Here is a 144,179-nt window from a genome sequence, read left to right as displayed (position 1 = left end):
TCTAATTTGATTATTTTGAGCCTATTTCTTGACACTATTTGAAGGTATGCTCTAATTTCATTGTTTAGAGCCTAGGTTCTATACAAACCGCACTCTTCTATAAATTGTTTCCTATTTTAAAATATCGCACAACAATTTACATATTCCATTAAATGCTAGATAATCACTCGCATAAAAGCAAAAGACAATCATATTTTTTTCATTTACCATATTATTTTAACATATTATGTTATATAACCTATTGATGAAACAATGCCACTAAACAGCATTTTGGAAGCAAGAAGAGTATTTGATTATTGTGGGTGAAAAGGGCCACAACCTATCTATGGAAAATTTTCCCTTCAATAAAACAACACACTTCTTCCATTTCCCAGACAGTCACTGCTATATGTGTGATAGGTACCTCTACGGCGGCCTCGATAACGGCAAACACGTAAAGCACGGAAAGTGCCCCACTGTCCGTTTTCACTCTTTTTTCTTTTTTCCACATGTGCACATAATTTTATCGATCACAAAAATAACATCAGAATTACAATGAGGAGAAATAAAAATATGATCAACCTCGACCCCTGCTTTTGCTAAAGAATCAGCCTTATTATATGCCTCCCTAAATAAGTGATTGAAGGCTACCTATATATCTTGTTAATGTATATATACATCTTGATAAGTTTAAGTATCTAGGATTATAATAAGATTAGATAGTAATTATTAATAATTGTTGGTGTCTATCTATAACTGTTACTAGCCGTATATTTATACAGGTCTTATATATTCTTTATTAATCAATAAAGTGTGAGTTCTTTATAATATTCTGAGTTTTTAATATGGTATCAGAGCAATAGGCTCCTCAACTTCAAATTTGAGATTGTCGGATCTGAGCTCGGCTTAACCTCAGATTTGAGCCTGCACCTCATATTTGAGGTTGCCGGATTTGAGCTTGGCTTCATATTCGTTCTGACTCTCAGTCAAACTGCTGCACCCTTTTTCTCTCTAAAATGATCTCGATGCAAAGTCGGATTTTCTTTATTTAAACGACCCCCATTGCAGGACCATGTGAAATGCACAAAGCTATGGCCCTCAAAATGGCATCACGGCATGCCCTAGACTCCTGTACCCTCCACCCTCTTCTTGATTCAGGAACTCAACAGAATCCCAGAAAATCTCTCTTAAAAAAAAAAAAGTCCCTCTCTTTTAGGTTGATGTCCACAAGCATCTTAGGTGGAAGAATACATGGAAAAGCTTTGTTGAAGAATGAATGAAAAAGCTTTGTGCACCCCTTAGCCCCGTACCTATATTTCCAACCATACTTCTCATCCTTTATTTTTCTCACCAAATGATCCAGAGCCTCAACAACTATTGCATCTATCCTATCCTTAGCGGTCATCACTTCCAATGGGTCTTGACCATGCAATTCGAATTTGCTTATTGCACTTTGAAGAATCCAGCACAAAAGAAAATATGACCCCTGATCTTGGCATTACCATAAAAAAGACTCCCCCTTTGCACAAAAACTTCAACTTTCCCCTTGTCTATGGTTGAATCAATCAACACTCATAGACCAAGGAAGCACCACCAAAGGCCTCAGATTCGTTTTCGACTCTCTGCAAAATAACCTTTATCTCTGTTCTAGTCTGTGTCTTGGACTGAGAGTTGCTGAATCTATCTCGGATTGCAAGTTGTTGAATCTGTCTCAGATCCATATCGAGTTCTGTTGGCTCTTTCAAGTGTCATTCTGTACTTATTGTTCAAGCAATCTGAGCATGGAGACCGTTGCTTCTATTGGTCTCGCCATGTACGTGAAGACTTAAAGATCCAACTCGTTCATTTATACAACTTATTGTTCAAACTATATCTACTTTGTGTCAAAGCATCTTGAGGTTAGGGGGAATGTTAGCGTATATATATATCAGCATCTTGAGTTTAGGGGGAGTGTTAGTGTATATATATCTCTTGATAATATTAGATGTCTAGGATTATGATAAGATTAGTTAGTTATTATCAATAATTGTTGGTGTCTGTCTATCCAGAACTGTTACTAGCAGTATATTTATACGGGTTCTTATATATTCTTTATTATTAAAGTGAGAGTTCTCTGCAGCATTCTGAGTTTCTAATATTTCTATCACTTCCAACCAATACATTTTTAAACTCCTTACGAATTCTACAATACCAATTAATCACATTTAAGGAGTCACCCTCAACCATCCATTCTAAATTAACACAACGATCTTTCAGAAATTTTAAACCATGTAACATAGCTAACCTTTTAGCACAGTTTGCAATAGCGATCCCACATGGTCCAAAAATGAGAAGATTTCCACCCCAAGGGATCCCTAACCACTCCTCTAAATCCTACTGGACCTAGTTTTCTAAAAGATCTCTCATTAAAATTGAGCTTTACACATCCAAGAACAGGTGGTGTCCATCTCACTCTAAGTCTAGGCCGCTCTACATGCTGTAGTATCATATCATGTAAATTAAGAAGAATATCGATCTTTGACACCCCACAACCTTCTTTTGAATAAGAGTACCAACACCTAAGTCAAGCAAACATTTTTAAACCACTCTCACTTCCTTCTCTTTACTTTTGGCAACCATTACCAACAACACCAGAAAGGGACATGAGAGCAACGAGAAACTGAGTTTCTCTCTAACTAAAAGAGGAACAACCTAAAATCTCTATGGAAACCACTTCACTTCAAGAAACTAGCCTCTCAATCTTGACGAGTCTACAAGAAGCACTATCAGGAAGCTCTCTTTCCTTTAAGAGGAAACCTTGCATCTTAGGCACAAGAGGCCCTGCTCCCTCTCTCTCTCTCTCTCTAGGAGAACCAATATTCCCATATGGTGATCAAAATAGGGCACTCAAAAACTCTACACTTGCATCCAATATATATAAGATTAGAAGTCTACACTAAATGGGAAACTTCCTATTAATGTTTCATATATCTCAATACCAAGAGATATATCCATCCAAGAGTCCTAATCTTTTTCTTTTTTTTTAATTCAATGAGAAATACAGGCCCCTACTCATTTTTTGAAGTAGATGGGTTTTCAAAAGTGTTAGTGAGATTGGAAAACGCGATATGCGAAACATATTTGGATTTTAATTTTTAAGGAATTAGAGTACCAACACCACATATTATATAATATATTCTCCTTAATATGAGGCAGCACTCATACCTTCGAAAGTGTATCTATTCCTTTCCAACCACACTTCTCATAGGATTGACGCCCTGAAAATCTGCCATAGTAATAATCTTAATGGACAAAGCAGAGATAGAAAGTTGGTCTATAATACTTGTATGCTGTATCGGTAGTTATAGCGAATAACCAATAGCTTGTAAAGCCCACATCCATAGAGTAAAAGTGAATTGGCAGTAAAGGAACAACTGGTCCCGGTCTCCTCATCTACTTTACACAAAATACAAACATTTACAATAAGCTTGCCCCTTCTTCTCAAATTAACTACAGGAGAACTTTGTCTTGAGACATGCCCACAAGAAAATGTATCTTGTGAGGAATACACCACTTCGAGAACTTTGTCTTGAGACATGCCTACAAGAAAATGTATCTTGTGAGGAATACACCACTTCTATATAGATTTCAGATTAGGCTGTTCCCATCTAACTCTATCATGAAAGAGTAATGTTAGACGGATCTAACCTAGAAAGCCTTGACATTAGTAAGCTCTCATACCACACCATCATCATAATTTTGAGATATATAAACTGCGGATAAATCATTCATGAGATTACTAAATTTTGTGATCAAGGTATCCGGCAATCTGTTATAAAGGAACCGAATGTCCTAGGTTACGCTATTAGGATACCACTGATGTGCATCACACACTTTCAAAAGCTCCTTGTACTGCACTCTTAAGGGGCCTATGTGCAATTGATTTATGGTTCCAAAACTCGACACAAGACAACCGTCCAATCTCCCACCGCATATTCCTCATAACCAACTCTCTATTTCTAAAGATCCCTTTCCAAACTGGTGACTGAGCACGTCCTCCTCTACTTTTACCAATAAAACATGCATGATCAACACCATATTTAACAATAAGAACATCTTTCCAAAGTTGTTTCCCATCCGCTAATGACCTCAACCACCACTTATCTGGCTTGGTTAACCATTTTCATCTTACAAATCCCCAAATCACTTTCTAATTTAGGCGTGCAAATCTTATCCTAACCCACCAAGTGATATTTCCTACTCGCATAAAAAGGACCCCATAAGTTCAATTTTTTTAATAATGGGAGCTGGCATATATAATAATAATAGTAAATACACTGGCATAAAGTGATATTTCCTACTCCCATAAAAAAGAACTCCATAAGAAGTTCCACATAAGCTGTTCAATTTTTTTTAATAATGGGAGCTGGCTTATATAACAATAATAGTAAATACATTGGCATATTAGAGAGTTGATTTAATCATAAAAAGAAGGAAAGTCAGAACACAACTTCTCCCCATGCATTATTTCTTTTAAGGAAACTTGCCGCTCAGGGGTACCTGTGCAAGGCTACTTGCAGGGAAAATCACAGCACTGCTAAACCCCAAAACAAAGCCGAGTACCTTGGTAGATGAGTAACATCAGCTAGGCTTCTAGGAGTGCCGCTCGATCAAGTGCCATGTCTCTTGTCGTAGAGCTATGCAACAACAATCAATATTAAGTAATATTTAATATATAATATATAAAATAATATTTTATATTAAAATATATATTAGTTTTTAATATACTATATTATATAATATATATATTATAATATATTGTCTTACTTTATAGTATAATATAATATAATATAATATAAATATTATACAATAATACAATATATATTCATATATTTAACATATACTATATAATATTTTATATTTAATAAATAAATAATACTTAATATATGATATATATTAAATAATATTTAAATAGTATTTGAAAAATATAACTACATAATTTTTAGTTACAATATTTAAATAAGGGTGTGGTTTGTATAGAGCCTACACTCTAAACAATCAAATTAGAGCCTACCTTCAAATAGTGTCGAGAAATGTAGTTTCAATGCTGAAAATATTTGTGCTAGCCTTAAAATAGATTTTCATCTTTATTTATAAATTTTAAAGGTTCAAAAAATAGTATAGATTGATAGATCTATGAAAACTTGAAAATCTTGAAAATTGACGGTCCAAAAATGCATTACAAAATACACAATTTTCAAAACTTAAAATCCATTTTTTTCTCATGTCCATGCATCTTGATGTCGAGATAATAAATTTGAGGATATTTGGGCATAAAAACAACCTCTTCTAAGGAAATTTTTGAGGTAAGCTCAAATTTGATTGTTTAGAGCCTCGGCTCTATATAAACTTTTTCCTTTAAATAATGCATATACCAAGCCTTGGCTAAACCTTGGAAATCTTAATGCGATGATGCTTTTCAAATCTTCCTAGCCATTATCCTACTACAAAATTTTGGCACCAAATGTGTAGAAACGAAAAGCAATCCACGAAAACAAGAAAGAAGAAACAAACATAAATGAAAGAGACAACCAACCACAACGCAAAGATATACGTGGTTCGGTAACGTGTCTACGTCTACGGAAGATTAGAGCTTCTCTACTGGCAATGAAAATAGGGTTACAATTCGCTCACTTCCTCACGCTTCTCTACTGGCCCTGGGGTCTGGCCTCATGTTCATTTTACTTTATTTATTTCTTTTATTTGTTCTATTTTAGTTCTATTTCAAATCTTTTCTAAATCCCTACCTCTTTTATTTCGATTTAAAAAATTATTGAACTAGTTTCAAGCTTAGCGATTCTAAAAGTCACTTAGCTCGTCGTCTGTGCAAGGGAGGGTCTTCTAGCCTGACTCTCGCCCCAACTGTAATTTGACAGGACCCATTCTCTAATAGCCCCTCTATGTGATGAGGTGAGGGCCGAAAAAGAGGCTAAGACCCAAAAGGAAATATTTACGTATCAACCAAATGTGCCCTAAAGGAAAAGCTTTCTATGCACTAGTCATTGGGAATTCATATACGACACTCTATCCTAGTTGTCTGACATTAATTGATGGCTTGGTTAGCTTCAGTTATAATGTCTCAAGTGAGGTTATGACCGTTTCGCATAGATTTGACGGCTCAGGGTATTTTATCTTAATTTTTTTATAAATCATATGAACATGAAATCTAAAAAAGTGTAAAAATATTTTCAAAAAATAAAATGAGCAAACTACCCATAAAACTTTTAAGAGTATTTAGGTCATTTATTTTATTAAGAAAATTTTTTTATATTTTGTTTAGGTGCGACACTGTGAGAGGATAAGATGCCCCAAATTTGGTACTAATATAATTTGTAGAAAAATAAAAATTAAAAAATAATAATTGGGTGTGACATTGTGATTGATGCTATCTCAGCTATCCATTCTTATGAACCGGTTGGGGGAGGGGTGGCATATATGATATTTTTATACTAATGGCATATAGAAGGCTTGCCCTTTTCCAAAGGAAAATTGTTTCATACGGGCTGGACCACATTTCTACAATATGTGGCCCATAGGTATAAAGCATCCATCTTAAAGATAGATGCAAATAGGTGATACATCTAAAAACAAGTGTAACTAAGGGTCCAAATGTTTTCTTAATATAATTATTATTTTTAATTTTTAATTATTTTTTTTCCATATTCATGATCTCCATGTTAAAGATTATATATTCTCTAAAAATGGAGATTAAATTATATTTAAAAAATATATTTATTTCCAAGCCCGCATCTCTACAATTTGCAGGCTGGCTGCATAGAAACCTTGTCCTTTTCTAAAACGTAGGACTTGTTAATAGTATTCCTTCTTATGTAAGATTTAAGGGAACCTAGAATATAAATTTGAGTCCTTTAGACTCAAACGGAAATCACAAGCCTGGTCAAATAACGATCTAGCACTAGCATTGGCAACAATTAATATGCACAGGATTTAATATTCATAGGAGCATGTGGCAAGGAAAAGAGAAGTACTTTGAAAGTCTAACAGGTACATGTTCAAATGTGCTAATCCTTTTAAGAAATATAGTGAGGCATGTGTGATAAATATAGTCTATATTGAGTGCACACCTCATGCAAACTACTGAATTTTTTTAGTATTTCTATATTGGATTTCACGCCTTTTTATAGTGGTCATGCCTTTTTTCTCTCTCTATAAGTGAAGTTGATTGATCAAATGAGTCTGTAACCCAAAATTTTATGGGTGCCTACTATGCTACTCGCCTTTTCCACTCTTACATATAAAAATAAATAAATAAATAATAAAATAATTATTAAAGAATAATAAAAATGTTTTAAGCAAAGACACTGGTATGAGTGATTGGATCTCTCCACCAGTTGGGCTGAGGGCTCTAAATCAATCCCCAATGTATGGTGCCAGTGTCTTAAAAAATCGTTGGGTCCACTCGTCAAGGTCCAATTCCAATTTGACACATTCGATGTGGGCACTTTTCTGAACCATATTTGACAAAGAAATTGAAAGAGGAAGCTAAAAATCTGAGGATCATGGTGATTTCACAGGTCCTAGATTAGTAATTACCTCTCTAACAATCTTGATCTAACTCGAGCGATTTTGTATCAGATCGTTATCCATAATTACCTCCCTAACAATCTTGATCTAACTAGACCGATTTTGTATGAGATTGGTGATTTATGGATAATAGTATAAGGTAGTGTAGTAGGGTAGGATCTCTTTTCTTAGCATATATAACTACCAATAAAAGTTAACGGGAATGATTTCATGTCATCGTATCATTGTAATATAATAAAACCGTATTTCTACAAAACCATATTTTTGGCATTTGTATGACCGTAAAAATTGTACACACCCTCTCTTCATGCCAATAATCAATCCCCAAAAAAGTAAATTTCAATTTTATCTCTAGATATGCTCAAAACGAGTCGCCACCCATTAATGAATCTGACCATCTTTGGTGAATTTTAAGATCTAGTCCTTCACGAATTCAAAATCAACTTTTTGTTTTTTTAACATTGTTCATCAAATAATTATAAAGTCATCAAAAGAAATTGAAAAGGAAAATAAATCATTTTAAGGCTTAGATCAAAGCATCTCACTAAAATAGATGGCCTATCTTAATTGGGCTAAAAAAATATTTTCTAATATTTGTTTTCAAATATGAATTTTTTGTGATTGTTTATAAAAATAAGACCAGTGTAGATTTAATAATTAAGATTAAAGAAATGACTCTAATAGAGTTTTTGAAAATAGTTTTATTATATTATAATACAATTGTGAAATTACTCCCCAAAGTTAATAATGAATAAAAAGAAAAGAACAATGTGTGGAGCAAGATAGAAAGTAATCTCGTTCAATGAGTTCTTGGAGAGATCCCTGGACAATGCATCTCTCTACTCCTTAAACCTTTTGGTTTTGTGGGAGATACATAGGGTCTTCAAAGGTCTTTGGTTTTGAGAAAGAATGTTTGTTCGAAGGTGAGGTACAGGCAAAACAATTTTTAATGGGGAGGAGGTGTCTTCATGCATTTAGGGTTTATATAATTAGATCTTGAGTTATTAAAGAAATGGAAGTGCTTGGTTTATGGTGAACTTAAAATTAGGATTCCGAAGAAACCTAGGTGTACTGTAAGTACACACTCTCTCTCTCTCTCTCGCCCGCACACCTGTTGCTTATTATAAAAAATGGTTGCAAATTTGTAATAGAGGTGGATTGGGCATGAGAGAACCGCTGGGCAATTTCCTGAGCGCCAAATACGGGTCAAACGAGAAGAGGTTTTGCACTTACAAGAGTGATTATTCACCCAAAACAAAAAATTAAAAGAGTGACACAAATAATAAGATGATCAATAACAACTTGCATGTATTTATTACTTAAAAATATAAAAAAAAACGACCCAGTTTCTATGAGGCCAAGCCCGCATATGTAGAAATACGGGCTTCTTAATAAATCTATTTTTTAAACGGATTTTAAGATTAAATTTTTAAAGACATGTAATCTCTAACATGGAGATCATGAATGTGAAAAAATAAATAAATTTTTAAAACTTAAAATAATAATTCTAGTAAAAAAAATTTGGACCGATAGATGGATGATTTACACTTTTTGAATCGCATGTATAGAAATACGGTCCAACCCGCATGAAACAATTTTCCAAAAACGAATCCTCCCAACATATATATAACCATTTTCCAAAAACGAATCCTCCCAACATATATATAACCAGTTAACTAAGGAATGAAGTTTTTATAGGGCATAGGCTTTATGAAAACAAAATAAATCCTCGCCTCAATCCTGTCAGGAAAGCACTTTTGGCATCGGAAATCTTCATGATAGATCTAATTCAATTTACAATACCGATAATAAAATTTAAAGCTCAAAAAATGGTACAAATCTTGCGAATCTATGAATACTTAATTTCAAGGTGAAATGGACAGTCTAAAAAATTGATTATATTATACACGATTTTTTGAGCTTAAAATCCTAATTGTTTTTTACAACTAATTTGTTCCAACTGAAATGGTGGATATAAAAGTTTTTCAAAGCTTGAAATGTAATTTTTGATGAATTATGAGGTGATGCTTTACTTATTTTGATAGGGCTGCAGCCCTATCAAACCATTTTCCTTAAACTAAAATACCTTTGTTGCCGAGAGGGCAAATGTCTCTTTCTCTCTCTCTCCAGTTGATAAATGGTCACTAAATTACCCTTGGCACCTAGAGGGAAAATCTCTCTCCTCTTTTTATGCGTTGTAAATGGACAACCAAAGGAAAATACTGCAAGTTATTTTGTGAGATAGAATCTTAATTGAAGAAGGAACTCCTCTTTTTATGTGTTGTAAATGGATAACCAAAGCCAAATACAGCAAGATATCTTGTAAACTGGAATCTTAATTGAAGAAGGAAGAAGGAAGACTAAAGATAAATAGATACTAAAATCCGATTGTTATCTCTCTCGCTCTCTCTCTCTCTCTCTGGTAAGTGGATAACCAAAGGAAAACCATAGCGAGTTATCTTGGGAAAGGAGCAAGAAAACTAAAATAGGCTGCTACAAAAAGGGTGTGGGTTGTACAGGGCATCAATCTTAAAGGGACACCTTCAAACTATGTTAAAAAATGCAATTTCAGTGTCACAAATTTCTGAGATGGTCTGAAAATCTATTTTCACACATTATTATAAAATTTATAGCTTCATAATGGTGCAAAGTGGGCAAATTTATAAACACTTTATAATCAGCAAGATGAATTATCTAAATAATTGGTTTTTCATTTCTAGATAATACAGCATCTATGCAATTTGAAAGCAAATTCTGTCATTTGAATTTAATAAGAAACTTGTTTTTTACCACAAAATGACTCTAAATCTCGATAAGGGGGAGCAATTTGCAAGGATATGATAACGGATATGTAAGTTAAAACTATTGTGTCCGATAATGATTTTTTAATTTGAAATTTTAATATAAATTTGAAATTATTGTCAAATTTATCGTTTAACAGAATTCTATTCTTCTATTGCAAATAAATCAAATGCTGGCTTGTGCAGTTAAATTTTGATTCTATGATAACATCTTAATGAAACTCCCCGCAAATAAAAATCTGATAACAATAATTGTCACCAAGAATAACACTAGGCGTAGCTCATAATTTGCTTGATGGAATGTCCAGCAGGTGACATTTGCAAGGACATCTCAAGCTCGATTCTGACATTTGCAACAATATTTCAAGTTCAATTCCTACTGCCAATCTGCCAAGAAGAAAAAAAAAAGACGGGACGGGAAGGGACGTATGATGCATATATGAGGTTTGTTGGATGGCTGGAGATGGTAAATTGATTGATTTTGTCTGATACATAATTACCTTAAGCTAGGAATTGTTATACTCTAATGCCATTTATTGTGTGTGGAAGCTCTAAACTTGATGGGTTGATTTTTGGTAAATAAAATATGAGAAATAAAACAACAAATACATATCACAAGAACACAAAGATTTACATAGTTCACCTTAAAGGGGCTACAACACCGATTATCAATCGCTATTCTTTAACTAGACCACTGTCTTGGAAGAGAATAACTTTAAGAGCAAATAAGACTTTATCTCACTAAAAGGGGAACAACCCACAATCTCTATGGGAACCGCTTCTCTACAAAAAAACAAGCAAGCTTCAATCTTTGGGAGTCTAAAAGATGCATCATCACAATGTTCTAGCCTAAAAAAAACACCATCACAATGTTTCTGTCCAAATGAAGCTTTCTTCTATCTAAGAGGAAACTGCATCTTATTTACATGAGACTCTAGCTCCCTGTTTCTCTAAAGGAACAACCATTCCCATATGGTGACCCAAATAGAGCACACAAACTCTCTACACTTTCATGCCATATATATAATATTAAGAGTTCATACTAAATAAGAAACTTCTTATAGATCTTACATTTATCTCAAAAGTCCAAGAGATATATCCAATTGTCCTAATCCTTTCTGAATTTCTATTTTCCTTAAAAAACTTATCAATGTCAATCTCAATCCCAATATGGGAATATTTCTGTCCCACGTAATATGGATCAATCTCAATCAATCCCACAAAATAGAGAATTTCCTCACGTGGGTGATTTTGGATAGCAACAAATCCAACAAGAATGTCGTCTAATCCTATGTCTTACTTAAGCAAATCATGATCGGTTGTTGTGGATTCATTCTTCTAATGGGAATTTCATGGTTGAAGGTGCTTGGGAAGTGATTTGCAAAAACGGCCTAGTTAAACTCGGTTTAACGAAGTTTGGAAGGCACAAGTGCACCCCAGAACCGAATGGTTCACCTAGTTAGACCTCCATAGCAGATCCCCTATGAATCTTCTCCAAACTCCTGATATTAATTTGGTTTCCCGATGCTCTCTACCCTACAAGTGGGAAGTCAACTATTCATTTTTTAATTGCATGTGCCTATTCCAAATTGATTTGGGTAATTCAAATGTTCTTGAGATGGCTAAATTTTTTTCTTTCTTAGGTGAGTAAGTGAGGAGAGGATGCCTACCATTGGTAGGAATTGAGCCTAGGATATAGCCTTGCAATTCGTTAAATGCTAACCAATTAAGGCCAAACTCTTTTCTTAAAATTTATATTTAAATAGACAGGAATGAGGCACATTTAGATTTCATTATTTATGGCAGTAACTTGTTTTATTTGACAAGACAGAAACGAGAGAGTCCATGATGGCTGCAACACACCAGTGTTCCTAAGCAAATTATCTTTATGTTGGTAAAATGACTGATGTGAGAAGATAGAGATTCATTCCACTGGGATGATAATCATTCAAAACCTGAAGTTTTTAAGTGGTGAGAATCGTTTCAACCACATATTTTGAACATACAATGGCCACCTCCATCTCTTAGATGGCTTAAACAAAACATTAATGTAGCATCATTGGGAAATCCAAGAAGGGCATCCTTCAACTTGATTCGCAAGAATTTTGAAATGTATAATATAAAAGATCTTTGAATATTTCAATTCAATACTAATGCATAGGATCATCCCTTTCCGAGTTCTATATATGTACTATTCGGAATTATAATTGTGGCTGCACTCTTAGATCTTTTTTGAGAAAACACAAATAAACACAAATAGAGGATCCATCTTAAAGATGAACCCAAATGCTTGGTCCATCTTAAAACAATTGAAACTAACCGTTCAAATATTTTTTGATACTTAATATTTTTTACTTAATACTTTTATTTTTAAAGTTTATTTATTTTTTTATATTCATGATCTCCATGTTAAATATTATAAGTTCTTAAAAATTGGGTTCAAATATCCATCTCAAAAATAGATTTATGAGAAGGGACTCATTTCTATATGGAAACCAATCTTTTTAAAAATTAATTAAACCGGGCACAAGACCTATTGTTAATTTAACAAAAAAATAAATAGGGAGAGTATATAATGAAATCATTTACCTTTTGTACGAGGTAGTCACATTTTATATTGACCATTGGATGTCAAATCAGGCAGTTACATTTATTTCATTGACCAAGCTCAAAGTTCAAAAAAAAATTCTCAAACTTTTTAACACACCTAAACTATCAGATTTCACATCGGATGGTTGTAAATAATTGTGACCTCCCCATACAAAAGGTAAATCGTCTCATTGTATACAATCCCAAATAAATAATCCAATATTCAAGATCTTTCTTTGTATTCTCCGTTCCTATTAGACTCTTGGGAGCCGTCAATCTTAGCTCCTTCCAAGTTGAGAGCTTTAAAATTGTTTACTAATTTTGAGTTCTACTTTCTTTCTTTCTTTTTTTTTTTTTTTTTTGAGTAATTCAATAGGGAAGATAGCCCCTGCCAGTTTTTTCAGCTAAATTAGGGAGTTATCTCTTTTTTGAAGGTTTCAATACATAGTGTGATCAGGATTGAAAACTGCAAGGTATGGGATGCCACCACCACGACCGAACCTTTTCTTTACTTTGAGTTGTACTTGACTATTCAAAAAATTATAAATGAATGTCACACGCATTTTTAGACACACAAAAGCAGAGGTGTCAACGGTAGGTTTAGCTCCAGGAGTCCCACATGGACCCAGGGCCTAACACGGACCCAAGTCCAGTCCAAGTGACTTGGGCTCGGACCCGACCCAGGTTTAGAAATTAAAAAATTTTAAAAATTATTTTTGTATTGTATAATATATTTTATTAAATATTTTATATTGATAGGGTTGACCCCGACCCAACCAGATAGAGGTCCAAGCCGAACAAGACCGACTAGGGTCGAGTTCAAGTCATTTTGACCCAGACCCAACCCACTGGGTCCAAAGTTTGAACCCTATCCGGACCTAGTTTTGGTCGCCCGTTGGGTCGATTGACCCAATTGCCACACCTACACAAAGGTAAGAACGGCACGAGTAACAATCATTGTTTTCAAGACTAGGCCCCAACCCTAAATGGCATGGCCCGGTGGACCAACTGGACCCCAAATTAGAGTTTTAGTCGGTCTAGTTCAAGGTTTTGAAAAACAGATAGGTGACCTAGATCGGCCACCCCAAAAACCATGTCGGATCAGTGGATCAGTGATCCAGATCGGAGAATCAGCCGAAGTGATAGTTTCGGCCCAAAAAGATTTTTTAAAAAAAATTATAATTTCTCAAAATAGAGTTTTTTAGATTTCTAAAAAAAATAGTGGAAATTGCATTATGGTTTTCATTATTGCGTCAAAAATATATAAATATTGAGAAGTTGTATCATGTTGAGCGTTTGTTGTCTATCAAATTCCTTTTATAATCAAAATAAAGTTTAAAATGCAACATGACAATAAAATGAACCCTCTAACTCAATTTATTTATTTTATTATTTTATTAACTGATGAGTTTTGATTTTTGAAATAAGCTATATGGCACAAATTGAACGGAAGATGTTGTTAGTTGAGAGAAAATTTTAGTGAAATTATTTGTTTGTACTACTTAGTAAAAAGAGAATTTTAATGCAATCAATTTTAATGGAACTATTAGTGGAAGAGGTTGGTAGAGAGAGAGTGTGTGTTAGTAAAGAGAAAGAGAGAGGTTCTTAAGAAAGAGAGAGAGAGGGAGGGGGAGAGAGTTGCTAATTAGAGGTTGGAAGGGAGAGAGAGAGAGAGAGAAATGGGATTATTGAGGCAACATGAAGAGCTTGCGGTAAGGTGATGTGAGAGGCGTTTATCCCACAAGACACAAAGGAGGGAAAGCTTGACTAAAACCTTTGGGCTATGTCATTTAAATGTATCTTATACAGCACATTCTCTTGGGTGATATATGCTCATTTGAGAGTGGTAAGGGCCCACTAGTAGGCAGCCTTTTTATAAGATTTTGAGAAAAACGGTGGGCCACTGCCCTTTTTTAAGAAAAAGCTAAACACCGACAGAATCGGATAGAGTCAGCTGGGTCTGTCAGAGAATCTGGTACTAACCGGTCTGGACAAGCTGGTTCAAAAGGGGATATAACCATATCTTGATATATTACAGGATTCGAAATGATCAGGATGATTCTTGATCCGGATTGCCAAATTTTCAAATACTCTAATGTTTAACTAGTTTTAGCTAGCAATCAATTTAAACAAGCTTTTTAAACATATTTCGTATTTTAAAGTTACACTTTTTATTTTTTTTTGAAAAAAAAATGAATTTTTATTTTTTTGATGAGAAAAAAAATGATAAGTCAATGGATATATTTTAAAGTTATACTTCTTATTGTTTTATAACCTTTACAATGCAGTCCCCCATATTCGACCGATAAAAACACCAAATTTAAGTGAATCAAGCCCCTAAACCGGTTCAGTGGCCATTCCGATTCTAATGAGCAGCAATACGTCTCTGTCATTGTAAATGAATAAGGAAACTAGTGATACAAACTTGTGAAATAAATCAAGTCATTATCTTGAATTCAAAACTCCACAAGACATCCTCAATCAACTAATCTGACTTTGAAATATGCAAAGGACTCATCAACAAAGTCCTGACTTTATGAAACTTCTAACTTTGTGAAGCATGAGGACTTGAGAAGAAACATTTCTACCAACACTATTTTCATCCTTTCTTTCCAAATAAGCATAAGTAAAACATCAATCTTTACTTTTACTTGTAAGCAAGGATATTATTGAGAAGAATTTTCCAAATATGTAAAGGAATTTAAAAGATAATCAAGTGTCCAGTCAATGTCAAAGAGATACTTATATCGAAAAGGACGCTATTGAGAAGATAATTGGTTGTGTTCAATACCACAAATAATACTACCTCTACACATTTTCAATTCTTACCAACAAAGAATACATCTGATTGCACTGAAACAAGATTTTTAGACTCATGGGACACAATGGAGTTAGAAAAAAATAGGTGAAGTAAATAGTCATTTCTGTAAAAAGAGTGGGGTCTAAGTTCATTCTTACTAACACCCCCCTCCCCCCCTGTCCTTTTTTTTTTAACTGAAAATCCCTCACCGGAATCCAAATTAAGGTGTACTTCAAAAAATCTTGTTTTGACATTGGAAAACCCCCTATTGTTCATATCAACCTTCAGATGTATGTATATGTAAAAAAAAAAAAGATTTAAATTGCATCTAGGCCACCTATTTTCAAGATTTTCAAGTGTTTAAAGCCTCGGACTATCTGCACTAAGTTTAGAGTTTAAATTTTTATATTTAGGGGTAGAAATAGTTTTTCAGGCCATCATAGGGGTTTCTGGCACAGAGATACATTTTCCAGTAGGGTTTGGATGTGCATCTTACTTTTATTAGTTAATGTTGAAGCTTTATAAACAGCACCCTTTGATGAATGGTATAGTGCTACCCTTCATGAAGATTTAACACCAGGAAAGCCCTTCATGAAGATTAACACCAGGAAAATAACTCATCAAACTTTTTTTTTTTTTTTTATATTTGGTTATTAGTAACCCATTGAAGGTCAAGCATGCATTCATAGCGATACTCCACTAATGGGGATAAGGATGCAAGTGTCATCCTTGCTCAAGAGCCATGCTAATCTTCTCAGTATTCCATCAGATGCATCTGAAGAGACAAATTTGTGTGTTCATGTACGCGTGTATCCATGCCAATTGCCACTAAAGACTACACTTCAGATGCAAAGATTCAAAAAACTTGAGAATTGATTGTTGGAGACAATACATATGCCACAAAATGCACAACTAACAGTTATGCTTCTCACAGGCAATGCAATTTCTTTTTTGGTTATTACATCTAACACGATTTTGTTGTTTATATTGCTCTAAATGTGAACCAAATATTCTTGTAATTAGGGGACAATCGATTAGTTTTACTCTAGATAATATATTATAAGTTAAAATTGATCTAAAAGGTCTCTACTGAAATTCACAATTGAGACATAAGTGGAGCACATTTCATTGAATTAGGCCAAATAATTAAATGGTGAGCTTTCCATCTCAAAATACTATCCTTCCAGTTGTACATCAACATGTTCATAACATGGAGACAAGAAAGCCATCATGTTGCCTAACTCCCCTGTTGAAAAATACAGCCCCCAACATCTGTGTCAATGCATATTCCATAGAAGAAAAATTATTGTAGGGTCCGTTCTACAGGAACAATTCAGTCCTATGTCAGCGTTGTATGGTGAATATCTTTTAGGCCGTTTTGGGCAACTGAGAAAACTGTTGTTCTAGAGAATCTCTGGTAAACTTCAAGCTTGAGAAAAACGTAGAAGTAGAAAACTCATGGCTGGAAGTTGAGAACCCTTAGGGTAATCTGTCTGTAAAAACCAGAGAAAGCTCGGGCTACTGCAAGTTCGGAAATTCGGCTTTTGAGCTGAAATATCGAGGAAACAAGCACCTAAATGGTCCTCAGCCTTACTCTTAAGGAGATTTTTTTTTGGGGGGATATGGTTTGATATGTCGCATTTCAAATAGTGTTTATAATTGTGGAGGTATGGGGTTGATAGTATTTTCTTTAAGTGCAACATTTACCCTTGGATTAGCTCACTTCTAAGGAAGATCAATTAGGATTTGTTCGACATCACATTGAAATGAATAGGACGGTTTAGCATCAAGCCAACATATAATTCAATTCAAAAAATGCCAAATCCTAGTGATGGTACAGTAGGTGAAAATGATCATCTACCAACTTTGAGTTGAATTTGTAATATTTTCAGCTCCAAAAGATCCTTGCAATATTCGAGAAAGAAGAAAGAGCTATATCTTGGAGAAGAATACAAAAAGAGCTACATCTTGAAGAAAAAAGAGCCATATCTTTAGGGGTGGCAATGGACCCGAACAGACTTGAGGACCGATGGATAGACCCGACCTCGGGTTTGGGTATGGACTTGAAAGGTTAGGTCCTGGTCTGGGTCCGGGTCCGGGTCCAGGCGGACCTAACCCGAATAATTTGGCCACATATGGGTATTCATAAATGTTTCCAATAACATGGGTATATGATGGTAAAAACAGTAAGGAATGTGGGTATTCATAAATGTTGTACAATATTTTAAGAACCCGGTTTTTATGTGGCCAAGCCCGCCTATGTAGAAATGTGGGCCTCTTAAAAAATCTATTTTTGAGATGGATTTTAAGACTTAATTTTTAAGGGCATGTAATCTCTAACATGGAGGTCATGAATATGAATAAATAAATAAATTTTTAAAAATAAAAATAATAATTCTAGTAAGAAAACATTTAGACCGTTAGTTTCCATTGTTTTTAGATGGAACACCTACTTAAATCTATCGTTAAGATGGACGCTTTACATTTTCTAGACCGCGTATGTAAAAATGTGGTCCAAGCCTCATGAAACAAATGTTCATATTGTAAATGTTGCCAACAATATGAATATATTATGGTTAGAAAAAAGGGCAAAAAAAAAAAAAAGGATACAAAGCTCATAGTCATAAAGTAGCAATGAACTCGACCAGACTCAGGACCAGATAGGTAGACCTGACCTCAGGTCCGGGTATGGGTCTAAATTTTGGAATCGAAATGTCGGTTCTAGGTCCAAAACCTGGAGCCGAGTACTATTCGAGTCTTGGTCCGGACCCGACCCGTTGCCACCCCTACATATCTTGGGAAATAAATAATCTAAATCACCTATTTGCTTCCTAGTTCAAATGCGTTTGGTCTCGTACTATGCAACTTTAAATGTGGTCAATCAGGTAACCAAGGGTTTACACCTTTGTAATTATCACCAACTTATTCATGAGTGGAATATTGCCTCACAACAGGTATAGTAATGACAATCATGTCCACTGAAGGCATATCAAAATGGCTTAGAGGTAGGTAACCAAATGCACTCAACTCCAACTTCCAAGTTCTCTGTAAGTACTGGGTTTTATCAACATTCACCACACATGGAGAACAAGCTCATCCTTCACAAAGAATAGCCTTCTTTTATATTGAAAATTAACTGTAGGGTGGTGGTTTAGTCAGTTCACATAACTGAATTTCAAATTTGCAGTAAAGGGTGTTATAAAATGAAAAATGATGCTTTGAGAAAACAGGGGAAAAAAGGAGGGTAAAACAAAAAAGTGAAGAAAGAGAAAATAACAAAAAAAAAAAAAGATCAACAGGAAAAAAAATGGAGAAATGGGTGACATTTGTAACATATAGTTATTTTTTTCCTTTTTTGGTTAAAAACTGTTTATTGTCTTTATAAATGTTATTATTTCCACCGTAACGGTTGCTACTTTTGCGACTAAAAAATATTTCATTACTAAATATGGAACGGTGTGGTTTGTATAGGTTCGAGGCTCTAAACAATCAAAGTAAGATGCACCTTCCAATGGTGTCGAAAGATGTTATTTCAATAAAAGAAATTTTTGTGATGGCTTGAAAATTTATTTTCATATCTAATTATAAAATTTAAAACTTCATAAGTAGTGTAGATCGAGCAGATCTACGAATACTTGAAAATTGACGGCCCGAAAATGTATTAAAAGATGCGTTATTTTTAATACTTGAAATCTAATTTTTTTCATGTCCATGCATCTTGAGGTCGAGATGATCAGTTTAGATTTCAAAACAACTCTTTTTAGTCAAGTTATTATACAGTTTTTTAACCAGAGGGTGTGTTTTACACTTCTATTTATAGAGTATTTTATAAGTATACTCAACAAATTTTGAATAGTAGGTGAAAAAACAAAAATTAAAGCCATAATAACATTTGATATTTTTTTTGTTTTAATTAATTTTTCCTCTCAAAACAAATGGGACTAATATCCCAAAATGATTGTTTAGACAAATAGGACAAATTCTTACATAAGCTTCAAAAAGTCAACAGCTGGAAGGAGTCCACGTGAGCAAGCAGTGTCAGAGCTTCCATTTTACAGCACACGGCATTATTCTCGCCCTTCCCCCTCCTTGCCTCATTCATGGTCATCACGACATCATCCATCTCTCTCTCTCTCTCTCTCTAAAACATATTTCTCTCTCTCATCATTCCCTCATTCTCTCTAAACCAAATCTCCCTCTAAGCATAATCTCCCTCGTCATTCTCTCTCTAAACCACCCCACCTCTCTCATCATTCTCTCTCTAAACCACCACAACTCTCTCTTCATTATCTATCTAAACCATATCTATTCTCTCATCACTCTCTCTCTAAACCATATCTATCTCTCTCATCATTTTCTCTCTCTATCTCAACCATGCTATACCGCCATCAGCCCTCTCTCCCTCTCTCTCTCTACAACAACTATTAAACACCGATGTCACCCTCTGAAGCATCTCTTTCGCGTCCTTTCTTCTTCATTGCCACAACCTTATTATTTTAAGGAGAAAAGCTTAAGCCCCACTTCGCCCCCAATTAATACCGTGCCTTTTAAGCTCTCCTTCCTTACTGTATCTTCACATCCCCCATCACTCTCTTCCCCCTTTCTTGTTTCTCTCTCTTCAACACCATCCCTGCCCTCAAGCAAACTCTTCAACCTTTGCAGCTCCATCGCCAGGCATGCCTGAATGTCCAGAGACAGGTAAATCCATTACCCCTCCCTGAAAGAGAGAGAGAAAGAGAGAGAGAAAGAGAGAGAGAGAGAGAGAGAGATCCAAAATTAGGGTTCTTCTAGCTAGTAAAATTTTATAGAGAGAGAGAAACCCACCACTTCATGATCACAACATAACCCAACATGAAACCACCTACATGAAAATCTTGTGTTTTTTATTCTTTTCCTTTCTTTTATTTTTTTTTTTTTTCGAGAAAGGGGATGGTTGGGTTTCTATTTCTTGAGTAAATGATGCATCATAGTTGGTGGTTTATGTGCGTCTGTGATTTTTAGAGAGAGATTGGATGAGATAGGGAAGAAGTTAAAGAGAGAGACAGATGATAGGATGGGGAGGAGAAGCCCATTGCTGGCGCCTGGGGCTTTAAACACCATAACGCCATGCGCTGCGTGCAAGTTGCTGAGAAGGAGGTGCGCACAAGAGTGCCCTTTCTCGCCCTACTTCTCACCACATGAGCCTCACAAGTTTGCCTCCGTTCACAAAGTCTTTGGTGCAAGCAATGTCTCTAAAATGCTCATGGTAAGCACCACAAACTCATCACACAGAGAGAGAAAGAGATAGTGAGAGAGGGAGCTTAAAGCTTCATACAAGCCTTGTTTTTTTGTTTTTTTGGGGGGGTTGGGAGGGAGGGAGATAGAGAGAGAGATCACTTCTTTTCTTTATCATTGTTCTTTTTCCTTCCATTACAGAGGTGAAAGAGAAACCTAATTAAACTTCTCTATATATTTAATTTGTGAATATAAATATTCTTTTTTCCATAAAATTTTCTTATAGATAAGAATTATTCTGAATCCAAGCATATCATTGGCTCTTTATTCTTGATCCCATTTCAAACTGTTACAAAAGAATGGCCCCCCAAAAATGTCAATGGCAACTGCCAAAGATAAGAAAAGAAAGATCCCAAATTTGGCTATTGCTTACCAATTGGATCCAAAAGCTTTCCATAGAAGTTGCTAAACCGACACTTTGGATTCTCTATCCTTATTCATGAATGTCCTTAAATTCACCTTTAAGAAAAGGAAACATGATCAATATCCATTCAAACTTAATATTTTAAAACAAATATATATCCACTCAAAATTTCTGTTTTCTCCAGTTTATGCATCCCACAATCTCACTGACTTTAAAGGCAAACCTTTCCTATCAAAATATTCAAAAGAAATAGAAGTTATCCATGACAAATAAATTGTATCATTTTTATGTTTCTCCATTGGATTTCATTTCTGTGTTCCCCTTCTCTCTCCTCTACATTGCATATCCTACTATCTCACTAAGATTTTGGGAAGAAGGCTATCCCATCAAAAGAACCAATTCTTCTAAAACAAAAAACAAAAATTTAAAAAGTACCAATGGCAATAAAATGGGAGATTTTTTTTTTTACTCCACTATTTCATTCAATTATGGCATATCAACAAATAATAACAAAATTTACAGTAAGTTGATTATGTTGATGAGAGATAAAGTCTTATTATCTCTCTAAATTTGAAATGTAATTGTAGGAGGTGCCTGAGCAACAAAGGGCAGATGCAGCAAATAGCCTTGTGTATGAAGCCAATGTGAGGCTTAGAGATCCAGTCTATGGGTGCATGGGAGCCATAAGTGCACTACAACAACAAGTGCAATCACTTCAAGCTGAGCTCAATGCAGTGAGAGCTGAAATATTGAGATACAAATATAGAGAGAGTCAAGGAATTTTACAGTCAGTTTCTCACTCTACTCTACTTGCCAATGCGGGCCACACGCCACCACCTCCTCCTCTGCCTCCACCGCCAACACAAGTTTCAAGGCCACCGATCTCTGTAGCTGTTTCGACATCGGCTGTTTATATGCCGGCTTCTAGTTCTGATTTTAGCTCCATTTCGAATGATAATGCTTCTTATTTCGGGTAATTTACGATTATTAACTACAGGAAAAAAAAAAAAAAGAGAGAGAAAGAAAGGAAACAAGCATTTTTCTTGGCTATATGAATAAGAGAGAGGCCTTTGATCTTCTCTGTCATCTTCTCTTCTTCCTATTCAAAAGAAAAAAAGAAAGAAATGCTCTTGTAATTTCTATAAGCATTTATCTCTCTCTCTCTCTCTCTCTCTCTCTCTCTCTCTCTCTCTCTCTCTCTCTTCCTCATGGGTGTAGGGGTTGGTCAAGTGTGAAGATTTGGGATCAGCATTAATTGATAGACATGTTTCAGTGGCTTGATTTGGAGTTGCACCATTCAATACAAGTCACTTGGGCGTGTAAAATTGAAATAAATCTTGTAATTTAAGCAAAACAAAAACCAGCCATTTTCTTCTTTGCTTGTTTTGCATTTATCAGAATTATATCATGAGCCAGGAAAACTGAAAATCTAGCTGCACAGAGCCATATTCTCTTCTTTCTTCCTCCTGTTCTTTCATGATTTGAGTCTGAAAAACTGGAGAGAGAGAGAGAGAGCGATGATGATGATACGCAGGAAAATAGTGAGATTTAGAGAGAGAGAGAGAGATGGTGATAATGATATGCAGGAAAATAGAGGGATTTGGATACAAATATCTGCCCAGTGCAATTGCAACATGGAAGGTTGAGGCTCAAGTAAGCTTTCAAGAAGAAGCCATGGAGAAAAATTTTAGGAGTTGATTGAGCAGGTTTAAGTGAGTACGCACTTTGTTTAGCATTGCTTTGAACATATGTTATATAATGTCATCATTTTCTTTCTTCATATGCACATCATCCGATACTGTTGTTATTATTATTGTTATTATTATTACTATTATTATTATTCAAATTGTGTGCAGGACTATCATTATTGCTACTACCATATAACTATTTGCGCTACAAATAAGAGAGCACTATTATTACTATTCTAAAAGTGTCTCCTACTTATAATATTTACCATTATTAGCTATTTTGCATCAGTATCATATCTTTTTCCCTGCTAAATACTACATTTTTCTTTTCTTCTCCAAATCATGTATATTTCCCTATAATTTCATTATGACATCCAAAACTATGTGGGCACTCTCTAATATTTCTTATTCATAATCCTAACATTATTTCTTTCGTTTTCTTTGAGTTGGTGGGCTCATTTGGTGGGGTTTCAAACCCCCAATTATATATGTACAAAAAATAGGAAATAGGTTTACTTTCATTTAACTACCAAGAGGTCCATTCTTGATATTCCCAAAAGGATCTAGGTTTTCATTTTCATTTTCAAGGTTTAAATATTTTCCTCATTAAAAAAGGAACTAAAAAACAAGCAACCTTGTATGGTAGTCCTCCCCCTTGAGCCTAGAAAGTTCTTAGAATAAACTAAAATGATAAAATAACAATAATATAAAACCAATAAAATTATACCAATAAATAGAATATAGAAACTTTGGGAATTGAATGAAGAAAATATATCCGTTGGCTGGTCAATGATCCTGCCAGCTTGTTTAGGGCTTGAAATTAGGGTTTCCTTGGCGTGTGGAATTCTCCATGAGGGTGCACAAAACATATAAAAAATCATGGGGAACTGTAGGGTTCACTATCCCTATACCATTTTTGCTTTTCTTTAGAAATCTTTTTAGGGTTTTTAAGGATGTGATGGCATTTGGTCTACCATCGTGGTTGCTTCAAAAATTCGCATCCCTCATGTGATGGGCTTTGTCTCTTTACCCACCTTCCCCCACTTAAATACAAAACCCTAATTCAGGGATAAATCTTGACCGTACACTTAGTGGGAGTCTGGAGTTTGGTAGGCCATAGGAAATACATTTTAGGGTTTGGCTTTTGAACTGGGATTTTGTATCAATTTCAGGATTTGGTGGCATATGCAACCATAGACTTTCCAAAACCGGTGAGTTTTGGTGGGGCCTCGGATGAAAGAAATTTGTGTTAGTTATTTTTTAAATTAGGGTTTTCTTATTGAAGGTTCAGCATCTTCCATGATCTCTTCAATTATTTGTTTACTTGTTTACTTTTTGGCATAATAAAAGTTTTGACTTCGTATGAATCTCATTTCATAGTTACTAGCCCGATCTAACTGTCGATCGGTACCTAGGCTGGTTTGGTCTAAGAAAAATATAAATTTGGTTGAGCACTAATCAAAATCAATGTATGATCAATTTTAGCCCATCAGAAAAATTAGTTTTGACCAGTTAAACTAGGTAAACAATATTATGAAATTTTTTATTGTATTTTGTATTTTTTAACTATATTATAATTTCTCTCTGTTTTTCTTAAAATTCGGTTCAAATGATTAGACTGGTGGTCATACCGATTTTGACTGGACCAAACCTCTTACTGATTCGATAGTCGATTTAATTCTAATAAGATTGCCCTAGACATTTTTGTATTTGGGGAGGGGAATATGAGATATTGGGGATTTATTCTCCAGAAGGCATAATATAATCTCAACACTTCGTTTCACAGGTCAAGGGTTTGTTCTGTTTTTTTTATCCTTTTACTTGTTAGAGGATTTAACATCAATGCACGTTGTGTTAGGAGCAGAAGCGTGAGTTCATTAAATTGTCAAAACTTGGGGAGAAATAAAGTATTAGAGGGGTGATGTGATCACGAGGCCCTATTCTATTTGTATTTGTATTTGTATTTGTATATGGGTTGTATCGAGTTGAGGATTTGCATGTGATATGGGGAGTCCCAAGTACCATTTTCTTCTTAAAATAAGATATGAAGATTGGGGTTTGTAAGTGGAGAGTGGGTGCGACTTCCCCGAGGGGTAGCTTCAATTGAAGGAAATTTGTGGACGTGCAAAGGGGTAGATGTCACTTTTCATAAGGATTGCGTCACATACTGTGTGCCCCAAAGTTGGTGCTCCTTTTCTCTCTCTACACTCTCTTGCTCCCCAATTTCTCTCTCTCTCTCTCTCTCTACACTATGTGCACCCTCATCTCTCTCTCTATGTGTGTGTTTGTTTCACCAATTGACACTGTGTTTTCCCCAAAGTCGGTGCTCCCTTTCTCTCTCTACAATGTTTGGTCCCCAATCTCTCTCTCTCTATGTTTGCTCCCCAACCTATACAATGTGCGTTCTTGTAAATTAGTCTCTCTCTACGTGTGTGTGTTTGTTTCTGCAATTAACTCTGTGTTCCCCAAAGTTGGTCCGCTCTCTCGACACTCTGCGTTTTCCCAAAGGTGATTCTCTCTCTCCCTCGTTTTCTCTCTCTATTTTTCTCTCTCTCTCTCGTTTTCTCTCTCTATTTTTCTCTCTCTCTCCATGTGTGTTTGTATGTGTTCATCCTGCATGTTCATATGCGTACATGCTCATGCATGGTCAAATATTTTATTTTGACCATGGGCACACGCATTCATCTGCATGTGCGCGCATCCTTCGTTTGACATTAAGAACCATCCCCCCTCTCTCTCTCTCGGTCTCTCTCTCTGGGTCTCTACGTGCGAGTGTGTGCATGAATGTGTAATGTGAGCTTTCACGCGTATATGCACGCATCATTTACGCGTGTGCCACTGTCATGTCTGAGCATATTTGTATCTTTGACCATTAGCTCATCCACTTGACGCAACTATATACACACTTGTATTTTTGTTTGACAAGTTTTTCTTTTGTTTTTTTTGGGTGCTTTTGTGAAAAGATTACGAATATTATTACGGATATTCATAAGGAGAAAGTTTATATAAGATTGTAATTTTATTTGTAGAAGTAAAGTTGCAGTAATCTACATTATTTATTTTATTTTGTTAGTGTAGATCGAATATTGTTTTAAAAGACATGTCATACATTAATATTATTTTAAAAGATAAGTTAAATCTACACCGTCTAAATAAAATGGATGGTGTTGAGTATCGCAACCTTGTTTGTACAAATAAGGTTGCAACATTATACAAACGCATCTATCAAATAAAGTTACTAAGAGTTTACATCAACAAAAATTCTAACACATGAAGATTATCCATGGCAATCTATGCTTAGCTAAGGAGTCTGCCAAATCATTAGCCTCTCTATAAACATATCAAAAAGACACATCAATAAATCCATTATATGCATCCAAAACTGCAGTCTCTACGTTGGCTTGGACTCCTTTTTGTACCTATTAACTACATTTAAAGAGTCACCTTCAATAATGTAATAACCTCCACATTATCTCTACACTTAAAAGTTTTAGACTATGTAAAAGAGCAGGAATGTTAGGAAAAGGGCTGGGTCATGGTAGTAGCATCCCCACACCCAATTACCATATCGTGGTATCCATTCTTACCGCTGACACCCCCAATTAACACCTTCATAATATAAGTCCCTAATCTATCGAAAAAATTAGGTAGGGCTTTGTCTTCCCCACTGAATTACCCAAAAATAAAAAGAAAAAAGAGCAAGAATGCAGAAAGTTTTGCCTGATTTGGTTGACAAAAGATTGATACAACACAAAACATTCACAAAAATAAGATTGATATATTCGCATAACATGCCAAAGATCATTTTTTTTTCTATAAAAAAGTTCAAATACGGTGTCAAACATATATCATTAGAAATAAGGCGCATTTAAAAAACTACTGAAAAATGTTGTTTTGATATTGAAAAACATCTATCTGATCATTTTGATCTTGAGATAGATATATAGATATGAAGAAAAATAAAAGGATTTCAAGTCTAAGAGTAATGCATTTTGTAACGCAATATCCAAACCATCTATTTCTTAAGATTTTAGTGTTTATAAATCTGCTCAATCTTCATCATTTTAAAATCTTTCAATTCTATCGTTAGAGGTGAAAATAATTTTTCAGACCATCATGAGGGTTTTCGATGCCAAAATTACATTTTTCATAATGATTTGGCGGTGCACCCTTTGATTGTTTAAAATTGGTGCCCTATACAAACCGCACTCTCTTTCCTATAAATGGTAGGAAAATGGTGAAAAGGAGCGGGTTCCTTAAATGTTAACAAAGAAATAGCAAATTATATTTGTCATGTAATATGGAGAAAATGATGAGGGTAGGTTCGCTTGGTCTATCAGGACCACTGTTGGAAAAACCAGGCTACTAACCACTAATTGCCCACCAGAACCGGCCGGTTTTGGTTTTGGGTGGTTTTGATGATCGACCGGTATTTAAAATAAAATTCAAAAAAATGTATATAAATTCCCAAAAATAAAGAATTTAGTTTGCAATGCATTTTTTAATATTCTTTACATTATAGTAAAGATTACAAATTGTTTTGGTAATTAATACTCACTTTTATATTTTTTTCGTCTTTTTCAGAAAATTATAAAAATACTCCTAAGAAAAAATCGATTCTTTAAAATCCATATTTTTCATTAATTTCAACTTCATTTGAATGTGTTTTTTTTTAATCACTCTTTATATACTTTTCATATTTTAGATTTTTTTTTTGTATCTTTTTTATTTTTTTCAACACTTTTTTGGCAGCCGAGGACTTACCCAATTAAAACGGTTGAATCTATCGGTTTACCAGTTAGGCCGATTAAACCACTTCCAGGCCCATATCTGGTTAATCATTCCAGTTTGATTTTGCGAACCCTGATCAGGACAAACATCTTGACTTCTATTGGATGAATTCACTGTAGGTGTACGTTTGGTTTGTGGGAAATCTCAAGCACGGAGAGAGATTTCCTGTCAGATCATTGTTTTCTCATGTTTGATTCATACAAAAGTACACCACCTATGGGAAAGGGATTTCTCAAATAGCATCCATCCAATATCAAAATTGGGAAATGGATTTCATACCTAATATGATATGGAATTGCATGCCCATGGCCGGATCTTACAAATGGGATGTGTCTTGTGGAGATTGATTTTTGTCAAACCAAACGTGTACCCCGTTATCGCATTCACTCTTATTTGTTGCCATATCAATGTTTCGTGGTTTTTGCATCTCTAAAATGAATATTTGGGAAGAAATATACAATTTTCACACAGGTGATGCAAGGATGATATTGGGTAAATTCTAGAAAATGCTATTTTAATATTTCACACAGTTGATGCCTACACAAGGATGAATTCACTGTAGGTGTACGTTTGGTTTGTGAGAAATCTCAAGCAAGGAGAGATATTTCCTGTCAGAGTTTGCTCATGTTTGATTCATAGAAAAGCACACCACCTATGGGAAAGGGATTTCTCAAATAGCATCCCTCTAGTATCAAAATTGGGATATGAATTTCATACCTAGTATGATATGGAACTGCACGCCCATGGCCGGATCTTCCTAATGGGCTCTGTCTTATGGAGATTGATTTTTGTCAAACCAAACGTACCCCGTTAACGCATTCACTCGATTTGTTGCCATATCAATGTTTCGTGGTTTTTGCATCTCTAAAATGAATCTTCGGGAAGAAATATACAATTTTCACACATGTGATGCCTACACAAGGATGATATTGGCTAAATTCTAGAAAATGCTATTTTAATATATATATATATATATATATATATATATATATATATATATATATATATATATATATATATATAGAAGAAAAAGTTGGGGTTAGCCCATTAGCTCATATGAGCATATGAGCCCAATGGCTCAGATTGAATATGGGCTGATCTGAGCTGGTGGGCTAACCCCAAAAAAGCTGAGTTAGCCCACTAGCTCATATGAACATATGAGCCCAACGGCCCAGATTGAATCTGGGCCGATCACAGATGTCTGATAGTTCTTAAATTTTTTTTTTTTTCTACAAATTCAAATCACTTGAAATTTTAGGTACGTTTTCTTCTCATCAATGGCACCTAATAAAAATATAAAAAAATAATCCGCAAAAAAACAATTGACCAAAATACCTTTGAAATTTTACAGGGGTATTTTGATCAACTTTTTCATGTAAAATATTTTTTATATATTTTTTAAAGATTCACCTATTTTTATGTAGACACACTCTAAATTTCAGATCAATCTGATTTATAGAAAAAATTAAAATTCAAACACTACCAAACATTCAGGATCGTCAGATCGGCCCAGATTCAATCTGGGCCATTGGCATTTTACTGTAGCAATACGCTTTTGGGCTGACATGATCTTTTCTTGATATATATATATATATATATATATATATATATATATATATATATATATATATATATATATATATATATATATATATATATATATATAGGTTTATCTAAAGTTAACAACCCCTCAAAATATAAAAGTTCAAGTTAGAAGAGGTTGTGATGGGTGTATTTATCAAAACTATCATTATTTTTTTATTAAAAAATTATTTAAATAGGTAACTTTACCATTAAAGAATGGCAAATTTGAAATTTTTACAAAAGTAGAATCGCATTTTGAAAGTTAGCGACTTGGAACTTTATTTGTAGAGTGTCTTTATCTTTTAGTTAAAATTTCAATTTTATCCCTTATGGAGATGACAAAAATACTCTTTATCTAGTAGTAATATTTATAAATTTGCCCCACAAAAGTAACTTTTTAAAAAAAAATAAACAACAAAATTAATAAGTCCACCCTTCACTATTCTCTCTATCTTGAATCTTTGTATGAATCTTTGTAATTTGAAAAGTTGTGAAGTTTAGAATTATATATATATATATATATATATACGGAATCAAGATTGCCAGTAACATAGAGTATATTAAAGGACCCAACCTGATTAATTCTCAGTTTGCCAGGCAGTAACGCAGTTAAGATACTTGGGTTTCATTTGGGAAGGCCTTATAATCTATTTATTTTGGGAAATTTTTAAAATACATGTAATTTATCAATTATTTTATATTTTAACCTTTTTCAACTATTGGAACTTTAGATCATAAAGGGAGCAATTAAAGGGAAAAAAAAAATTTATTGAGGTTAATCTATGGAATTTATTGAGGTTAATCTATGGATTGAAGAAGTTACAACCCCAATATTTGAGGTCCTAAAATTAAAGGTGCGGTTTGTATAGAGCCGAGGCTCTAAACAATCAAATTAGAACCTACCTTTAAATAGTATCAAGAAATGTGGTTTTAATATTGACAATCTTTGTGATAGCTTTAATATAATTTTTATCTCTAATTATAAAATTTAAATCTTTAAAAAAGTGTAAATCAAGTATATCTATAAAACTTGAAAATCTTGAAAATTGATGGTCCAAAAATGCGTTACAAATGCACTATTTTCAAAACTTGAAATTTATTTTTTCTCATGTCCATGTACCTTGATGTCGAGATGATCAACATGACGATATTTGGGCATCAAAACAACATCTTCTAGTGAAATTTTTGAGGTAGGCTCTAATTTGATTGTTTGGAGTCTCATCTCTATATAAACTTTTCCCTAAAATTAATCCCAGACAAGGTTTTACTTAGGGAATAAATGGACAGTATACTCCCACATAAGTATTTGATCCGATCAAGGAGAGTTTGGCGGCAAATCATGTTAGTCTCAGTTGCATTCCCTTGAGTGTGTATATATATATCTATATAAACTAAAATATATTGGGATTATATACAATGAAACCATTTACTTTTGATACAAGATGGTCACAACTACTTATAACCATCTGATGTGAAGTTTGAAAGCTTGGATGTATCAAAAAGTTTGAGAAAAATTATTTTGAAGTTTGAGTTTGGTCAATAGAATAATTGCAGCCACCCAATTTCACATCCAAGGGTCAAGATTTGTGTCTCACCTTGTACCAAAGGTAAATAGTCTCATTCTATATTTTTTCAAATATTTTTATTTATTTAACTGAAAATGGTCATATTTATTTGATCAGAGTAAAATCCCATTAGCTCAGTACAGATATTCAACGAATCATTGAGGCTAGAGGCAAATGTTGTCAATGAATTGCGTGGTCAGGAAATGACCTAAGTCGGCATTTTCTTCTCTAGTGTTAAAGGACCCATGAGTCCTCACGTCTTAGAACATGGAAAGGTAGTGACCTATATTCTAAGGTAGGATGGTCTAAGGCCTTAAACATTAAGTGCTTAGGGCCTCAACTGCTTAAAGGAGCAGTCGTGGATAAGCCCTTGAGAGTATGTGTAAGCCCTTGGCTAAGGATCCATAAAAATTACACCCTTTTCCCTACCTAATGTACCAATCATTATCACAATAATGACCAAAGATCGGAACCGAACATCTGATATCGCTTTAGGATTGTTTTCCACTACAAGTTAAATGTGATTCCTCCTTACTACTGCAGGTTATACGTGGCAATTGCACGTGCTTCGTGGCAATTGCACGTGCTTCATTCCATAACTGCTAATTGCAAATCTAGATTTTCAAACCTTTTTTTTTTTTTTTGGCCTATTTGCCATGAGGCTAATACCTTGATTGATATATTTTAAAAAAAAGCTACAACTTTTTTAGATGTTATTATTCGGTGACACTAAGCCTCCAAACTTAACATTAAAATATTTTATTGTAATTTTTTTTATCTTTTAATTATAAAAAATGAGGACCTTTTTCAACTTACCCATATATATATATATATATATATATATATATATATAGCAATGATTTCATACAACTGTTGTATAGTAATATGATGCAACAACCTTAAAAAACTATCTTATGACTATTTGTTTGATCCAAATTTTGAAATATACACTTTTATCATTCTAATGAATAATTACAAAAAAAGAAAAAATTGAAAACACAACCTAAAAAGTATTTTTTTAACCCAATTAACATAGGCTGTTCATTTTGGTGTGATGCTTAGATCTAGGTCTTCGAAGGATTTTTTCTTTCCCAATTTTTTTGGATGGATTTATTATCATTAGATGAATAATATTAAAAATAAAAAAAAATGATTTTGAGTTTATAAAGGCTAAGATCTTAAAATTCACAAAATGAATGGTCTAAATTCGTTTTTGGAATGGACTCATTTTGACCATATCTAAGGTTCAAATTGAACTTTTTTTTGGGTGATTATTGAGATGAAGAGAGTGTGTATACAAAATTTGAGATCATACAAATACCACAAACGTAGTTTTCTAGAAATGTCGTTGCATTGTACTATGATACAACCGATGCATGGATCATTGCTCTTATATATATATATATATATATATATATATATATATATATATATTCCACAACCGAAACACAATCCGCTCACTAATTGGCTGTCATTCCAAATCTTATCTCTGAAGGTGTGCAGCTTGTCCACATAAACATCCATCCAAATATGTAATTTGACCAACGTTTCTATATTCGTTGGGAAATATGAACCATTCATTTGTTTTTATGATTTAAATCTAGTAAAAGTACATAAACTAAAAGGATTCACAAGCAAAACGATTGTTAGATAAATTGCATCTTTCAGAAGTATATGGGGTGATAGCATTCCGAAAATCCGCTTGGATCATTTCCAAAAAAAGGAACTAGACACAAAGAACATAGTTTGTGTTATATGTTACATGGATGTTGGAATTAGAATTATGATAATTTACTAAATTTAAACTGCAGTGTTTAATTATTTAATGTTAGAATTTTTACATTAAGTTTTAGAAAAGTTATTTCTTATTTTTTACTATGTTTTCATGTGTTGCTTGATGCTTTTCTAATTTTAAATGAGATTTTTGAGATTTAATTAAACTATCTATTTTTTACTACTGAAAAAAAAATCGACCACTATCTATTATTCCACTCTTAACTGCCTTTCACCAGTTCAGTTCAGTCCTGATAGCACTAGTATACATTATATGTTTATGCTGCTAGGCCGTTTCTCATATGCCACATGTTGTACTGCACTCATAATTGGTGTAGCTGATCCTAAATAATTGAAAAAAAATGATGATGATGATAAACACTACAAAATGCTTTAATTTTTAATGGATTTTGTATTATTGGACTAATGAACAAATGCGTCTTGTATGTTGCGACGGTTTTTGGGTGTAAATGTTTGTTGCATTGGGAACAGGTACCCCACTTTTCTCTTCCAAAATCATTAATACATCAAATAGATGGCCAAAAGCATCCACTCCTAAGTCGCGCGACAAGGCAAAAAATCTTACCATCATCTACATTTTTGTCTTATTTTTGAGAAAGGATCTTCTAACTAAATAAGTGGAAAATTTATTCTCTAAAACAGAGCCATCCTAACCCCTAATCATCTCTCTCCTGCAAACAACATGTCCTCCCTCTCTCATGATTCGTCTCTCATTGGTGTTTCCTAGAAATCTTTTCGTAGGGAGCCAAACGACCTTGATTATCTTATTTTTAGGGCACATTTGTTTTGGGTTAAAATATTTTTGAAGAAATATTTTTATGTGAAAGAATTCTTTCATGTGGTTAGATATAAGAATATTTTCATATCAATAGATCTCAGTATATCTTTCATACCGATCGACAGCTAATTATCGTGAAAATATTCTCACACCTAATTACATGAGGTGATTTTTTCACGTGAAAATATTTATTCCAAAAAATATTTTCGCGAAAAATATTTTCGCGAACCAAACATGCCCTTGCATCATCTACTATTCTTTATAGTTATGTGGTAGGCTGCAGTTTTATCACAACTTTCAAGCGCTTCAACGTTTTTTATCCATATTGAGAGCCGAAATAGAAGACCAATTGGGTCGCTGATGAATTGCAGAGAGCACATTTATTTTTGTTTAACCAAAATCCATTTTCTCTTAATCTTTTAGCTTCATCATGGGGGCTGATATTTTATCAAATTTTTTAAGTGCCTCAATGTTTTTATTCATGACAAAAGCTAAAATTGTGGACCAGGCCTACGGTGAAATAAATAAAGCAGACACGTGCATACGCATGCACAACATGTTCATCCACATGATGAGGACGAAGAGACTAGAACATAAAGATTGAATGATTTTGCCTCTTTTCAATGTAAAATCGATCCAAAGAGATGCTAATTTGATTCTAACTATAATTTACTTTGTTTTTATCACTTTTCCTTATGTACTAGGTTTGTTTTCTCATATTTGTTTTATTGAAGGTTCCAAACATCTAAATGTTGAAATACACCAAATAAAGCCACCACCCATGGACCCCATTGGCCTTAATCACATAAGGTTCGTGCCCAATACAAGGCAAAGCCATCAAACCTAGCAAGGTGACTCCTAGGAGTTCACATTGAAAGAGCACAATGAGACAAGAGCCCGTTAGATACCATCCCGAAAGAGGGAAAAAAGTAAAAAAATAAAAAATTTCAAAGTAGGAAGAACTTAGGATATGGATTGGGGTCGTGCTGGTAGCATCCCACCATATCTAGTCACTGCATTGCGGTTTTCATTTCTACCACTAACACCACTCGATTAGCACCTTCAAAAGTCTAACTCTTAACCTATTTATAAAAACGTGTAGGCCTGTCTTCGCCATTGAATTACCTCCAAAAAATAAAAGGTACGAAGAACTTGGGAAAGGGGTTGAGGTTGCGGTGGTGGTACCCCACCCCCCCCTGCCCCCCACCTTAGTCACCGCGTTGTGATTTCATTCCCAATGACATTAACCCCCTAAAAACTTAAAAATGGGTAGGAGCATGGCTTGTTTTTCAATTTTACATTCAATAGTCAAGATTAAATGTGACAACTTTGTACCAAAGATAAATGGTATTATTGTATAAGTTTTCTATAGTTTTATGGTGCAATAAACAAAAAATAATAATAAACTATTGTGAATTAAAAACATTGATTAGAATGTTGCTTAATATTTCACGACTATTATCCTCAAATTCATATTCAAAATATTTTTATTATTTTTATTTAATTTGTTATATAAAAATGCATCTACATCCCAATTTTAAAATAAATATTATTAAGTAAAAATAAAAAATAAAATGAATTTATGGCTGTTGGGTGAAGTTATGTCCAATCAGAACCGTTGAAGGGTGCTTGTGCACGTCCACTGCTTGTGGACATTTTACCATCCCACCATCGAAATAGCTCTCCCTTTTTAGGATTCCAAATTCTAGAAGGGTAAATTTGGGTTTTTTTTTTAATAAAAATGCTTGAAGAAGTATTTGAATGACTAATTATTGATAAATTGACCGATTTTACCACCATATGAATTTGATATGTGGTTAATGAATTTCCGAGGTAGTTTGAGCATTTTAATATTATTTTTCTAAAACTTAATTGGCCTTGAGTATAAAGATAATCTAAAATTTTAGGGAAATCTACTCTAGTACCCCTTATAATTAGTGGTATTAAAAAATGTCCTCTATAGTTTAAATTTTACGCTCACATCCATTTTTTCATGTTTAATTTTTTTTCAAAATACTCCCAATTCATAACTATTAGTACGGAAGCATTTATCTATTAATAAAATTTCCGAAAAAGAAAAAAACACATGAAAAAAATGTGATCAGAAAAATTAAAAGGAAAGGTTTATATAAGGTATCAACTATAAACAATCAAAATAAGAGGCACCTTCAAACTTTTTGAAATATGTAATTTTGGTAGCCATAAATTCTTATGATGGTCTGAAAATTTATTTTTATATCTAATTATAAAATTTAAAAATAAAAAATGACGCAAATCAGATGAGATATATTAACACTAACCAATCTGAAAAATAGACAATCCAGAAAATTACTTGCAAGATACACAATTGTCAGAATCCAAAATTCCTTTCTTTTCCCTATCCATGCATGCTCACCTTGAGGGTGCTTGAGCATCAAAACAACTTTTTTTTTTTTTTTTTTTTATGGGTTTTTGAGGTATAATTTTTTTTCAAATTTAAAATAAATGCAGTTTCAGTACGGAGACCAATTTTCAAGGGCTGAGATTGTAAGGTATATTAGCGTAAATTTCCCAAAACAATAAGATGAAAAAGAAGCCCGATAGGCGCGAAACCATGTCATGATGATGGTCCGGCGAGACCAGCAAAGCCTTTTGCCCATTCATATAGGGAACTTCGCTTAAACCTGCCCCTTGCGCCCCCGTCCGCGCGTCTCTCTCTCTCTCTACAGTTTCAGAGTTCATTTGTCTTCGAAGACGTTTTTCCTCTCTCTCTAAATCTCCCTGCTAAAAAACCTAACATATTTCTTGGGTGTTTTCTCTGTAAATATGCAACTCTTCTTCACATAGACAGACTACAACATCGTTACAGGTACGACGTTAGATTACACTTTGCAGGTTCTATGCTTTCTCTCTCTACCTTGTTTCTATCTCTTCTTGCTATCTCATCGTTTATGTCTCCCTCTTTCATCTTTCTCTCTCATCCTTTATGATGCTATCTCTCTCTCTTCTTGTGTGTTTGTTTATTAAGGGCAGGTTTTCTCCTAGAATTAAGCATTCCTTTGGTGTCTGTTCTCTTTTCTTTGGTCTTCCTTCTCTGATCGTTTCTCTTTTCTTTTGTCTATCTTCTTTATCTTTCATCTTTTACTTCAATTGTGAAATTTCAGAATTTTGTTAATGTCCTCGGGAAAATTCTTGCAGGGTTTCGTTCCGATAATTGTTTGGGGGTTGTGTGTGGCTTTTTGGGGTTTGTAATGTGAGGCTTGAGAGAGAAAGTGAGTCCTCTGTTCTCTTTCACTGTAACATATTCATATTATTAAGCTACTCTCTGAATTTCCTTCTATATCTGTATTCCTGGGTTTAGCGTTTAACGACATTGTGCTCATATACTGGTAATTGCATAATGTCTTTCACATAGTGTGCTTATTCGGTAACACTATTCTTTCTTATTGCATCTTTCTTCTACCCTTTGTTTATCCGGTCTTTTCATCTTCTTCCTTTCTCTCTCATGTATTAATTGAATTGGGTAATTTAGCTTTCTATATATTTGTGCCCCTCTTAATTGAAATCGGACTCGAACTTTTGCATTGATTTCTGGGGGCTGAATATGAAACGGGGCTATCTCTGATTCAAAAGGTTCAGGGTATCTATCCTCATTTCAAGTGGTTTTCATCTTTTGTATTGCCTTCTTCATTGAAATATGGGTATAGGGGCATCACCTCCTTGTTACATTGTTCTACACAAACCCACCAACTAATTAAACAAAGAAAATGGACCTTTAATCACATATCCTCCTCTTACTTTTTGGAAATACTTTACAGAATGAAATTAGCAATTACCAATTTTAGTGGGTGGAAGCGAGAGCTCAGCAAATTTCTGGGTACATTAATGTAATACCGAAACAAGGTCTCTATTTTGCCATGATCTTGCATCTATTTTCAATGTAAAACATCCAACTATCATATAAGTTCTAATTTGACAAGGGTTCATGAGGGTACATTCTTATTAGCATGGGAGGAGCTGTATTGGTGTCTGTACGTATAATCGGAATAGCTCTTCACTCAGTAATCTGAAAAACAGTGTTTCACGCTTGCTGTTAGAAAATGACTTAGTTGGATTTGTTTGCATCCATCAGTGTAGCTTTTTCTCTGTTTTTAAGTGAGTTAAGATGTTTAGTGGTACGATTAAATCAGGCCTCTACTGGATTTACGCATATATACCATTTTTATTTAACTTTCTTCTAAGTCCTTTTACTTCTTTGGCAGAGAATGGAAGGGCCAACTGGGGAACAGGGTTTCAAAATGAGATTAGGAGATTATAAGATTGGACAGACAATTGGCTGCGGATCTTTTGCTACAGTAAGACTTGCAGAGCATATCCCAACAGGGCTCAAAGTTGCTATCAAGATGTACAAGCGTTCAAAAGTAAAAGGAATGCGAATGGAAGATAAAGGTAATCATTCAAGTCTTCAACCGTCTATAAAGCATTGGTTGCAATAGATATGGTAAATGAAAATTGATCATCATATAAAATTGGTGAACTTCATCTATATTTGTGTATTTCCTTAACCAACTAACCTTTCAAGTTGTGTAAATTTCATAATTCTCTAGTAGCTATTGTTGCTTTTTCATTGTTTACCTTGCTATTCTAACTAATTTGTTCCACTAGTCTACACACATTCTGTATTGACCGCTGTTCTTCTTTTGCTAGTTCAGTGGTAGGATTCAAACTAGGACATGTTGTTGCAATGATCAACATCTTGACCAATCAAGCCCAAGCCCAAATCTTTTGAGCACTATTTCTGATTGTTGTCATACTTGAGAGTTGAGATTGAACTGTTCTCTAAAGTAGGATTTCTCGTTTTTGCAGTGACACGAGAAATCAAGATATTGAGATTATTAAAGCATCCATGCATTACACATCTCTATGAGGTTATAGAAACAGAATCAAAGATATATATTATCATGGAGTATCTTGAGCATGGGGAGTTATTTGATTATCTCGTAAGGAAGGGTAGACTGCATGAAGGTGAAGCTCGTTTTTTCTTTCAGCAGGTAACTTGCTATATATTTATTAGATGATCTTGATTTTTCTCCCTTCAATGAATAAACTTTGAGTATGGAAATCAATAACATGAAATGCTCGGAAGTTGTTCTTAAGATCTTATTTGCCCTGGGCTTCCTTACAGTTTGAAGGTCAAAAATAAAAAAAGAATGTTCGTTTACATTTTCTTGGGAACAAAAAAAATGCGATAAAGGCTAAATGCTTCTTTTATTCGGTGTCTATTTGTTTATGAACAGGTTGTCTCAGGTTTGTTATATTGCCACATGAACATGGTGATTCATCGAGACCTTAAGCTTGAGAATCTCCTTTTGGATTCTAAATATAATGTGAAGATTGCAGACTTTGGCCTAAGCAATATTATGATTGATGGCCATTTCTTAAAGACAAGTTGCGGGAGTTATGCGGCCCCGGAGGTATTGTTTCTTACTAGCAACTAAAAGGATTTCCAGGAGTGGTTGGTGCTGTAAATGTGTGTGTGCATGCATATGGTATGTATGTTTAAATGTGTATGCATATTTTATTCATATCAAAGATTCTTAACGGGCAGTAGTGTATCTATCCTGGTCATCCATGTGAAATAGTGACATAAGCCAGAGCAACCAACTACTTTAACATTAAATAATGAGTTAATTTCATGTTGATACCCTGATAATGGTTGATTTCATGTTGATACCCTGCATATATGTTTTGTAGGTTATCTCAGGTAACTCAAATGTTGGGCCTGAGGTCGATGTGTGGGGCTGTGGTGTTGCTTTGTACACCTTGCTTTGTGGTTCTCTTCCTTTTGATGATGAAAATACTGCCATTTTGTACAAGAAAATAAAGGTACAGCAATTTCCTCTATTTGCATTTAGATTTTTCTTGTATTATCGCTGTATCAACTATGTTAATATATTTGTAGAACAAAATACATGGGAAAGCCTGAATTAGCTGTATTCTCCTTGTTTATCAGGCAGGGGAATATACGATTCCAAGTCATTTGTCATCTGAAGCAAAGAATTTGATTCAAAGAATGCTTGAGGTGGAACCATTAAGGCGGATAACAATTCCAGAAATCCTTTGTCATCCTTGGTTTGATCCTCATCATCCACATTCTATTATTGTAACTTCACTACACACGACAAAACGGGCAAGAAAGGCTGACTTTGGCTTTCTAGTACAAGTATCCTTTCTTTTTTGTTGTATTCCTTTTTGCAAGGATGTCTTTGTCATCCATTTTAAATAAATAAGCAATGGCTTTTTTATCTTCTTAAAGAGAACCAGCAAGTCTTTTTATATTTGATCATTTGATGGCCTTGATTATCAAAATCAGATGGAGTTATTGTATCTGTCATATTTTTTCATGTGTTCCTTTCTTGTTACTACTTGCGTTATATATCATTCTTAAATGGCCATTTGCATGAGTTGTTGGCTGAAATCCTTGGAAAGGTTTCTCATCCTAGTAATTATCGATGCTTTCATGAGCTACAACCCCTCTAGTTAGCTTTGTCTTCCTTAAATAAAGATCTATAGCTGATTAGAAGATAGTCATCCTTATTAAGGTCCAAATAATCTCATGGAAACTTATAGGCACATATCCAATCTAATCGCACCAACCTTGTTCGTATTCATAGAAGACCCAACTTCATTTGGGCCTTTATCTCTCTGGACGATCCATATAGATCACTTCCTCAAAACGAGCTGGCCATCACCTGTCACCATAATATATGGATAAGTTTCGTGGTGTTGTTATATCTGTCACACCATTTATAATGTGAATGGAATAGCGTCAAATCCAGTTTTGATTGCTCTGAGCATAGTAGTGTTGATTTTGAGTTGCTCCATGGGACTTAGATCTGGTGTTCTATTGAATCTATCAGTTCTCTTCAAGTATCCACCCAATTGGTTTGAAAGAGAACGTATGAATAATGATCAAAATAACATTGTGTGTATGGTGTACACCGAGGAGGTCTTGTAATGTGTTCTGATCCCTAAATGAATCCGTTCTAATTTTTCTTTCAATTTCTGAATTCATAACAATTGACAGATTCTTAGTTACAAAACAACTGCTGAAAACACATGGTAACCTTCAAGAAATACAGAGAAGGGGCCCTCTTCAATGAGTGTATTTTTCTCATTATCTTTAGATAATAATTTGTCCTAATATACATGTGAGAAGGCTAAATGTGGCTTCCACATGAGATTTATATGGTTTCTGTGGTTAACTTTCTTTTAGACTAATATAAATACATTGAATACCTATTTATGAAGAAACGGCAGGTAGACGATACATGCTTTCAAGTTGGTTTTTTTTCCAGGCATCGGATTTCCCTTTCATACACCAGAATGAAACTAAGGCTTCAGTGGCATGGCACCATAGAGAAAAGTTAGTGTCTGAGAGTAAATGGGCATGTGGGTTTGAGGTTAAATTTACACTAACTTTTCCCATTCATTTTATATGGTTCATCTTTCAGAAATGACTATTCTCTTGGGCCAACATGATGATTGTTAACTTTTTCTGTTGTGTGATTATTGAGAAATGAAAATCTCTATGTTTGTGCAGACTGAAACTCCTCCTAGTGAGATATTAGCTAAGGTTTCGAGAGCTATGCAGGAGTTGAACGTGGATTCAAAAACGATTGGTCCTTATAACTTTAGATGTAGATGGTACCTTGAAAGTCCACATAAGAGTCCTCTCTACATGATCAAGTTTGAAGTGCAGGTCTCTCTCTCTCTCTCTCTCTCTCTCTCTCCACACACACACTTTTTCTATATAAGTAAGAATATCTTTTGTTGTTCATTTTGTAATAGCATCATTTACATAAGATTGGAAATGGTCCTTGAATTTGTGGCAGCTTTACCGGACTAAAGAAAGGAAATACATTATTGATGTACTAAGGATCCAGGGGCCTGAGTTTCTCTTCCTTGATCTATGCGCCAATTTATTTACAAAACTCCAGGTTCACTGATGTGACGTGTTTCTTTTCTGCCTCCCATTTGTGCTTGTGGTGCAAATCAAGAGGCAGAGTATTGATTCTGCTGTAGAGAAGGCCCACTGACTCCTCGTGCTTGTCTATGGAGAGAGAGAACCAATATCAACAACTGTATATATGCAATGTAATATGGGAATGCCAAACTTTGGCACTCGACTCTAGCTGATCATATATAAGAGAGAGAGAGAGAGAGAGTTTTAGTTGCTCACCAGTGTCTAAAATTGTAAAAGTAATACAAATTTGTTGCAGTGTGACACATACATTGGTGATGCATTATGGCGCAAACTGTCATTCTCGTGTTCGTCCCGAATGTACCGGAAGTGTTGCAGCCCCTCTCTCTTGCTCACTACATCTAAACTATATGGATCTGATTTTTGTGCGGGCACTGACGTACCAAAAGTGGTGCCGCCTGTATACTATATTCCATCCTATGCAACTGATCGGCTCAGATTGCACTTGAAAATCATGACATGGAATTTTTTGGTACAATTTGCACTAATTTGACTCTTTATATTAATTTTGCTTTAATTTCTATTGATAATTATTTTGTTTCTTCAATCACTTGGCTTCTTGTCGTGACTTCTTGTGCTATGGTTCCTAGCATATAGACTAAATGCGATCTCCTAATCGGCGGCCTAAATCCTTATTTGTTAATTAATAATCTTTTTTATAGCGTGCTAGAGCACACTATACAGTTCACTCCCTCACTAGGAGATTTTTTTTGGATATGAGATTTTGGGATCTTGTTTAGATCACCAGATGGATAATTTCAAAAAGGAAAAAATAAAAAAGACTTCTTAAACACTTCAGGATATCATTTTAGGACACGGTTTTGGTGAGTCAGCCATCTCACCTATTACCGTGCGGTCCATTATCTATCTAACCTCCATCTCTAAGATGGATGTTAAAAAATGTTACATCCACTAAAAGTTACAATGGATAGTGAAGAACGGAATTCAAAAAATAACTTTAATACTTTCTTTTTCAAAAAAAATCCAAATTTACATCATTGTCATGGTTGAGATTATTGAACTCTAAAACATTGGATCTAAAAAACGTCTTTGAGATATATTTTGTAGGGAGACCAACAGGAATAGTGTGAGTTGGCCGATTCACCAAATCCCATGTTTTATTATACATCTAAATTTTCTTCGGGGTTCTCTTGAATTTATCGTGGCTTGTATTGGGCACCCACGGTGCAAGTCACTCCAATGATATTAAGGATGTACCAGACTGTTTGGTTTTAGGGCTGTCAACAAGCCGGCCCCGCCTTTGGGCCTTTTGGGACAACCTTGGACCACGCATTTGGGCTCATGTCCGGGCTAACATTGTCCGGGCTCGGCCTAACATTGTCCAGGCTGGATTTTTTCAGGGTAGGCTCGGCTTAACATTGTCCGGGCTAATATTTTCAGGGTAGGCTCGGCCTAACATTGTCCAGGCTCGATTTTTTACATAGCAACATGGATCTTTCCAGAGCTTAATTTATGAAAATTTTGTAATGGACAAGATATGGTAACTGTAATCGTGGTTATATGTTAAGAGATTGTATACAATGAGATCATTTATCTTTGATACAAGGTGGTCACACTTACTTACAACCATCCAATGTGATATTTGATAGTTTAGATGTGTCATAAAGTTCGAGATATTTTTTTTTTAAGTTTGAGTTTGGTCAATAGAATAATTGTAGCCACCCAATTCCACATCCAATGATCAAGATTAATGTGACAATCTGGTATCGAAGGTAAATATTCTCACTCTATACTTCCCCATATATGTTAATATTACTCATATGAGTTAATTGGATTGTCTTCTCTCTCTCTTTTTCTTTTTCTTTTTTTTTTTTTTTTTTTTTTTTTTTTTTTTTTTTTTTTTTTTTTTTTTGAGTGTGTGTTAATAACACACGTCCAAATGTGTAGAATGTCTATATACTTTTGTGTTTGATAAGACAAGAGTAACCCCAACTTTTTTATCTTTTCACCTATTTGGGTTGAAACCATAGTTAGCAAATTGGGGACGCTCAATAAATCAGTTCACCATAAAATCAAAACCAAATCATTTTTATTTTAAAAAGTTGGATGAAAAAATTGGGTAAACAATATGGCTCGACAAAAATACTTCATATAAAGATATCGCTAATATATCGGATTAGGCTAAAAAATCAGTGTAAGAAAATTAGATAAATTTATAATATTATAAATTTTGAAATTCTAAAAAATAAAAATTATGCCAAAGCCATCAATAACTAATTTATCTATAAAAACTTTACTAGACTTATATAATTAAGTCAATTAATTCAAGTGCCTCCTAACTCTCATCCAATCATCTAATATTAAATACATAATTAACTAGTATATACCAAAAAAAAATGTACCACATAAATGTACTCATTAAATACTTTAAAAAAATCACACCTACTTATTACATACCAAAAACAAATAGACTATATAAATTTATTCATTAAATACTTTAACTATGGTATGGTGACAAATATACAATATAAATTTATTCATTAAATACTTCAACATTGCACCTAGTTGGTAGGTACAAAAAAAAATACACGATCTTTGTTTTCTCATTATAATGATTTAACTATAGTATTTTTATAAAGAGCAATGATCCAATGCAATGGTTGTATTATAGTATTAATGCAACGGCACTTCTAGAAAATCATGTTTGTGGTATTTGTATGACCCTAAATTTTGCTCACACACTCTCTTCATCTCAATAATCAATCCCCGCAAAAAAAAAAAGTTCAATTTCAACCCTAGATATACTCAAAATGAGTCCCTTCCAAAAACGAATCTAGACCATTCATTTTGTGAATTTCAAGATCTTAGCCTTTATAAACTCAAAGTAATTTTTTTATTTTTAACATTGTTCATCTAATAATAATAAATCCATCCAAAAAAAATTGAAAATGAAAAATCCTTCTAAGGCCTAGATCTAAGCACTTTACCGAAATGAACGGACTATATTAATTGGGCTAAAAGAATATTTTCTAGGTTGTGTTTTCAATTTTTAGGTTGTGTTTTCAATTTTTTCTCTTTTTTGTGATTGTTCATTAGAATGAAAAGAGTGTATAATTCAAAATTTGGATCAAACAAATTGCCATAAAGATGATCTTTTAAGATTATTACATCATATTACTATACAACGGTTGGAAGAAATCATTGCCTTTTTATAAATTTCTTTAATTGAAAAGAGGCTCCTAGAAATTTGGATTTCACATCTCTCTGTTATGGTTTAGAGAGAGAAGAAGGAAGAAGAAAGAGAAGAAAATAGGATGGGCTGATAGCCATTAGGGTTTATATAAAGAAGAATGAAGAAGGAAGAAGTCTTCGGCTTCGCAAACCCTAATGGAAGAGGCCTTAACTTATTGAGAGAGAAACGGAAGATAGGACCCTGTTTGAAAAGGGTTTTTCACTGTAATTTGGAATAGTGTTTGAGAGAAAGCCCTAACGATATTAATTTGTGAAGAGGCTCTAACTAATTTATAGAAAGATAAACAGAAGATGGGATGCTGATTTGGGATAGTTTGAAGAGGGTTTTTCTCTCTGATTTGAGTAGGGTTTTTCATTTTATTAGGGAAACAACAAGCAGAGCTGAAGGATTAGGTTTGGGGAACTAATCTTATATGTGTAATTGCTTGCTCCTGTAAGTATACGGTTTACATTATATTGTTTATCTTTGTTATCACATAATCAAAGCCAAAATATTGATTACTTGGTCTTGTAATCACGCTCTCTGCTTCTCATTCATCAGTAAAAAAAACTATGTTTTGAGCTCTAATTTGTGCTATAAACAGCATTTTCATAAAAACAATTATCACAAATAATCACATAAATTTGCATGTATATGACTTTCTTTACGCAATGATGTACTTTACAAAATGATTTGCTATAAACAGAATTTCATTTACACAATGATTTTCCATAATAACAACTGAAATCTGTATCTATTGGTATAAGTTTAAAAAAAGGGAAAAAAAATTTCATACCATCAATATGTAAATTTGCCTTTGAAGAACACAATGGGGATAAAAATTTCTATTTCAAGTTTTTTTAAATATTTTTTTTTCAAAAGCATGAAAGTAGCAATGGCTGCAATACACAAGACAAGAAAAAAAAATCTTTCACAAAAAATTATAGGTAAAAAAAGAAATGGCAAAACAGGAAAAGAAATCTTCCAAAAAAAAAAAATTATAGGTAAAAAAAGATACGATTTTTAGGCCACATTTAAATCGTAATTTGACAAAAAGCCCGTTTTAAACGTTTTTATGAAAACTACGCGATTGTTTTCCGACCTTTTAAAAAAGGCTCCGTTTAAAACTGTTTTCATAAAAACGCGGATTGTTTTGCCGATTTGTTAGTTCTGGTTGAAACTTGAGAGCAAGGAATTTGCACACCGCCCATGAGCCTCCACACCCATCACAGACCCATCCGAAGATTTAGAAGTAGAGGGTTCGGCGGCTTTCACAGTTCAACGCGATCCTCTTTCTCTTTCTTTCGGAATCTTTGCCCTTTCTCTTCTTTCTTTCCGAATCTTCGCCGGAATTCGTAACATTCGCTGGAATATTTGGAATTTTGGCCGGAACTTTGAAATCTCGCTGGAATTTGTGTTGGACTTCTAGTTATAAAAGAAATTACCCGTGGAAAGATTTATTCTTTCTTTTAAATTATATCTGGCGTTTCACTTTTATCGGAGTTTTTCTTTAACTGGAGATTCTTGGTTGATTTTATTGATTTCCACAGTGGTTACACCAGGTGAGTCTCTGATTCATCTGTTTTCCTGATGTTTTCTAAACATTAATTTTTTGTGGGGTTTGAAGGGTTCCTGTTTATTGCATGGATTCATTTTTTTTCCATCCAATAATCGCAAATCCATTATCATAAAATAGAGACGCTGCCCATGGCTCTGTTAATTCGATGGCTTGCCTTTTTTACGCTAGTTGGATATTGCTATTCCCCCAACTCTTTTACGGTTATCGTTATTGTAATTATAAATAATTTTTTGTTCAAATATGAAACCCTTTTTTTTTATATATATATCAGGGCAAAACATCACTTTGAACTTAGTGTATTGTTATTATTGTGTTGGATAATTGGAAAGAGTTGTTTAGGGCATTCACTTGTCAGGGTCAGTTAGGTTTTACTGTCAATTGAAGTTTTGACAAATTTAAACCTTGTGTAATTTCTGGGGTTATTTGACCTTCTTCTGGTTTTCTGCTTGGGTATTTGGTGTGCCATGGGCATTTACTTTTCCTTGAGGTATTTTGGAGGCCAAGGGGTCTCCTTTATTGTTCATGAGTGGCAAATTTTTCATTTTTGAATGTTGATTCAGCACTTTCACCTAAGCTTTTCTAATCCATGATCATGTTTCTTCGACAGTTACTATTGGTGGTTGGACTAATCTTCTATGGAAATTGCTTGCTATGCATGACTGATTTTTCATTGCAATGATTTACTTGTAGCCACGAGTTTTTTTCCTTGCCTTTAGCTGAAGTTTTCTGATGCATGCACATGCCATATGTTGAACCTGAGAAATCATTTGTGCCGGTTTCCTTACAATACTGTTGCTTTCTCTAGTGGGTGATTGATACCCAAGTAACTGTGACTGTTGTTGCTTCATGTATTTTGCTATATATTTACTTATTCTTGTCCATTTCTTCTTGTATGGTGTGTATGCTTTGTTCATAAATTCTTTCTTCCAGTAATTCAATTGGCACTGGCAATATATTCCAATATTCTTTCGGTCCTGTGCAACTAATATTCAGTGACCAAAGGATATTGCTTTTCAAAACATGATTAATAAGGTTGATGATGACTTTTTGCTTTTATAGAACTTAAATGCACCAGTTGCAACTTCCCTCCGGTACACTTAATATTTAATAGAGAACAACCGGTGGTTGTGTTCTAAAAGATCTGCTGTCAATCCTGGAAAGTGAACTATTTTCCATCTCATTTTTATTTTTATTTTTATTTTTTGGTTTCTTGAAGGATTAGCTTCTTAATTTCCATAGATTCATCCAGTTATGGGATTTAGAATGCTATCTGTATTAAATTATTAATAGACGGTCTAGATTTATCATTTCTTTTCTTAGAGGCCTATTTACATTCTTTCATTATCATGTAAGGCTGGGATGGAGTTGGGATGTGACCTCTTGGCTTAGCATACATCGTCCCTTTGCTTGTGAAGAGTGTGTTTGTGGACTAAGAACTCCCAATAGGGGCAACTTACTTGGGTTAGGCTGACTCGGGTAGCAAAGAGGCACGAAAGCCAGACGGGATTTTTTTGAAGTGACGAGGCAGGCTCTCAAACATCAATTTGTCTTAGTTGATTTAGTTCAATAAATTATGTTAGTCCTTCTCACATTTTTACATTTTCTCAAAATCTATGCGAATGGACATATTTACTAATTGCAAAGAAAATTCGGCATATTAATGTTTCAAAACTGCATTCTTGTGAGTTCCTTTGTGATTGGAAGCTTTCGCATCTGACTCTTCAGCTATGTTCATGTATGCCTAACCTCAGTAGTGAGGTAGAGAATGCCATGTTGGGGCTTGGCCCTCTCTTACGGGATGGATTGAAATGGTTTAACATTAGAATGACAAAAAATGAGGGACTGGTTGCTAGACTAAGAATCAGAGCCTAGAGAGAAAGTGTTGTTGCATTCAGTGGTGGACTATGACTCATCATACTCCTAAGGGACTAGGTGCCCTAACATCTTTTATGGGGTGCTGTGAACATTCGCTATGACACCAAGTTGTATAGTAAGAAAGTTCCGGCCTAAGCACTCTAGTAGTGATCCGTTTTATGTTTCTCCAAACTAGGCTCAACACTCCTGTTACTTCCAAAGATAATTCAAACTGTGGACTCATTAGTGACGGACAAAATTGAATCTTCCCCTTTGGGTTAAGGAGTTGGGCCTTTGAAATTTATGTAAAATGGGCCCTGCTGCAAATTGTGGTCCATCAGGATTCACCTCCCGTCCTACTATGACGAGCCAGTCTCTTGGTGACCCTTTGTTGGTCAGTGATATGTTATCAAAGTTCAATGGCACCACAACCTAGGTGTCAGAGCTTTGCTAGATTATTTCATTTTTCCCTCACTCGATTTACCGAAACCACTGTAGTAAAGCATTTTCTGGATGACTCCATAGCCATGGAATGGTCGATGCTTTATGTGGTGCCCCTGTTGAGAGTAGTGTAAACAAGCTTGTACCCACAACTGTGAATGGTATAGCCAGAGTCGAAGCCATTGACAGGGGCTCTGGTTCCACATCTTTCATCTTCTATTCCTCCAATGGGTTTATGTTTTTTTTCTATGATTTTCCTTCACCGCCACATGTAACAAGCTCTTTGCTTTACACTTTGGTGGCCTTCTCTTATGTGAATGGCTATTGTTTAATTGCAGCTGTCAGATATAGGCTATCCCATCTGGCAAATTGAGACCATACATCTGTTTTGTGATCCAGATTCCTGATTTCCACCCTCTGGTTGAGTTGATGCCTCTGGTATAATTATATAGTTGTTTGATTGAGGTTTAAGTAGCTTATTGTGAGGAAGTGGTGGGCTTATACTTGATCATCCTTGCCATTGAATAATGTCGGTGGCTGTGTCAATTAGTAAGGGCTGTTTGATGGGCCACCTTCGGCAAGGACCTCATTGTAACATGTAGGCTCCAACTTCATATGCTGAGTGTGATGGCATGGCTGATTCTCCTTCATGTGCTTGAATTTATCAAATTGTATTTTGAAGATTTGTGTTGGTGAAATTGAGATAATAATGGATCTTTGTTTGACTTAGGTTTGATAGTCAAATTTGGAGGAATTATTGGATCTGGCTTTCAAATTTGAATCTTCCTCTCATATAAGATTTGGCCCAACTGCCTTGTCCTGACATGTAACTTATTTGCTGAGGACCAATGAATTTTTAGTCTGCGGTTAATGTGTTCTCCCCGTCATCATCCTCATTCTTTCTATATCTCTTACCATTTCGCCTTACTTCACTACTGGTTTCTTCTTCTCCGGCGAGCAGACTTTAACCAGGCAGCTACCAATCCTCTTTATCCATATTTCTCTTGCCGCCTTTTTTATCTTTGGTATGAGTTTCGCTTTCTTGGGTGGCAGCTGGTCATCTTCGATCATGATATCAGTTCTAAACCCCTGACCTCCTGGCATCAGAGTTAGAAACTTTCGGACAGAGAACACTCTGTTGTTTAAATCTTCATATGCATGTTGTTAAATTCTCTCCAGAAATGGACCCCCCAATCCAAGTGGGTCCGACACATAGTTACCGGAATCTCTCCACTGACCTCGCGTTTTTTATTTCGAAACCCGATTCTGCTTTTTTGTTAAGGAATCTCCATGGAAGCCGTTTTTCGGAACCAAGGAAACTCGATTCCTTTATTTCAGAATCTCGATTCGACACATCTTTAGATACCATTTTTCGGAAACAAGGAAACACAATTCCTTAATTTCAGAATCTCGATTCAGCACATCTTTGGAAACCATTTATCGGAACCAAGGAAACTTGATTCCTTAATTTCGGAATCTCGATCCAACACATCTTTAGAAACTTGAACCCATTAATTGTGGGTAGATGTTCCCAAATATATTGAATCTGGATTCCAATGAGGATTAAATCTTGATTCCACGTCAATTGAAGTAGAAATCTTCTTTCGAATGCTTCTAATGGTTCCATGGTTTCTTTATTTTACTTGTGCCACCCTGGATCTCCTTTACTTTAAATTTAAAATAGGAAAAAATTTATATAAGGTTGCAACCTTAAAATGTAGAACTACAGATGCACCTCAAAAATCCATCGAAAAAGGTTATTTTAATGTTGAAAAACCCTGTGATTGATCATCTCAACATTGAGATGTATGACTGTGAAAAATAAAAAGATCTTGAGTCTCAGAATATATTATGATAAAATTTGAAGATGCACCTTAGTAGGATTGTTTAAGGTTGTAACCTTATGGAAACCACACCCTTTAAAATATAACTGGTAAATACAACATGTATAATTAAAAGTAAAACCATGGTGTAGACATAATTCTATTTTGTCTTTATAATAATGAAGTCAAGATCACAATTTAGAAATACTTGTCGTTTGTATATAATGGCCGTAAGTTTAATAGTCAACACAATCACTTTAAAATTTGGAAAACCTTCTAATAAGAAACATCCAATATAGGTTCTAAAGTTGATGAGGCTCAAGATGTGCTTGTCGCTTCCTTCTCCCTAAAAACAAAATCTCAATTCCTGGTAGGGGTCGTCAAATGCATTCCATAGTCCATGTTATTGTAAATCTCGATCTCAAACTGTCATGGATCTCTGATCCATATACTTCAGAAACTTGATTCCAAATATGTTAGAATCACGATTCGAAATATCAACATATCTCTGTTCCACATATGTCAGAAACTCGATTCCATAGATGTCGAAAACTCGATTCCACATATTAAGGAATTTTGACTCCTGGAGTGTCGATTCCGGGGGATGGAACTCTCGATTCCAAGGAGGACTGAATCTCGATTCCATATATGAATGAAACTTGGATCTATTTCGGTCGAAACACGATTATCAAAAACTAGGAATCTCGTTCCTAGCGATTCCTATTGTACGGACACCGATTCCTAAGACGGGAATCTTCGATCTGGTCATGATTCCGCAATTCCGGTTCCTAAAATGATTCGGGTTCTCAGGCGTTTCCAACAACTATGGTCCTACACCGTCATGCCTCTTCCCAATTTTATAGAAAACCACATATGTCCAGGTATGGATAATGATGCCCTTGACTTTGATCCGTAAGCTTATTTTGGCTATGAGAGAGCTTGTGAGGGTCTCAGGGTTTTAACTGCAACAATGCCTCTTGACTTTCCATATCTTTGAAGCCCTGATGCAGTCTGCCTCATCTATTGAGTATAGAATGAAGATCGCATCTCCATTAGTAAGGTATTTGTAGACCACCAGTGCACTTCTTATCCACACTCTTGAGGCCCATTTCTCAAGTTCACGCAGGTTTCTATTTTTGCCATTATACGAAGGCAGTCCCAAGGTGAGGCAAATGGAAGTTGAAATTTATACTCTTATATAATACTTTTTGTTACATAGAGTGTCATAAAAAAACGTGATTATTGTTTGAAAATTCGGCCGCCTAGAAGGCTGCCAAAATGCCTAGGCCTAGGCCTGCACACAGAGTGCCTTGCTCCTAAGCGCCTTCCTAGGCGGCACCTTTGCGATCGCCTCAAGGCAGGCTTCTTGGAAGGGGTGACCAATGCTACGTTCACACATGTATCTCTCTCACTCTCGAACTTTTGAAAGAAAGACGTGTATCCATCTCGTGTGCTGCCATCCCCTTAAAAATATTAAAAAAACGGTGACCTTATGCAGCCCAGAATATTGCTCTCTAGTATATAGACAAGAGAGATAAGCTTAAAGTTTATAAGAGGAACTACATAAGGGAAAATTAGTTATTGAGTCTATCATTTTATGTCTTTTATTTATTTCTTGAGCCTTTTTGTTCACTTAAATAGTAATATGTCTAGTATTTTATGTCTTTTTATTCACTTAAAATATTTTTTAATAAAGGGCCATGATTAGATTAGGTGGATGGCTAGCACTCGGTCTTAGTCGAAGACATTGGCAATTGCTTCCTTCCTACCATATTGAATTCAACAGCATTAAATGATTCAATTATAAATCAAATCAAAAAGCCTTTCTAGTAGAAAGAATAGAGGCATAATTCTTCATTCATTCATAAGCATTCTATCTGGTAGGTTAGTAAGTCCATTATCTTAATTAATCAATTGATGTTCATCAGAATCGAAGTACACTAAAAAATTGCACGGAATGCACTCCCAACTGGGGGGCCCTTCCTGCATGTGTCAATCCATAGCTTCCGCTCCCACCCCCACCCCCACCCCCACCCCCACCCCTGCCTCTGTTTCCGCCCCTGCTGTCACTCCAAGCATATATGCTTTGAACCACCATTTTGGGACTCCATTACTATAAATCAGCTATTGCTGTTAGAGAAGCCAGTGTCATTTTTCTTTGTATCTGAATCCTGCATGTTTGATGTATTGCACATCAGTAGAAATTTCTTGAAAATTGTCATGCTTTATTGAATTTGCTGAGATTCTTTTCTTTCAACATATGATTACCTGTAAATAAACTCAACCAAGTGATTAACATTACAGATTTGTTTCCAGAGGTTCTTTGATAATATGCTCTTGATGATTTTGATGTATTTCATTTTGAGAATTTGTACTTTCCAACCAATTTCTTTTAGTTTCCTTCATCTGATCTACTATGTGAACCATGAATGTGATCTCTGATGGTTACTTCAAATTCTTGAAGTTTCATTCAAGCTTGAATCTGAGAAATTTGTGTAGATGCCTGATGGATCTAGCGACAGAGAACCGCCTAGCAATGATGCTATTGGAAGAGGCAAGGAAGTTGAGGGAGCAAGCCGACAAAGAGGGAGTTCATGTTTACTTGAGGCAGCCAAAAGTTAGGGGTCGACCCAACTCACGGTTTCTAACTGCCACTGTTCGTGGTGTGCAACAAGGTTGGTTTATTTTTATTGTATTTTGGCATCCCTTTTTGCTGTTCCTTTTTGGTGAAATACCGTGTGTGGAACATTCACATAAATGGCTCAGGTGCTCTAGAAACACAGAATCTCAAAGCTTTACTTGGACTTGTCCTTTTTCCCTAAATGATTATTTTACCCTTGCGTTATTTTACTAAACCACCCTTGTTTATCCTACCAAAGATTGGGTAAAATACTTATATTGGATAAAAACAACTCTAAAGCCACAGTTTGTGATTTTTGAGTTTCTTTAGCACCAACATGTTTAGGTAAAAACAACTCCAAAGATTGGGTAAAATACTTATATTGGATAAAAACAACTCTTAAAGCCACAGTTTGTGATTTTTGAGTTTCTTTAGCACCAACATTTTTAGGTAAGTGTGCCAGGCACTGTTTTGATTTTTTTTATTTTTTTTTCCTTTTCTTTGGGATAAGTCATCTTGTTTTTTGTTTTTTTCCTTGTAGCCGCACAAAAACAAAATTGAAACCTTGTGTTGTTTTTTCATCCATTGTAATTTGAGAAAGTGGTTTCTCCAGCAAATCGAGCTGCAGAAGTGAATGAGATGTGGCGTCTCAGAAAGAAGGAACTCGAATTAGACAATCGCTTGAAAGATTCACGGGATAAGGAGGGACCTAGGAGAGACAGCCACCATCACCACGAGAGCAGTGATGATATCTTGAAGGAAAGCTCGCGTAAGAGATGTAGAAGAGACAGTCACCACCATGTTGAGAAGGTCCATAAGACTCGCTCTTCAAAGAAGAGCTCAAGTTCGAGATTCATGTCAGATGACTCGTCACTATCAGAAGAGATGAGAGAAAGGGACCTTGATAGGAGGGATGAGGGCATCCATAAAAGGTCTGCATATCTGCACAGATCACCAGGCCATCGAGGGAATCAAAGTGATGGTGAGGATTATTCAAGTGATGATGGTAGTCTTAAGGATGAAGAGGTGGAAGAATTTCTCCACTCAAGGTATTGCGGTTATTGCCTCTTACCCCACCACTTACATCTCTTTCTCTCTCTGTCTCTCTCTCTCTCTCTCACACACACACACACACACATATTAGCGTTAGTGGACTCAGTCAAGTCCACTCAGACTCGGCTGACTAAGTCAGCCTACCCCTAGTAGCGAGGCAAGTTAGGCGCGAGTTGGGTGCCAAACTTGCAGGCCCAAAATAACTCCTAAAAAAATGAAAAAAAAAAAATTCCTGTATATTTGTAAGAAATAACTTTTTGGAATATTTTGCTAGTTTTTAATATCACTTGGAAACTTTCACATTTTCTTTTTTTAAAAAAAAAAATTTCTGAAATATTTAGGGTATAAATCCCTATTGATAATCCATCTTTTATAGATTTTTTTCATCCTTTTTAGTCCTTCAATGATTTCTATTAACCCTGTTAACTTTTTATTCGTTTTTTTTAATGTTTTTTAGAAATATTTTACCTTTCTTTACACTTATTTTTCATTTTATTGGGTGTACTCAACCAACCTTGGTCGAGGTGATATATATATATATATATATATATATATATATATATATATATATATATATATATATATATATATATATATATATATATATATATATATATATGTCCGATAGTATTTGAATTTTTTTTTTAAAAAAAAGAAAATGGAAACATCTACAAAACGCCTATAGGTGAAGTTATACAATACTTCACCTACACTTCATCACCGTTCAAAGTTCATCACACGATCATAATTGTCCGATAGTATTTGAATTTTTATTATTATTGTAGTTGTCAGATTTATCTAAAATTTGGGATGCGTGTACATATGACCAATTTGCACCAAAATAAAATATTAAAAAAATAATAATCAAAATAAACTGATGAAATTACCTCTGAAACTTTATAGGGGTATTTTGCATAATTCTTATCATTCAAATTATTTGTTTTATATTTTATTCATGTGAATCTCATTAAGGCGCACACACTTGCAAAATTTCAGATCATTATGATTTGTAAAAAAAATATTAAACTTCAAATACTATCAGACATTTATTACCATGTGATAAACTTTGAACGGTGATAAAACCGTAGGTGAAGTACTATAAAACTTCACCTATACGCGTTTTGCAGTGTTTTCCTATGTGTGTGTGTGCGATAAAAAAATATTAAAATTCAAATACTATCAGACATCTATGGCCGTGTGATAAGCTCTGAATGGTGATAAAGCCGTAGGTGAAGTATTGTAAAACTTCACCTATAGGCGTTTTGTAGTGTGTGTGTGTGTGCGCGTGTGTGGTTTAAGGATTTTATAGGCCAAGGGCCTATATTGTAGCTAGGGCATAGTGGAATTTGTTTGCCCCCAAACTCTTAAATCAGATTTATTCATATCTATTATCAATCTAGAAGAAATTGATTTGGAGCTCAGGAAAGTGCTCCATCTCAATCCTTGTTATGAGGATTACCTGGAGCATCCATTTGTTTGCAGATAGGATGTAGGGTTTTAAGAGTTCAAACCAGTTTTTTTTTCCCCTTCTGAAATTGATCACAAAGTGATTTAAACGTGTTTTGAAAAGTCACGCATGCTAAAATTCCCCTTAGGTATGGGTGTGTAGAATCTGTTTCCTTTGTATATAATCCATTTGGTCTTAATAACTCCATGACCAGAGCTCTTTATCAAAAAGAAATATCTCCATGACCAGAGCTTATGACTGCCTCATCAATGGGATAGATGGAAATGGAGGTTTATGGATCCCACCAAAAATGTCTTTAACTGAATTTTGCATCTTCACTTGCTCTCCATCATTGTCCAACTCATTGATTGGACAATGCTAAAACGCATTAGCATATACACCACCTCAAAACCCATTTTGGAGCTTAACCCAAAAAAAAAACCATTTTGGAGGCATGTGGGGGTCCAAAAATGCTTCAAAAGCATTACAAATATATCTTCATCGAATAAAATTTCAATCGATCAAGAAAGGAAAGGACACATGTAACAAGAGAATAATGCTATTCGCAATATTGTAGTTGGGAGTCTTGCTGATACAAGGAGTCACATGTCATGGAAATACTGAACTGTGACAGGACCAAGCGAGGAAGAGGTTCAGTTGGCTCGAAGATGGATGAAACAGGCCCTTACCTTCAGTCAGACAGGGGCAAAGCTTTGCTGCCTTCTACAGATGAAAGGATTGAAGAGGAATGGGAAAAGCGTGTTTTTGGTCCACCAAAGCCTCTCGAACTCATGGTCAAGGGTGAATGCAATTCGAAGGCATCACGATCCAAACGAAAGCATAAGGGGAAGAAAAATAAAAAGAAAAAGAAAAGGTCAAGGCATCACTAGCTGTCATACAAATGGTATTGGGTAAGTAGTTGTTATCCCTGTATTTATCTACCCAGTCCACCAAAAGAAACCCAATTGTGCATTGTTCATTTAACAAGTTTGGTAGTGAAGTAGACATCATACATGAATCTAGATGAATGTCAAGGTCCAAATTCCTCCATATCAAACCAATAATGGAAACTGCATAAAGTTGAAGACTAGCCATCAATAGAGGTAAACTTTCCCAACATAAAGTACCAAAACATTATGTTCGTGCAAAGGTGGACTAGTAATGGCAAACCAGAGGAGCGTTAAGTGGCTCACCTATGGTTGAGTACCATGAAACATCAGATCCAAGTGTGGTTATAAGAAAACATTAGATTTGTAGTGGATTGCAATGAATAACCTAATAGAATTTGCAGAGAGAAGCGAATCTCAGGCGAAGAAACATGTGGCACATGATAACTGGAAGGTAAATGTCAATATTTCCAATTGGGAAAACTGCCTTACCAGGTTTCCATCAACTCGAATTGCTAATGAAGTGGATGAACCTAATGGTGTTGGGACCTTTCTGGACCTCTGCGAAGTGTATCTCAAACTTAAAGAGGCTCAGTTCGAGTTTTTGGCTAGCCAAATCGAGTTTTTGGCTAGCCTGGTTTGGCAGGCTGCATTTTTGGGTAGTTTGGATTCTGGTGCTGATACAAAATAGAAACAGTAAAATCTTTGACACTAGGGTTCTGGGTTCTACCCCTCCCTTCGGCTTTGTGGTCCTACTGCAACAATGTCTTTTAAGTTTCAAATCATGTAGACAATGACCAAAAAATTGACGCAATTTGCAGAACGTAAAATTATTCTTAAAAAGAGAAAGTAAAAGATTGAAAGAAAAAAGCATAGAATAGGATGTTAGTCATACAGCACCAATTTCGACTATTTTGTCAAAGTTAATGGGTTATGGCTGATTTATAGTATTTGATTATATTTTTTGATGATGCCTTCTGTAAGATTTGGTAGATCAAAATTCATTTGAAAGTCTTATTGTTCCTGTATTGATGGAAATATATGTGAACGTCGGAATTATGGGAACAAGCGTTCACATTGTGATCCAACATAACATGAAAAAGGTGGAAATGAATTATTTAGAAGCATACCAAACACAACCAACAGTTTGAAATAAGCAATGAGATTCACATGTGCATGTAAATGAAAAACTGTTGCAGTTTGGGAATGTTTTCTTTGTAATAATGGACAATGGTGAAATCACCTCATAAGATAGCTTTCTGATAAATAGTTTTCTTGGAATTAAGTTTTCAAGTGTGGTGTTTGATTAAGATCCCAGAAAAGGAATATACTGGAGAATAGTTAATGGAAAAGCATATGTGTATGTGTCATATATGGTCCGTCTACGCGCAGTTATTTCTGGTCGTTCAAGGACTTAAATGGCATTTCTATTGCAGCGTATGCCTCCCAAAGAGCAATTTTGGAAATTTGAGCTCTCCCCCTGTCTCTCTAACACACGCATCCTTCATCAGGGAGTGAGAGGAGCAGGAATCCTTCATCAGGGAGTGAGAGAGGAGCAGGATTGTTACAATCCTATAACCACAAAACCTATTGCTGCTATTGTGGAGAAGATTTACCTCTATTTGCAGTGCACGCTGGCTAGGTGAAGAAGCAGTGCTAGTGTTTTATGTTCACTCAACAGTTAGTTTTAGGAAAAAAATTAGCTTTTGAAAAATCATTGATCTGCATTAGAATCACTAGCGCTGGACTTTGATTTCGATGTTAGGAACTCTAAATCTCCCCTGGCTGCTATATCTTTTTCAAATTTATGTGCCATCTACATGCCCTTAATCGGGTGATCGTCATCTGAATCGGTTGTCACTCTCGGGTGAGTTTTCGGGGGACTGAGTTTGCTCGAGCCTTCTCAAATGAATGCTTCCTTATATTAAACATTAGAGCGTTCCACCCTAGAGGTTCCTTAATTTTTATTTTTTATTTAGTTTCTATTCCATTTCTTTCCCTATCCAATGACTTACACATACCAAATGAATGTTAGATTTTTTTTTTCTGGACAATATTCAAGATGCCTGGTAATAAAAAACTAAGAAACCAAGGCACCCGCTGTTCCATATTCCATAGGGCACTACTTTATCACATTAAAAGAGTCCCCTTCCACAGGGAAACCGCTCTCGATGGCATAAAGAGGTAAAGTTCTACAAAATTAGTTGTAGCGTCCTCACACTAGCAAGCCAATCAATCTCTAAAATCGCCTCCAATTTTTATGGGCCCGGCCCAAAAACTGCCATTGAAATTCAACTTGAAACAGCCAATCAAAAGAGGACACCACCTCCCTTTAATCACCAAATCGAGATACATTGTGAAGCCAAAAGTCCCAGATTCAGTTTGATATCCACTTTTGAAACACCCCGAGCTGAATTATTTGAAAAACTCCTACAAGGTCCTTCTATTCCTTTACAAGCAAAGTTCCCACAAAATTGCCACCTTAGTCGACTAAGACAACAACTATTTAATGAATGTCATAACCATTCAAACTCCATTTGTGGAACCAAAGTTCATGGCTGTAACTTAGGGAAATAATTTTATTTTGTGGGAGGTTTCACGTGCAGCACACACCGTCCACTTGATCAAATTTTCATTAATATTTCCTTTCAAAACATAAAATATATGTAATTGAAAGTCAGCACCATAAATGGTTTTAGACTTTGAGGAATACCAACTCTTAATAATTTAATCCAAGTCAAATTGGTAAACAAGTGACTGTTATTGAAGCCATTGAAAAACACAAGGGTTAGATAACATGTCTATATTAAGTGACAAATCTAGGTTTATTAAAGCCTTTTATCCTTTCAAAGACTTTATACATAGTTTTGGGCCTCTTGGGGTCCTGGTGAGAAATAAAAGGTTTAGATAACATGTCTATGTTAAGTGACAAATCCATTTCTCCTTCGAAAGACTTTATGCATAGGTTTTTTTGTCTTTATACATAGTTTTAGGCCACTTGGGGGTCAAGGTGAAAAATAAAAGGGTTAGATAACATGTCTATGTTAAGTGACAAATCTAGGTTTTAAAGCCATTTCTCCTTTGAAAGACTTCATGCATAGTTTTTTTTGTCTTTATACATAGTTTAAGTCCTCTTGGGGTCAAGGTGAAAAATAAAAGGGTTATATAACATGTCTATATTAAGTGACAAATCTAGGTATTAAAGCCATTTCTCCTTTGAAAGACTTTATGCATAGTTTTTTTTGTCTATATACATAGTTTTAGTCCTCTTGGGGTCAAGGTGAAAAATAAAAGGGTTAGATAACATGTCTATATTAAGTGACAAATCTAGGTTTGTGGCAGCAATGTTTGATTGGTTAGACATCTGTCGCTTTTAACTTTGCCCTAAATCATGGCACATGATGTTGGCCCCATAGCAATGGGAATTTTGTAAATTATAGCCCTGCTATTCAAGTTGAGGTTCTCAAGAATAGAAGAATCAAGTCTCTCTCTCACACACATTTTTTATTTGTCAATTCAGGGATCTCTCTCTCTCTCTCTCTCTCTCTCTCTCTCTCTCTCTCTCTCTCTCTCTCTCTCTCTCTCTCTCTCTCTCTCTCTCTCTCTCTCTCTCTCTCTCCATGCACACACACAAACATGCATTGTATGACTTCATATTTTTGCTTTCCAAAGTCTAGTAGGAAAGGAAAACATGGGTTCTATTTATGCATTCAATTCCATTTGCCTTGGGAAAAATAGTTGGACCTCACATGGCCATCCTATTCCCATTCCAAACTCACATGTGGTCCATCCTTCACATAATTGGGAATTTAAATCCCATCAGGGAAGGAGGATGAATTACATTAATACCACTGGTCCCAAGAAATAAAATAAAATGGAAATGCAAGTCTGTTAATTAAATTAGTTGACAGGGTTTGGATTTCATCCCTTAAAAATCTAATCCCCATCTCCTTTAACATGCATCCCCCGACAACGTTGGCTCCTATTTTATTTTTCTGAATTTTCAGTTCAAATCATCAACAAATTTAAGTTGGAAAAACCTAATTTGGATTGAAATTTTAACCTATGCTCTTGTATCTCTTCAAAAGTTGCAACATACTGTTGAGTAACTATTTAAGTGAGTGAATTCTGAAAATCTATGTGATGAATTTGAAATGTGGTGGAATTTATGCCCTTTTTCAATGTTTTCACTTGGCCAAAAAAGTTCAAAGATTTACTACCAAAAGTATTTTGAAAAACTCGGAGTTAAACGGATTTCAAAAAAATCGTAACTTTTTTGAAAAAAAACATGTTTAAAACAGAGACTTACTAACTATGAGTCTAAGTAATACCATGTCCCCGAATTGTTGAACAATTATGGGGTAAGGGTCTCTATCATGTTCCCTCATGTGAGAAGAAAAAACTACATCTCTCTTTCTCTCTACAAACGAGAAAACGAATTTCTAACTGACTATCCATAAAAAAAATTCTCTATGCAACGTAGAAAACAAATTTCTAACTTGCTATACATTCAAAGACAATAAGACAGGACATGAAATGAAGAAAGCTCCAAAAGAGAAAAGTCCATGCAAAAAGAAAATAATATTTAAAATTTGAATTTATCAATGCAAAAGCGAAGTATTTTATAATCCCATTGATCCAAATGGGAGTCCTTCCTCCCTCAGGAGAAGGAAGGCTGTCTTTTTCTATTGAAACCACATTTTGTCTCATAATTTCCCAAATAAATTTATGTGCCTTAGTTAGTGTAGTGAAAAATGATTAGAAGTATCTCCACTTAATAAATTAAAGAAGTACGAAGCATTAAAAATCAAAAACAAAACTTGGGGTCATTAATTTCTATTCATTTAAATGGGCCAGAAGCTGATTCCCACGTGCAACACAGGCTTCTGTCAGTTGGTTTTTGGGACATTGACCATGCTTCTTAGAAGGTTTCAGTCTTGATAAATTCACAAAATTTCAGTGAAATTTCGGCATCTCTTGGGCCCTCACCTGCTGGCCTAACAAAGAGAAAATGACATGGTGTGCCTATCTCACAGATTTATTGTCTGAAAAATTTCCTGAGATATTGATGGCATTTTTCTGATCTCATAAATATTATGGGGAAATTAATTGCCTTTGGACATTATCTTTCCTCTTCATTATTGTACATATGCATTGATTAGAGTCATGTGATTTTGTTCAAAGTGTGTTAAAATCTCAAAATCATGGAATCTCTTCTTAAAACTTCAATGAATTTCCTTTTTGGTTTCTTAGACGTACTGTAACTTTGTTGAGTTCCGCTAAAGGTTTCTTTGTTGACTTCTACTAAAGGTTTCAAAAACATGACAACTACTTTGAAATAAGTTAGGATTCTCTGCAAAGAGATCATTTACCGTTTGTATAAGGAAGTCACAATCATTCTTGTTCTTTAGATTTTAAAATAGGCCGTTGTAAGAGTTTCATTGATTAGATACAAAGTTCCAAAAAAAAAATTCCAGGCTTCGTAACTCACCCCAAGTCATTCAACTTGAAATCTAATGAGTAGGAATAGTTGTGACATCTTTATACAAAAAGCAAATGGTCTCTTTGTAAACAATCCCAAAGAAGTTAATTCAACTTGAAATCTAATGAGTAGGAATAGTTGTGACATCTTTATACAAAAAGCAAATGGTCTCTTTGTAAACAATCCCAAAGAAGTTAAGCCAATTCAAGAAACTTGTTTCATAAACTGCCCTATGGCTTACTCCAATGGGACCTCACTATACTTTCTCAGGTAAAAGGCCTACTTTGTGTCGAATTACGACACTTTGTGTGAGCTGATTCGAGGCCCCATCCATGCAACACTTGTCCCAAAGTACTGGATGATAGAGGAGCGACAAGGGAATCGGGATTTTGGGCCCCTCCCTTTTCAAACCTAAGGGACTCAGCTGGCAATAAGAGACTATGGATTTGGAACAAAAATATGAATTATATAACGATTCAAACCCCAAGCAGTTTTATGATATTTTGGATGCATTTTAGAATCACCAAAAGAGCATTTAGAAAATCAAGGATTTTGAGTTTCTAAATACTTAGATCATCATCATCCAAGCTTTATACCAATTATTTGGGGTAGGTAATATGAATCTTGTTTCTTCATTCTTCTCTATCAAGGGTCATTACCCTCAATAAGATAAAAAGTCACTATATTTTTTCGCACAACTTATGTCCATGTCCTATTGGTCCTTCCCCTTACCTTTTTAGCTCCTTCTTCTTGAACCAAACCACACATCCAAACCAATCTTGTATTATTTGTATGCTGCACGTGGCCAACACAACTAAGCCTACTTTCTCTTATCTTATCACCTATTGAAGTCATACCTAAGTTCTCTCATATGTATTCATTTTGAGTTTTATCATTTCTTGTCTTACCACTCATCCATTTTAACATCCTCATCTCAACTATGCTCATCCTATGGATATATTATTTTTTGGCCAATCAACGTTCTGTCACATAAGCATGGCTTGTCTTCCAGTCTTCCTATAGAACTTCCCCTTCAATATCAATGGTATATGCGGCAATCATATAAAACTCCTGATGCACATCTCTACTTTTCTTACCCAATTCTAATTCTATGTGCAACATCTTCCTCAATCTCTTAATTTTCTTAGATTATCAACCCTAGATATTGAAAACAATCACTTTTAGGTATTTCTTGACCATCAAATCTTAACTACTTCTTCGTTTTTACTCATATTATTACTAAACCTGCATTTAATACATTCTGCTTTAAATTCTAGAGCATCCCTTCACCGTTCTAATTTTGTGTTTACGTCATCTCTAGCATCATTGATCAAAACTCTGTTGTCCGCGAACAATACACACAAGAACAAAGAGATATGGGGCCAACATTGACCCTTGATGTACGTCCATTGTCATTGAGAACTCACTTTTCTCTCCACTAGTTGTCCATACACTGGTTAACGCTCCCTCATAAATATTTCTCACTATGTCAATATAGCAGATGGTGACTCATTTCTTTTTTAACACCCACCAAATTAAATTTCATGTTATCTTATCATATATTGTCTCTAAATCAGTAAATACCATATGGAGGTCATTTCACTTCGTTCTAAACTTCTCAATCAATTGACTTGCTCAACCACTCTCTCCCACAACTTCATAGTGTGACTCTGAAGTTTAATCCCTCTATAATTCGTACAATTCTTTATGTATTTTTTTATTTTTGTAAATAAATACTGCAATATTTTTTTAAAATACTTAGATTTGTCGTTAAATAATAATAATAGGACGGTCGTTGATAAATCTTAAGACACGGTCTTTGTTAAATCTTAGACACTATCTTTTAGGGGCATTTACGTGAGAATAGTTTTTTAATTTATTTTAAGCTTGTCGTTGATTGCTAGGTTGACAAGTTTACATCCCAAAATTTGTGATCCTGAAAATACTCATGGAGAGAGTTTCACACAAGGGAATATATACCCCCAAGAGCCTATAAACATTTGAGCTTAAATTAAATAATCTTTTGAGTTATGGGATGGAGTCCTGGACAACACCTATGCCTTATGAAAGGTCTGAAGTCTGAACCTTCATGCAATTATTCATGGGCCACTGGCACCTTCACCAATAACTCCCCCACAAAGCAGCCCTTTCTCTCTCACACACACATACAGCATCCCCTTCCATCTCTCTCACTCTCACACATAAAAGTTCCTTCTCGCTCACACACACAGCAGCCCCTTCTCTCTCTCACACACACAATCTCTCTCTCTCTCTCTCTCTCTATCACACACACAAAAACTCTCTCACACACACACACAAAAACTCTCTCACACACACACACACAAACTCTCTCTCTCTCTCTCACACACACACACAAACTCTCTCTCTCTCTCTCACACACACACACAAACTCTCTCTCTCTCACACACACACACACAAACTCTCTCTCTCTCACACACACACACACAAAGTCACACACACTAGACACACCACATTAATGGAAGAACTCAATAATCTATGGTCGGAAAGACTACAACGTCCTCTCTCTCTCTCGCCACCCAGCTCGCTAAGTGTACGAGCATTTAATGGGGCCTCAAATCATATCACCCTACATTGAACCAATCTCCACCGTCCATATCCAAAGTGCACGTCCATACCTGACCCATCCGAAACAATTTGGACGGTCTGGATTGCGACCTCCTTGAAACCGTCAGCTAACAATCTCGGCCGTTCGAGCGCCACGCGTCACTGCACCGTATAAGGCGGAAGAAATAATGCAGGAGTGTCACGCCGTTAGTTACGAAGGGGGCTCTTCAACTACTCTTGGCCGTCCAGATCAATCTCAACCGTGGTGATGAACTTACATTCATTTGTGGCTCTATGTTAAGCGAATCTTGGCCGTCCAGATCAATCTCAACCGTGGTGATGAACTTACATTCATTTGTGGCTCTATGTTAAGCGAATCTTGGCCGTTAATATCCATCCCCGCACTAGATGAAAGTCAAAGGGTGATAAAGAGGGAGAGATGATACTATATATATTTATTGTATAATAAGACTAGAGAGAGATGATACTATATGTATTTATTGTATAATACGACTATAGAGAGAGATGATACTATAGATTGATTATATAATAATAAAACTAGAGAGAGATGGAAGGCATAGTATATACTTATTAATAAAATTTAAAATCTCAAGGCTATATATATATATATATAATACATTGGAGAGACAGTGTAACATCTCAAGGTCACATATAATACATGTAGAGAGAGAGAGAGAGAGAGAGAGAGAGAGAGAGATGTGAATGCAGAAGGCACATATTAATTGAGAGCCCCTAAAGTCCAAAGCAGTAGGAAAAATCTTAGAAGTTAGCCTTGAAGCATTGTTTTCTTCTGGTTTGGAGTCCTATTATCTCAAAATGCAAACTCTCAAGGAAGAAGTAGACCAGAGAAAGCTTGAGATCAGAGAGAATGACAAGTTCTATAACAGGCTTCTCTCTAGAGATACCTCCATTAGAAACAGCTCCTTCAGAGTCTACTATGGTGGGGCAACTGGTTCAATCCCCTTCAACTGGGAGTCTCAACCAGGTACACCAAAACACTCTTTCACCTCAGATAAACTTCCCCCTCTCACTCCTCCTCCTTCCTACCACTTTCTCTCTCATCACCCCCCTCCCACAAAAACCTCTCAAACAAAGAGAATGATGGGCATTTTACCTAAGATAGCCCTTCGAAAGAGGGAGGCATCGCAGGCAAGTAGGCTCTCGGCCTCCGGTTCCATGTCTTCTATGAGTTCTATGTCATGGGGTGGAGACGACGCGCACGAGTTCTCATTCTGTTCATCGCCGACCTCTCCATTGCATTTCTCATCACACGGCGAGTTTGCCAGCTTACGAGGATGTGGATCCGTCGCAGCCATGAAACATGTGTGGTCGTCGATCCTAGGCCGTCGAATCGCATGATCGCATCCATTATCATGTGGTACAACTCTTAACATCTCTTGCAGCCTGTAGCTACAAGAGATCTACTATATTACTTGTAGTCTTGTAATTTCATGTTACTTAGTTTTTAGGGTTGGGAAATGTTTGTCTATGGTGTATTGAGAGGGAAGATCTCCTTTCCTTTCTCAAGATTTCAGGGGCATGGATAATTACCATAAATGGGTGATGGCAAATTCGGAATATAATTATATGGTGAAAGTTATTGCCAAAGTCGAAATTTGGTATAAGTTGCTGTCCACTATTTATTTCAAGGGCTGTAATGGTGGAATCTTTGGCCTTTAGCTTTGTATTTGCACAAAAAGTGGGGAAGCCCTTTGAAGCATTGCTGGGCCACCCCTAATAAGTGTATTTACTACTTTTTGCCCAACTAAAAACTGCATATCCGCTGTTTACTTGCATGCCTAATAAATGCCTTCCCTTGTGCTGCTATTTTCATAAAAAAGTATCTGTTTTTTTTATTTTGCTTTCTCTTTTACGGGACAATAAGGCATGCCTGTTTTCTTATAATGAAATAGGAGTCCAATTATGGAGTCTGGGCGTTTTTAAGTTTTAGCTTGGTGGAAAGGATCATCAGAGTGCTCTTGCTCTTGAATCTTGGGTTTAATTTTCGTTGGGGGTTTTATTAAGGGCGTTGACTTTAAAAAGTCCTCATAACTTCGTCGAAGATCGAAATCCTTTATGATAGCATGAAAATCTATTTCTATTCTTAATTATAAAATTTAAAGATCCGAAAATCTATTTCTATTCTTAATTATGAAATTTTAAGATCCGATGCACTAGATTTATAAACATTTGAAAATCTTGAAAATGAAAAGTCCATATAATGTGTTACAAGATGCTTTTTTTTTTTTTTTCATATCCGATATCTTGATGACGAGATTATCAATCAGAAGGTTTTCCACTATCAAAACAGCCTTTTCTGGTTGGCTTTTAGGGTGCGCCTTACTTTTATAGTATATGATTGATACTTATACAAACTTATTTCTACTATAATTTATAGATAACCCATCAAAAAAAGTTAAAAGAAAAATAGGATATTAGAACTTAGAAATAAAATGCTATTGGTTCAAGTGGAGGGCTAAATAAAGGTAAAGGGTATGCCCAAAGTGATATGGTTTGAAGTATTGAAGAAAGATATGGCGACTTATGACCTCACTAAATGTATGATCCTTGATAGAGCAAAATGGTAGACCAGGATTTGTACAGCCGACCCCAAATAGTTGAAAAAAAACTATGATGATGATGATTGTGTTGACAATTAATATTAAGTGGTTTAAGATGCACAATTTCATTCCCGTAGTAATTGCAAAAATGTTATTAAGAAGTATTGATTTGTGTTCCTTTTTAAAGAGATTGTAGAATTATTTAATGGAAAAAGTTTATATAAGGTGTCAACCTTATACTGCACGGGTAAGGTGCACCTAAAAAACCCATTAGAGAATATCTTTCCTATGCTGGAAAACACTCAAATCGATCATCTCGATCTAGTGATTTATAGACATGAAAAAATGGGATTTCTAGTCTTAAAAATAGTTCATCTACTAATACATTTTAGACCATCCATTTTATAGATCGACTTGATCGTCACCATTTATGAAACTTTAAATTTCATAATTGGGGATAACAATAAATTTTCATATCATTTCAAGGCTTTTAAATTTCATAATTGGGGACAACAATAGATTTTCATATCATTTCAAGGCTTTATGACACCGAAACTGTATTTTCAGCAAAGTTTTGAGGTGCACCTTATTTCAATAGTATAAGACTGACACTTTATACAAACCCCACCTTTACTTATTTACCTTTGATTTACATTTGATATAAGAAGGTCACAATCGCTCTTAGCCAATTGACGTGAAATCAAATAGCTAGGTGTGCCATAAAATTTGAAAACTTTGAGTGTGGTTAATATCACACCTCCAAATATATATAATGGCTATAGATAATGATTTTCTTGTACAAAAAATAAACAGTCACTACTATATACTTGGAAGACAGTAAGCAACCACAACTTTTTCTTTCCTTTTCCCTTGTAATGTATGGCGTGAAAGAAAGGAATTTGCATCTCCCATGAGCCTTTACGCCCATCACATGAGATTTAGAATTTAATGGCCGCATTTATGGTGCACTAGGTACAAAAGATAGAAAAATTAAAAAATGGTCCAAAGATGCTCGGACCGAGAGAATTTTGACAAAAAAAAAAAAAAATGGGTTGACTGGCCGTTCGCATAATTTCTGCCTAAAATTAGCCTATTTCGAATTTTCCTTCTTCTTTTTTTGTGTCCGTATGTAAATTACACTAATTTCAAGGTTTTTAGAGCATCTTAGTAAAATCAAAGAAGACAAACACCATATTAGACAATCTTGATTCAATTAAAAAAGATTCATTTGATCAATGCGGTACACATATAGTACTCACAATAGCAAATTTTACACTTACTCCCTCGCACAACGCCCTCACTTAAAAGGATTTTTTTATTTGAATTATTCGGAATCATCTTTGAATTAATGAATGAGCAATTCTAGTGACAAGGATGTTGAGTTCCTAGGTATTCCTAGATGTGACTTTTAACTCGGTGTTGTGTTTGCTCATGGGTTTGCGATTCTATTTTCTTTTTCTTTTTTTCATTTTTTTGTTGGATCATTTTCAGGCAATTTTAGGCGATTTTAAGTCGATTACGTTCTCAAAATTTTGTGTCTAGAAAATATTCCTCGGAAGACTTTTGCCCGAAAAAAGTGTCCATTTTGCTCCCACTAGAGAATGTAATAGTTTCACACAATTAATTATGGAAACTTATCGAAATAAATCTTAAGAGATTAACTATTAAAAGTTTTAAACATTTTTTTTATTTAATTTTTAAAAATCCACCAAAAAAACACTTGAAATAGTTGAAAACGAATAAACTACTAAATTGATTGAAATTTATTTTGCTAAATTTCCCTTAATTTTTACTTCCTTGGGAAGTTTTGAATGTAGGCAAATTATTGAAAGGACATGGTTTCTATGAGTCTCTCTGAAAAATCTATTTTTGAGATGGATTTGCGAACCCAATTATTAAGGACATGTAATCGAGATCATGAATATATATAAAAAAAAAGAAATAAAAATAATAATTTTATGAATAAAACATTTAGACTGTTAGTTTGAATGGTTTTTAGAAGGACCACCTATTTGAATCCATCTTTAAGATGGATGCTTTATACCTTGGGACCCCATATTGTATAAATGCCGTCCAGCCCGCATGAAGCAATTTTCCTTATTAAAAATATATCTATTTTCTTGATTAAAACTACATCCATACCCATTTTCTCACATATCATTTATGACCGAAATAACCTTCACATACCTATTAGATATGTAAGGAGCCTTGACATATCTAATAGATCTGTTAAGCATCTTTACGGACCAATTAAGTCCGTAAAGATTCATTTCTTACCCACCCTCTCTCTGTATTGCTTTCTGCCCCTCTCTTTATCTATCCCTCTCTTTCTCCACCCCGCACTGTTTAGCACTCTCATTTCCGAATGGAAAGATTAGAGCATTGTAAATGGCCCTTTTTCAACTTCCTTCTAGAATTGGATGGCAACCAGGTACGCATTGCAAATGGTCCTTCTTCAACTTCCTTAGGGCCCGTTTGGTTTCTTGGATTTACATTTCAGGGAATCACATTTCAAGGAGATGTGCCAAAAAATCGTGTTTGCATGCAGTTTGATGGAGGAGCAGACATCGATACAGAGAGGGGGTTAGAAAATGGTTGGGCATTTTAAACGGATTAGTTTTACAGGCCTAATACGTCCGTAAGGATGTTTTATGGATTTATTAGATCAGTCGAGGCTCTTTGTGGATCTGAGCCATGAAAGCTATTTCAGCCAATAGGAAAACCATAAGAAAATATTTATCAAAAAAAAAAAAACCATGAGAAAATCGGTAAAGTTGTTTTCTGGAATTTTTTAGAATGGTAAGGATTCTTTTTATATTTTCTCTTTTTTCTTTTTTTTTATAATTAAGTGACGAAGACATCCCCCGCCCATTTTTTCAAGTGGATTAAGAGTTAGCTTTTTTATCATAATATAACAACCTCTAGGCTTCAAATGGCTACACTTGTACTGTGCCATAGTTAACCTAAGCCAGGGTCGCCAACCTATCAAGGGCTTCAAATAATGGATCGAGCTTGTCTCTACAAACTTTGAAAACGCCATTGCCCAAGTCCAAGCATATAGCAGTTCAGTTTTATACTTAAAAAAAAAAAAGCCATTTTGTGTTTCTCAAATCCTCATGAGATCAGCAGGAGGACAAAAGTATGGATTAGTATAGTATTGCCAAATTCTTTCCCACCTCAAAATAATGTGCCATTCTATTAAACTATTAAATCTGTTATCATATTGAAGTAAGAGTATTGTGCTGTTCCATTTCAGTTCTTCCACAGAGCATTATTGTGTATGTGAGAGAGAGAGGTAGATGGCTCAATAATTTCTCATTTTTGTATTAGAAACATCAAGAGTTTTGGATTAGAAAGGGTCTTATGGGCCCAGGCCAATGCAAATTTGTTTGTTAGACCTTCAAATCATTCCCAGACATGAACTTTATTAAATACAACTCAACAGACCGTCGGGCCTCCTTGGATATGCAATGATCACTGGTTTGATATTCTATTCAATTTGCAACAGTAAAAAAAAAAAGAAAGATATTCTTTTTAATTTAGGAGTTGGACTTGTGAGTTAGGATCTAATTGAAAGATTTTTGAGAGTCCAATAGGTTCAAACTCCTACATGCCATATAATCAACAAAAGACAGTGTTTGAAACTCGGATTTGAATTTTATTTTGGGTAATTCAGTGGGGAAGATATGCCCCGACCCGTCCTTTTATATAGATTAGAGAGTTAGCTTTTTTGCAAGTGTCTGCATGCAGTATTAGAAACCACAATGTGGCAGCGGGTGCCACCGCTATGACCGAGCCCCTTTCCTACTCTGATTTGAAATGGTGACAATTTTTTAAAAACCTTTGATAGGATGGGCTAACGTCCATGAGCATGTAACGAGTACTTCCTCAGGATCATGTTGTACACTTATGATTCTTATGATTTAAAATTTTGGGATTCACTTAAGACTCAGCAAAGGATTTGAGCATTTAAACCCTTAGATCTTACAGTTCTTGGATAGTACTTGGGCAAACTTTTGTATACCCTAGGCAGATCATCAAAATCAAATCATGCGAATGTTTCTAGATTCCGTATAAAGTTAAGCACTTCCCAAAAGGCAGTTTAAGTTATAATTTTATCATTTTGAGAAGTTGTTTTTACTCTATTTCATACATGTAAATTGTTTTACATATTTTTTTATCTTTTTTATAAACTGCCTATAAATTTATCTTTTATAATTTTACCACTACCAATGAACATATATTCATCTATTAAGATTAATATATTAAAATAGTGAATTATCATTGATTAAATTGGTTGTGAACTTTGAGTTTTTCAAAAGATCTTCAAAAGAATACTATTTTTTATATAAATATATCTTTCATCTTTTTTCAAAAGAAAACTTCTTCCCTATAATGATTATCTGATAATATTTGAAATTTAATAATTTTTAACAAATTGTATTAATTTTAAATTTTGTGGGTGTATGCATTTAAATAAGGCTCACCTAAATAAAATATAAAAAAATAATTCAAATAATAAAATAACCATATTAGCCTTACGAATATTTCAGAGGTATTTTCATCATTTTATTTTTGATATATATATATATATATATATATATATATATATATATATATATATATATTATTTTTATTTTTATTTTGTGCTAGATAATTAGATGTCCACCCGATTCAAAATTTCGATAGATCGAATTTCTAAAAAAAAACAATTAAAATTTAAAAACTTTGGATAATCATGGTCATCTAATGGATTTGGATGGTAATAAGCTATTTGATGGACACTTGATAGGTTTGTGTCCACCTGGACTTAACCCCCATATCCGAATCCAACTAGGACCCTATAAGGTCAGGTCTTAGTCAAGGATGTGGACCCAAACCCAACCCGACCCATTAACACCATGAATGTATTGAGAGAGAGAGAAAGAGGAAATAATCTTTTCTCTTTTTTGGTTGAGATCTTTTCTGATGGCATTAATGTAGAATATTTGGATATAAAGTAATAGAAAGGACCTCTAAAGGTTCAGTACAGATAAACTAAGATGCAATGTTTTAGCAGTGGCAGCTGAATGGGCTTCTAACCATGAAACTGTAGTCTTAAAGGAGCAAATCATTAACAATTTTAACGAACTGGCCAAGCTGAGAGTTTATGTTAAAAACATAGTGGCTACTTATTGGATTAAACTCAGTTGGCCACTTTCGATGGCCTAAAAATAGTAGAAGGGGATTATGCTAATGTGATTGCTTGGAGCATGTAATTCCGCATAGAGATTTACTCTTATTTTGGATGAAATAAGTGGTATTATTTTCAAAGATAACACATTACTCTCTCACTGCTCTAGGGAGGTGAGCAAGAAAGTAGATGTTTTGGCCAAAGGTGGGGCTCACATAGATTTCTTGATGGCTATGATATTTTCTTATAGTAGTCATCCTTTCTCGATTGAGGTCATCATCATCAAAGCCTTTTTCTAAATATTTGGGATTGCTACTTGAATTCTAGTACACCATTATGTTTTATCAAGGGACATACTCTTAGTGAGCCTATAAGTCTCTATATATTTTCTCACTACCTTCAACCATATCTTTTTGGGCCTACCTTTTACCTTTTTTTAGCTTTCCACTTGAACCAACTCGCACATCTTAACAGGAGTCAGACTGCATATGGCTAACCCACTTAAGTCTATTTTCTCTCGTCTTATCACCTATTGAGCTCACTTCTATTGAATGTATTCATTTCAAAGTATATCCCTTCTTTTCTTGTCACTCATCCATCTCAACATCTGCATCCATACAACACGGGTATGTTGTTCTTTTATTATCCAACATTCTGCCTCATAAAGGAAAGATGACATGACAGCTCTCCAATAAAACCTCACATTAAGCTCCATTGGTATACAGCGATCACATAAAACTCCAGTTGTACATCTCCACTTTGTCCATCCAGCATTAATTCTATGGACAACATCTTTCTCAATTTCTCTATTTTTCTGGGTTATCAACTCAAGAAATAAAAAATACTTTCTTTTTTGCATTTCTTGGCCTTCAATTTTAACTACTTTCTCATCTCTACTTCTATTTTTACTAAACTTGCATTTCACATATTTTGTCTTAGTATGTCTAATTTTAAAACCTTTATATTTTAGTGCATCCTTTCAAAGTTCTAACTTTGTGTTTACGCCAATTTGGGTCTCATCATTCAAAACTATATCGTTCGCAAAAGCTACACCATGGTACCTCATATTGTAAGTTCCTAGTTCAGTCATCCATAACAAAGAGAAAGAGGTATGGACAAACAGTGACCACCCTAATGTAGACATATTATCATTGGAAACTCACTTGTTTCTCAACTAGTTATTTGCAAATTAGTTAGCACTTCCTCATACATGTATCGCACAAAGTCAATATAGTATCAGACATCTCCTTTCTTTTGTAATATCTATCAAATTAAATCTCGAAGTATTCTATCACAAGCTTTCTCTAGATTAATAAAGACTGTGTGGATGTCTTTTTCTTTCACCCTAAACTTCTTAATCAATTCCATATGTAAGAAAATAGCCTCAAATGTTGATCTCCCAGGCATAAAACCAAATTGATTTTGTGATACAATTATTCATGCTTTAGTCGTTGTTCAATCACTGTCTTCCGTAACTTCATAATGTAGCTCATGAGTTTTATCCCTTGATAGTTCGCACAATTTTATATGTCTCATTTGTTCTGATAAATAGGTACTGCAATATTTTCTCTCCATTCATTTGATATTTTCTTTATTCTCAACACCTTGTTGAACAATTTAGTCAGCCAGTCAATGCCGATCTCGCCCATGCACTTCAAAACCTCTATCAGGATATCATTTAGTCCTAAAGTCTTTCTTATATTCATCATCTTCACATATTCTTTCTCTTTTGATATCATAATCCTACGAATGTAGCTGTGACCTCCACCCTCATTTATGCCAACGGTTCCTTTTACCATTGAGTTCTTATTGTGTTCGTCATTTAATAATTTTTTAAACTAAGCTATCAACCTTTTGTTGGCCTCTTAACTTTCCCGATTGAGGTAATTCCAATAAATTGGAAGCCCTAGAAATTGTAGGCAACTAAGTTAGATCCCTTCTTGGACCGTCCCAAACCGAAACCCTAAGGTTTGCCTCACTGAAAAACCACTTTCCGAGCCTAATCTATACATGGGATCATATTACTATAGTACACCCGAGAGCGCCTAGTTCCATACACTACACCCCATTAAACCAAGTCTAAACCCTAATTAAACTAACTTAGCTACCTCATTTAAAGCTCAATTAAACTAATTCAACTCCTTAGTTCATCTTTAAACTTTCTCAAACAAGCCTAATACCCCATTAGACCTTCCTAATTAAGCCTAAGACCCTTTTAAACCTAGCAAATAGGACCCAACCTACTAAAATAGGCTTAGGGTTATCCTAACACATTCTAAAACAATCATAAACCTAGGCCAAACCCTAAGCAACCTTTGACCCTACACAAACCCTAATTTTGACACATTTCCATTTTATTAATTCCCACCTTAAAAGTCATTTACCCCTAAAAGAGCCCCAAAACTCCCTTAGTAACCATTAGGAATGTTCCGACATACATATAACGACAGGTGGCAGGAAATCGCTGCAATCAGGGCCCACAAAACTGTACAAGTAGATCTTGTACGTACGCGTGCTAACTCAAACCGATGCTAATTCAGTTAATTATAGAATGATCAATGGTCCAAATTTTCCTACCACTTTTTGGAGACGTAGGATAGGACCTTTGCCTATAAATAGGGCACTTTCCCTTTAGCTCAACTCCAAATCTAAATAAGGCCACCGACTCGGAATGCTAGGCTTATGGGCTTGGCATATAAGTAGGTTCACTTTATATGTCCCTTATTTTGTTTCATTCGCATGCTTAGCTTAGTTCATCTTAGGTTCTCTTTTTAAGATCATATTTTAAAGGGAAAAGTTCACATAGAACCGAGGCTCTAAATAATCAAATTTGACCCTACCTCAAAACTTTCACCTCAAAATTTTCACTAGAAGAGGTTCAAATATCTTCAAATTGATCATCTCGACATATTGATGCATGGACATAAGAAAAAAATGGGTTTCAAGTTTTGGAAATAGTATATTTTATAACTCATTTTTGGACCGTCAATTTTCAAGATTTTTAAGTTTTCATAGATCTATCGATTTACATTATTTTAAAACCTTTAAACTTTATAAATAGATATGAAAATGCTATCCCAAAAATTTTTAATATTGAAACCGTATTTCTAGACACTATCTCAAAGTATGCTCTAAGTGGATTGTTTAGAGCCTAGGCTCTATACAAACTGCACCCTATTCTAAATATCATCCCCGTTTTGCTCGAAGGCCTCTCAAAAACCTCCTTCTAGCGGATATTGGTGGTGTCACCTTACAAGCCCGTACAGCCTTGGTCCACGAGAGGACAGTTTTCACTAAACTCTTTTGTGGACCATAATTCAACGGAGCTCTCAACGATCGAAACTCTTGACATGATGGTCAAAGCATCCTCACCTCGGGCTTTCAGCTGTAAAAACTCATGCATATAACATGTAACTATCTTTCTAGTTCAAGGAACTGACTCCTCCACTAGTTCGGTGGAAACTTTAACCGTTAAGTGTATATTGCCATAAAACCACACTTGACTAAAAAATCTTTAAAGGGTCATGTTATGGTAATCATGTTATGAAGTAATTTATAATTATATTTAATTATTTTAAACATTTATATATTCTTGTTATATATAAGAAGTATTTTTTAAGTAAAGACATTTTAAATATTTAAAAGGATGTAATATCATACTCATATGGATGATATCATATCTTTCTTAACAATAAAAAATATTCATATAAAAAAAAAATGATTTTATAGGATCTTCTCCCATCATATATGTAGGACTTTAAAATATTATCATTAAATTTGATATGGATTTATAGAAAGTCAAATCTCATATCTGTACCAATTTTAATAATGATCCTTTCAAGTCTCAAACATAGGAAGATAAAATTCGATGAGGTCATTACTAACAAAAAAAAAAAAAAAATCTCCGTTACATATATAAACAGTATAAAATTATTAAATACAATGATAAATTAATTTACAATTTCAACAACGTACTGCATCCCATCTTTAAAAACAAACGGTCCCATTTCTAAAAACAAACGGTCGCTGGTTCAGAATTTTTAAAACAAAGCCAAGTGAGGATAAATAATCTCGTCTTTTTCAAAGACGTCAGTCAGAGAGACAACGGTCAATAAAACTCGTACTACTCCGATTTCCGTGCCATTGCTCTTGGCCTTCAAAAACTCCTCCATGTATAAAATTACGTAAATGTGCCTATTCGTCATTTACGCAACCAAACACAACTTTAGCCTCTAAAAACCCTAAATTATGGACTATAATCCAAACTTTGGAGCTCCACACAAGGATAAAAACGCCATTTTAAATAAGCTACACGGTACTTTTCGTCATTTGTCAGGGCCCCTTAAATTGAAGGCACAATGCAATATAACACGTGGCCGATCTACATCGATAATGTAAAGTGCTAATTTCGTAATTATGTTTAAATATAGGGTATTTGTATGTATTTCTATTCAAATTACATAAAAAATATTCAAAGATTTTCCCTCTATCGCTCATGCGCGAGACCCTCTCCATCCGTAGTGCACATGATATGATATCATCACAATCAGCGCCTTTTTTTTCTCTTTTTTTGCCTTTCTTTTCTTCCTGCATTTAGAGAGAGAAACAGCGTTTTCTTTTTCCTGTATTTAGAGAGAGAAACACAGAGTAGAGAGAGTTCACTGCGTAAGAGTTGGGGTCTTTTGGTTTTCCAAGGTTGTTCAAGACCCATTTATTAGAGCATTGAGAAGAGTTTGCATTTTTTACTAGAGTTGCATTTTGCGAGAGAACCCATTTGCGGTTTCTGCAATTTTTATGGAAGAAACCCTAGGAACTATCAGTGAGAGAAATTTGGGTGTTGCCATTGAGGAGTCTCAACCTTCTGATGAAGTAAAAGAAGAAGCGTTGAGTGGGAATTTGGGGAAAAAGGAGGTAAAAGAAGAAGCATTGAGAGAGAATTTGGGGGAAAATAAAGCAGAGATTGACACTGCAGCTCCTTTTGAGTCTGTGAAGGAGGCGGTGAGTAGGTTTGGTGGTAGTGGCGCTTGGAAACCAAAGGGTCCCATTAATGTTGAGGTGAGTTCTGAGCATTTCATCTTTACTTTTTTTCCATCATTTCATCTTTACTGTTTTACCATTTCTGTGTCTTTCTTCTTCTTCTTCTTTTTTCTTCAGTTCCATTGCCCCATATGTGTAGTTGGTGTGTGAAAAATTGAGAACTAGTTTGTATTCTCTCTCTCTCTCTCTCATCTGGGTGTCTCTTTTTTGTTTAAAATATTATATGATTACTTTTTTCAGATGGACTTTTCGGTAGATTTTTGCATATTTGGACTTCTCTCTCTGTGTAATGTTTCCAACTCTGATTTTCCATTTTTTTGTTGTGTTTCTACTCTAATGGCTAATACTAGAATAAATGCTGAAACAAGTTCTGAGAAGTAGAAATAACAAAATTTAAAAGTTTGGAATTTGCAGAGCATATACAGACAATTCAATGGGGTTCTCAACCAATGCAACAAACTAATGTTCCAATAGGCCTGTATCTATCTTATGTTCTTAACAATATAACCACACACTAAGTTTGTACGGAACTCTCCTGTTGCAAACTCGAACTAATGATTTGGTTACCCAACCAACATAGTAGAAACCCACTGTAGGAGCATTGAGATTGAAAGCTGACTCCAAACTTGTGGTGGGCTCAACACAGGATTCTGTGATCGTTTACTGGAAATACCGCACTTTAGTTCACAATTGTATTTTGGTTACTTCGAGATTACTAGTAAAACTCTGAACACAGCAGATTTATTGGCAAAAATGGAGCTATGGCTTCAGCTGCCACAGTTTTGTGAACAAGACCACTGGATTTTATTTCTTTTGTTTTGCTTTATGTCTCAAATGTTCCTCATCAAAGGATCTCCCTTGGTACTTGATGTATCTTGTTTTTTATATCGATAAAAGCGTAGGGGACGAATTCTCCCAATCTGATCTGACAACCCCCCAACCCCTCCGGGGCACCCAAAAAAAAAAATTCTATTATCAGAATAGCCTAGATAATAAAAATGTCGGAATACATTCCATTGTCCAGCTTTCAAAACAAAATCTATCAAAGAACTATAGCTTTCTGTTATTACTATCAAATGACCCTGTATGGCAGGTTTTTACTGGCTAGTTGCCATTCTTGCTGAGAGATAAATTTGGAACATCAGATACAAGAACCCATCTTTTGCAGAAGTCATGGTCGCAAAGACGGATCAGCCGCCAAAATCAGGTCCTGGGTGACCCAAGTGACTCATGCGAGTCCAAGTCGAGTCACCCGAATCTGCACCAAGCTGTCCAAAGAGCAAAAAAGAAAAACTAAAGAATTGGGAAAATCCTGAAAAATAGTAAAAATAGGAAAAAAAAATGATAAACAACATAAAAGAATTTAAAAGATGAGTAAAAAATTTTCAAAAAAATTAAAAAAATGGTTAAAGATCAATATCTCAAAAAAATGAGAAAAATAGAAAAAATATTAAAAACCATAAAATCATAAAAGGTATCTGTATAATTAATTATGAATCAATTATAACTGATTTAGTCAAAGATTAAATCAATTATGACTCGATTATAGATATCCCTAAGTTGGAGGTATTCCGGGATAGGCAGGAGTGACTAGGGCCAATCTGAGTTGACTCATCCGAGTTGGCAAACACTGCTGGAAGCTTTTTCTATACATTATCTTTTGTTCCTAGTTTTTCATAGATTTAGATTGTTCATTAGATGTAATTCCTCTATTGTTACAGCTGTTGTGTGACAGTTTAGACTTATGACAGCCATTTTGCATTTTGTGGTTGCCGTGCATTTTGCAAAACCATGATGAAGAATACCATGCATTTAGCTTATGCTGGTGGTGCCGTTATTCTGTCCATGATGTGCCCATTAGATAATTATTGTCTAGTCTTAAGAGGTACATTAGCATTCCATTCTAACATGCATTTGGCTTATTGGCATTTTCTTTGATATTGTAAAGGGGTGATGGTCTTCATCATATTCTTGCCCTTCATGAGATCTTCACTGACAATAAACAGAAAAGATCTTGTGGTATTTGTGAAATTGTTGTTTCTTTGCAGTGTTTATTATTTATCCAACTTTATTACTGAGCTTGTTTTCATTAAGTGATTACTTGATAATTATTATGTTAATCTTATTCTTCATGGAGTTTGTTATATTTAGGATTTCACAACATGCCAGCTGGTTATGACAGGCCATTATAGTGGTGAACTCTTATTTCTGGTTCACTGCTTGGCACCATTTCCTATATGGACAACCAGATCACTGGTTGTCAGTTTTTTACATAAGTATTCAATCCTAGCAAATGTAGCATAGGAGACTTGATTATCTCAAACTTTGATAGGCTTCATCCTTTGAAATCTTCACATTACTTCTTTCACATCTTCTATCTCTTCCAAAATTTGCAATTTTTAAATTGTCAAACAAATCAAGTCTTTCATTTGTTTCCATGAGAGTACACGCATTATTTTTATTATAAAAAGAAAAAGACAGTTTCTATACTTTATGATATTGTTTATTCTGGTCCCTGTAAATCTTACTCTTTTTGTCTACAAGTGCTTTCTTTGTATTTTGTACTTTGTTCGAAATGCTATACAGAGACAAATATATGCGCAATGCATATTAAAGTATCATTTTTGAACTTCCAAGGAACCCGATTGCTATGAATATTTAGTTAGCTGGTTTGCTGTTTTCATTCATATTTCTGGAGTGATTAGAAAATTTTATCTACAAAATTTTATCTACTTGAGTTTACTATCATTATTTGTTCCTTTTTCTAAAATGCAATTGTTTCCTGTTAAGAAGCCACCTAGCTTCTTAGAGAGAGCGTTGAAAAAAGCAGAAGAAGAGACTGCACAATTAGAAAAGCATCTGATCACCAAGGAACGGGAGACTCTCGATGTTCTGAAAGAGCTGGAAACAACAAAAAGGATTATGGAAGAATTAAAACTAAAGTTACAGAAAGAAGCATCTGAGGAAAGTACTGAAAGTGGTAAGAAGCGGATGGAGCCTGACACTGAAAAACATGCGGACATTGCAGAAAGAGATAACAGCCCCAGTAATTGTGATGCCGTTGTAGAATCAGTACTTCTATCTCCAAGCACAATCTTGGTGGAATTAAAGCAGGCAAAGGTGAACCTGAGTAAAGCAACTGATGATTTAGCAGGGATTCGAGCCTCAGTAGACTCCCTTAATGAAAAAGTAGAGAGAGAAAAACTCTCTTTAGAAAAAACACGGGCTAGACTGGCGTCAAACTCTGCGAAGATTGTGTCTTTGGAAGACGAACTAAACCAAACCAAAAAGAAACTCCAGTCAGCAAAGACTAAGGATGCAAGTTGTGAAGACATGTCCGATGCTTTGAAGGCCTTGCAACTATTGAATTCAGAGGCTGATCAGTTCAGAAAAATGGCTGAAGCAGCTAAAGCTGATGTGTCAAGATCAATGGCTGAGATCGAGCAAACAAGATCCAGTATTAAAATTGCTGAGATAAGGTGGCATGCTGCTAAGAAAATGGAAGAAGCAGCTCGGGCCTCAGAGGCTGTGGCCCTTGCTGAGATCAAAACGTTAACAAAGAGTGAAAATCACCAAGTGGGTCCATCTCAAATCACACTTTCCTTTGAGGAGTATGTTTCACTAAGAGCCAAGGTCAAAGAGGCAGAAGAGCTTGCCAAAAAAAGGGTTGAAGCTGCAATGGTTCGAGTAGATGAAGCTAATTCCTCAAGAATGGAGGTGTTAAAGAAGATTGAGGAAGCAACGAAGGAAGTGAGAGAAAGTAGGGAATCGTTAAAAGAAGCTCTCAACAAAGTAGAGGCTGCAAATAATGGAAAACTCTGTGTTGAAGAAGCTCTGCGACAATGGAGAGCAGAGCATGGCCAGCACAGACGCACAACAGCTCATAACTCATCAAAGTTCAAGAATTCTTGCCCCTCTCAAGGCCGCCACTCTAGAAGGAATTCTAGATTGTTAGATGTTAATGGGGTGAGCTTAGTTAGCGATACATCAGAGCATAAGTTTACACCCACTTTATCTATTGGGCAAATATTGAGTCGGAAGCTTCTTTCACCTGAAGATTTTGAAGTTGGAATGAGGCCAAAGAACCCATCAAGGCCGAAGGTTTCATTACGTCAAATGTTGAGCAAAAAAGGTGTTTTGTCCCCTCAAAGATATGAACAAGAAGTGGCTTCTTCCAAGAAGTTCTCTGCGAAGAGGAAGAAATTCAGCCTTACGCGTATCTCACTTCTCTTGGCCAAGAAAAAGAAGCAAGCTAGGAGGTCATGATGAAGTTAGAAGGTTTGCACCTTCATCAAATTGTTCTTTCTGTTATGTTTACATCCAAAAGATTTTAGCTTATTTGATTTTATGGAATTATTTGTAGTGCATAACATGCATGATTAAATGATGAGGAAGTACATAAATAAATGGCCAATACATGCATGTATATGTGTTTATATGTGGTTACACGCGCGTATGCACATGTATGCATCATGCTTTAACCGTGCCCAAGTTTGCTTCGCTGTTATTTCTGAATTTTTTTACCTGGATTTCATTTGGGTTGTACCAGAACAGTAATACTCATTTTTCTTTGTTCTCTTTCCTTTTTTAGTTGCAGATATGGTTGTTCTCCAAGGACCAGGAAAGGATGATGTCCCTCTGTAACATGTTTGTTGTCTGGTGGCAAAATGGCTTGCCCTGCTTCTAGGGTTTTGTTTCTTGTGGTTTTCTTACCCTCTGAGGATCTGGTATGGGTTTCCTTTGTGGTGAAGTTTGGACTGCATCTGCAGTCGCTTGTGGTGTGTTGTTAAGTTTGTTGTGTAGTATTGTCAAAAACAAAAACCCATAATGTTACTTCAGAATTAGAATAAGTGATTTATGAGGAATCTGAAGATTTCTTATACCCATTTGAATGAGAATTTATATGCATTTGGAAAAGGGAAAGGTTTCTATGCTTCTCTTACCGCATAGAAGTACTATCCTCCCCCTACTATCCACCCGTCCAATTTTGATCAAGAGAGCCACTCATTATTTGATTTTAGATCCGACGTTTTGAAGTAGTTTATTTTTTGTTTTTTTATACAAATTGTATGAATATGAAATTTGGTAATTGTCATCTTCTCATTGGGGTGCACCTATAAAAAATATTTTTTTAATAAAATATAATTTGAGATGTTTGAACTTAGTTGTGGTTTACATGAGAGAGAGTGAGGAGTTTAGGGGAGGCTTTGAAAGAGAGGGAGGAAGAAGTTCATGGATGAGGAAGAGGGGTAGTTTTTCTAGGATTTGGATGGGAAAAAAGATGAGTCATTGATTCTTTAATTCGGACAATAAAAAATGTAGGGAAAATATATTTTTATCCTCTATTTTTAACTAATGATATTCAAAAATTGAAAATATTATTTAGAAGCAAAAGGTCTTTATTATTTCTATCTTACAATCCTTGAGACTGTTTTTTACCAAAAATTTTTGACCCAAACAAATATTAAAATAACACTCTATTTAAATTTCATCTCTCTCTAAAACTCTATCTCTTTCTTCGTTTTTCGATGAGTTTACCGGTCAAGAGGTTTAGCTTGAGTTCGAACACGAGCATGCATTCTTATATGTGTGAGAAAGATGGAGTTTGGGTTTTAGAGAGAGATGGAGTTTTTTTATATGAGAGATGGCGTTGGGTTTTAAAGAGAGAGAGAGTTTTTTAGAGAAACAGAGTCATTTCAGTTCTTAAGTGTGATGAGATATAGAAGTTAAAAGTAGAGGATAATAAGATATTTTTTCAAAAACATATAAAAAAGGTTAAATATCATTTTCTTTTAACTTAAAGGGTGTGCATACCTTTCTACAAATCCGAGTATATTTGGCATTATAACCACACAAAGAGAGGGGCATGTCTTTTTTTAACTTTGTTATTTATACTCAAGGGATGGATAGGATCCCACCAATTTCATGCTAAGCGAGGTTAGTGAAGAGTAGAAATTACTTGCGGTGTTGGAGCAGTCAGGGTGGTGGTTGGGGGATCAATGGCACCAAGGGGGAATGGGAGCAATTCTGAAGTTCCTCGAATCAAAATCACCCCTTCCAATCCAGATTTCCAACTAGAACTAAACACTCTAGATCCAGGTGCCACAGGAGGATCAACGATTTTTCAAACACTACTGAAAATGAAAATAAAAAATCGTGTCAAATTGAAATATGCCCATTTACAATTTCAATTAAATTTGGCCCAGAAACCACAAGGTGCATTAATCAAAGGAGAAAAGAAATTATAAACCCATAGAATTCGGCTTGATTGATCAGGGTGCTTAAAATTGCGGTATTACATATCAAAAATATTTTGATATTTATCTTGAATTCTTTAATCTCTAATAGTAAGGGGTTGTTTTCTTTTAGTATAGGTTGTATTTTTAGATAATTCTTATTATATAAAATGTTATTTTATGGATAAATACTAATTAGATTAGGATGGGGTTTAAGCACACATGGATGGAAATAAAGTTATATTTTGACAAAGATTAAGAAAAATAGGAAAGCCTTATGCACCAATTTTGGGGGTTTTGTTTTTCTTATGTAATGGGTTATTTTAGAGAGAGAAATTTCTAGAAAATTAGAGGGAAACTTTTATAGGAGATTTTTAGAGAGAAAAAATTGTAGAGAAGAAGGCTTGGTGGGAGATTGAGTGAAGTAAGTTGGCTTGTAATTTCTTTTATTTGATTTAGTGGCTCTCAAGTAAGTTGGACTTGTAATTTTTTTTATTTGATTTAGTGGAAAATATGATTAAACATCGATTGTCTTCGCCCCCTTCTGTGATTTAATGGAAAACACTTATATTTTTTTGTATTTGATTTAGTAAAAAATATGATTTAGTGGAAAACATCCATCATCTTCGCCGTTTCTTTGATTCAGTGAAAAACATCAATCGTCTTCGCCTGTGGTGACGAACCACATAAATCCTGATGTTCTTTGTTATGTTATTTCTTTCATGTTTTATTTTTGTCGCTTACTGCTTATTGCTTGTTTTTTTCAGTTCTTTTTTCTCGTACTTTATTTGCCAAAAAATTCCCTATCGGGTTTAGAGCTTTCGCACGGAACAGAATAGTAACCAAATTCATTGATCATTAAAAGCTTTCACATGCAACATAATAGTAACTAAATTCATTGACCATTAAAAAAAATGTTGATCTACAAAGATTCTATTTGTCTTTTGTATATGGAATTCACAATTATTCTCACTCATTAGATTTCAAATTGGATGGCTTAAGGTGAATCAAGAAGTCTTAATTTTTTTTTTTTTTTTGGAATTTTGTATCTTTTCAATAATACTATTAAGATCACCTATTTTAAAATTTAAAGGACAATGATTATGACAAAAAAATAAATAGTCTCTTTATAGACAATCCCTTGATAATGAGCAAGGGTTTTTGTTCTATGATCTAAATATCATGCTCAGTATGAAAAAGGAGAGTACATCTCTATTTATTGCCAAAATACATCTTTTGAATGAGGGAGTAGATGTGCAGTATACCCCTGTGGGGCCGTAGCATGCGTCGTCTAGCTTATTTACCCACATAAGCGGATTTGTGTTTTTTCAAGAAGGGTATACGAAAAGTATACCGTCCATGGGCGAAAATTAGTTTCGTATTTAATTTTTATTTTTATTTAAATAAAATATTTTGGAGGTATATTTATTTTTGGTGCGTAGGTTCATTTTATAAAAACATATAACAAAATAAGTATGAACAAAAAATATATTAAATAAAAATTTATTAAAATCCTCTAAGTTTATTGTGATCAATATTTTTTTATTACTTCTATTCAATCTCACTTATGACAGTGAACCTAAAACCAAAATTTGAGATTAATATTATTTTTAAATAAAAAAGTACAAATAAAAAAAATGATTCATTATTAACCCTTGGATGGGCAAGATTGAATCTAAACCATTAAAAAGGTACCTGTGCACCTTTTGAGCGTCCACATGCTGTGGACGAAACACCAACAATAATTTGGGCACAAGGGTATTTTTCTAATTTGCTATGTACTCAGGGGTATTTGTTGTGGCCCAGATCCTTGTGGCGTGTAAAACTCTCCAAATTATTTGCCCTCGTTTCCATAAAGTCAACTAATCCGCACATCCGTCATTTGCCGGGTGCTTTCTCTCTTTTCTCATTCTTTCTCTTTCCTTTTTCCTTTCTCTCCTGGTGAGTTCTCTCTTCTCTCTCTGTTATTTACTTGAAATACGATGGTATTAATTCCTTGTAATCGATTTTGTTATTTATAGTGCATGGTGAATCTTAGAAGTTTGAACACTGGATTTGCTGTTCGGTAATATGTGGGGGTGTTTATTAAACCTAGAATTCAAATTGAGCTACCAAGTATTTAAGTGAATTTATCTGTTTTGTGTCATTGTTTTTCATAATATGGAGCCTCTTATGTCAATCTTTTTGGGGAAAATTGTTGTTGCGTTGAAACAATTTCTTTGATTTAGTTGAATCTGGTATTTTGTTTATGGTAGCTCAGGGTTCAAATTTGGAAGATTCTTTTTGCAATCCTCTACGTAAACCAATGTAGCCCAAGCCAGACTCCTGATTATCTAGTTTTTATTAGAATCAGTGTTTAGAAGAGGCGGCCGAGTCCCGGTCAAGTCCTGTAGCCAAATGGCCCTAGAAAATTTAGAAAAATATATAAAAATTATAAAAAAGATGAAATAAAGGTACTAAAAGTAGAATATAACCAAAAGAAACCTTAAAAAAATTCAAATATACCAAAAAAAAGAAAATATATTTGTAGTTTGGTACATCTAAAAAAAATTTTAAAAAAAAGAAAATATAAAAATACGGATTATGACAAAAAAACACTCACCAATCTATGCCAAAAACATCCAAATCATCATATACAAAAAACTTATACAACATACCCATATTTTTTACAATTTCTTTGGATTTTATTTATTTATTATTTATTTTGTACACACAACTTGGGGTAACTAGGCCTCACCCATAGGACAAGGCCAAGCTACTTGCCCAACTTCGAGTGGACTCAACACTCGTTACAACCATACATCCCGAGTTCAAATCCTACAACTGAACCATCCAAGAGAAGTTTTAAACATGAATTGGAGATAGATGTCCTTTTTGGTAATAGCTAAGGAGCCTTAGCATGTCGGTTGGTCGAACTTCTTGTCTTTGATTATAATCCTGGATCATAGCAATGTTGGTTTTTATTTTCTTTTTTATATTGAGAAACAAGAATGCAAATGTTCATCTATCCAATACACCTTTTTGGTCCTTCATCGTCAAGACACATGTAATCTCATGAATTGGTACTGACAGTTCAGTACTAGGCCTGCATTAATTTGTCCTTTAAATGTGGGATCTGGGTTTGTGCTTATGTGTCTCCATTCCATTTTCGAATGACTCTTTAGACAAGACAAAAAAACATGGATCAAGTTCTCTTGTATCTTTTCTTTCCTTTATGTTACAATTTTTTGTTGGCTTGGCATGCATATCTTTTTCAGTTGTAAAATGATTTTTTAATGGATACTAAACGCTACTAGTTGCGTAATAGCTTTTTGTTCTCTAATTAAGGGTATTCTTAGGAAGATGGTTAAATTTCCTTTTCTTATTTTTATTACAGGCCAAATGGGTGTGGGAACAAGGTTTTTGTTTCTTCTTCTGTTGACTATCATCTGGACCAATGTGGATGCTAGAAATTATTTGATCCATAAGGATCTTGGTGAGTGTTTACAATGATTTTGTACCAATTAAAGTAACCATATACTGGATTTGTATTCTCTTTTCGTGGATCCAATGTAACAACAAGATGTCAATTTTTAATGTTCTGTTCATATATGTATGAATATATCTGAACATATATGCTTTATATTCCTTTTAAGCTAGCAGTTATTTTTCGCATCTATGGTCGACTCACAAGATATGCTTGGGATGTTACTTTCTTATATCTATTGCAATCTATGGCCACTTCAATTGGGTAGAAAATATGGCTTGAATGAACATATTGGAATTTTATTTAAAGATGATTTTTCCATTCCTTGTTTACCAGAAACTCTTAGGAAGTGATGGAGCTGTAGTGAACGATGATTTTCCATTAGAAATCTACTTGGTAGCATCGGTTTCAGGGGCATTATCGTTGCATAGACATCCACGTTTGTGCTTATGTAGCTCATCTCCTTTCAATCAGTGGAATATTCTTAGCATAGTGATGATTTTCTTTTTTATAGCTTGTGGCTCTATATGAAATTCAGAAAGTTTCGATGCTAATGAGAATTCACTTATTGATGATAGAGCTATGTCTTATGCAAACCATCTTTCCACCACTGATCAAAAGTTTCCCTTGCCTGGGATAGTTTTCTTCTTGAAGCTCTTATGTAGTCCTGCTCTATCCTTAGTTCTCTGTGTCACTTCATTAAGAATGTTTTAGTATTTTTCAGCTCTCTATTTGTATGAAAATATTTGAAATTGCCAGATCTTCCTCAATAAAATAAACTTCTTGTTTAGACTTGGGAGTTAGTTACCTCTTCAATAATTAATGGTTAAGAATTCAAGTGTGCCAACAGCCTAAGAGTCATAGCTGGTTTGTACCTATAGTGCAAGTGGTGGAGGGATTTTGGAGACAATAATTTCCCACTTTCGGATGGTTAAGTTGTGTTTAATTCAATCTGGAAACAAATATCCTTGTAAACCTTGAAATGTTCTCTGTTGTTGTGCTCTTTTCTTCCGTTGAACTTCTTGTTCCTTTTTAGTAGAGAGACACCTTGGTAATTAGCTCGCCTGTACCATGTCCTTGACAACCATACTTAGTTCTAAACCCTCCCTTAATTCATCACCATTTGATATTTTATAGGGTTAAATTATCTCTTATGTTTTTCCTTTTGTTCTGCTACTGTTATGAATTAATGATCATTCATTTCATTTTGTCTCTCTCTGTTATGTTTTTCCTTGTCTTCTGCTATTGTCATGAATTGGAGGTCATTTATTTCACTTTTTGTTTCTGTTGCCTTTCTCTGTTCATTTATTTGGTAAATAAGTTTTATTCATATGGCTGTTTATATTTTATATCACTTCGTTAATGTTCCAATCTTTTTGCGATTACACTAGATTTCTGCTTTCCTTGGATCACACGTGAGCATATTTGAAATTGTATTCCTAATCCAAATGGCTTAAAATTAACAGCATTCCTTTGTGTCTCTAATTCTATGTATGAAAGAACAAGAATCCAGAAGCCAAACTTTTACTCTCATTACAAGGGATGAAAGAGTATGCACATATTGTGAGCAATTTGCTAGTGAAGCATTTGAGTATCTTGGTAATAATCAGACACAAACTGACATTATCAAAACCCTTCATCAAGTCTGTTCCTCTATGTATTCATTCAAACATCAGGTTTGTGTCGCCACCTATATTAATAGTTTTGTTCTCCATATGTATACTGTGTATGTGTATGTGGATGTAGTACACATGTAATGTGTGTGCATTTATGTGTGTATTTATGTATCTTATGATTCTTGTGTGTGTGTGTGTGTCTTGTGGGGGGTTGGGGGGAGAGTAGTATTGATTTTATTGGTTGTGTATTGTGTGTCCGTGTGTGCATTTATGTCTGTGTGTAAGGCGTATTTCGGGTGCACGCACAGTGTGTGTGTGTGTGTGTGAGAGAGAGAGAGAGCTTCAAGGGTTTTTGCTTATGTTTTAATAATTGGATCTTTTGAGCCAGTGCACTTCATTGGTGGACTACTATTTACCGATGATATTCTCTGAGATTGCTATGATTAATCCAGAGGGACTTTGTGCAAAGGTAAATCTATGTAACAGTGAAGCAAATGTTGCACCAAAAGCAAGTTATCTAGATGGTTGTGAATTTTGCCATCGTGCGGTTCTTGAGATACTTATGAAGCTGAAAGATCCTGACACACAGGTATTTTAATACACTGTCATTTTCTCTTGATTCTTATTTATATGGTATTAGTTTTTCATTTGATTTTATTTTTGTTATTCTTCCTTGTTGAAATTATGGCCCATGGCATCGCCTTGTTTGTAGCACTTGGGAAACACCTTTCCCCTCCACTGGTTCGAATGCCTAAAATGAGATGCTCGCTCTCCTCTTCTCATGGTGTCTAAACCCTGATACCTAAATTTCGTGATACCTGTCTCAGGTAGCCTGGAGATCAACAAAATATTGGGGTAGGGTTGGGTTTAAACTCTTTTATCTCCTTTGATGGAACCAGATGCTCCACCACATGAGCTACAAACTTGAGCTAGGCTTGAGTCTCCGAGCCTTTTGGGCTTCCCTTAGTATTATTTCTTTTGGGTAATTTGCCTCTTTGGCTTCCTCTACGCAGACTGAAGAGAAAAGATAATATAGTTTTCTTCTTTCTATCAATCTTTTACCTCTATAGCAATGTTTTAACTAAAATTCTATTTGAAAACAAATCGCCTGTCCAGATTTGCAAGCTGTGTTGGGCTATACCTATCTGGCATTCCGCAATTTCTTGGTTCCTTTCATATTTACTACTCGGTGTAGGCATGCTAATCTGTCAATTTTGTAATGCTTTTCAGCTGGAGATAGTTGAGATCCTTATCAAGGAATGTAAGAAAGCACAAGGCTTTGTTGAAAAGGTGAATGTATTTGGATGCTACTTGTTTGTTTTACTTATGTTGGTGGTTTATTCATCATTAAGCTTTTGAATCTCTCTATTGATGCAGTGCGAGGACCTGGTGTTTGAATATGCTCCCCTTCTGCTGATAAATGCCGAGCAGTTCTTAGAAACAAAAGACATATGTGCAAGTGTCCATGTATGCAAGGCCTTCTGCTACTGAACTCCATGGTGCCGTCGATTCCTTAATTGAGATGCCCTCAGCATGATTGATGGCCTTGTCATCAGGGCCATGTAAAATAACGAAGATTTAGATTTGGGGTGGATGCAATTAAACACCTCCATGACTATGGTAAATTCCCTATAAACGTATTTTGTTATTTGAATGTATATTGGCTGATTTGTGTATCTGAAACCATTGGCTGAGGGATGTGTCCACGAGTGCCTGCCTTTCAATGCTTGTAAAGTTGGTAGAATTAGAGCATTTGGGGTGTTTTTCAAGAAAATTGGTTTGTTTCTCATTGGACCTTATTTATATGTTTCTTGAAGTTAATATAATGTGCATCTTTTATGCCAATTACAGTTTGCATTGGGTTTGTTATAGGTCACCAGAATGTCACAAATAAGTGAACCCAGTGTTGGAAAGTAGGACTCAAGCTGGGCCCGAGCCTGAGTCCCCTTAGACTGACTCTGGTGAATCCTAGTTGGTCTAAACAAATTTTTGATAAGAAAAATTGAAATATTATGAAAAAGTCGGGTGAAGAGTGATTCCTGAGGTTTTTATCATTCGAATCATTTGATCCCCCAATCCCGTCTTGTACTGCCTTGGGTGATTCCGGCTCTGTGAGACACCGATTGAGCTCATGTTCTCTTGCTTAAGGTTTTAATAAGGTTGAACGGCCTTAACATAAACTTTTTGAGTGTTTTCCAAACCCAAAGTAAGTATGGAAATTCCAATTTGCTCATCGCGAAAGCTGACTTAAAATTTAAACTCTCTCTTACTCAAAGCTCAGGAAAAGTAATGGACCAGCACAATGTGGAGGCCAAGACCGGTCACTCCGACCACCTCTGCATAGAGCGTGTTCTCTGCCATCCTTGCAGTCGGGTGCATGTGCATGTATCTCTAAATTTTGTTGAGGGGATTGGGTGTGCTTTTTTCTCTTAATTTTTACCGTTTTGTCGTCGTCGTCACAAAGAAATTGTGGTGCATATGCATTTGTTTTTAAATTTTTATGGGAAAAGGTTATATAAGGCTACAAACTCTTATTACAAAAGTAAGTTGCACCTTAAAAATTTCAATAGAAAAGAGTTTTCCAAAGTTGAAAAAAACCTTACAATTTATCAACTCAACATCGAAATGGGTATAAAGGAAAACAAAATCCAAATCCTAAAAATGGTATATCTTGACAAGTTATGTGGACCGTTTCAAGATTTTCAAGTTATGCGGACCGTTTCAAGATTTTCAAGTGTTAATGAAATATTTCTATACGGTATAATTATTTTCATTTTTATAATTAATATTTTCAGCAGGATTTGGTTTTCTTTTTGAATTTTACCAGTTCAGGCGTGCTATTAATCCCCACATATGTGCGGTTCGTGAGAGAACTTGTTAAGCTTCAAATAAAATTTCGGGAAAATTTCTCCATACATCTTAATTTCGCATTTGATTTTTCCTTGGACCCTCAACTTTGAAATATTTCTAGCGACTTAAACTTTGTTAATCTCATATCTTGGAACCGTTTTTACACGCATAAAAATCATTTTGAGCAATTTAAGTGCCTTAAATATGTCCTATAAAGATGCTTACGTCCATTTCTCTGTCATGCTAAGACTCTGTAGCCCTTAGAGCTCTACACCATACCCCCCAAATCCCCTCTCTCTACCCGTTATCTCTTTCCCAAACCCCCTCTCTCTACCCATTATTTCTCGTCTCTTTCCCAAAGCCTCTCTCTCTACCCATTATCTCTTTCTCTTGGTATTTCTCCAGAGTTAAATGGATGGACATTGCTCTTTTGAACTCTCTCTCTCTCTAAATACACAAATGTGGTGCCTTTGAGCAGTGTCAACGTTATCACTTTCTATCCACCATACACAAATGTGGTGCCTGCCTTTGAGCAGTGACGACCGTAGCACTTTCTCTCCACCATGATTTAGTGTTTGGCACAAATTGCATTCAAGCCTCTCAGTCTATGCTCCTTTCTCACATTGCGTCTATGGAAATAACTACCATTATTTAGTGTTTTGCACAAAAGCACATTCAAGCCTTCTGATACAGATTTTTTGGCATCAAATTCAGCAATTTGGTCCATGTTCCATCAATGTATTCATTATTCAAAGATGATGAGAATCTCTCTCTCTCTCTCTAAAAGTAATTTAACTCTATGATTGCAATGTGAGAAAAGAGCATGGATGCAGGTGTTGTGCAGTATCAGGGCTTTCAAACTTTGACATGAACTCAGCTGCATCACAGAAAGTGTTGAGCTGGTCACAACATATTTTACTAAGATAGAGCGATCACTCTCTCTCTAGGTTCACCACTCAGCATAAAAATCCGAAACACCAACATTATGAATCCCATAACCTTCCCTCTCTAGAATCGACTGGTTGACGCCTTGAAATGATGGATGAGGAGCTCAAGCTTGGATACCTGAAATGTGGATGATTCTCTTTCTAAAATCAATAGGTTTGGGGCTCAAAACCATGTTGCTCAACAAAGCAGGATTTGTTTAGGGCAGAGCTCAAATTGGGTATGGCACATGGGGGGAGAGAGAGTTGGGTTGGGGTAGAGAAAGAGGGGTATGACACAGAGCTCAGATTGGGAGGGAGAGAGAGAGAGAGAGAGAGGGGGTTTGGGGTAGAGAGAGAGAGAGGAGATATGGGGAAGAGCTCAGATTGAGAGAGAGAGAGAGAGAGTGCATGCGTGAGGCTGCTTTGGGGAAGAGAGATGATGTAGGCGCCCTTACATGATTTGTTCAGGGCAAAATAGTTTCTCAAAATGATTTTAGTGTGGGTAAAAATTGTTTAGGGGGTGCCATTAAAAATGTTTCAAATTTAAGGGTCCACCAGAAATCTCACATCAAATTAAGGTGTATTGTGAAATTTTCCCAATTTTGATGTATGAGAGAACCTTTGAATGCTTTCACAAAAATTACATTTGGAGAGAATATTTGGATTCTTTCACCCAGTTCGAATGTTATGTGCATGCACATCGGTGGATTCTTAAAAACTTTCACCCAATTTGAACGTTAAAGTGCATGCACATGTCATTTTTACGTACGAGTAAAATGCGTATTCTTTAAGTGAAGCTTTTTTTTTATGTAGTATTTGAGTTTATTTTTTCTATAGCAATTGAGAATATTAAGAAGATGAAATACATAAGGAAGAAATGATCTTTTTTTTATATATATAGTTTACTAAATATCGGAGGGGACAGACTAAAAAGTCCAAATTTGGTATTGAAACTTTCCTCAACTTTTCTTCTTAAATATTTAGTTATATTCTAGATATTTTCATTTATATAAACTTCAATATAAGTTTTAAGTGAATGAAACGTTTTTAAACTAGAAAGTTTTTAATGTGTATTTAGAGCAATAAAAAGAATAAAACAATTTAGCTTCTAGTATTTGTTTTGATCAACTTTTCTTTCTAAATATTTAAAACATTTTATTAGTTTAAGACTCCAAAATTCTAGAAATACGCTCGAGGCTCCAAAATTACACGTCAGGAGGTACAATAATTTGGTTGAATTTCATTTAAAGTTAAATGGAAGTATTAAATGGTAAGAATCATTAAAATTCTTGTAATATATATTTAGAACAATAAACCAATGGCTAAAAGCTGGAATTTATGCTAAGCTAATTCAACTTTTAAATAAAATGCTTTTAAACCAAAAAGCTTTTATATATATATATATATATATATATATATATATATATATATATATATATATATATATATATATATATATATATATATATATATATATATATATATATATATATATATATTCAGAACGACAAATCAATTCAGCAAGTAAAAGCTGAATTATTGAAATACCATGGATAAAGAGTGTAATATAGTTACATGAGACCTTTTGAATAATCACTGGATATCATCTTAAGGCTACAACTTGCATTACTAGCTTTCTCTTATTCTCAGTAAAAATTTCGTTTTCTTTTTTATTCAAGTGCTTTTTAGTGAGAAAGTTGTTCTAAATGGTTGAGATACTGTGGATAAAGAGTGTAAAGCAAGGTTTAAAAAAAGGATTGGTGACCTGGATTGGCCGCTTCAAAATTCATGTTGGATCGGTGGATTGGCGATCAGAATTTGAGAATCGGCGACCTCCAAATATTTTAAAAAATTCACTAAAATTCCTTAAAAATATAGTTTCCTATGTTTTCAAAGAAGTTTGGAGTATTGCATTGTAGATTTCACTATTTTATGCAAAATATATAAATCCTAAGAAAATGTTTGGTTGTTTGATGCCTAAGTATTTTGTTGACCACTAAATCCATTTCACAGGTCAAATATAGTTTTTAAAATGCAATTCATTGCAATAAAAATGGATTTTCTAACTCAAATTTTTAATTTTTGTACTTTTATAATTTTTATTATCAATTGGGTTGTGAAAATAGAGGAGCTTGCCTCATGATTTCTTATTTTTTCCTTTTTCTAAAAATTAATTTACTAAATTGCTTATTTATTTCCATGTGTATTTTTATTGCAATGAAGTTGCAGATCTAAGGATGAAAGCATTTTTTTTCTTAATTTTTCATATTTGTTTTTGTAGGATTTCCTCCTTTGTTATATTGCTTTGTTAATTATTTCTCAATTTTGTTTTGCTTCATTTTAAGTCGATATTTTCTTGTCCTAGAGTAGCTTGTTAAGTTTTATTTTTGTTTTATTTTTCTAAATATGTGTTTTTCATCTTCCATCTCCACTTTATACTTCATATTGGGCTCAATTTTGTTTTGGTATGCTTTGATTAGAATGGCTAGTGTGAATGTGGTCACTTGATTTTCTTATTAAATTAAATTTTATTATTTGAATTAATGGGTTGAGTAGTTTGATTTTCTTATTAAACTCATATTCATTTACGATTTTCTTATTAAACTGAGATTCATTTACTTGAATTACTATTCGTTGATTGCACATGGTGGTATAAAAAGCATCGGATCTTTTACCCCCACATTGTTGAAGAGGTAGAAAATGTGGATTTCATATGTAGAGCAATGGCAAATGTGAAGCTTTTATCTCACCTAGAAAAGAAGAAAGAAGAAGATTGCGTTCTATACCACTATAAATTAGAGCTGGAAACTACGAAGTGTAAACATGGCTATATAAAAATAAAAGAAGAAGCAAGTTGCTGAGTAGAGAGTAAAAAGTAGTTTTAGTTTGACATGTAATAATTTTTGTGACTTTAGTAAAAGTAAAAAGTGGTCACATGTAATAATTGGCCCCTTTATTAAGTTTATAAGTCACTGTAGACCCTGATATATTTAAAGTATATGGAATGCTATTGACTATATTTTATTTGGATTGGGAGATTCCAGATCTATTGACTAATTTTTATCCAAATTGGGAGATTTCAATCTAGATTACCAAATTCTTAAGCCTTGGTATAACGTATAGGGTTTGTATATTATGGGACGATTCCCTTAATTTACAAGGAGGTCACAATCACTCCAAATTATTTGATGTTAAATTGGATGGCTTGGGATGCATCCAAACCATTAGATGTCAAATTGGATAACTTGTGATGCATACAAAGTTCAATTTTTTTTTTTGAACTTTGAGTCTAATCAATAATTCACGTACAACCATCCTATTTAAAATATAGCAGACAAGAGTGATTATGGCCTCTTTGTACAAAAAGTAAAAGGTGTGGTTTGTATAAGATTGCAACCTTAAACAATCCAATTAAGACACATCTCTAATTTTTTTCATAAATATAATATTGCTGTAAAAAATTCTTAGTAAGGTGTGGTTTCTATAAGGTTGAAACCTTAAACATTAAACAATCCAATTAAGACGCACCTCCAAATTTTATCATAGCATATAATTTTGTTGTAAAAAATTCTTAGGATTTTCTTAAAATCTATTTTCATATCTACTTAAAAAATTGTAAACTCCACAAATGGTTAAAATCAAGTAGATCTATAAACATATGAAAATCTTGAAAATGGACAGTGTAGATAATGTGTTGCAAGCTGCACTCTTTTTGGATCTCAAAAACTTTTGTTTTTTTTTTTTTTTTTCGTATTCATACATTTCAATGTCGAGATGATCAATTAGAGGGTTTTTCAATATTAAAACAACATTTTTGATAGATTTTTGAGGTGCATATGTAATTCTACATTTTAAGGTTGGAACCTTATATAAACTTTTTCCTTCTTGGTATGGCTTGAGATTCTAGTTTTAGCTCTAAATATAAAATTGTATACTTTAAAAATGGTTCAAATCAAGTAGATATATACACATATGAAAATCTTGAAAATTGATCGTCTAGATAATGTCTTGCAATATACACTATTTTTGGGTCTTGAAATCTTTTTTTCTTTCCATATTCATACATCTCGAAGTAAAGATGATCAATTAAAGGGTTTTCTAACATCAAAACAACCTTTTATGACTTTTTTCAAAAGTAAATGATCTTTTTGTATATTTTTCCCAAAGTATATAAGTAGATGCTTGATGCAGTTTATTTATACCAATAAAGAACTATAGTGTAGTTTCATGTGATCTTACTGAATAATCATTGAATGTTAATGCCAAACTTGCATTACTAGTTTTCTCTTATTCTAAATCAAAATTTCAATTTCGTTTTTTATTCAAGCGCTTTTTATTGAGAAAGTTGTCCCAATAACGGGTGCCTGATGGAAAAAGTGAATTTTAAGGATACCACGAGGATGATTAGATTCCCATTATATCTTAGTTTATCGAAATTGTATGGAACGGAAACAAGTTGAAATTTTGTGTTCTAAGTTTATTGATGAAAAATTTAGAGTGAATATAAAGTTATTAGGAGGATAACGGTGTTAAATCCCATATGTTCATCATGATAGTATGAACAATGAATGACTAAGACAAAACATTTCTCAATGTCATGTACGATGTAAATTAATCGACCAGATTAATTCATCTAAACCGTAGAACGCATGGAGTAAAAAAGCTTCTCTCACAAGTAAACTTCAAATGTCAAAAAATTGATATAATATTTGTACAGTCATGCGTTTCAGTTTGTATTCGCAGTTTTAAATCATTTATATATGGAAAATTATTTCATGCGAGCTGGACCGCATTTCTACATATGCGGTCCAGAAAGTGTAAAGCATCCATCTTAAATATGAATGCAAGTTGGTGTTCCATTTAAAACAATGGAAACTAGCGGTCCAAATGTTTTCTTACTTGAATTATCATTTTTTATTTTTAAAATTTATTTATTTATTCATATTCATGATCTCCATATTAGAGATTACATGGAGATCATGACTTGGGTGAAGTTTCATGTGTGATTAAGATAGAAATTCATTGACATAGATCTCGAGGTATTATGAGATTATTAAAAGGACATGCGTTGAGATGGTGCTCAAGAGGTATAATATGCAAAATTATTCCCCATGGTAAAGCACCTACTATTAAGGGTGATAAAGTTAACAAATTACAATGTCACAAATATAATTTAGAAAGAAGAATATGAAGAACATTCCTTATGCATTGGTTGTAAGAAGTTTAATGAATGCTCAATAGTGCACATGTCCAAATATAGCTTTTGTGGTCATTATATTGGCTAGATATCAGAGTAACTAAGGGCTAGAATATTGGAAAGCGGCTAAGAAAATAAGGGCGTATTTTCAGGGGATAAAGAACATTATGCTCACATGAAGTTTGATCATCTTGATGTGATTGAACATTCGGTTATAGATTTTGCTGCTTATCCAGATGATAGGAAGTAAACATTAGGTTGTATCTTCATGATGGCCGGTGGAGTCATTCCATGGTAGACTCATTGATTACAGTAGCTAATTTTGCAGCTTGCTATAAGGCTACCAAGTAAGCTTTATAGTTGCATAATTTTATCTCGAGGTTTTGGGTTGTAGATTTTATTTCCAAGCCACTGAGATTTTTCTGTGATGATTAATTCCACTACAGTTTTCTTCACTTAACACAACAAGATCTTGGACTTATCCAAGCATATAGAAATTAGATATCTTGTTGTAAAGGAGATGGTAAGGGTACTTGTAGTCTCCATTGAACACATCAGTACAAATTGATGATTGTTGTTACATTGACCCAAAGGGTTTCTAGAGCATGTTGCTCATATGGATTTAACTAATATGTGGGATGCACTTGCTTAGTGGGAGTTATATTGCTAGCATACAATATGTAATACTCATTCAGTTTGATTTATGCATATTGGATACATCAACGTTCCTGTGTTTATATATATACATAAAGATAACAGGATACAAAGTTTTGGACCGTTTTTAGTTGGGATATGAACTTTACCATATCATAAAGTTTTTGCCCACCATAAAGATTATATGTTGGAGACTATAGAGAGTGTTTGTACTAATACTATAATCATAGAATAGCAATATGTCATTTATAGAATACCATTAGCCTTCATGATTTGGTATTAGTAGTTTCACTTGTCAAAGCTGATTTTAATATAGTATTTTGTATTTGCTTAAATTGCGGATGTAGTTTTAGTTGTAATTATTATTAGTTCAAATGGGAGAATGTTAGAAAGTATCCCCAATTTGTATTATAATCAACAATTTAACTGAGTTGATTTTCCAATATTAAGATAAGGATTAGTGATAATCAACTCCCTACTCTCTCTTAAATATAACTACGTATGATGGGTTAGGATAAAATAAAGAAACATAATAAGGAAATGATATAAGGTAACGGTCTCAACTTTTGCTCATTCTCCATAAAGAAGTATCTTATCAAGTTAGGAGGAGAAAAGAGGTGAAAGCTAATCACACCTTCAGAGATTAGAACAAGAAGTCATTTCTTTTATTGTTGGATCATAGAAGGTCTATTTACATCTATTGTTTTATTCTTATTTTTCTGTAATCATGAACAACGATCCAAAAAAAATTTACATGTTTTTCAAGTTCTTAAATATGTAAATCTGTAGTTTATTGTTACAAACATTCCTTTTAAGTACTTGTTTCGTGCTGCGTATAGACTCTCCAGGCACAAAATGAGTTTGGTCAGATATGGTATATGGGCAGGGGCAGAATGCTCTTTGGAATATGGAGCTTATATATAGGAGAGTGACCAATGTTGTAAGTTATGCAGCTTCTGCGAATGCTCTATTCTCATTTTTTATCTCCAATAGATTAGATAGATTGGAGTGGGAATTAGAACCAGGGATAACTACTTTGTTAAGTTCTTGTATGGTATGATTGGTATGGACCGAATGTTCAATGTTGATTGTGGAGTTGTTGAAGTTTGGAACTTCAGGGTTCCTCACAGGTAAAAGCCTTCCTCTGACTTACTACTAGAAACAGAACTCTTTCAGTGGAATAGTTAAGAGGAGGGGAAGAGTTTTGGTTAATGGATGTATCTCATCCAAAGAAGAATCACTTGTTCTTATATTGTGCTTTCACGTCTTCACTAAGTTAGGTTTTCTCTAAAATCCAGAGTGTTTGGGTTATGCCAGAGACAGTCTCACAGCTCTTTATGCGTATGAGCTCTTTGCCTTTTGTGAAGAAGGTAATGATTCTATGGAGGATAACTCCTGGGGTAGTCACCCTCTAGCATAGTTGGAAGGAAAGAAACCAAAGTATTTATTAAGAAACAAAGAGAGATGTTCATCAGCTTCAGAATGTTATCTTGAAATCTGTTACAGAGTGGGCTAGAGCATTAGAGAGTTTTTAAAATATCCCAGGTGATGATTTTATGAATAATTTTGGCCACCTTTTGAGGATTGAGCACTGCAGAAACCTCCTCCAAGAGGTTGGTTTAAACTTAACTTTGATGGGAGTGTTAGAAGCAGTTGTTCAAGAGTGGGCTGGGAAGTGTGTTGCTGGATGAGAGGGTTGGTATTATATGGACCTGCAATTATTAATGTCAAAAGCGATTAAAGTTGAATTCTTGGGTTCAAGTATTGTTGTGCTCAATGTTTACAATAGGGTTCTTCACCTTATTATAGAATGGAATTCCTCTGATTAAGTGCTACCTAGATTCCCCTCTATTCCGTGGAAATGGGTAGGAATTTAGAGGAATTTATGAACCATTTGAATGATAAAGAATTACAATTTTCTTTGGTCAATAGGGAAAGAAATTCTTTAGAGGATGGATTTGCTAAAAATGCTACTTCCTTGTAATCTACCATTTTTTTATTTTATTTTATTTTTTTTCTTTTTTCCTTTTCTTCTCTCTTTTGTTGTTCTTTCTTTTCTCTAGGGCCGCTTGGCTTGTTTAGAATATGGCTTTCATTGACTTAATGAAATCCTAGTTAACTGTTTTAAAAAAAAAAATATAGATTGCTGCAATCTTTCTTATAAGATTGCAACACATATAAACTTTTTCTTTTATTTTATGTTGCGCTCACAATTGTTTGATGTTGCATGCCAGATATTGCAAACGTCATGAATTGGGTGTCGTGTGTCGTACACTTTTAACACTTGTATGTGAAGGTTCATTTTTGTTCAAAATGGACCCTGTAATTATCAACTGCCTGGTTAGCTTAATGAATGGTTTATGACTGGTAAAACATTCAAGAGGGATGATGTTTCAAAATGTCTAAAATGAAACGTCACATGGCATCAAGCAATAACCCATGACTTAAAAAGAACATTTTCATTTTCCATAAAATGGTCTTGAATCTCGTTTTTGTAAATGATTTTATGTAACTTTGCATTCTTTTGTTTATCTTAATAGAAAGGCATTTTGGTGCTCGAAGATCTTGGTGTTCTTGTTGAACATGCAAGAGAAGTGGTTGACCTATTTTAAGGTATCTCAAGACAAGTTTGTCAGGAGAATCTTTAATTATTATTAGTAGAGGCAAATATTGTCTTGAAATAATATTAAAATATAGAAACATGAGTATCTCTCTATTTACAAATTTGTCAAACAATCTGACCTTTTATTGCCCCATTTCACCCAAATTTATTTTTTCCAACAGTGGTGCGGTGCTAGTAGTTGTAGTGGTAGTGGCAACAATGAAGTTGTCGTGAGGGTGGGGATGGAGGTGGTGGTGGTGGCCGCGGAGGTGGTGGTGCAGTGATTGTGATGGCAGTGGAAATCAAAGGGTGCTTAAGCATAAGTGTAGGAACGTGCACATCTGATGCTTATGCTTTGAGGCTTATTTCGATGGCAATTAATCGTCTTTCAAGGAGTAGATTATCTTATTTAAAATTAATATATTCTATATAATATTATTTTGTCAATATTTGTTGTTTATCTTGTATTTTATATAATATTATTTAATTATTTTACTTTTTTTGATAATTTTAGGGCCATTTTATATGTCAAATAAAAAAACCTTCAAATTGAAAAAAATTAAGTTTTTTCATCCTTTATTAAAAAATATTATCATTTTTTTTTATTAATCTACATGACTGTTTGGATGGTGTGAATATAATAAAAGCAAATTTGCATCCTACCCTTCTAAAATTGTCTTGCCAATCCAAAAAGTTTTCTTCTATCCCTCGCATTAGTAGAAAAATTTTGCTTCCATACAATATGCAGAACCTGTAACCCAAGCTTCTCACTTACAAAATTGAGCTCTAAAACGAGGCACATTGATCCCCAGTTTCGACCACGGGACAAGTGCTCCCACCTGAAATACTCAGCAGGATGCTGAAGGGTGCACTCTCGCAAATATCGGAGGGGATTGTGGCGTTGCTCGCCAGTGACACAGGGCGCTGCTTCAATGGAAATGCAGCTTTAGGGCTTGACCGACCTCCGATTACTCGAGGGTTTCGCTGAGGGACAGGGCTCTGAGTAGCAGTGAAGAAGGGTGGGCGGAGGCCAAGCAGATGGTGAAACTTTTTGCTGAGTAACCATTCCAATAGTTTCTTGAATCCAGTGATTAGAGAGAATAATTATGGGGTTTGGATTAGAGGAAAGTAGTGGCAATTTCAGAAAAGATGAAGGATTCAAGGGTGGAGAGATTGTTTAGGAGCTTTGGGGTGAGATGCACTGATTAGGAGGCTTCAAGATGCTGCCTAAGGCTTGTCATGGATGGTGCTTGAAGCTTGTCTAGTCTTTTTAGGTGAGCAAAAATGAAAATGCTCTGCTTATTCAGGATCCATGGGTGTGGTATGAGAGAAAATGCTAGTTTTGTAGAGAGAGATATGGCCTAGGCTTGCAAAGATGCCGCCAATGGCATGCGGTTTGAGTTTTTTTTGGTTTTTAGAGAGAAAAAATGAAAATTCTCTCAAAGAAGAGAAGGGGTTTCCATGGGTGTGTTATGAGAGAAAAGGCTGCATTTTGAACAGGTGAGAGAAGGCATCACTTTCATCCGACAAAATTTAAGTCTTAATTGAATTATTTTGGATGGTAACTTTTTCCTTGATATGGCAGTAAATTTTTTCTTTCAATCTAAAAACTTAGTTAAATCGGGCAGTTGTCCAACCGGTCAAAGTTCGTTTCACAAGATTTTTGAATAAAAATATTCTAATTTTAGGTACATACTAGCACTTAGCTATTTTTAGTTGTCTATGGCTAATGTAATTTTCCAGCAAATTACTTTAAATAAAATAAAAATAGTTGTTCAAACAAATAATCTTATGTGTAAAATTGCTTACAAGTTTATTTTAGATATTCTTATAAGAGATACTGTTAAATAATAAATAATTTATTATTAAGATTAAGTTTGCTAAAACTACATATTATGAGTTACAACTGGTACATCCAAATAAAGCCCTGTATATATATCATAGGTATTGAGCAAGGGGGTTAAGGGAGAAAAAGTCATAGATCAGAGCCGCGAGAGAAAAACTGTTCATTTCCATATGAGATCTAACCTCTTTAACTCGGATTAACCTCAATAGAAAAAGTTCCTAATTGCATTTTCTAGGCACTTTGCAAAAAAATAATGTATCAAAATTGAATAGAAATCCTCCCACTTTCAAAGAGTGAGATCTAGGTGTTAGAAAATTCAAATTGCAATTTTATTTTTTAAGAATAATCATTAAGTGATTCTTACCAAAATTTAAGATTGAAAAAATCGTCTCCTCGTGAGGGTGTAGAAATAAACTAAGCTATCGAGGGAGCTCAGTATACATGCTTGTGTGTTAATTTTGAAGGGAGTATGTATTTTTCACATATATGGAAAGAGAGAGATACCTAACTTTTTTTTTCAAAAGGAATAGATAGAGAGGCCATCCTAATAATTTTTCACACGAATATTGTATCTTAATATAAAATTTGGAGATACACCTTAGTTTGATTTTTTTACACCAATAATGCATCTTAAGGTTGTAAACTTACCCTAGGAAAATTTTATGCAAGGTTGGAACTTTAAATTGTAGAATTAAAGTGCATATCAAAAATCTATTGAAAAAAACTATTTTGATATTAGAAAATTGTCTGACTAATCATTTAGGCATTTAGATATATGGATATTTTAAAAAAAATAATAATAATTTTGAGTTTCAAAAATAGTGCATATTGTAACATATTATCTGGATCATCTATTTTCAAGATTTTATTGTGTTTATAGATCTACTTAATTTTAACTATTTTTAAAGTTTATAATTTTATAATTAGAGATAAAATTAGATTTTCAGCCATCCTAATAATTTTGTACACTATTGAATCTTATGATAAAATTTTGAGAAATGGTTTGATAGGGCTTCAATCCTATTAAAATAAGTAAATTCTCACCTGATAACTCATCGAAAATTACAAGTCAAGCATTGGAAACCTTTATATCGATCATCTCGACTTATGGTTGTGAAAAAATATTAGGATTTCAAGCTCTAAAAACAATATATATTGTATGATAAATTATCTAGACTATCTATTCTGCTTTAAAAATAAATATTCATATATCTGCAAGATCTGCACCATTTTTTAGTTTCAAAATTTATTTTCAATGTTGAAAATTGATTTTATAGCCAACAGTACTTTTCAGGCAAGGATTTGAGGTGAAGCTCTATTTTGTTTTGATAATGCCTAGGCCTTATAAAAACCTCATCCTAAAATTTTGGAGGTGCGCGTACTTTAATTGTTTAAGATTGCAGCCTTACGCGAACGACTACTGAGTTAAGAGTCTGAGAGAGCATCGTTACAGGGATTTTTCTTAGAAAAAATGGAGTACGAGCCTCGTCTCGGTGTTCACGAAATAAGCCGAAATTTGAAATTCGGCTTCTAACGGCTGTAAACAGCTAACTGTTCCGGCTGAAAATTTCGGACAATCTGTACCGAAATTTTGAAAAATACGGCGACGTTTTCTTCTTTGTCTGCTTAGCTGAGTTGCAGAGATTCTCCTTCTATGAGCCTGAATTTTGTTAACTTTTTTTTTTCATAAAGGCAATGGTAACGGTGAGATCTCGTATAGAGTGGATCGTCTCTTGCATCGTGACCGTCCATCCTCACGAGCTCTTCCCTCTCATCCATTCATTCGCCTGCTTCTTCTTTGTAAGCTCTTAATCTCATCTCTGTAATTCTAGAGTTTATTTTTAATTCTGTAATTTGTGACCTTACTCCTATGTTTTCCTAGGGTATGTGATCTTATTCCTGAAATTTCTGTCTTCTTCCTGTTTTGTTTATGTTTAGCTGTTCCTTTTGAATTATAGGGCTCCTATTCTTGTTCTTCTGGCTTGGAAGTTTGAGACTCTAGTTTTTGCTTTTTTTCATTTTGCGTTCATATCGGTTCTCAAGTTTTGACCTTTGCAGAAAGCATGCAGCGGAAATTTATCCATTGAAAATTCAAATCTTTTGTCGGATTTTAGTTTCTTCGGAATGATGTTCTCCAATTGTTTTAGACAAGGTTTGAATAGATGATTTCTTGGATATGTTTTCTTTCCCTTTAACTGGTGATGTTTATTCTTGTGATGAATACTTCTTATTGATGAACTTTGGGCCATGTAATGTTTGATGCTTTATTATGAATTTCGTAAAAGTTTGCTGCTTTCGATCAACAAAGGTTTGCGTGCTAGAGAAAGGGTCGAAGCGCTAGCTTCAGGAATTTTAAAACAAGAACCAGGAACCATAGAACTGCAAGATTAAAAAATCAATCTAGATTTTAGTACAGCCCTAGTAAACTATGCTACCATACAAAAGAAAAAAACATGGAAACCGGGAACACAAAGTTTCTTCACTATGAACCATGCTTGCTTAGTTGTGTTTCCACTTCTTAATGTAGAGGTTTGGGCCTTCCTCTTAGTTTGACAAGGTGCCCCGGGCAAGGATCACTTAATATGTTTCAATGATGCACCAAGAAATGTAAGAAAATAATCTTCATTTGTGACTGAGATTTACCTAACCAAATATAACTTTAGGTGCACAACATTTTCCACTTGCCATTGTTAACTATAAAAAGAAAAAAGGAACAAGTTAATATTAGGTGTCAACCTGGTAATGTCAAAGTAAGGCGCACCTCAAAAATCTATTAGAAAAGTTTGTTCTAATGCGGGAAAACTATCTATTTGATCATCTCGACCTCAACTCCAAAACTGCATCTTCCGGCACGGTTTAGAGGTATGCCTTACTTTGATTATTTAAGGCTATCAGGACTGGATCAGTGACTAGTTTGGTTGGACCCGTTCACTGGTTGAACTAGTCTAAGAAATTACATAATTAATAAAATAGTAAAATAAGAAAAAATTGGAAAAATAAAATAAAATAGAGAGAAGTATGAAAAACTAGGAAAAATCTAAAAAATAAAGAAAAAAATAAAGAAAAAGATTTCAAGCAATAAAGAAATAATATACAATAACTCAAATTCATAAAAAAGACATAAAAGAGAAAGCTTATATTAATTAATATCAAAAAATTAGTCATGAACCACAATCATAAGTAGGGAAAAAATTAAGTAAACCATCACAAGTTCACAAGTCCACAGTTTGCAACTTATAGGCTTGAAAAGTTGTCATGATTAGAATGTTACAAAACCCAACTAATAATAAGAAAAGTGTCAAAATTAATTAATAGTCTTCTTCATCAATTTCGATCTCTTTGCTCATCATTGGGCTCCTCAGTGTTGACATCTAAATCATCATCATCATCTACACCTTTGAGAAAGTTTACACATTATTAAGTAAGATATGATTTACACATTATTAAGTAAGATATGAGCTTACATTCTTAGAGTGCCTAAAAACTTCAAACATAGAATTATTCAATTTGAATTTTACCTTCTTGTGGTGGTTCCATCTCCATCTAATTATCTAGATGCTCTTCAATACCTTTAAGAGCAGGCCTCTCTTTCTTGACAACCCACTCTTCCACAATATTGATTCTCTACAAGTCATTTGGATCTAAGGGCATTGGTTTTCTGTGTCCTACAATATAACATTCCAAAGATTTGAGATGTCAACCTTAAAGTTTAAGGTTGCATCTTATGCAAACCACACCCAAGAAATAAAGGCTTGCGGTAAAGTAAAATATAGCAAAGTCATTTCTAAGGGTTAAACCATAGAGAGTATTTGTTTCTGGGATTATCTAGATATCTCAACAGTGTCTTAATGCCTTCTCATTTTGCTTTTCTTCAGTGAACACACGCTATTGTTTTCTTCAGACATTCTCATTTCCTTTGTATTTTCTCTTATGCAGATCCTAACTGCATACTTTGTGGTTCTTCCATTGCGGGATGAAGGTGCGATATCTCTAGGCCTAAGTAATCTACCTGGGCTTTTTGCAGGATCCTTGGTGCTCACACTTGTTGCTGCTCCCATTTCAACTGTCATCTTTTCATTGCCTTACCTTTCTAAGGGAAAGGTAGGAAAGTTCTTGTGGTTTTCCCCATCACAGATCGTAAAATGCTAAGCTATCATTGTTTTGATAATTCATAGAATGATAGTGAGGATAATTGGAGTTACTGGATCATTATGTTAGAATTATGACTAAGTATAATAAGGAACGATGTTTATGTAGTCTTGTTTCTGTAAAAACTCCATATTTATATGTAATATATCATTGCCACTTATTAGAAAAAAGGACAAATGTTTATGTAGTCTTATATCAAATAGCAGTTTTCAGTGGGCACCAATATCTTTCATATTTGAACTTTCTCAAAGTTGCTAGTACTGTGTCATGTTTGAACAATTATGTGATGTTTGATTATTGATATTTCAGGCGTTGCTTATTATACATAGATTTTTCAGTGGATCCCTTGTTCTATTCTTCATTCTTTTATATGTTACTTCATTTGGGTCTTCACCTTCAGTTTCCAAGGTAAGAATGTGACTTCCACAATTTGTGTATTCATATGCTAATTAATAAATGCTTTTCTCACATATCCGTAGTAATTAAAACTAGTGTTTATGATACTCAGGTTCTGGTTTCTCAATCAATTGCTACTGTGAATTATGATGGCCCCAATCATTCTGCAAGCTCGGGTTCGCATGGTTGGTTCTTTATATCAGTCAGAATTTCCCTGTTCCTTTGGGTAGAACACTGTCCTACACCACCTTAGTTCTTGTATGATATTTTAGATACTTTTTCGTACTCAATTAGTGTCTTAACAATTTACAGTTACTGCTACGTGAGTTTCACTGATGTATTTAGGCTTTGGCCTTTTGAAGGTTGCACTTCTGAACCTTGTTACTATCTCTTCCACTTGGGCACGAGTAATAGATGTTATGGATAATGAGGTGTGTATGCTCCAACTTAACCTGGAAGTTGAGTCTGCCTCGAGTTTGAATGGTTCTCTAAATTCAGTCAGGTTCGAGACTGTTTGGCTTTGTTGGCGCTGGAGCTACACTTGGGCAGCTTTTTGGGTCGTTATTTGCTATCGGAATGGCTAGACTGGGACCTTGTATGTACTCATCGGCCTTTCATTCTCTTACTTTCATTGATCAAAGGCTACATTTTACTTCTCTTGCAATGTATTTACAAGAATGGTTCTCTTTCTATTTATTTTCAGTTCTTCTCCTCTTTGCGGCACTGATGATGGAGCTTGCTGCTCAATCTTCAAAAGGGATTACTCGGGATATACTTCCCGAACCAAAAGAACTGTCTTTCATTGGGTTAGTTTTGTCATTTGGTTAATTTTGCCTAGCTAATACTACAAAACTATTGTTGTATTGAAATTATCTGCGTAGAAACCAGTTGAATATAGTGCACTATATGGTTGTGTGCTTTTTACATCTGCAAATACGTGTGTATATGTGTGTGTCTGTGTATAGATACCTGCAGAAACATGTGTGCTTCATTTTATAATTTCAGTAGTGATGCTTAGCTTTGAAATTTCATTTGCTCAAGTCTGTGATTGATAACATTTTATCTGAATGGAACAAATTTTGAGTCAGCGCTAAAAAAGTATAAGAAAGAACATCAATAGGGCAGAATGTTATATTGCGTGGACACAAATATGTGTCGGTGTCTAACACAAGTACGAGGTGTCGGATTCCTCACACCATGAAGTATAGGATTCAGTGACAGCTATATTATGAAAAGAACCAAATCCAACAATATTTTACTCCTACTCCTTTCAATGATGAATAGTAAGAAATAATCACTTATAGCTTAACTGGCTGAATCCACAGATGTTTCCATAGTGCCATAGACATTTTCAAAGTTCACGTGTGACGTGTCTACTCAAAACAAAAAGAAGATCAAGTCTTTAAACTGACACCCAAAAAGAAGTATCCATGTAATATAGGTAGAATGACAAATCTCGGGGGTGTGTGTGCGTGCGAGTGTGTGTGTGTGTGTGTGTGATCATACCTTGTGTTCAAGTCTTCAAGAAGTCAAAAGTTGTTGTTCTTTATGCATACTAGCACTTTATTGTAAACGGATTGACCTGATTTCTTTTTTCTTACAGCCAGCCTGGTTTAGATGAACATGTTGAGGTCGACAAACATTCAAAAGCTTATTCTTCAGGATCTTCACCTAGATCATCTGTTATGATGCCTCCGCTATATGTCATATTTGATGGTTTACGACTGATTGTGGGGTCAACCTACCTTATCCATATTTCTGCATTCCTATGGCTCAGTGCTGTTGTCTCTTCTTTTTTCTATTTACAGGTACAGTTTTTGTTGCTGTTTCATGATAGGCTTGTTCCTACTGTCCTCTTTATCATGCAAATTTTTCATACCACGAAATTAATGTGTTTGCAGTGAAAAGTCTGATGGACTCACCAGCGTTTATCCAAACATATACCTGGGCAATTATCTTATTTTCTTTAGACTTGTGTGTTAGAACCACTACCATGTAGACTTGAGACATAAGGAATTCATGTCACTTGCATACCTCAAGAGTCATAATGTTAAACAAAAATTAGCGAAGAGCAAAAATTATGGTAGAAATCATAAGGTCCCTTCAAGAGTCCCAAATTAATATATTAACAAAATGAAGGACACAGTTTTAGTGAGTCCTGGGACTCATTTAGATATGTGACCCCTCTTCATGATCCATTTTTTAGATGGATTTTGGACTTAATATTTTAAGTATATAACCTTTAACATGGAGATCATTGATATGTAGAAAAGATAAATTTTAAAATTTTAAAATAATAATTTTTGAAGAAAAATTTTAGATTGTTGGTTTTGATCTTTTTGGAGGGGAAGATGGACGTGAGATGCCTTGGGGGACACAAATGTAGTTTTGCGTCTGCTGACATGTAAAGCACTTTTCCCAAAATGAATCCCCTAAAATATTTCTAATATCTTTTGCAGCACCTAATTTTCATTCACTATATCTATGTAAATTTTGTGGAACTTTAAGTAGGAAATTGGTAAATGTTATGAAATATTAAATATTTTTATTGTGAATTACTAAATGCTATAATTATTTTAAATCCTAATTTACTTCCTATATGACAATTTCATGTGAAAAGTTTATTTCCTACATGTGGGAGTCAGCTGGGTAGCAATATGTAGCAGCAATATGTTTACTTAATATAGTTTTCCAAAAATTAAAGAGTTGGCATATGATGTCTGTTACTGCACTGTGTCATTATACTATGGTAATATGCTTGTGTCCAAAAATAATGTAGTTAGCTGTCCAAAACTATGTGAGGCAGATAATGAAGCGAAATATTCAGAATGGCGTGTCCCATAGTGTCATGGTACATGTGAATGCATTAGTTGATGATATGGCATTGCAGTTAGTTCAATGTCCAGGCTGTGTAATTCCCCCCTCTTCCCCCCTCCCTTTTTTTTAGCCAAGCATTGCTATTACACCTCATCATAATTACTTCACATATCATAAATTTTCTAAAATAACCACCTTGTCAATCATAAACTTCTGCATTAGTATTTGTTTTCAACTCATTGAATTCAACTTGGCAGAAAGTTACCATCATTGCTACGACCGTTGCAAGTTCCCTTGATAGAAGAAGAATGTTTGCTCAGATCAATAGCTTCATTGCAATATTCATTCTCACAGGCCAACTTACTGTGACGGTATGGGACTGCAACTTTGAGTCGTACAGCAATTTCCTTGTTATATTTTGCTTTACATGCCAGATCTAGAGTAACCCCTGGTTGCTAATTAGGTCTTGTTTTTTGCTTTTTATTGAACCATTTTTCATTTCAAAATTTAAAACCTTCTTACAGGGTCATATTCTTACAGTTGCTGGGGTTACTGCAGCTATCTGTGCCACTCCTCTAGTTGCTCTTTTTAATACAATGGCTATTGCTCTATGGCCAACATGGATAATGGTGGCTATATCAGAGACTCTAAGGAAGGTTGTCTTGGGAACCTTGATTCATTCTAAAAGCCTGTTGCTTTGCGTCTTATTTTTGTTTTCGTCAGGAAAGATATATTCTTCGAGATATTTGCTTAGACTGAGTCAAATACTATTTCAATAGAAATGTCAAAGTTTGCTCGGTTGGTTGAACAGGTAGTTACATATGTTGTCACCAGACCTGGAAGGGAGCTTTTATTCACAGTTGTTTCACAGGATGAAAAGTACAAGGCTAAGGTGCTCTCTCTCCCACTCTCTCTCTCTCTCTCTCTCCCCTCCCCCCTCACCGCCCCCCCCCCCCCCCCTCCCCCTCCCCCTCCCCCTCCCCTTTTCTGTCTGTGTCTGTATTATGTTTTTTTTTTTTTTTCTTTGGGTCGGGCCGCTGAAATTTTTTTTTTCTGCTTTGCCTCATCGGTGTCAGCTTATTGCCATTTCAGTTCCAGTCCAAAACTTCAGTTAAATTGTAATCGCTAAAACACATAAAGAGAAAATGACAACGGAGCAACTTTTATTCACAGGTTTGCATTGATGTAATTGTTCAAAGGCTAGGAGATGCTACAGCTGCTGGAATTTACAAGCTACTAGTAGATGTCCTTCATAAGAAAGCTTCCACAGTTGCTCTCTATGCAGTGCCTGTAACACGCCCTTAACCATTATTTCCCTTTCATGCTTTGCTAGCTCGAGTTTGCTTTTAATTGATACCTAATTTTATTTTATTTTTCTCAGGTGTGCTTATTGTGGATGGTCACTGCATTTTATTTGGGTCGTCGCCAATCACACCTCTTTAAGTATCAGTCTGTTCCCACTTCTTAAATACCCACGCAATACACTCACCATGGTATACTCATACCAATGTTGCCTTTCAGATTTAAAGTCCAAATTGGCTGTGAAAATGAAGCTGTAAAACTGTTGTGGAAATGAAAATAACCATTCTTTTGTAATAGGGCGGCGACTGTAAACGTCCGCTGGAACTCAGAACAAGTTCTGGGATAGGTTGTAAGAGAAACTGGGGCATTGTTTTGAGGATTTCATGTCCTCGAAATTCACGTCAAAACATTGTCAGTACTGATAAACTGCCGCCATCTTAAATGTTTTACTTCCAATTTGGTGAAGAGGGAATCGAACATGGCCTTGTTTGCAGGGTGGTGGTATTATTTTTTTGTTTATTATTATTGTAACACGCTTTCTTGATAGAGAAAGAAGCACCTCTAACTCCGCCCATCCTCCCAATATACGCTTAATAACATCTGCATCACACACTGAATTCAAATGAAAAGTCAACGCCCAAAAACCAGTATAGTGTCCAGTTACTCCCACAGGCTAAATCCATCTTAGGAATAATTTTATGACCCCACATTTTTGGGATAGTAACCTCATCTATCCATAGACCAACCTCAACTAAAAAAGAGAAATTCAAATTATGCACTTGAAAAAAAAAAAATCTAGATTGAACACAGGCTGTCCAATATTTCAAGGTTGAGATGTAAGTGCTAGAAAACTCAAAATTCAAAATTTTTCTTTTAAAAGTAATAATCTAGTGATTCTTAGATGGTTATAAAATTTTCATATTGAAAAAATATTCCCAAGTTGGCCTTCTGACCAAGGGAGTAGGTTTGCAATCGACTCCCTTGGGAGCTCAATACTCATTTCCTTGACTCCTTACCAATTTATGTTTTTCTATGTGTATAGATAAATATGCAACTGTGTTCATACTTCCTACATGTGCAGGTGTATAATTAAGGGTGTGTTTGTTTTGGCAGTGTGGGATTATTATTGACTAGCATTAAATGCAAATCAAAGTAGAAAATGTATTTTGAATGGTCAGGGCCTTATTTGCATTTCTCAAACAATATGGGTGAAGACAAGCATGTTGTGGAACAATTCCCAACCTAATATGTTAAAAAAATAGGACCAAACCTGTTTAGTAGTCTTCTCAAGCACACCCTTAAATGTCATTGTATACTTATGAATAAGCAAAATTCAATGTGTATGCACGTTTTATGTACCCAAATGAGATAAAAGTGGAAGTCGTTATCTGTTTCTTGGACTTTTGATTGATTTACTCGGCAGTATAAAATCTCCAGTTAAGCATTAAGGCTTCGAATAATGACAAAAAGCAAACCCACACTACAAAACCCCACCAAAGAATGTGGTTCTAACCCAAGAAACCCATTTATGCCCCTCACTACGAAATTTGAAGTTTAAAAAATGTTGCATATCCCATAAATATGTAAATACTAGAAAGTAGACGATTCAAATTACATGTTTACAAAATACGATATTTTTAGGGCTTGAAATCATTTCATTCATCAAGGGTTGAGATGATCAATTTGATGATGCTTTTCCAGTGCCGGAACTTTAAACACGCCCGATTTGGGCCACAGCTTTAAACACGACGGCCCTACACTAGCCTTTTCACTAAGTTTGTGGGTGAGGTAATTTGACTTGTCAGTGGCTGTTGGAGTAGAATCTTTCTATCTACGGGTAAGCAAAGGAAAGTGTTGAGACAATTGTTTGTCACAAGATGAAAGGATGATTAATTTAAGTTCCATCAAATCATTTCTTCTTGTGTTAATTTATCAATTAATTGGGCCCCCATCTTCTTTTTTGTCTCTTTGCTATTTCGCAATTTTTATGAAGTTTTGGTTTTCTATCAATTTGTCACTCATATTCCCTAGGAAAATTGCCAAGTCTTTTATGTCAAATAGCCTGCTACTTCGGAAACAGATTGTGATTCCCTACAAAATTGCTGGATTCTGAAAGTCATAAAATGGAAGCAGAAGAAGAGAAAATGTTCCAGTACAGTTCAAATCTCAAAATGATGACTTTTGAAATTAACTTGAGATAAATTACTTAAGACACATTCATTTCCCCAAATCTAGCATGATTAAAAGATGGGTGAAAATTTTCTATGTTAAATGCCTACCCAAGAAATGGAGGGTATCCAAATGGGTCTCTAAACCACTTCAACAGAAATACATAAGTTTGTTTTTTTTTTTATTGGTGACCGAATAATTAGAAACCAGATGCCTGCAATAGGAAAGAGAAAAAGTTGGAGTCACAACTAGCATACACAGTCTCATGAAAGAGAAGAAAAAAAGTGAATGAATGACATGAAGACACTAAATAACCAAACACCTTATTATTTACAATTGTATAATGAGTGGTGAATCAGTTAAATCAATGATTTCTGGGTGAAGGGAACCAGCAATACGTGATGATTGTTTGGTGCAAGAACTAATCGTACAACTTAATGGCGTCAAGTTAATAGTCGCACCCATCTCGAGTGGAGATGTTTTATGGCTCAACGGACTTAAAAAGTCCAACTGTTTCAATTCACACTCTTCATTCCTTCCACATGCATTCCGCAAAGGCATATTTCCTAATGGTGATAAGTCAACCAAGTCTATGGTCTCACCCATCTCCAGTTGAGATGTTCTTCTAAATGGAGATAAATCCATCAAATGTTTCAACTCACCACCTTTATTTCTTCCAGATGCTTTCTTCAAAGCCGCTTCAGGTGAATTTCCCATTCCGTAAGTCCCACCACCGTGAACACCATGATCATTATCTTTCAAAGCTCCTCTAAAATTCCTGATCACATTCCCGCCCCAAATTGGTGTCTTATTTATTCTGAACGGATCATTATGATGGCTATCATAGAAATTATCATCATCATCTTCATGACTACCATTTTGAACACCATCGTCACAGTGAGCATCATCATCTTCATGACTACCATTCTGAACACCATCGTCACAATGAGCATCATCATCACTCAAGGTTCCTCTAAGAGTCTTTATAACATCCCCACCCTGAATTGGTGTATCATTTATTCCAAACTGACCATCACAATGATCTTGAATACCATCATAGTGAACACCATCCTCACAACGAGGATGAACATCCTTCAAAGTTCCTTTGTGATTCTTTTTCCTTTTATTGCCAACTAATAAGTCATTTATGCTATGCTTATTATTATCAAGATCAGAAGCATCATAGTGAATATGAACATGACCATGCCCATGACTGCCTTCATCATCATCATTATCGTCATCTAGTACCCAACCTTCCAAGTAGCATGGTAGTTCATCCATGGAACGAACGAGGACATTCATTTGTTCAGGCAATGTTGGGTGGCCGGCACTGTAGCTGAGGTACTTCGTTGAGAAGAAGTTCACTGTGAGGTTTAAGCTGTTAACAAGCATATTAGATGAATTATGAGCACCAGCACCAGCCAGTCATAAAATCTTGATAACACACGAAAATAAGTACAAGTATATAGTCATTATTCATTGATGGACAACTTATGGAGCAGTTTGGGTAAGATGCATGTATCGCAAAGCATGTGAGATCAGTATTTTATAACAACTCAAAAGTTTCATATAAACCAACATGGACCAAAATTCACATTTTGGAACTATAGATTCTAGAGTAGTCATGCCTCAGCTTTGTTTTTTCGCAGATAAGCCATGCCCTACCATCTTGATGGACCTAGAATCGAGCAGACAAAAGGTGGAGGAATGAATGACCAGTGTTTACGGACAGGACCTCAGAATATTCTATCACTATCTCTTCATTATCAAAAAGCAATTCATGGGGCAGGAGGTAGTTCAATTTTGTCAAACACGTAAAGTTTTATGTCAATTGTAAGTTATGGAGCCTAGAAAAGGCAAATGTATTGTGTTTTGCATAGAGGAAGCCATGGGATCTATGTTCTTTACTTCTTTACAGAAAGTAAGGGATTCATGTTAAGGTGATTTATTGAATGTTTTGCTACTTGACTCTTTGACCCACCTAAAAGAGCCAATACCCATAGAATCCAAATAGCAGCTTTACCCCTGAAAGCCTGACCTCATACATACCTTTATTCACTAAAGTTGGAGCTCATCTATCACAATTTGCCCATTATTTAACCATTTCTTACAATTTCTGGGACCATTTTCATCAGTGTCACTTTGTTACACTATCAGAGCAATGCTAGTCACCATTCCATGGAACGTCAAGCATGACGCGAAATACTAAAATTAAGGGTCATACATACATGGTAGAAAAAAATTAATTTAAGCAAAAACTAAAATTTTGAATTATTGAATGGGAAGTTTACCTGTGCCAAGCAGGTAGTGTGAGCATTGTGTAAGCTAGCTTAACCTTGCCAGCCACGCCTGAGAGAGTCTTGAGTGATGCAGCTGCACCTATTACAGCTAAGGACTCTGTAGGGTGCTGCCAAGCCCATTCAAACTGCATTCCGAGAATAAAAGTGAACCATTTTAGAACCTAAGTAGTTCCATTATCTTCAAACTTGAAATCTCAATCAAACCATTGAGTTCTAAAATATCATTGTAAAGACACAAAATTAAAGAAGACACAAACTGAAAATTTTGAATAAGCAAAGGGAAAAGAAAATATAAGCTATAAAAATAACAAAATAAAATTACAAATGATACCCCTTTTTTGTGAAAGCAGAATGCCCCATTTGGAATTCTTAGGTAAAATACACCATCCTCAAACTCAAAACCTTCATCAACTTATCAAATTTTGGTAAAATCATCAAGTTCTAATAGATCACTATGAGATAAGAAGCAGATGAACGATACAAGCTAAAAACTCCATAAAGGAGCTTACAAAGTCCAAATCAAGATTTCAAAGTCAACTATTTCACTATATCCTTCTAATCAAGTGACCAGAAGAACCAAACAGTGTTCACATTGAATAAAAAAATATAGTCCATAAAGGAAAAAAAAGATCAAGACAACAGGAAAATATACAAACATCACAAAACAGGGTTATAAAATCAACTCTGGTAGTGGCTGCCATTAGCAACCATGTTTTTGGCCAGAACACATAAAAAAGAACTTGTGTTTGGAACAGCATAAATTTTGGATTTCCATTCTTGATATTCATATCTAGATCAAGGGGGCAGTTAAAACATCGGAAGATAATGAAAATTGTAACTCATGATGATGATGATAGTGGTGGTGGTAGTGGTAGTGGTAGTTGTAGTGGTAGTGGTAGTGGTGATGACAATGAGGAAATGAAAAAGAAATTGATTTACAAGAATTCTAACCTGTAAAGCTGAAACATTTGAAGGGAACCCATATATACACAAGACCATTTCCCATGGCCTCTTCCTCTTTGTCCTCCAAGCTCCACATCCTATCTCACCATTATGTTGGCGTATTCGACGACGAGGATTAATGGTAAACCTACATAATTATCAGTCAAATCATTTACATATTAGCAAATTCAGAGACAAATTTAAATTGTATAAACCCCAGAAAAAACCTAATTCGAATCACTATTCCAAAACAGTAAATAAGATGGAAAAACCCCCAAAAAGATGCATTTCATCCTTCAAATATAATTATATTCATATCACCAATATATTTGACTAAAGTTAGAGCCATGAATTATGGAAGATCAGATTGTACGCACATAAACCCTAAAAGTACAAGAACGAACCACGCTGATCCTGGATTTGAGCACTTAAAATCCTAGAACAAGCGAGAATCAAGACAGGAACTATAGAATTAGGGTTCCACGAGAGATCAATAATCACATACCCGATATATGTGTGGCCTTTGTGCCTTGGGCTCAAAGAACAGAGCAAATAGCAAGCGAAAAAGCCATGCTTCTCCTGTATTAGGGTTTCGGGGGGACCAGATATTGGGGTTTCAGATACTCTTCCTTTGTTCTTCTTCCTCATTGTCACCACGATAATTCTTGCCCTAGAATCTGGAATTAGGGTTTTTGGTCGCTTTATATGAGCCTTAACTCGATGGCATTTCTTTGAAAATATGACCGTTGGAATTTGAATCTAGTCGGGGGCCAGAAAGTAGGGATTTAACTACGGGAAATGGTTTGATAGAGCTGCAGCCCTATCAAAATAAGTAAAGCCTCACTTTATAACTCATTAAAAAGTCCCACCAAAATTTACATCCACCATCTCAGCTTCAATCAACATTATGGTTGAGAATATACATTTTTTGTATTTTAAATTTTATTGTTGCCATTCGAAATTGATTTTAGAGCCATCATACATAATTTTCTCATATAGAACAACCTCTTGTATTTTTATCCTCTCTTTTAATGAAACACACATGACAGTTTCTATGTCTCTTTGAGCATTATCACGATATCAGAGCAAGATTAACTCGAAAGGTGAATCTTCAGCAATAAGCAAATCTTGATCTTGAAGCTTGTCTAAGGGTCTTGTTCTATTACTATTATGTTTGATGATATGATTGTCATTGGCAACAATCCTGCTAAGATTCGCAACATCCAACTTCACCTTAGTAACACTTCTGAAATGAAGGGTCTTGGTCGGCTCCGCTATCTTTTGGGAATAGAGGTAGACTCTTCTCTAGTCAAGTATGCACCTGAAATTCTTCGTAAAGCAAGTTTAACAGACACTAAAACCGTGGATACTCCACTAGAGCTCAATGTTAAACTGCAGCCAATTGATAGTGAACTTCTATCTGATCCTACACGGTATCAGCAACTGGTTGGTAGGCTCAACTATTTAATAGTTACTTGCTGTGATATCAGTCATGTCGTTCATATTCTCAATCAGTTCATGTTTACACCTTGTTTTACTCACTATGCTATTGTATTTTAGTTCTTGCGATATCTTCATGGCACTTTATTTCAGGGTCTTCTTTTCTCCAGCCACTTCTAGACTAGAATTGTGAGCTTATTCGATGTTTGATTGGACAGGTGATGTTACTGATCAGATTTCTTATTTTTCTTGATGACTCCCTTATCTTCTGAAAAAGTAAAAAAAAAAAGTAGTTATTCGATTCAGTGCCAAAGCTAAATACCATGCACTTGCTCATACTACCTCTGAGATTATCTGGTTGCAATGGTTACTCTCTCACCCAAGTCCCTAGCCTATTTTTTGTAATAATAAAATTGCTACTCAATTAGCTCACAATGATGTATTTCATGAGTAAACCAAGCACATTGAAATTGATTGTCATTTTGCTCATCATCATATTTTACAAGGGACTATTATATCTTCATTTGTTCCCTCAACAGACCACGTAGCCGATCTTCTCACCAAGACCCATACCACAATGCATTTTCACTACTTATTATCCAAACTCCAACTGCGCTCTTTAAATGCACCTTGAGTTTGAAAGGAGGTGTTAAAAGATATGGAACATATTCCTTGAGATATGTACAAATTTGATCTTTGTATATTTCTTATAAACTTTCCATTTAGATAAGTATGTGCCATTTGTCATATATAACAACCTTTTGTATTTTTCTCTTCTCTCTGTTAATGAAATACACACGAGAGTTTTGTCTGCCTCTCTGAGCATTATCAGTAATAATTGTCAATGGGTAAAATATTAAATAGATCATCTCTTATAGGATTTTGATCTATTTCTCATAATATATTTTTACATTTAAATGTCAGCACCATTGGGAACTAGGAAAGCTTTGTACATAGGGCGCCCTCCTCATATTGCAAAATAAGGTATACCTCTAAATTTTGCTAGTAGATGTACTTGTAGCATTGAATACCTTATGATGGCTTGAAAATCTATTTCGATCCCTAGTTATGAAATTCAAAATTTCAAAAAATAGTACAGATCAAGCAGATCTATAAATACATGAAAATCTTAAAAATAGACAGCTTAGATAACTTATTATAAGATATACTATTTTTAAAACTCGACTTTCTTTTTTTCCTTCATATATTTTTAATTTTTTAGAGGGTTTTCTAGCAAGGAAATGCTTTTTTTTAGAGGATTTTTGAGGTGCATAATTATTTCATAGTATAAAATTGGGGATTATATACTATGGGACCGTTTATCTTTTTTATAAGGAGGTCATAATTACTCATAGTCATTAGATATCAAATTAGATGGCTTGATATATTTCACAAAGTTCGAAAAAAAAATTTTGAATTTTGAGTCCAATTAATGATATGCTCACAGCGACCCAATTTGAAATCTAAAGATTGTGACTTCTTTGTGCTAAAAGTAAATCTTCCATCGGTATACTTTTCCATGACATTGACATCTTATATAAACTATTTCCTCGTGAATTTGGTCGTTGCGGTGAAAATAACTCAAAATGACCCTACCCACATATAGAACAAGTTTAGAAATGTAGAATAAATTGACAACTTCGAAACTAGTCACAGTAAGGCATGCTTACCATCATGTTCTATACCCCAAATCTCGTCATGAATTACAATAATAATCCATTCAAGTCGTTCTATATATACTTGCTCCAACATAAATATACTCTTTTTAGCTAAATAAGGAAGAAGTTTTAAGGGGTTCAACCTTAAATTATAAAGAATTAAGGGGGCGCATTAGAAACCTAACATAAAAGGTTGTTCAAATGCTGGAAAGTCGCTCAATTGATCATCTTGGCATCTTGGACTATATATGTATGAATATAAAAAAAATTGGATCTCAAGTTTTAAAAATAATGTATTTTTTAAAATATTATTTAAACCGTCCATTTTTTAGATTTTCAAGTATTTATTGATGTGCTCTCTATCTCTACATTACTTTTGGAGCTTCAAAATTTGTAAGTAGAGTTGGGAATAGAATTTACGGTTTCCAACACCATAGTTGCATCTTTTGGCATGATATGAATGTTCGCCTAGTGATGCCTTATATAAAAGGGTTCTTATACTATGAGACTATTTATTTTTGGTACAAAGACGTCGCAATCTCCTATTCGATGTGAAATCCAATAGATGAAAGTGTATCACAAAATTTGATAAATTTTGTGTTGAACTTTGTGTCTAAATAATAACACATCCTTAAGGCTCGACTTCAAATCTAATTGTCAATGATAATTGTGATCTCCTTGTATAAAAAATAAATGGTATTGTATATATTTATTATATAAAATGCACCCAATAATTCAATGATAGACATATTTTATGCCATGTCAAAGATTAATCGAGGAATCCAGGATTTACATGCTCAAACAAGGAGGATAACAAAAATTTTATGGTCCGGGTAAATATTTTATTTCTTAGGTTAAAGTCTACGATCACTGCTCCAAGAACTTTTCATGATCAATTTTCATGAGGTGGACTCGCACAACATTTCGCAATCACCATTTTCTAAATAATGCACCTACTTAATATCAAGAAGTCCTCAATTCACTTTTCCCCGGGGCTAGGTTTCTCCATAGGTATTTACCACTGGCCATATCTACACATGCCCAAAAAACCTGAAAATGGAAGGTGCAATTAGTTATACCAAAAAGCCAAAATAAATAAATAAATAAAAAGAGGGGTTAGAGGATTAATCAACATTACTAATGTTTTTAGATTTTTCTCAAATATAACCTAAATCCTTAATTATCAAGGACACAGTTGGAGGTTCTCTAAATGAGATTGTATGCAACAAGACCATTTACCTTTGGTACACAGACGTTACAATCACTTATAACCAACCACCTTATATGAAATGTGATAGTTTGGGTGTATCATAAAGTTCAAAAAAAAAAACTTTAAACTTTGAGTTTGGTAAGTGAAATGAAGCCACCCAGTTTCAGATCAACATTAATTGTAACCACATTGTACTAAAGGTAAATGGTCTCATTACGTATTTTTCCTTTTGAACCAGTGTTTTACAAGTCGGACTTATCTTTCGACATAGAGGCCCAAGCCCGAGGGCTGTGGGTCTGACGGGGCCAAATCCTAAGTTTTAACAAAACTTAAAATTACTAGAAAACTGGGACTCTCGGGCGATTCCAGAGTTTCCAACCAAAATTGGTAACCTCCCAACGCAGTCCAAGACTCTGAGTCTGATCGACAACCTTTTGAACACTGGTTTAATATTCCTTGAAAATTTCTGCCTGGTTTGGGAAATTTAGTAACAAAAACAAAATCTTTTTTACAAATCATAACCATAATTCTAAAATTATGTCAAAATTGATGTGAGCTAATCTATGCAATAAGAACGAGCAAAGAGCTAAAAAATCAGAATTCTTCCTTACCTAACTTATTTTGTTAGGGCTGTAGCCCAATAAAAAAGATTTTACTTATCAATGAACGGTCCAGATGACATTTGTGCAAAGACATGAACAGAACACAATGATCAGCGTACCTTGGAGAGACGGCCGCAGGTTGAGCCTTGGGGTTGTTTATCCTCTCCATTAAGACCTTCAATCGACGGTGCAGATTGGAAGTTCTTCCAGGCGAGAAATGCAGCCAGAGAAGCAGAAAGGAATATGAGAATGATTCTGAGAGGACACATCAGAAAATACCCTCTTCAACAGAGCAGGAATGATAATAGCGAGAGAGAGGGGCTTAAGGAAGGTCGAAGATGGGGAAAGAGAGAGAAAGATCAAAGTATAAATGAAGCTTGAGAGAGAAAGAGTCAAATGGGTGTTTTGTAGAGAGAGGGGGGCTATGTTTTGTCAAAGGCGCGTATTGGGTGATAGATTGATCAGGTAAAATAGGGAAGACTATTCAGAGTTCAGACAAAATCCTACTTTGTTTATTATTATTTTCCACGATTGCTTTCTAACTTTTTTAAGTTGATTTGATCAAGTATATGGCACAAAAAAACGGCAACCAACCGGTTTGGATCGGAATAGGTGGGAACGGTTTAATTCCACCAAAAATTATCAGAAACCAGCCTGCCGGTTCTACGAGAACTGCCCCATCATTTATTTTTTATTTTTTATAAATAATTTTGTTCTTTAATTTTTTTAAAATTTTTATTGGCTTGTTCACTCTACCGGATCGTGGATTTGGACTGCCAAACCACCCTGATTTTCCAGATGGGCGATCTGGTTCATTTTTAAACCTTGGGCATAACAAACTAACCCATAGTGCTAAGAGCACAAAGTCCTAATTGGGAAATTATTGGAGTCAATTGAAAACTACTAGATGATTATTTCAAAAAAAAAATTGAATTTTAAATTTTTTTAATTATTAGATCTCATTATCTAAAAATTAAATAGAATGTGTTTAATATTGAGACATTATTTTTTAAAGAGTAATGATGCTATGAGATCCTCCCACATTCATGTGAGTATGATCCCAAAAGATCACTATTAAATTTTGACACAGATCTCTAAAAAACACATTCATCCGAATCCAACATTCATGTCATAACTTTTTTAGAGATCTGTGTCAAAATTTAATGGTGATCATTTGGGGTCCTATTCACATGTGAGAGAGTCTCGTAATGCCATTTCTCTTTTTTAATAGCGCGGTAACTAGGAAATTTTTTTATACTGGGGGCATGTAGCATGAAGAGGTTTACAATATGGGATTCTAAAGCTAATCCCGACGGGTTATACTCCCACAGGCAGGATATAAAATCTTTTGGCTAAGTGCTTGACTGGTGGATTTGATCAGCCGCATGGTGGAAACGGTAGGAAATTGAAAGAAAAGAAAAACAATAGTGAAGAAATTAATTGAGTATGAATTGTATGACTTAATTGCCCCCCACCGATCGCAATCAAATAGGGCACTTCCGATCCGTGTTTGACTTGGCATGCTCTAAAGATTGCAATTTGCATAGGGTGTCAACTTTAAATAATCAAAATAAAACGCGCATGTAAATCTTGTGAAATGATAATATTTTTAATGTTGGAAACTAGTAAGATGCCCTAAAAATTTATTTGCCCCCCTAAAATTTAAACTTCTAGAAGCAGTGTAGATTGAGTAAATCTTTGGACATTTTTAAATGTTGTAAACATATGGTTTAGAAGATGTGTTACAAGGTTTACAATTTGAAATTTTGAAATCTTTATATATATATATATATATATATATATATATATATATATATATATATATATATATATATATATATATATATATATATATATATATATATAGATATATATATATATATATATATATATATATATCAAGGTATTTATTTACAAAAGAGTTACACATAGTTGTACGGAATATCAAAAAATCAAACTTATGAGCCACATTATGAAGTTGAGGGAGAGAGTAATTAAGCAATGAGTACATGCATATCATAAAGTTACTTTGGTTCTATGCTAGAAAAGTCAATCATTAACGCTAGTGTCCTATTTAGATAATTGATTGAGAAACTTAGGAAGAAAAGAAAAGAAAATATTCTACATGTTCTTATTGATTAAGATAAAGCACGCAATATGATACCTGTAGAGTTAATATGATGGGAGTTCCAAAGGAAATGAGTCTCTAGAGGATATATTGATATGGTAAAGGCTATGTACAAGGAAGCGTTAACAAGTATGAGGACAACTGCCAGACAGAAGATATATGAGTTTTCAGTGACAGTAGGCCTACATTAGGGGATCAGCATTAAGCCCATATCTCTTTGCTTCAGTTATGGACAGGTTAACTAGGCATCTAATATAACTTTGATTGATAAGACAAGAGAGGACGTCAACATAAAGTTAGAACCTAGAAGGGATGCTCTAGAACATAAAAGTATTAAATTGATCGGACGAAGACTTAATATATTGAATGTAAGTTTAGTAATAACATGAGTAGAAATGAAGAATTAGTTAAGATTGATGCTAGGAAGAACCTAAAAGAGATTATTTTCAATGTCTTTGGTAGATAAACCATAAGAATAAAAATATTGAACCAGAAGTCACGCATAGAACTAGAGTTGGGTGGACGAAGGGAATATGTGCTTCTGGAATGTTATGTGATTTCTCATAAAAATAAAATTGAAGGGAAAATTTTATAAGACGGTTGTAAGACCAATGATGCCTTATGGGATAGAATGTTGAGTGTTTACGAAATAACATATCCATAGAATGAGTATGTTTGAGATGAGGATGTCGAAATTGATAAGTGGCAAAACAAGAAAGGAAAGAATTCTAAATGAATTCATCCAAGAAAAATTAGAGTTTGCTCCAATAGGTGATAACAATGAGGGAAAGTAGATTCAGGTGGTCTGGTTATATGCAGCGTCGACATAAAAAATATCGTTAGGAAGTGGATTTGGTTCAAGTGGAAGGCTCTAAAAGGTAAAATGAAAGCTCAAAAGGACAATGATAGAAGCAGTGAGAAAGAGATAAGTGACTTATAATCTTAAACTGAGGGTATGTCCTTTAATATGTAGAAAATTTGTTGGGTGAATTGAGGGTAGAAAATGGTATGATTTCAAAAATAAGATATAGAACTCTTATTATTTTCGGGCACCATGTGCATTATTTCAAAACGATATTTGTCCCTTTTCGATATAGTATTTAATGTGCATAAGAAAAGCAAATTTGTCATCAGGATACAGGAAAACAAATATGTCTTTTGTAATGTTTCTAAGCTCTATGTGCCCTAGCTCAGAGCCCACACACTAGGCATCAGAGTCTTGATGTATTAAAGAGAGAAAGAGATAAAAAACAAATACAGAGAGAGAGGGAGATAAGCCCGTTGTTGTGCTCGCTGGAATTGCATAGAAATGTGCATTAAGAGGCTCAAAAATATGATCAAAAAGTTTCTCATATATGAGAGAGGCCCCATATTGTAAAGCTACAAGGAGGCTGCACATTTACTGTACCATCAACGGCTATAAATGACATGATCTTTAACTCTCTTGATGGGTTACAACCTCCTTTTGCCTCCATTTAATCAATGGCTAGATGACCGTTGGATCCCTTAGTTGGGCTGACAAAAAAATAACGCGTCGCACATGTGCTCTGGCGAGGGGTGCCTCATGCGAAGTGCAAAGCACGCCATCAAACGCACATGCACGTACTCCATGCATGCATCATCTCTCACATCTTTGTATTAAGAGTATATTGTATGGGAATACGTGCTCTTAAATATAGCTCAATAAACTCTCTCCTTTTCAATGTGAGACTTAAATCCACATCTTTCTCTCTCTACAATAAAGTTTAGGAAATAACCCATAAAACCTTGTTGTTTAGAAATACATATAAGTATTTTTGGAAACCAAAAATATTAACATGATAGACTGGAATAGTAGAACAATATTAGTGTAGTCAATCTCAAATAGTCGGAGTAAAACTCAATTCATGATAATGATGATGATATATCTCGAGATAGGTGATGAATTGTAAGTTTTTTAACGGGAAAATTTCATATAGAATCCTAATTCTTCGTAGTATTTTATTGTAGACCCTCCTTTCGTTTTTCTTTCAAGCAGCATAAGAAAACCTCTAAATATTTCATCATATTCCATCATCTTATCTCCTTCTTTTATTGACTTTTGATCATAAAAATTAACCCCAACAAATCTTTTTTTTCTATTTTAACCTAAAAACTTTTTTAATGGGTAGAAAGTGAAAAATATGATTAACATTTTTTTTTGGGATGAAATGGTATAAAAATATTTGTTGAGACTAATTTTTATGGTCAAAAGTCAATAAAAGAGGAAGATAAGAGATGAAAGAGTATATGAAATTCTTAAAGATTTCCTTATGCCGCTTAAAAGAAAAAAAAAAAAAAGAGGTTCTACTATGAAATAATACAAAGAATTATGGTTCTATACAAAAATTTTTCTTTTTTAACATAAAAAATAACTTTTTTTTATGGATTTTTAATGTGCTCAATGTAATCTTCTATAAAATTTACGTTTTCTAAACCACATATCACTAACTACTGGCGCACTTGTACCTTTCTCAAAAGTTAACTGTTCTCACTTAGTGATTCAAAAAATACGAGTCCACACGAAATCGATCGATCCAAAAAATTAATCACCACATTTCAGTTTTACGTATATATGAAAAAATGACCAGGCTTAGAAGGAAACAAGCGATTCGGCATAATAAAACAATGACTCTCTACAATAAGACAGCGATTTATTTTTTTAAACCATTACTTTCTAGCTGGAGACACCACGCCGCAACCTGTGCAAGGATTTTCTTGAGTGCAAATTTGTATTATGTAGAGAGAGAATATTGCCATGTGCACATTCTAGGGCCGGCTGGCTATTAAGAAGCGTTATCCTGTGCGTTATTGACTTTCGTAAGTGGAAAAGCTGTCTAGATCCAACCTAGGTACGTTTTTTTTTTTTTTTTTTTTTTTTTTTTTTTTTTTTTTTTTTTTTTTTTTTTTGGGAATTAGGGTCTCAGTGGAAAACCCACAAAGATGAGAGTGTGGTCAGGTGTCGCAAGTGGTAGGAATCGTAGAGGAGTTTGTTTAGATCAAATGGTCAAAATACCTCAAAAATCACTCAGATAAAGGGGTTGCCTTAAAATATGGATTAGGTCTCAATGGATCCGCCCACTCATCTATTTAAATGAGTTCTCTCTCTTAAATCTAATTTAAAGCTGGGTTTCAGAATCAAAATTTTAGGGAATGAATATATGAACTATGATGAGTAAAAAACTATAAACATAAAAATGAGATTTTTTTTTATATACAATTTTAGCGCCACCAATATTAAATTTTAGTGGGACTCCCATTTGTCTTAGCATCTATCTACAAGACCGTTGTTTATGCGTGAGTGGACACCATTGTGCGCTCCCTAATGCAAGAACTGTTTTTCCTTAAAATATTTCACTTGCTACTTCCTCAACTATTTTGTAAGAGAAACCCAATATACCTCTATTAGGGATGCAAGACCCTAATATATAATAGGGTGGCAACAAGCTGGGACAACCTTTGTTCTTGGCCGGCCCCAGCCCCAGCCCCAGCCCCAACCCCAGCCCTAGCCCTAGCCCTAGCCCTAGCCCTGTTAGGGCCGAGCTGGTCCAAGCCAAGAAAAAATAAAAGAGAAAACAACGAAAATAGAGGGTTGGGCTAGGTCAAATCAAGGAGGCACTAGCCCTAGCCAGCCATAGTTATGGCCTAGGCCCCACTTTTTAGGGCCGGGCAGGGTTGCAAGGCGCATTGCCAACCCTAATAAATAACCATATTTTGGTAATTTTGTCCCCTTAAATGGGCCCCTGTCAAATTATTCCAAGTGCCAAAAATTATATACATATCTTTTTCATTAAAATCTCTTGTTCTGAGTTTCAAATAAGGAAGAAGATGAGACATTTTGATAATTTAATCCACTTGTATCATGAGCCAACTTACCAAAAATACGCTTAAAACTTTGAACAATGGCATTTTGGGCCTTTTTAATAATAAATACTTGAGGTACTTGAATGAGACGATCTTATAAAAGTAACCATTATGTCTACAAGTTGGTTGATTTTGTAATTCTTTTTTGGTGATTTGACTATTTCACTAATATTCTGCCCCAGAAAATTGGATCCTAATTTCAATTTTTGGTGCCACCAGTGATCTAACCAAAATGTATAGATATTTTTCCATTTCACAAATTTTTAGAGAGAGATATTTACTAAGATATCATAATGTCAATTTAGTGAGGAAAATATAGTGTCCAGATGACGCGGACGTTTAAAGGATGTACAGTACCCTCCCAATGTCTCATACTAAAAGAAAATAAAACATAGAATCAAGATTATTTGTATTATTTATTTTTAATTATTCTACAATTAATATTAAACTTGAATTTGCGAGCGTGAGCATCCACAAGGTCAAATTATATTTTTTTCAAATTATTTTTTATAAGGTTTTAGATGGGCATTAATGTGCCACAAAATCCAACCAAGGTTTTGAAACCTGATAGTCCGTCTCATAAATAGTCGATCCAGAATGGGAAACGATCCCGACCCACCCAGTTTCTTATCAAAATCAGGAATTTGTCCGGTTTGGACTCGCTTTTATGGGCCAGTTTGGACTCGCTTTCTTATAAAAATCGGTTAGAGCCAATTAAAAACCGGGCGTCCAGTTTTCTTATTAAAACCACCCCATTTTAGTAAAGCTCCCACCCGATTATGATAAGAAACCAGGAATTGTCCGGTTCAAATCCAAGGGTCCAACGTCCACAAGATTCCATCCCATTTAGTAAAGCTCCCACCCGACAGTCTTATTACAGGAGGGGATAAGTTCTTCCATATGTCACAGACAAAATATGAAACCAAAGTCAGCCAAACATAACATACACAGTACAATTAACACCACATTATGACCAATGCAGTTCAATCAATGCATAAACCCACAACATACGAGTTTAATCGCGACGAACCGCATTCAAGCCAGGATATGCTTTTACAGAGGCGAACATATAGATATAATTACTTTGCGTGAGGGACACATCTAGATTAAAAAAAAACTTACCCATAAACAAATATGATCCTAACCTACCCATTACTAAACAAAATTTATCCTAATCTACCCATTACCTACTTAAAGGCAAATGGGTAAATGCAATTTCTTTTATGATGAATTACCCTATTACCTACTCAAAAGGCAAATGGGCAAACACAGTGCCTTTTATGATGAATTACAGGGTATGTACAAATGACATCCAACATATTTGGATGCATCAACAGAGAGTTTCAACTCTGAATCATGGAAATATATATGGGAAAATATCACTTATGGGGTCAAAACCACATAGAGGGGAAAATATCATTTTTAGGGATAAAAAGCCCTACCAAAATCATTAAGTGGGTAAAAAGTCTCAATTAATATTAGAGGGTACTCTGGGGCCTTCTAGGTGGGACCAATTGCCTAAATACCCCTTGATGGCCAAGGGCTAAATATAATTTCTTTTATGATGAATGGCAGGGTAAGTACAAATGACATTCAACATCTTCGGTATGTCAACAGACTTTGAACTATATACGGGAAAATATCACTTAAGGGCCCCATAAAGGGGAAAATGCCAATTTTAGGACAAAAAGCCATTGCAAAATCATTAATGGGTAAAAAATCTCAATTAACATTAGAGGGTAATTAGAGGGTACTCCAGGGGCCATCTAGGTGGAACAAATTGCTTAAATATGCCTGGTTGTTCACGTTCCTAACCTTGAACAAGGACAACATGGGCATTTTTAAGATATTTTTTGAAAAGGCACCCAAAGAAAGTTTCAAAGCAAGCGCTTTGATGTTAATTGTGGGGTTAATGTTTTGACCCCTTAATAACTTTGTATGGGTATTTGACACCCTAAATGATATTTCTCCAAATTATATTCCAAATTATGTCAACAAAGTTAGAAATGTAGAGCACAAAGTTAGAAACCCTGATCCTAAAAATTCAGAACCACATTCGTGAAACAAATCCATTAGAACAAAAATCTCCCCCAACCCTACAACTTCAAGAAAGATGAGAATGATCTTCTTGAACTAGTATTGAAAACAGTATATAAATATTCAGACTCTGTTGCATTCAAATCATCATTAACCTATGCTTCCCGAATGAACCTTGTAAACAGGGAGGAACCTCATGATTCTATGCCAAAATATACATTTAATGCTTTCAACAATTACTAAGGATCAAAAGATACAAATGAGAAAATGGGATCCTTTATCAAAGCCTTACATAGGAATAAGTCAGTTATAGCCTCACAAACCGAGGAACCTTGGCAAGTACTGATCTCAAACTCCGGATACCAGCTCCAGTCTTTGAACTAACCATCATCTAGACATGATTATTTGACATTAGAAGAATGGCTCCCACAAAGATCTTAGCCATGAGTGCAATTTATTAGATTAAGGGTTTGTTTGCATGTACTCATAAACATTGATAATTCACTGTTTCAACAAATTTAATCCTAATGATGAATATTTGGTAGGGTCCCTTGCAAAAAACTATCTGAGATAACTTGTAGGTTGTTTCACATATAAGTTAAATTTTTTGAGAAGTTTTTATTACTTTATTCAAAGTAATTTTACAAAGGGTAAAGTTTATATAAGGTGTCATCATTATACTATTGATGTAAGGCACACCTCAAAAACCCATCGGAAAAGGTTGTTCCGATGCTAAAACTTTAAAACTAGTATAGATCGACAGATCTATGCAAACTTGAAAATCTTGAAAATTGACGGTCCAAAAATATGTTACAAAATGCACTATTTCCAAAACTTGAAATCCATTTTTTTCTCCTGTCCATGCATCTTGATGTCGAGATGATCAATTTGAAAATATTTGGGCATCAAAACAACCTGAAATTTTTGAGGTAGGCTCAAATTTCATTGCTTGGAGCCTCGGCTCTGTATAAACTTTTTCCTAAAAATAATGCATCTTGTAACACATTATCTAAACCATCTATTTTCGAAATTTTTTATCATTTTTACATATGCTTGAACTGCATCACTTTTTAGTTTTAAATTTCAGAAATAGGGGTGACAATAAATTTTCATACCATCGCTATGCTTTCCAACACCAAAACTGCATCTTTCAACATAGTTTTGATATGCACCTTAGTTCAATAGTATAAAAGGTTGACACCTTAAACAAACCTTACCCGTTTGTGAAAATCACATGTTTTTACCCAGAAATAACTAAAAATATCTTAAAAGTGCCAAAATAATTGAATAATTAACAAATATTAGCTATAATATAAGATATGTACCAAACAACTACGAAAATAATTTACGCAGAGTATATATTAGTTTCAGATATGATTGTACTCCTGATAAAATTAATTGTCATCCAAACAGTTCCTAAAATTACCAACAAATTGATGATAGCCATAAATAAGGGGATAAACATAGCATACCACTGGCTGAACAATGGACTTGTTCTTCTTAAGGGCCTGTAAAAAAATTAACCCACATTTTCAATATTTTAGAAAATCAGGGGATGGTGTATCTACACTACAAATAAAAGAGAAGAGAACAATAGAGTGAGTGTTTGATTGATCACCTCCCGCACTTGCATCGCACGACGAGCCACATCAACTGGGAAGACGGTATCTGTCTTAGTTAATACGATTTGATATTGAGTTTGTGACCTGATAAATAGCAAAAATTAAGTCAGTATCCCTCCAGATCTTTATGGCGTCTACACATGTCATGCACAAGTAATTGTTCCCGGGAATTTTGTCAAAGCTTTTAGCAAGATTTTAATTGAGTTTCCACCAAATTTCTCAAGACTTTTCGCTAAATAAAAAACTCAAAGTTTTTTATGCTTCAGTTGCCATGGGTTTTAATGCACTGCTCTTACACAGCGTATCATCCCATTGCAAGTTCATAATGTGCAAGTTCATAATGCTATAGGAAAGAAAAGAACTCTTGAGGTCTATCCTCTCCTATTTTAAAACTTGCCTTTGGGGTGGCATTTTCACTACTGTCACCAATTCAAAGGGTGATAGCAAGCCTGCTGCATTGACCACCAATACAATAACAACCAAATAATAAAAGAATCTTCAGGAAAAAAAATTTCTTAACGCAAAATTTAATCCTGTGACCATGCTATGAAAAGAATGTAACAGTCACAAAACGTAGAAGGGTGAGGTTGATTTACTTCTCCATCAAGTTGATGAGCTCCTGGTCCCTTGGTTTCATACCCCACTTGGTATCAATCAGCAGACAAACTCTCTTCAGATTAATTCGTGTGGTCACATACTCCTTTACCTGCAATGACAGGAAATCAGGGCGGGTTACTCACTTACTCCATTCACAAAATGGTGCAAACACTTAAATTTCTTAAGAATATTATGCACGAAAGGCAATCCCCTCATCTCTATATAATCAAAGCCACCATTATGTGTTCATATCCACTTTTGTATGTGCATTCCAGCAGCAATTAATTGGGGGGAGGGGGGGAGGGAAAGATTATCTCAAGTCTCATGGGATGGCTACTTTCAGGGTTTCTATCTTTCCGGGAGGCCATAAGAGGCAGGTGGAAGGGCCTCCCTGCCCTAACACCCAGCCAATAGCCCCAATACATACTTTCTTGGTGTTACTTTCAGGTTGGTGTGAATTGGCTGATGGGTAAACCTGGCTTCTTTTGTGGGGGCAATCTGCATGATCCATCAAAGCCTAGAAATTTTTTTCAAATTTTTGTTGAGAAAGTGAGCTTAGGAGCTTCATTTAAAGTTAGCAAGTTTGTATCAATGGGTGTCATGAAAATTAATGACCTAAACTTGGTCAGATAATTTTCTAAGGTCTACTGTAACTTTTCGACCTCAACTTACTCAAGTAATTTCCAGCAAGGGGCACTTTGGTTATTGACCACACTTGAGGTAAAGACCAACCCACAAAACATTTCTTTTATTGTTACATACTCGACACTTAAAAGTATATTATTGGAAGACACCGAATTAGGTGACCAATTAGGATTAAACCTTAAGGGATAGGTTGCTTCTTTCTTTTCTTTTCTTTTCTTTTTTTTTTCACTTTTTGCAAAAAGAAGGGGGGTGGTTAGATAACAGGTTGCTTCTTTCCAAATCACTTAGTACAGTTCACACTTCTACTACTGGTGTGAGCGCACTACTTGAGGGAAATTACCTTTACAGTTCTGTCAGGGAAAGCCAACACTAAGGGCATGTTTGGTTCACGTGAAAATATTATTCGGAAAATACTCACATGAAGAAATTCTCTCATGTGGTTAGGTGTGAGAATATTTTCACACCAATTGGTCTCAGTGCATCTTTTCACTTGGCAGCTAATCGGTGTGAAAATATTCCTACGCCTAACCACATGAGGGAATTTTTTCTTCATGCGAACCAAACGTGCCCTAAGAGTTCCAGGTTAATTGGAAAAGTGAAGGAAATAGACAACATGATGGAGTACATTTAGTAATAGTTGAATATCGATCATATATATGCAAGAAAAAAAAACCATGCTTCCTTGACGATCAAATGCATAAAGTTGAGAACAAGAAAACATGGAAGAACAAGCAAAAAATGGAAATTTACATTGCAGAGGGGTTTGCAAAACTTAGGTGTTGAAAAACATCTCACGTTTTCAATCCCTACATGTCCCCCATGTTTCCCCGCTTCCCTACACCCACTCAGTGCAATCCTCCTCAAAGCCACTCTCTCTCTCTCTATCGCACGTTTTGCTGCTGTCCTACACTTCACCCACTCAGAAAATTCCTCCTCAAGGCCAAATTTTTTGTGTAATCTGCCATAAAACATTGGCTTAAATCTCTATCCAACCCCAAGACCAAAAATAGAGCAATATGGGACTCTCTGTCCTCTCTCTCTCTCACTTTCTCTCTCTCTCTCTCTCTCTCTCTCTCTCTCACCAGCACCTCCCACAAAAAAATGGTCAGCCACCTCTTCCCTCCAAGTCTACCTAAAACCCCCTAAGCACACTCATCCCAACCAACTCTTCCTCCATCTTCAGCAACTCTTCCCTCCATCTTCACCCCAGAAACCCGAAGCACATTCCTAACTCTCCTACAAATAACAGGGTGATGTTACCTTCAAAATTCCTCTTCCATATACAAGGACCATATAAGGACCCCAACCCTCCACGTACAAGGACTCGTATACATGAAGCAAACACCCAAAGACAAAATCTTCCTCATCCTTCCTATATGAAGAAATTAAAGGGGTGACCAGAGCATCACAAGGGGTCCAAGACTTCAACTTTTCTCTAGGGTTTTTCTATAGCATCCAAAAGCTGGTTTTTCGGTTATTTGAATGATCATAGATTAATGATCAGAAAACCAAGCTATTCCTAGAACTGAAACAAACTTCTAAAAGGGTTTTTCAGCCAATAGAAGGCTCAGCGACTGATCTAGTGAGCAGCAATCGAAGGAATACAAAAACCGATCTTTTAATCAGCAGAAATTTCCGTAATAAAGGGATCAATTATAGAAAACCATTTTGTTTATTGGAGTTTTAATCAAAATTTCAAGTTTAGAAGTTCGCAATCAATGAATAAAGAAAATACCTTTCAACTAAAGTCTCAAAGCTTGACCAAAAATTCACACATCAACAGTGCAAAGAAAACTAGATATTCGACAAAGCATCCTCAGAATAGAAGCTTCCGAGATTGATCTGGAGATAAGAAATCAATTTGGCTCAAAAAACTTTTTTTTTTTCTTTTTTTTTTTTTTTTGGGTAATTCAGTGGGGAAGACAGGCCGCTACCCATTTTTTAATAGATAGGGGAGTTACATTTTGAAGGTGTTAATTGGGGGTGTCAGTGGTAGGAATGGATACCACGATGTGGTAATTGGGTGTGGGGATGCTACCACCACGACCCCAGCCCCTCCTGCTCAACCAACTTTTTCTTAACATTAAGAACACAACCCTCTTTCAGGTTTTCAGCACATTTGAGTCTTTTTTTTCAGGTTTTCAGCACATTTGAGTCTCAAAAGACTGATTATCAAAGACGAGTATGCCTAAGAATCCAACTTTTTATAGTGCTAGAAACTGACTCTCATTAGGACAAAATTGAAAGCTCAAAGATTTACCTGAGTTAGACCCCACTAAGCTTCAAAACACAATATTTTCCATTGTCTAGCTGAGTTGGAGATCTTTTAATGGGAATTCTATGCAAATTCTATAAGGGGTTCTAATGGTGTTGGGCACAATGCACAAGAAGAGACTTGGAGGGAGCAGGGGTGAAGCTGATCCTGTTTTATTAATAGAGCGAAGGCAGGAGGGGGTTTGGGAGTAGAGGAATAGGGAGCGGAAATGGCCAGCTAGGATGCAGAGATGGATGCAAGAGAGAGAGAGAGAGAGAGAGAGAGTGAGACTAGGACAGATTACATCAAAAAACAATTCACTCTGAGGAGGATTGCATGGTGGGGGTTGGGTAGAGAAGTGGGATACTATGGGGCCGCATGTAGTGTTTGAAAAGGCAGGATGTTTTTTGACACCTGAGTTTGGAGGAGGGTCCACAATGTAAATTTCCCAACAGAAAAACATAATACTCAGCTGGCAACAATGGCAATCCAAGGAAAAAATACTTGACAAATGTATCGATTTCAATTGCTCCATGACACCTTTTTTGTTTATTCCAGGTACAAATTTAAAGTTCACAACCAATCAATTCTCTCAGAAAAAAGTATAGAGAGATGAATGGACAGGGTGGTGTACACATAAAAAAAAAGTACTAGATTAGCCCATGGGGCATCATGTACAAAGGACATCACATTTTTAAAACAAATAATGACTCAAATCAAAACTAATTTTTCCTATAAATGTTACTCAAAAGTCAAAACTGTTGAAGAGTGTTGCAAACAAGAATTTCATCTGTGAAATAAGCGAGGAAAAAAGTTGGTTTGCATCAAGAGCGCCACAATGACCAATGTTTAAGATGGTAACACAGAAATTCTGATAAATCAAATGGAGAACATGATCTTAATGCATCAAAAAGTAAAAGGTTAAATATTCAGCTCCAAAAATACACTTACAAGTTCCTCCCAAGCATCTTTAACTTCTTCCTTTGCATATGCGAAACCATATCCAGGTAAATCAACTAAGCAGGGCTTTGGTCCAAGCTGGAAGAAATTAATAGTCTAAAAGAAACAAAATCCAAGTTACAAAGAATGTCACAGAGACAAACAAATGAATCCAAAAGATCCTTGAACTATATATTTTTACAAGACTGTTGAATACCTGTGTTAATCCAGGTTTATCTGATGTCCGAACCACACCCCACTGCCTAGTGAGTGCATTCATCAATGAAGACTTTCCAACATTTGACCTTCCTGTGTCCAAAGAAGAATTATTAGACCTGTTAATATGACCTCATAGTAACTGCACTGTCCATTCACCAGCAAAGCATAAGAGTAGCAATATAGGATGGTCTAGATTAAGGAAGGACTACTGGACTTGACCTCAGTGGGAAACTGGTATGAAATTTAAATGCCATTAGTAAGAACAAGTAACCATAGTTTGGTCCAAGACCTTACGGAAGAGATGAATGAAGGGGCACAGTTTATGTCATGAAAGGAAGACTTAGATGTACATAGGCATTGAGTCAGGAATTTAATGAGAATCAGGAAGGAGCATGCCAGCATCAATCCACCAACATAAACACATGAATGTTACACTTGTGCGCAAGTATCAACAATTATGGCATACTCAAAAACTTCAGCCACATTTGATTAGAAACATATTCTCGAAGCCACAGTTGTCACACAGGCATTGAGTAGGGAATTTAATAAGCAGGAAGGATCATGTCAGCATCAATCCACCTACATAAACACATGGATGTTGCACATGTGCGCAGGTATCAACAATTATTGTGTACTCAAAAACTTCAGCCACATTTGCATAGAAACATATTCTCTCACAAATGCTGATGTTTCTCGCCACTTGTGTTAATTAAATGCTGTTGTGATAGCATTTCTATCTAATATTTTAATGAGGGGAGCCACTCATCAGCAGACAATGCAGCACAGCTGTTTCAACAATTGCACAAGGAACATGCAAACATTACACATACTGAATCTGAACATTACATTAACAGTTTTCTATTGAGGATTTGTCTACAACCGCCAAGGATTAGGAGAGGAAATAACATGAACATATTACTGTCTAGTAATCTATTTTCTAAAACCTAAGAAACACACTCTCGGGCTCTCCAAGTTAGTAATCTAGTAGAATATTAAATAATGATGCACACTCCTCACATTCTCATCAAATAACTCCAACAGATATACAATAGACTCACAGAGTGGAAATTATTAAAATGCCTGAAATCAAGTCTTCAAATGACAGATGTAGCCGTCTATCTATCCTAGTCTGAAGCACCTAATAGATAAAGACGATAAAAGCCCAAATGCACCCAAAAACCAAGATATATTTGTCATAGAGAAGTGTTTGCAGAATCAGTTTTTCCAGTCATAAAAAGAGCAGGAACTGACATAAACGATCAACAAACAACCACTTGCACCTTAATCTTAAAATAAATCTTAGTCATCCACTTGCACCTTAATCTTAAATGAATCTAGTCATCTCAAAATTTCAAGACCATATTTAGATTCATTATATGATAGAAATAATATAAACTATAACACAGACACTTTTAAAGAATTTTGGTATCTAAAATTATAACATTCAGAAAGAGAGAAATAAGGAAGTGATTCTCATCATCATGCACAAAATAGTACTCAAATGCAATAGCAATCACCAACCGGCAAACGCGATCTCTGAAACTTCTGGAGGAGGAAAAGAGGAAGAAACCTTTGCAGCGGCAAAAAAGGTCAACTTGCTCCTGAACACCTATACAGACAACAAGTGAGCACAGACCAACAGCATATAGCATTTCACTGAAATTCATAGAGTTTCCCCAGTAGAAGAAAATTAACACATACAGGCACCAATATAAATGAAGCAAGAAAGTCAGAATTCTCATAAAAACTCGGAATTCTTACAAAACTTGCCACAGTTTAAGAGAGATATTTATAAAAGAAGAAAAACGATAACTTACTTATGTCAAGAACTTCCAAGAACTTTTGAACGCATATACAGACAAGCATGCACATACCAAATGCATAGAGCATTTCATTGAAAGCAAATAGTTTTTGCCGAAAGAAGAAAATAACTCACACAGGCATGAATAGGAATGGAATGAAGCAAGAAACTCAAAATTCTAATAAAACTTAATAATAAAAATATTTATGAAATTCCAAGATCTTCTTCTTTTCAAATGTCAAAAATTACAAAAGGAAAGAGATATTCATTCATCATGGATACCGTCCAAGATGAACCTGATGACTTACACAATCCAGGAAATTTCAGGTAAAAAGAAGAGAGAATTGAATAACCATACAGACCCACACAATGACCTGGTTGCTCAGAAAGCAATTGATATTATTTTCTGATTAGCAATCCAAAATAGACACATCAGGGATCTAGCTGGAAATGTGATGTGAACAACAGCCTCAACTAATATAATTGAACCCTACCGTCAAGGGAAAAGAAATTTAAAAATAACATATCGTGACCCAAATGTGCTCAGGAAAATCAAGGAAATCAAAATCAGGTAAGCAATAAAATCAGACTGCCATGATGAACCACGATAGCATATCGTTAAAAACCAATATTTCATAATATCTAGAAAGACCAATAACAATCATACATGCAAATGTACTACTGCCCTAATAGCAGGAGAACATAGATGACATGGAAACCACTACTACTCTATATGACCAAGTCCACTAAAATGATAATAGTATGAAGCATCCTACGTGTAGCCCTAATCATCCCTCATTAATTGGTGTTCAAACTCACACAGCAGACTGGGGAAACAGGAAACAAATCCACACTACTAATAATACAAGGTGAAATGATAAGACCTATATCATTGCAAAAATTTTGTGAAAAGACATACATGATCGAAAAACCTCGTAGCCGCAGGTATTCATCCAATATCAGATTAAATTCTTCTTATATTTTCCCCTTTCCTTTTGCGATAGGTCACGAGCAACATTAGGTTAATATCAATTACAGCTTTCTTAAAAATGCATGATATTTGCTTAACAAAAAAATAATAAAGTCAAAAAATTCAAAACAGTAATCCAAGAAGCCATACATTTTCTTCAATCTTCTCTCGTTCTGGATTGTTAGAGAAAGGAATATTATCTAAAGGAACAGGCAACTGAATATTGTAGCCTGCATTTCGCAATTCAATTAAACGCCTACGCCCCAGGAGCTGCAAACAACAATAATATGCTTAATTTCCCTAAATTCGAAAGCAAACAAAAATAAATATCCATTGATCACCCATTTTCATACATTATCTTCAACAAAGGAAATAATGTCTGGACTTGGTTGTATAGCACGAAACTGTGCATTCAGTGACAGTTGTAGTTCTTTCTCCATAGACTTCTCCTGCACTGAATGAACACAGAATAAGTGACAACAACATCATTGAGAAAAGCCATAAACCAATGAAAAGAGTTATGATTACAAATTATGCATAACCTGCTACAGCAATATAAATATAAGTCAGATATGCTATAAAGAACAATACCTATATGGAATCCTAGCACGTATTATCTCCCACTAGATCTATAAGGCAGAAAACATTGTGATAACAAGAAAGCAGCTGCAAGTTCCTCCCAAAATGCCACTCAACTTGGTTTACTTATTCACAAAAAAAAAAAAAAAAAAATATTGAAAAGCTGTACTCACGTTGTTGCGAATGCTAGCAACAGATATAAAGAATGTAGCCATGTTACAACTGATCAAAACGTAATTATGCTATGAATATATAATTAATTCTCTGGTAACCAAAAAATCAAAAATATTCAAGCTATGATATATTGCCATGAGAAGCTTCGGAAGCAAGAGATAACCGATTGAATATATAAAATGTACGCATACTACTCACCTTTAGCACAAAGCCCATCATCTTTATGCTCCTCATTGCCATCAACGAGACGCTTATTCGAGATATCATTGGGATCCAAACGAATGACCCTTTTCCTTTTCTTTGGCTGATCATCAATTATAGTTGATTCATCATCTGAGCCTTTTTTGCGTTTGAGTTTACCAACACTGTTCAAAGCTCCATTGCTTAGCTGGTTTTGCTTATCAGACCTCCTAGAAGGCCTAGAGGAAACAAGCCTATGATCCACAAATTCCTTTGAATTTGATTCAATGGCAGTCTTCTTGTTAAAAGACTTTCTAACACCTTTATCACTCGAATATTCAGAGCTTTTAAATAAGTTCTCTCTTTTTGGTGGCCTGAACTTGTCATATTTTCTCTTCACTCGATCAGATTCTAGGTTAATAGAAGCTTGCAACCCTTTGCGATCAAGACGTGATGACCCAATATCTATCTTTTGATCAGGGTGCCACTCTGATAATTTACTCGTGGACTTTGAATGTGCCCTATTCAATGGCTGAGTTTTCTTCATAGGTGATTTTAAAGCTTCAGAGCTCTCGCCTTCTGCATTGGAAGAAGCACTGTTAGCTGCATGTTTAGGCTTTGAAATGGCAGACTTTCTCTCTCTAGAACTTTTTCCCTTGTAATTATCAGTATCATAACAAATATCCCTTGTTTTACTTACTTTTCCCCTTGCCAACTGTCCAGTATAAGTAGAACACACTGACTCATCTGTTTTCCTATTTCCATTTGCAATTTTTACCTGTTTCTCTTCAGGGATTTTCTTCACCATACCAACCCTTTGAGCTCCAAGCTTACTTGAGGAAGAAGCAGAAATCGATTCATCATTTCTCCCTTTACCATTTGATTTCTTGACTGGTTTCTCCGAACCTGAAGAGATTTCCCTCACTCTACTAGCCTTTCGACCTGAATTTTTACTTGAAAAAACATCAGAACCTGTTCGATCACTCTTCCCCTCTCCATTTGATTTCTTTACCTGTTTGCTGTTGTCTAGGATTTTAATTTCATCCCTAGTGTTGCCTTTGTTTATTGAAGCAACAATTTTCACTTTACTCTTGATCTGCTTCCTTGAATTTATTAAATGGGGCATCCTCGGAAGCAACTGAGTCAATTCACAGAGATTTGCATAAATCACTAAAAAATCTCAAAAAAATTTAAAAAAAGCATACAAAACACGTAAAGGTAACGTTCATTTTCTTAAAAATCTGAAACCCTGCGTCTAAAACAAGGAAATAAAAAATCCCAACACACAAGTTCGCATCCGTAAAAAAAAAAATATATCAAATATCAAATGAAATATGTTGCAAAAAGACAAGTAAAACGAAAATTGCAATCAAAAAGAAAAAAAAAGATAAAATAACATTGAAGTAGGAAAAAAGCAGGTTACATGAATCAGTAAAAGAAATGCTGCAGGAAAGGAGCTTCAAGCTTTTGATTTGTTGACTTAAGACATGGGTAAAAACCAACGAAATAGAAACCGCATTGAATTCTTTGTATCAGTGAAAATGAAACGAACGATAGCCATTGCAGAAGGAAAGATGATCGGAAAAAAAAAATGCACAAAAATGACAAAAAAAAAACTATAGTCATTAGAGGACGAGTTACCCGAATGAAGTTGCATGGAGCAGTAAAATAATCGCCCTTATGAATCTAAGCTTTCATTTTCGGAGATAAGTTTTTAGGGAAGAGGTTTTAGGTTTTTGTTTTTGAACCCAGCCACACTGGATCGCGGGAATCACAACTCGTGAGTGACGACTTGGAGGGGATAGTTCGGGTATTTTCGAACGAGGAATGGGCCCCTTCAAAATCTTCCTGGTTTAATTTTAGCCAAAATATTGCATGCTCTGGAGGAGTATATTGTTCATTTATTCCCTTGAAATCCAAATTAAAACTATTTTGTAGGACACCGATTTTTGTTTATATGACATCTTCAACATATGCTATACGCAATGATTATTTTTTTTCAATTGCATTCTTTATGAGCTTGGAAAAATAATGCCTCCAGGTTGAATAGAAAACATCCAATTTTTCGAGGGGTGAAATCTAAGTATTTGAAAGCTCAAAATTCAAAAATTTTCTTTTGAATATAATCCTCTAATAACTTTAAGATGGTTCCCTAAATTTTGGATTAAAAAAAATCTTCATAAGTTAGTCTTTTGCCTAAGGAAATAAATGCACAGTATATACCCCCGAAGGAGCATAACATACATACTCCTTAATTTTAAATGTTAAAATAAAAAGTTTATAAAGGGCTGCACGTAGAATTAAGGTGCACCTCAATAATCCATCGTACGATTTTGTTTTGATGCTTCGGATTGATCATCTCGGCTTTTAGATGTACAAATATAAAAAAAATAAAAATAATTTGGTCCCAAATATCTTACAATAGATTATCGGAACTATCTATTTTTAATATTTTCTTATGTTTAGGGATCTACTTTATTTGAACCTCATAGTTTAAAATCTTATAATTAGATATAAAAATAGATTGTCATGATATCCTAATAAGTTTTTCACACCAAAAATATCTTATGATAAAATTTGGATGTGCCCCTTAATTTGATTGTTTAAGGTTGTACCCTTATGCAAACTACACCCATTCAAAAAATTTATCAAATCATACATAAGTCTTCAAAAATAGTAACCTGAATTGGGAATTGCCCAATTTTGATAGGTTTTGGTGGGTGGGTGATATGGTCTATAACCCCTTAAGTCGCTCGCTTTTCAGTGATTTTTCTTGATTTGTTTTTATTATTTTATCCAATTCAGTGAATCTAGATCACCCGATTTGGCCAATCTAGATAGGTTCAGCTAATCCAAATTTGATTCCCAGTTCTAAAGCATTTATTTAAGGAAAAATATCTCATTATCCCCCATTTTTAACTTCATATCTCATGGGACCCAATAATTGAAAATATTATTTATAAGCCAAAAGTCATCATCTTTTTTATCTTACAATCTCGTGGACTCTTTTGACCATAAATTTTTTACCCAAACAATACTAAAATGACACCATATTCAAACTCCATCTCAGTCTCTCTAAAACTCCATCTCCCTCTCTTCGCTTCTCGGTGAGTTTACTAATCAAGGGGTTTAGCTTGAGCTCGAACACAAGCACACCTTCTTATGTGTGTGAGAGAGATGAAGTTTTAGAGAGAGAGATATGGAGTTTGGGTTTTAGAAAGAGATGGAGTTTTAGAGAGAGAGATTGAGTTTGAGTTTTAGAGAGAGAGATGGAGTTTTAAGAAAGAGAGAGACGATGATGTAAGAGAGATAGATAGAGTTTGGGTTTTAGAGAGAGAAAGATGATGATGTGAGAGAGATGGAGTTTTAGAGAGAGAGATAGAGTCATTTCATGAGCTGGTGAGGTCAATAATACATGGTCAAAAGGGTTTAAAGGGTTTGAAGATAGAAAAGATGTAGTCATTTTGCTTACAAGTAATATTTTCAATTATTGAGTCTAATGCGATATAGAAGTTAAAAATAGAAAATAATAAAATATTTTCTCTTTTTTAAAACTATTTAAATCTCACTCAAATGTGTTTGTCTAATTTCTAATGGCCTTTTTATTAGATGGCCTTTTTATTAGATGGAAATTTTTTGAAATGATTACATGGAAATTGTTAAATAGTTTTTCTCAAGAGTAGGATTTGGTGAATATCCCTAAATTTTTTCAAGGGGCACTTGAGACTCGAGATTGGGAAGATGCACCTAGCACACCTAAACAAGAGCCTGAAATGCGAGATGAACCCAAGATGCTTGAACTTTAATAATGGACAAAAATGGTCGTAATTAAAAATGTTATTGGAAAGATGAATCTGACATGCTCCCCCAAATATCCATTATTTGAAGTTGCTAGCTCCAAGATTTCATTGTTGCATCCAAACCTATTGTTTTCTTTTATTTTTCCTAGATTAACTCTACTTCAGATCCTAGAGTTTAAAAGTTGTTTGAAACCATTCATCCCAAATGTTTTCATTTATTTTTCCTATATTAACTCTACTTCAGATCTTGAATTTCAAAAGTTGTTTGAAACCTGTCATCCCATATGCTTTTCTTGTCAACATAAGCTGACCCTGAAGGAGTCATCCAAAATCCCAAACTAAACTATAGACATTCAAGGTTTAAAGTACGGGTAAATTGAAAAAAATATAGAAATGAATAAAGAAAGGGTATGAATGTTAAAAAAACTCCAAGACATGAGAAAAGAAAAATGAAATTATACTTTAACAATAGGGAAACTATTCTTCTACCCACTTTCTTGAGAAATGGTACTGCACTTAAAAGGGGTAGAACTCATATTGAACCAGTCTCATCCAAGGGCCAAAAATATATTTTATTTGTTATTTTTTATTTAAAAGATATTA

General features: G+C 34.8%; 8 protein-coding genes and 2 long non-coding RNA genes across 45 annotated transcripts; 7 read left to right on the top strand and 3 right to left on the bottom strand.

Moving 5' to 3' along the window:
* Positions 1 to 20,328: 20,328 nt before the first annotated feature.
* On the top strand, positions 20,329 to 22,766 carry LOC18433595 (LOB domain-containing protein 15). The gene is made up of 3 exons (XM_006843678.4): positions 20,329 to 20,451; positions 20,755 to 20,998; positions 21,979 to 22,766. The coding sequence occupies exons 1-3, from the start codon at positions 20,438 to 20,440 to the stop codon at positions 22,366 to 22,368; spliced, it is 648 nt and encodes a 215-aa protein (XP_006843741.2). The 5' UTR covers positions 20,329 to 20,437; the 3' UTR covers positions 22,369 to 22,766.
* Positions 22,767 to 36,301: 13,535 nt separating this feature from the next.
* LOC18433594 (SNF1-related protein kinase catalytic subunit alpha KIN10) lies at positions 36,302 to 42,161 on the top strand. 14 transcript variants are annotated; one of them, XR_016061745.1, is made up of 10 exons: positions 36,302 to 36,439; positions 36,769 to 36,842; positions 37,833 to 38,019; positions 38,437 to 38,621; positions 38,868 to 39,044; positions 39,325 to 39,456; positions 39,584 to 39,793; positions 40,929 to 40,996; positions 41,174 to 41,332; positions 41,466 to 41,934. XR_016061745.1 is itself a non-coding variant. In XM_088875052.1 (10 exons), exons 3-10 carry the CDS (start codon positions 37,836 to 37,838, stop codon positions 42,105 to 42,107), a joined length of 1,407 nt encoding a protein of 468 aa, XP_088731178.1. In that variant the 5' UTR covers positions 36,302 to 36,439; positions 36,769 to 36,842; positions 37,833 to 37,835; the 3' UTR covers positions 42,108 to 42,161. The 14 variants fall into 14 exon arrangements, 11 of the variants coding, with proteins under 11 accessions (XP_088731178.1, XP_088731184.1, XP_020522498.1 ...); XM_088875052.1 differs by having other exon boundaries at positions 40,929 to 41,033; positions 41,853 to 42,161; XM_088875058.1 differs by having other exon boundaries at positions 38,868 to 39,119; positions 40,929 to 41,033; positions 41,853 to 42,161.
* A 3,836-nt stretch (positions 42,162 to 45,997) lies between these two features.
* On the top strand, positions 45,998 to 58,317 carry LOC18433593 (G patch domain protein). 3 transcript variants are annotated; one of them, XM_088875050.1, is made up of 5 exons: positions 45,998 to 46,369; positions 53,004 to 53,179; positions 53,738 to 54,173; positions 56,259 to 56,535; positions 57,948 to 58,317. In XM_088875050.1, exons 2-4 carry the CDS (start codon positions 53,011 to 53,013, stop codon positions 56,512 to 56,514), a joined length of 861 nt encoding a protein of 286 aa, XP_088731176.1. In that variant the 5' UTR covers positions 45,998 to 46,369; positions 53,004 to 53,010; the 3' UTR covers positions 56,515 to 56,535; positions 57,948 to 58,317. The 3 variants fall into 3 exon arrangements, with proteins under 3 accessions (XP_088731176.1, XP_011623079.1, XP_020522330.2); XM_011624777.3 differs by lacking the exon at positions 57,948 to 58,317 and having other exon boundaries at positions 56,259 to 56,646; XM_020666671.2 differs by lacking the exon at positions 57,948 to 58,317 and having other exon boundaries at positions 56,202 to 56,646.
* An 18,159-nt stretch (positions 58,318 to 76,476) lies between these two features.
* On the top strand, positions 76,477 to 82,257 carry LOC18433591 (WEB family protein At2g38370). 4 transcript variants are annotated; one of them, XM_088875049.1, is made up of 3 exons: positions 76,477 to 77,389; positions 80,165 to 81,649; positions 81,969 to 82,257. In XM_088875049.1, the coding sequence occupies exons 1-2, from the start codon at positions 77,129 to 77,131 to the stop codon at positions 81,635 to 81,637; spliced, it is 1,734 nt and encodes a 577-aa protein (XP_088731175.1). In that variant the 5' UTR covers positions 76,477 to 77,128; the 3' UTR covers positions 81,638 to 81,649; positions 81,969 to 82,257. The 4 variants fall into 4 exon arrangements, with proteins under 4 accessions (XP_088731175.1, XP_006843737.1, XP_020522284.1 ...); XM_006843674.4 differs by having other exon boundaries at positions 81,963 to 82,257; XM_020666625.2 differs by having other exon boundaries at positions 76,712 to 77,389; positions 80,162 to 81,649; positions 81,963 to 82,257.
* Positions 82,258 to 85,494: 3,237 nt separating this feature from the next.
* On the top strand, positions 85,495 to 90,534 carry LOC18433590 (uncharacterized). The gene is made up of 6 exons (XM_088875048.1): positions 85,495 to 85,548; positions 86,984 to 87,082; positions 88,574 to 88,749; positions 89,078 to 89,278; positions 89,920 to 89,979; positions 90,067 to 90,534. Exons 2-6 carry the CDS (start codon positions 86,989 to 86,991, stop codon positions 90,178 to 90,180), a joined length of 645 nt encoding a protein of 214 aa, XP_088731174.1. The 5' UTR covers positions 85,495 to 85,548; positions 86,984 to 86,988; the 3' UTR covers positions 90,181 to 90,534.
* A 2,784-nt stretch (positions 90,535 to 93,318) lies between these two features.
* LOC148781109 (uncharacterized) lies at positions 93,319 to 95,495 on the top strand. The gene is made up of 2 exons (XR_016061742.1): positions 93,319 to 93,409; positions 95,126 to 95,495. It is a non-coding gene; the product is annotated as an uncharacterized LOC148781109 (long non-coding RNA).
* Positions 95,496 to 104,119: 8,624 nt separating this feature from the next.
* LOC18433589 (TLC ATP/ADP transporter) lies at positions 104,120 to 111,921 on the top strand. 11 transcript variants are annotated; one of them, XR_016061741.1, is made up of 13 exons: positions 104,120 to 104,564; positions 106,701 to 106,865; positions 107,223 to 107,321; positions 107,422 to 107,535; positions 107,672 to 107,740; positions 107,808 to 107,904; positions 108,013 to 108,115; positions 108,913 to 109,117; positions 110,384 to 110,497; positions 110,685 to 110,782; positions 110,938 to 111,018; positions 111,300 to 111,416; positions 111,508 to 111,921. XR_016061741.1 is itself a non-coding variant. In XM_006843672.4 (13 exons), the coding sequence occupies exons 1-13, from the start codon at positions 104,460 to 104,462 to the stop codon at positions 111,592 to 111,594; spliced, it is 1,488 nt and encodes a 495-aa protein (XP_006843735.1). In that variant the 5' UTR covers positions 104,120 to 104,459; the 3' UTR covers positions 111,595 to 111,921. The 11 variants fall into 11 exon arrangements, 9 of the variants coding, with proteins under 9 accessions (XP_006843735.1, XP_088731166.1, XP_088731167.1 ...); XR_016061740.1 differs by having other exon boundaries at positions 110,667 to 110,782; XM_006843672.4 differs by having other exon boundaries at positions 110,651 to 110,782.
* A 1,987-nt stretch (positions 111,922 to 113,908) lies between these two features.
* LOC18433588 (Excinuclease ABC, C subunit, N-terminal) lies at positions 113,909 to 118,595 on the bottom strand. Its single transcript, XM_006843671.3, has 4 exons — positions 117,345 to 118,595; positions 116,849 to 116,987; positions 115,889 to 116,022; positions 113,909 to 114,975 (listed from the first exon to the last, which is right to left on the bottom strand). The coding sequence occupies exons 1-4, from the start codon at positions 117,485 to 117,487 to the stop codon at positions 113,928 to 113,930; spliced, it is 1,464 nt and encodes a 487-aa protein (XP_006843734.1). The 5' UTR covers positions 117,488 to 118,595; the 3' UTR covers positions 113,909 to 113,927.
* A 2,162-nt stretch (positions 118,596 to 120,757) lies between these two features.
* LOC105420592 (uncharacterized) lies at positions 120,758 to 122,290 on the bottom strand. Its single transcript, XR_966652.3, has 2 exons — positions 121,869 to 122,290; positions 120,758 to 120,987 (listed from the first exon to the last, which is right to left on the bottom strand). It is a non-coding gene; the product is annotated as an uncharacterized LOC105420592 (long non-coding RNA).
* Positions 122,291 to 129,871: 7,581 nt separating this feature from the next.
* LOC18433587 (P-loop containing nucleoside triphosphate hydrolases superfamily protein) lies at positions 129,872 to 141,562 on the bottom strand. 8 transcript variants are annotated; one of them, XM_020666624.2, is made up of 12 exons: positions 141,418 to 141,562; positions 140,555 to 140,914; positions 139,795 to 140,355; positions 139,197 to 139,297; positions 138,994 to 139,113; positions 137,594 to 137,681; positions 136,071 to 136,162; positions 135,866 to 135,970; positions 132,015 to 132,124; positions 131,415 to 131,502; positions 131,269 to 131,304; positions 129,872 to 130,187 (listed from the first exon to the last, which is right to left on the bottom strand). In XM_020666624.2, the coding sequence occupies exons 3-12, from the start codon at positions 140,321 to 140,323 to the stop codon at positions 130,104 to 130,106; spliced, it is 1,353 nt and encodes a 450-aa protein (XP_020522283.1). In that variant the 5' UTR covers positions 140,324 to 140,355; positions 140,555 to 140,914; positions 141,418 to 141,562; the 3' UTR covers positions 129,872 to 130,103. The 8 variants fall into 7 exon arrangements, 6 of the variants coding, with proteins under 6 accessions (XP_020522283.1, XP_088731163.1, XP_088731162.1 ...); XM_088875037.1 differs by having other exon boundaries at positions 137,594 to 137,673; XM_088875036.1 differs by having other exon boundaries at positions 139,197 to 139,292.
* Positions 141,563 to 144,179: the final 2,617 nt, after the last annotated feature.

Source organism: Amborella trichopoda, chromosome 8 (assembly GCF_054954075.1).
Source record: "Amborella trichopoda isolate Santa Cruz 75 chromosome 8, AtrichopodaSantaCruz75HAP2 v2.0, whole genome shotgun sequence".
NCBI lineage: Eukaryota > Viridiplantae > Streptophyta > Magnoliopsida > Amborellales > Amborellaceae > Amborella > Amborella trichopoda.
This window is presented reverse-complemented; position numbering and strand designations above follow the sequence as displayed.

Excerpts from the sequence above, each read along its gene's own strand:
- LOC18433595 (XM_006843678.4), top strand. Across the intron at positions 20,999-21,978 it reads ATGTCTCTAAAATGCTCATG|GAGGTGCCTGAGCAACAAAG; the intron begins GTAAGCACCACA and ends ATGTAATTGTAG.
- LOC18433594 (XM_088875051.1), top strand. The coding sequence starts at position 37,836 with ATGGAAGGGCCAACTGGGGAACAGGGTTTCAAAATGAGATTAGGAGAT. Across the intron at positions 39,457-39,583 it reads TTTTGTACAAGAAAATAAAG|GCAGGGGAATATACGATTCC; the intron begins GTACAGCAATTT and ends CTTGTTTATCAG. Across the intron at positions 39,794-40,928 it reads ACTTTGGCTTTCTAGTACAA|GCATCGGATTTCCCTTTCAT; the intron begins GTATCCTTTCTT and ends TTTTTTTTCCAG.
- LOC18433593 (XM_088875050.1), top strand. The coding sequence starts at position 53,011 with ATGGATCTAGCGACAGAGAACCGCCTAGCAATGATGCTATTGGAAGAG. Across the intron at positions 53,180-53,737 it reads TGTTCGTGGTGTGCAACAAG|CAAATCGAGCTGCAGAAGTG; the intron begins GTTGGTTTATTT and ends TGGTTTCTCCAG. Across the intron at positions 54,174-56,258 it reads GAAGAATTTCTCCACTCAAG|GACCAAGCGAGGAAGAGGTT; the intron begins GTATTGCGGTTA and ends GAACTGTGACAG.
- LOC18433591 (XM_020666625.2), top strand. The coding sequence starts at position 77,129 with ATGGAAGAAACCCTAGGAACTATCAGTGAGAGAAATTTGGGTGTTGCC. Across the intron at positions 77,390-80,161 it reads AGGGTCCCATTAATGTTGAG|AAGCCACCTAGCTTCTTAGA; the intron begins GTGAGTTCTGAG and ends TTTCCTGTTAAG.
- LOC18433590 (XM_088875048.1), top strand. The coding sequence starts at position 86,989 with ATGGGTGTGGGAACAAGGTTTTTGTTTCTTCTTCTGTTGACTATCATC. Across the intron at positions 88,750-89,077 it reads TGTATTCATTCAAACATCAG|TGCACTTCATTGGTGGACTA; the intron begins GTTTGTGTCGCC and ends CTTTTGAGCCAG. Across the intron at positions 89,279-89,919 it reads TGAAAGATCCTGACACACAG|CTGGAGATAGTTGAGATCCT; the intron begins GTATTTTAATAC and ends AATGCTTTTCAG.
- LOC18433589 (XM_006843672.4), top strand. The coding sequence starts at position 104,460 with ATGGTAACGGTGAGATCTCGTATAGAGTGGATCGTCTCTTGCATCGTG. Across the intron at positions 108,116-108,912 it reads AAAGAACTGTCTTTCATTGG|CCAGCCTGGTTTAGATGAAC; the intron begins GTTAGTTTTGTC and ends TTTTTCTTACAG. Across the intron at positions 109,118-110,383 it reads CTTCTTTTTTCTATTTACAG|AAAGTTACCATCATTGCTAC; the intron begins GTACAGTTTTTG and ends TCAACTTGGCAG.
- LOC18433588 (XM_006843671.3), bottom strand. The coding sequence starts at position 117,487 with ATGAGGAAGAAGAACAAAGGAAGAGTATCTGAAACCCCAATATCTGGT. Across the intron at positions 116,988-117,344 it reads AAAGGCCACACATATATCGG|GTTTACCATTAATCCTCGTC; the intron begins GTATGTGATTAT and ends ATAATTATGTAG. Across the intron at positions 116,023-116,848 it reads CAAATGTTTCAGCTTTACAG|TTTGAATGGGCTTGGCAGCA; the intron begins GTTAGAATTCTT and ends CTCGGAATGCAG.
- LOC18433587 (XM_011624775.3), bottom strand. The coding sequence starts at position 140,902 with ATGCCCCATTTAATAAATTCAAGGAAGCAGATCAAGAGTAAAGTGAAA. Across the intron at positions 137,682-138,993 it reads GAGAGAAGATTGAAGAAAAT|GTGTTCAGGAGCAAGTTGAC; the intron begins GTATGGCTTCTT and ends TTGTCTGTATAG. Across the intron at positions 135,971-136,070 it reads ATAAACCTGGATTAACACAG|ACTATTAATTTCTTCCAGCT; the intron begins GTATTCAACAGT and ends TGTTTCTTTTAG.